At 51.5% G+C, this 144179-nt stretch overlaps 1 pseudogene; it reads left to right on the top strand.

Annotated features, from left to right (window-relative positions):
• The first annotated feature begins 37006 nt into the window (after positions 1-37006).
• On the top strand, positions 37007-121876 carry LOC103637398 (splicing factor U2af small subunit B-like; annotated as a pseudogene).
• The last annotated feature ends 22303 nt before the right edge of the window (positions 121877-144179 follow it).

The following is a 144179-nucleotide window of genomic DNA, read 5'->3' as shown; positions in this document are numbered from 1 at the left end:
CGTCAGGATAATGGTGTCAGGCCACCTTTGCATTAAATGCTCCTGCGATTTGGTCGGTTGGCGCGACGATTTGGTCAGGGTTGCTTCTTAGCGAAGACAGGGCCTCGGGCGAGCCGGAAGTATGTTCGCCGCTGGAGGGGGCCTCGGGCGAGACGGAGATCCTCCGGGGTCGGCTGCCCTTGCCCGAGGCTAGGCTCGGGCGAGGCGTGATCGAGTCCCTCGAATGGACCGATCCCTGACTTAATCGCACCCATCAGGCCTTTGCAGCTTTGTGCTGATGGGGGTTACCAGCTAAGAATTAGGAGCCTTGAGGGTACCCCTAATTATGGTCCCCGACAGTAGCCCCCGAGCCTCGAAGGGAGTGTTAACACTCGCTTGGAGGCTTTTGTCGCACTTTTTTGCAAGGGGACCAGCCTTTCTCGGTTGCGTTTTGTTCCGGTGGGTGCGAGCGAGCGCACCCGCCGGGTGTAGCCCCCGAGGCCTCGGAGGAGTGGTTTGACTCCTCCGAGGTCTTAATGCCTCGCGTAATGCTTCGGCTGGTCTGGTCGTTCCCTCATGCGAGCTGGCCGTAGCCCGGGTGCACGGTCGGGTTCCAAGTTCTCGGGCTGGTATGTTGACGATGTCAACGGATTGGCCAGAGCCGGGTTTGCGAGAGCAGCCCCCGAGCCTCTGCGCAGGGCGAGAGGACGATCAGGGACATACTCGACTTTTTTACATACGCCCCTGCGTCGCCTTTCCGCAAGGAGGAGGGGGGAAAGCGCCATGTTGCCCTCGGTGGGCGCCGAACATGGTGTCTCCGGTGAGCTGCTGGCGGGTAATCTGAGCGGACGTTCGTGCCCCATTTGCTAGGGGTCGGCTAGAGGCCCAGAGGCGTGCCCAAAAGTACCTGCGGGTGATCTGCCGGACCCGGTCCCCTGTCGACGGGGTCTGAGGGCTCGATGCCTCCCTCTGATGGGATTCCGTTACAAGATCGTTCCCGCTGGTCTCGGAAATGTCCTAGGGTACCTTAGGAGCGTAGCCCGAGCCTTGGTTATGTATCGAACGTACCCATGGTCATCCCTCGCTCTGTGTCTGAGGCGACTGTGAACCCTTCGAGGGCCAGCCTACGAACCCCTGATCAGTAGTGGGCGCGGAGCCCGAGTGGCCTGAGGCAGCCGTTGAACCCTTCCGAGGGGCCGGACTTCGAACCTCTGACCAGTAGTGGGTGTGGAGCCCACGTGCTCTGAGGCGGCTGTTGAACCCCTCCGAGGGGCCAGCCTTTGAACCTCTGATCAGTAGGGAGGCTCGGAGCCTGGTTCCTTCACGGAGAAGGGTCCTTTTCGGGGTATCCCCCTTTCCCGGTCCCTGTTGTAAGAGAGAGAAAGAGGAAAAGGATACGGAATTTGAACAACGTGGCGTACCTTTTTCGACGCGGTCATTATGGCGAAGGCGAAGCGTCGCTCGCTTCCCCTGCCAGAGGCGCCGCCTGTCCCGCCGCAGAGTTAATGCGACGGGGCGAGTGGTTCGCGGGGCGGCCGTTGCGCGTGCGCGGGCCGTTCGAGGAACGGAACACGGGCGCGTCGTCTTCACGCCGTGAGAGAGGATTCTCTCGCTGCCCCCGGATGGGACGTAAGCTGGGCTGACGACGTGACCACTGCTCCTGCCCGCTTGCCACCGCCATTACTGCCGGCCCATTTTTGGCCGCATTGACCGTCGCGCCAGGCTGGCGCTGCTGGGTCGTGCGCTGGGTCGCCTCGAGTCGCGGTATTGGTTCCGCAGTCGAGGAGGCGCGGTAGTGGCGCGGGCGGCGGTGCAGTCGCTCGCACGTAGCATCCGGCGCGCCGGTTGCATGATGCGTGGGCCTGGGCCTCCATGCTGGGCGTGTTGGAAGTCAGAGAAGTGCGCCCACTTGGCGCGGTTGCATGCCGCCTGCATGGCTACCCGCCCTTTCGCCCGCTGGTCTGGGCAAAAGTGGAGGGCCACTTGTAACCGCTGGGCGGTTGCATGCACCGCGCGCGGCGGTTTGGCTTCTTCTGCTCTGGGCCGGCTTGCATGACATGTGTGACCCAGCCCCCGCGCCGTAGGGGGAGGACCTTGGAGCGTGTTGGAGAAGACTCTGCCCGCGACGGCTGGGGACGCAAGTAGGGAGAGTCGCCTTTAAAAGGAGGGTGACCCCCTTGAAAGGCGACCATGTCTCCGCGCTCCCTTATGCATCATGTCTTTCCACCTTCCGAGCCCCCGGATGGAGGATGCCTGCAGTCCTTCCGCCTTGTCGTTGGGGGGAACGCAACTCCGTGGGAGTTGGTACCTTTCAGCCATCGTTCGGCTTCAAGGATTTTCATCACGCAGCCCGGCTGCACCCCTCCGCCGGCGGTCACCCAAGACGGTGACCTCTAGCCCCTGGATGGGGAGAGGCAAGCCGGGCTGTGATCTTGGTCCCGCCCTCAGCTTCAAAGATGTTCATCATCCTTGCTGGGGCGGAGAGCGAGGCGAGCCGGGACTCTACCTCCCGTGCGGGCCGGCTGGCCACCTCTTCTTCTAGCTTCTAGTGGTGGCAACCATCCTCCAGCTCTGCGGAGGAGGCGTCCTCCAGCCATGTCGGGGAAGGCGAACTGTTGCTGCCCAGCTAGGATGCAACATTCCGCCCTCTTCCTCGCTTTCGTAGCGAGGACGAGAACGAGGACCTGCCGGTGCGCTTCGGAGCGGCCCGCTCTTTGGCTTTGATGGCTGGTTCGCGTCCCTTGAGCGGGAACGCGAACGAGAGCCTTCCGGCGGCCGCGTCCGTCCTGGGACCATGGCTGCTGCTGCAGAGGTCGCTGGCGAGTCACCCGGAACTCGTCGCCCTGCAGGCTCCCCGGAGTGGAGGTCGTTCATACCCGCGAGGACGGAACCGGAGTTTCGTTTGTAATGGCACTGTGAATGCCAGTGTTTTTGTTCATTGTGGCTGTCGAGGCCTGAACATGTATGTAATTTTGGGCATGGAGCCGTGTTTTTCCTCATTTTCGAGCACTAAGACTCGCCTGTTGGTTGTCTGAACCGCTTCACCAAGCGTGAGTTGCCCCGTGTAAAGGTGACGAGTGAGGTATCCGTATCCCGGAGGCGTAGGAGTCCCTCGGCTCGGTCAGCCTTGGCTGCTTACGTGTACTCCGTCGTTTTCAGGATGCACTTTTGAAGTAGTCGAAAAGCGCGAAAGACATTCTGGCAGAAAGGATCTTTTTTCGAGGAAAAAATTCGACGCAGAGGGGGTTCCCCCCTTTTAGCCCCCGAGGGAGGGTCGGGCTTTGCCGAGGCAAGCCGACCCTTCCTTGATGACTAAACTTTGCGTGGGAGCGAGGTATATGAACAACTTGAAAACATCTTAAGGGTAGAAGCGACGTAGCTGTTGGATGTTCCAAGCGTTGCTGTAGACCTCGCCTTGACTGTTGGCCAGCTTGTACGTTCCGGGCTTCAGAACTTTGGCGATGACGAACGGCCCCTCCCAGGGGGGCGTGAGCTTGTGCCGCCCTTGGGCGTCTTGTCACAGCCGAAGCACCAGGTCGCCCACCTGGAGGTCTCGGGACCGGACCCCTCGGGCGTGGTAGCGTCGCAGGGACTGCTGGTACCGCGCCGAGTGTAGCAAGGCCTCATCCCGAGCCTCTTCCAGCTGGCCCAGCGAGTCTTCTCGTCTAGCTTGGTTGCTTTGGTCGGCGTAGGCCTTCATCCTCGGGGAACCGTATTCTAAGTCTGTGGGCAAGATGGCCTCGGCCCCATAGACTAGAAAGAACGGCGTGAAGCCCGTGGCTCGGCTCGGCGTCGTCCTCAGGCTCCAGACTACCGAGGGGAGTTCCTTCATCCATCGCTTGCCGAACTTGTTGAGGTCGTTGTAGATCCGAGGCTTGAGTCCTTGTAGAATCATGCCGTTGGCACACTCTACTTGCCCATTCGACATGGGGTGAGCCACGGAGGCCCAGTCCACCCGGATGTGGTGATCCTCGCAGAAGTCCAGGAACTTTCTTCCGGTGAACTGGGTGCCATTGTTGGTAATGATGGAGTTCGGGACCCCGAAATGATGGATGATGTTGGTGAAGAACGCCACCGCCTGCTCGGACCTGATGCTGTTTAGGGGTCAGACCTCGATCCACTTGGAGAATTTGTCAATGGCGACCAACAGGTGCGTGTAGCCCCCAGGTGCCTTCTGCAAGGGGCCGACGAGGTCCAGACCCCACACGGCAAAAGGCCAAGTGATGGGTATCGTCTATAGAGCCTGAGCAGGCAGGTGGATCTGCCTTGCGTAGAATTGACACCCTTCGCAGGTGCGGACAATTCTAGTGGCGTCGGCCACCGTCGTCGGCCAGTAGAATCCTTACCGGAAAGCGTTTCCGACAAGGGCTCGAGGCGCTGCGTGATGGCCGCAAGCCCCCCCGAGTGTATCTCTCGTAGGAGTTCCTGACCTTCGGCGATGGAGATGCATCGCTGGAGGATGCCTGAGGGGCTGCGGTGGTAGAGCTCCTTCCCATCTACCAGCAAGACGAACGACTTGGCGTGCCGCGCCAACCGCCGAGCTTCGGCTCGGTCGCGGGGTAGCTCTCCTTGGTGGAGATATTGCAGGTACGGGGTCTGCCAGTTTTGATCAGGCGTGACCTCGCTTCGCTCCCCCCCGACGTGCAGTGTCTCGCCCTCGGGGGCCAAGGGTACCTCGGGCTGAACCGAGGGTGCCTCGGGCCGAGTCGAGGGTGCCTCGGGCTCGGGCGTGTCGTCGATCTTGACGGAGGGTTGATGCAGATCTCGGGAGAAGACGTCCGGGGGAACCGTTGTTCGCCCTGAGGCTATTTTAGCTAGCTCATCCGCAGTCTCGTTGTAGCGCCGGGCGATGTGGTTGAGCTCGAGCCCGTAGAACTTGTCCTCCAGGCGCCGAACCTCATCGCAGTAGGCCTCCATCTTCGGGTCGCAGCAGTGGGAGTTCTTCATGACATGGTCAATGACGAGCTGCGAGTCACCGCGAGCGTCGAGGCGTCAGACCCCTAGCTCGATGGCAATCCGCAACCCGTTGACCAGAGCCTCGTACTCAGCCACATTGTTGGACGCCGAGAAATGGAGGCGTAGCACGTAGCGTAGGTGCTTCCCGAGGGGCGAGATGAAGAGTAGGCCTGCTCCGGCTCCTGTCTTCATCAGCGACCCGTCGAAGAACATGGTCCAGAGCTCCGGTTGGATCGGAGCTGTTGGGAGCTGGGTGTCGACCCATTCAGCCACGAAGTCTGCCAGGACCTGGGACTTGATGGCCTTCCGAGGGGCGAACGAGATTGCTTCGCCCATGATTTCCACCGCCCACTTTACGATTCTACCCGAGGCCTCTCGGCACTGGATGATCTCCCCTAGGGGGAAGGATGACACCACAGTTACCGGATGAGACTCGAAGTAGTGTCGCAGCTTCCGCCGCGTCAGGATCACCGCGTACAGCAGCTTCTGAACTTGTGGGTAGCGGATCTTGGTTTCGGACAGTACCTCGCTGACGAAGTAGACTGGCCTCTGAACGGGCAATGCATGCCCCTCTTCTTGCCTCTCGACCACAATCGCGGCGCTAACCACCTGAGTGGTTGCGGCGACGTAGATCAGGAGGGCTTATCCGGCGGCTGGGGGCACCAAGATAGGCGCATTCGTGAGGAGCGCCTTCAGGTTCCCGAGGGCTTCCTCGGCCTCAGGGGTCCAAGTGAAGCACTCGGCCTTCCTTAAGAGGCGGTACAGAGGCAGACCTGTTTCGCTGAGGCGTGAGATGAAGCGGCTTAGAGCCGCGAGACATCCCATGACCCTCTGTACGCCCTTCAAGTCCTTGATGGGCCCCATGCTGGTGATGGCTGCGATCTTCTCCGGGTTGGCTTCGATGCCCCGCTCGGAGACGATGAACCCCAAGAGCATGCCTTGGGGCACCCCGAAGACACACTTTTCGGGATTGAGCTTCACGCCTTTCACCTTGAGACATCGGAATGTCACTTCAAGGTCGGAAAGGAGGTCGGAGGCTTTCCTCATCTTGACTACGATGTCATCGACGTAGGCCTCGACCGTCCGGCCAATGTGTTCGCCGAACACATGGTTCATGCACCACTGGTACGTCGCGCCCGCATTCCTCAAGCCGAACGGCATGGTGACATAACAGTACATGCCGAAGGGTGTGATGAAAGAAGTCGCGAGCTGGTCGGACTCCTTCATCCTGATTTGGTGATACCCGGAGTAGGCATCGAGGAAAGACAGGGTTTCGCACCCAGCAGTGGAATCCACGATTTGATCGATGCGAGGCAGAGGGTAGGGAACCTTCGGACATGCTTTGTTTAGACCAGTGTAGTCTACACACATCCGCCATTTCCCTCCTTTCTTTCTCACAAGCACATGGTTGGCAAGCCATTCGGGATGGAATACCTCTTTGATGAACCCTGCCGCCATTAGCTTGTGGATCTCCTCGCCTATGGCTCTGCGCTTCTCTTCATCGAATCGGCGCAGAGGCTGCTTGATGGGTCGGGCTCCGGCTCGGATGTCCAGCGAGTGCTCGGCGACATCCCTCGGTATACCGGGCATGTCCGAGGGACTCCACGCGAAGACGTCGGCGTTCGCACGGAGAAAGTCGACGAGCACTGCTTCCTATTTGGGATCGAGCTCGGAGCCGATCCGGACTTGCTTGGAGGCGTCGCTGCTGGGGTTGAGGGGGACGGACTTAACCGTCTCCGCTGGCTCGAAGTTGCCGGCATGACGCTTCACGTCTGGCACCTCCTTAGAGAGGCTCTCCAGGTCGGCGATGAGGGCCTCGGATTCGACGAGGGCCTCGGCGTACTCCACGCACTCCACGTCGCATTCAAACGCGTGTTTGTACGTGGGGCCGACGGTGATGACCCCGTTGGGGCCCGACATCTTGAGCTTGAGGTAGGTGTAGTTGGGGACGGCCATGAACTTCGCGTAGCATGGCCTTCCCAGTACCGCGTGGTAGGTTCCTCGGAACCCGACCACCTCGAATGTCAGGGTCTCCCTTCGGAAGTTGGAGGGTGTTCCGAAGCAGATGGGAAGGTCGAGTTGTCCGAGGGGCTGGACACGCTTCCCGGGGATGATCCCATGGAAAGGCGCAGCGCCTGCCCGGACCGAGGACAGATCGACACGCAGGAGCCCGAGGGTCTCGGCGTAGATGATGTTGAGGTTGCTGCCTCCGTCCATGAGGACCTTGGTGAGCCTGACGTCGCTGATGACGGGGTCGACAACGAGCGGGTATTTTCCCGGGCTCGGCACGTGGTCGGGGTGGTCGGCTTGGTCGAAGGTGATGGGCTTGTCGGACCAGTCTAGGTAGACTGGCGCCGCCACCTTCACCGAACAGACCTCCCGACGCTCTTGCTTGCGGTGCCGAGCCGAGGCGTTCGCCGCTTGCCCACCGTAGATCATAAAGCAGTCGCAGACCTCGGGGAACTCTCCTGCCTGGTGATCTTCCTTCTTGTCGTCGTCGTGAGCCCTGCCACCCTCCGCGGGTGGCCCGGCCCTGTGGAAGTGACGCCGAAGCATGGCGCACTCCTCAAGGGTGTGCTTGACGGGCCCCTGGTGATAAAGGCACGACTCCTTAAGCATCTTGTCGAAGAGGTTGGCACCTCCGGGGGGTTTCCGAGGGTTCTTGTACTCGGCGGCGGTGACAAGGTCCGCGTCGGCGGCATCACGTTTTGCTTGCAACTTCTTCTTGCCCTTCTTCTTGGCGCCGCGCTGAGTTGACACCTCGGGGGCATCTTCCGGTGGGCGGCCCTGGGGCTGCTTGTCCTTCCGGAAGATAGCCTCGACCGCCTCCTGGCCAGAGGCGAACTTGGTGGCGATGTCCATCAGCTCGCTCGCCCTGGTGGGGGTCTTGCGACCCAGCTTGCTCACCAGGTCGCGGCAGGTGGTGCCGGCGAGGAACGCGCTGATGACATCCGAGTCGGTGATGTTGGACAGCTCAGTGCGCTGCTTCGAGAATCGCCGGATGTAGTCCTGGAGAGACTCTCGCGGCTGCTGTCGGTAGCTTCGGAGGTCCCAGGAATTCCCAGGGCGCACGTACGTGCCCTAGAAATTGCCGGCGAAGGCTTGGACCAGGTCGTCTCAGTTGGAGATCTGCCCCGGAGGCAGGTGCTCCAACCAGGCGTGAACGGTGTCGGAGAGGAACAGGGGGAGGTTGCGGATGATGAGGTTGTCATTGTCTGTTCCACCCAGTTGGCAGGCCAGCCGGTAGTCCGCGAGCCACAGCTCCGGTCTCGTCTCCCCCGAGTACTTTGTGATGGTAGTCGGGGTTCGGAACCGGGTCGGGAACGGCGCCCGTCATATGACCCGGCTGAAGGCTTGCAGACCGGGTGGTTCGGGCGAGGGACTCCGATCCTCCCCACTGTCGTAGCGTCCCCCACGCCTGGGGTGGTAGCCTCGGCGCACCCTCTCGTCGAGGTGGGCCCGACGGTCGCGGTGATGGTGCTCGTTGCCGAGGCGTCCCGGGGCCGCAGGCGCTGTGTTGCGCGTGCACCCGGTGTAGACCGAGGCTTCCCGCATGAATCGGGAAGTCACGGCACGATGTTCCGAGGGGTGCCCCTGCCTTCGGGAGGCGGAGCTCTCGGCCCGTCGGACCGCGGCGCCTTCCAGGAGATTCTTGAGCTCTCCCTGGATTCGCCGCCCCTCGGTGGTTGATGGCTCCGGCATCGCGCGGAGAAGCATTGCTGCTGCAGCCAGGTTCTGGCCGACCCCACTGGAAGTGGGTGGCGGCCTCATCCTGGCATCATCGGCGATGCGGTGCTGGAAGCCCTGGGGTAGATGACGCATTTCTCCGGCCGGAGGTTGGCCCGCCCATTCCTGCCCGACGTCCCAGCGGATCGGCTCAAGCGCTCCTGCTCCCTCGCCGAGCCTGGCCTGCACCCCGCGGATTTGCTCGAGCTGTGGGTCATGGCCCCCCGCCTGAATGGGGACCACAGCTAGCTCCCGTGGGATGTCAACGCGAGGCACCGACCTAGGGAGATCACCGTCCTCCGGCATGCCGAGATGGTTGCCTTCGGAGGGACCCCCTATATCGACGTGGAAACATTCGCGGCTTGGGCCGCAGTCCTCGTCGCCGAGGCTGCGGCTACCGTCGGAACAGTCGGAAAGGCAGTAGTCGCATGCGGTCATGAAGTCCCGCATGGCACTGGGGTTGCCAAGTCCAGAGAAATCCCAACAGAAGTAGGGCACGTCGTCTTCCTCGGACCCAGAGGGCCCGTAGGTCGAGACGTCCGTCAGCCGGTCCCAAGGTGACCGCATACGAAACCCCAGAGGGTTTGGACTCGCCTCTATGAGAGCACCCGCCAAAGCGAAGTCGCTTGGCGGATCGAGGCTGAATCCAGGGGGCGTGAGATGGGAATCGATCGGTACCTCTTGGTCGACGGGCGGCGATGAAGTCGCATCGGGGACTGACTGCTCCGTCGTCTCAGGTACGAGGGTGACATCCAGCAAGCCTTTCGCGAGCGTGCTGGCGTCGTCCGCTTACTCGGAATCGGCATGTTGCGGGGAGACGACGCTTGTCTTCGTCTCAAATGCGAGGTCGATGCCCGACGCGCCCCCCGTTGGGGCGCTGGCGCCGTCGACTCGCTCGACAGCCGACGAGGCGCTGCCTCCTGCTTGGCCTTGGTTGCCCCGCCTCCCCCTCCGTCGGCGGGGGAGAGGACGGGGTGAGCTCGAATGTTGTTCTTCCACCACGCGGGGAAGACATCGTCGATTCCGCCGCCGGCGGGCGGGCTGTCGGCCGCCATTGTCGCTGTCGCACGGCGGTGGAAGGAGTATCATGTCATAGCTGCCGTCGAGGGACATGAACTCAAGGCTCCCGAAACGGAGCACCGTCCCGGGCCGGAGAGGTTGCTGGAGACTGCCCATCTGGAGCTTGACGGGAAGCTGTTCGTCAACACGCAGCAGGCCCCTACCTGGCGCGCCAACTGTCAGCGTTTCGAGATCGGGGGGTCTGTCACACCCGGTTTTGGAAGGCAAACCGAATGCGAACTATGTACGTGCCAGGATCAGAACTCACGTACACAGCGATTACATAAATGAACATCATCACACAATGCTCGAATAATAACATAAAAGGGTACTTATTACATCATAGAGTCATAGACATCCACATAGTCATTGTCTTAACAAGTAAATCAAAGTGCTAGCGAAACGCAGTAAAGATAAGGCCTTCACAGGCAGCTGACTGGGGGTTGCCGCCAACCCACACCTAGAATTCTTCGTAGTCTTGGAACTCCTGGAAGTCTCCTTCCACGGCTTCGCCTTCTCCTGAGCAGTGGTTACAATGCGGACAACCTGGTGTTTGTGGTAAAGCAAGGATGAGTACACATCAACGTACTCAGCAAATGTCCCGTTTGGCTGAAGTGGACTAGCTTTATGTGGGGTTAGGCTCAAGCAGTTGCTTTTAGTTGGTCAAGTATTTATCATTAGTAGAAGCCAGATTTTAGCATTAACCAACCCGTGAACCATTTCCTCATTGAGGAACAACACCATCATAGTCGAACCAAAACCATAACATAATCCTTGTATCTCGAACCATCTGTATCTCTAATCAAAGAGGATCCCAAGGCTGCTCTTAACCGTGAGCACGACTGATATACCAGTTTCACTGCCCTCTGCAGAGGTCGCACACTTTACCCATGAGTCATGATTCCCTTTCTACCCGGGGAGAGCTAATCCCCATTGACCACTACCTAGGTGGTCCGGCAGGGCATCACTACGTAGCTTTTACAAAGATTCCCTAGAGATCATAGCTGCCCGTTAGGTTTCTCCAGTTTGATAAACACAGTACCCCTCCCCGCAGGAGAGTGACTAACAAAGAGCAAAACGAAAGAACCTCGGCACTCAGCCTCGGCAGAGCAAGCACTGTGCCTGGACCCCATTGACGGCACGACGGCTAAGCAACTACACCTCTAGTTCATCTAATTAATCAGCTAAGGGCATCCCATTTCACCCTCATGGTTGCACTGTTATCCCGGGTGGTCTCTCAACGAACCAGTCCTTACGGAGAGGTACTCAGGAAACAGCCTGAGCCCCCTAGAGTATCACAAGATCATCAACATCATCAGGATAACAGTATCATAAATAGTCACATCATGTTCATTGATTATGTTAAAGCAACAGCAAAGTGCTAACCATAATAGCCCATAAGGTCATCAAGGATAAAGTAAAATGTAAAGCTAGTCAATCCTTAGGTTTCAAGTAAGTAGTGCGGGGTAGTAAGTTATAAATGAATAGGACATAATGGGACAGAGGACACTTGCCTTCACCAAACTGCTGATCAGGGACTTCCTCTGCAACTTCCTCGGGAAACACAGACTGCTCGTTGTCTACGTAAAGTAATCATTCACACTATGCACTTGGGAGATAACAAACAAAAAGCAACATGCCAAACATATGCAGCAGAGAGATCACAAGTTCATAGTTTGAAAAGGGGTAGGCACTCTGGTGTTCCCTAGGTCTGGGGTAGAGGACTATACAAAGTGATTCACTATCCACTAATCAGGTTTAAGTCAATGGTGGGATTAAATTATTACATGGTTTTAGGTTACTAAACTTAAGTGTTTAAGTCCATAAACTTAAGTAATCCAACTTTTATTGAAGTCTACCAATTTCTAATTATCTCAAATAGGGTTCCAATAGCCTTAATCCTATCCTAGTGATTAACTATTAATTGGTACATGGAAACAGCAGAGAAACATTGTTTGAATAGATAGACAAAAACATCATGAGCATTTTGCAATTTGAAGCACCTCATTTGGAGTTCATATGACAAAGTTATGAATTTTACAAGTTTGGGGATTAAAATTATACCCTAAATACCTATTTTGAATTAAATAAAAGGTCCAGGGACTTATCTGCGAGAAACCAGGGACGGCGGGTTCAAATTCCAGAAAACCGGGGGTCTCTTTAAGAAAACGCGCGGGCGAAGGGGTATCGGGCTACTACGGCCGTCAGATCTAAAGCGAACGGCCAGGATTAGATCCTGCGGGCGGGCGCGCGAGCGCGCGGCGGCCTGGGCGACTGACAGGCGGGACCGGGCGGGCAGCGCGGGGCGCGGGCAGGCTGACAGGCGGGGCCGGCGGGCAGAGAGACGGGGTGCGGGGAAAGTGGGCCTGGGCCGCTGGATCTCCGGCGGACGGCCAGGATTGGGTTTGGCCTGATTAAAACGGGGCCGCCCGATCTGGGACGGACGGTGGGGATCGGGTGGCCGGCCTGGGCTTATCCTACGGCTAGCTGGGGCGGCGGCGCTCGTCCCCGCGGCGGAGAACTCGCCGGAGACGAGGGGCGCGGGCGTTTGGCGGGGCTCCTGTAACACCTGGTTTTAAAGGACAAAGCCGGGTGCATCTCATACATGCGCCAAGAAGACAACATATATAATAACAGAGTGTATAGAGATAAATGTCATAAATCATCAGAGTATTTATTACATAGCGGAAGACTTATTACAAAATAAGAGATAAATATAAAACGAACTAAGGATCGTCGGCGCCAATGTCGACCGAGACACGCCACCTAGATCAGATCGAACTCCTCAGTGTTAGGCGGCTCCTCCTGAACCACCTGATCATCTCCTGTGGGGGGGTGTGAGACAGCAAGAGTGAGCTCACATACGTTCATCGCTCAACAAGTTGTGGGGAATAATGTGACACGAACTCACCAAAGGTGGGAGCTCATGTGAAGTGTAAGGCTGATCAATGATAGGGGTTAAAGCTGAGCATTGCTTTTAAGTAGTTGGTCAAAATTTTATTAGCAGTTACTAAGTGTAAGTAAATACCAAACCATAAGTAAAGTAATAGAACAAAATTAATAACAAACCCATGCATATGCAAATGACAAAATTGAATTTAAGTTCCATAATTTAATCATCAGAGAGTCCTGAGCTGCTCATGACCGTGAGCTCGGCTAGTATACCAGTTTTACACTCTGCAGAGGTTGTACCCTTTACCCACAAGTCATGTTACCCATCTGCCAAGGGGTCGCGAATCCCATACACCTCTACCTAGGAAGCGCGGCAGGGCAACACTACGAGGCCTTTACAAAGTTCCACTAGCTTCCGAAAACCCGCTACAGTTTATGGGAAGATCCAGTACAGGGTTCCTGGCTGACCGCCATCGCAGCAAAATCAACCAGGGACCTCCCCGCACTGACCTCTCCCCTACTGCCCTTGCCCCTTTCGGGTAAGGTAGTCTTCCACTAGCTTTCCTAGTTAATCAGCCAAGGGCGTCCCATTAAACCCTTGTGGTGGCACGTGGTTCTCAAGTTAAGCTCTATGTTCCAATTAACATTAATGAACTTGACATGAACATAAACAGAATAACAAGAATAATTGGAACATAGATATAATAAATGATTATCCCAAAACCATGTAAAGCAATAGCAAACTACCCAGTGATTCAGGGGTAAACAAGGTAATGAGATAAACAATCTAGGGTGACCTATTGGGTCCCATCAAAATTAACCTATGCATGGATAAGTGATATTAAAGAACATTATTGGGTAAAAAGTGGTCAAGGGCACAACTTGCCTGGCACTTGAGATTCCAGGTACCAACTTGCTTTTCAGATGACACGTGTCCTCGCGCTAGTCGTAGCAATACAAACAAACATGGTATAGATAAAATTAACATCACACCAAACATAAAAACAAACTGAATAATAATAATCTACACGTTGCTACGAGACTAACGCAACTTGAACAGATCAAATCGGAGTTAAAACGAAGAAGATACGAATTTCCTAAGGTTTTATGTATTTGATACAAGATTAATTAAGAAATAAATTTTAATACCATTTTTATGTTAAAACAGAGACACTATGTAATAAACAACATTATTACAAAATTATAGAAACTGGAATGGACTAATTTGGACTCAATATGAATTTTATATGAATCAAGCAAACTCTAGTCATTATTTTTATATTAAAAATAGATTTCTATTTCTTTTTCCTGTATTTTCTATTTACTGGACTGCACCCCAAAATCTGAGAAGCGCAGGGGCTAACACGCAATTATTCCTAAGACACAATGCACAGAAGCGAGGGATGGCGGGTTGGTTTCTGTATTCTATAGGGGCTCATATGCAAAAAGGCCAGGCCGAAAGGGTATCGGCAATCCACAATCGTCCGATCTGGAATGGCCGGTTCGGATTAGAAGTGTACGCATCCCAAACCCCCCATTCACTCCGCTCGTCCGATCATAGGCTAACGTCAGGGATTTAATACATCAAATGGGGTATGCACTAACTAATCCTAGCCGTTGGACTTATGATCCACGGCTTCCACTACCTTTAATCTTGTGCGTCCACCGCGGATCCAATGACATGCGGCCGTTCACCACCCCACGACACCGAGGTATGGTGGCGCAGCCCGTCCCTTCGGCGGGGCCTCGCCGGCGAGTAGCGAGCCAGGCGCCAAAGAACCTTATCGCCTAATCCGACCAAGACTACGAATTGAGGAGATTCTGGCAAACTTATCCGAGAGCTACTCACCGATGGTGAAGACGTTGAATGTGTCTAGCCATGTTTGAAAGTGGACGGGGGCGGCGGACTTTGCCATGTCGAGCGATTCCGGATTCCCCCGATGACCCCAACGAAGATTTGGAGCCATCCTCCGGTCATATGCGCTCCAGAGCGGCCCTGGACTACGCACAGCGAATCCCGCGATGATGTGCACACGCGACACCCACGGCGGCAACCCCCAGCCATCAGCGTTCGTCGAGCACGGCTCCGCCCCGGCAAATTCATGGCCGTGCCCAGCGCGGCATGGCGATGAAGAGCTCGAGCTGGGGCTCCAGAGCTCGGCGGTGGCGGATGCCCCCACCTCAATCTGCGCGCGGGGAAGGTATACCACGCGGCGAGGACTAGAGACCCCGCGGTAGCGATGAATGGCGCGCGGCTAGGCATGGAAAGAGGGGAGGAGGAACAAGAGGATGGTCTGTTTATATCGGCACCTGGTACGCGATCCTGGCGCAGTGGAGAACGGGTCTGAGCTATGCGCGAGATACGGACGAGTTCGTTGCGGCCTCCTCCGAGAGCACAGGAAGGGGACGACCAAGTGCGTGGACTATGACCGACGAATGGGACCCACGCGCCATACACCAGAGAAACATAGGAGGACGCAGGAGTGATGGCCGCGGGTAAAAGTGGAATGGGCCAAGGGAGGCTGAAATTGGCCCAGCAGAGAAGTATTTTCCTTTTCTTTTGTTCATTTTTATTCCTTGTTTTCTCTATTTTCCATAGATTTGAGTTCAAATTTGCTTTGAAATTCAAACACCAGTTAATTGCAGCAAACAAAGGACCTTATCATGAATTTATGATATATTTTATTTACTTATTGGCTAATTATTCACCTAAATGAATGCTTCTATATGTATAATTCATAAGGGATTGATTCACACATTACTTATTTAGTTTAGGAGAAATTTAGTATAAAGTCTTCCTTATGATTCATCTTTATTTTGATCCAAATATTTATAAAAGTGTTCTAATTATAAAATTATAATAAATATATTGGAAGTGTTTCTTTTACTTATTGTTTCGTAGTTTTAAATTTGAACTTTAGCTTCAAGACTTGATTTTTTTTAAACTACCAAGCTCTTGATATTACTATTTATTTATTCGCCATTTGACTACTTCATTCCCTTTAGTTTATTATGCACAAAGCAAAGAAGATTAAGAAATCCTCAAAATTATAGCATAGCAGTATATTTATGTATTTATCCCATTATCTTTTCCTGTTACCATTTTTTTGGGCATTACAAATCCTACCCCCCTTAACAGAAATCTCGTCCTCGAGATTTATGAAGGACTAGGGAAGAGATGGGAAAAATATATGCGAAGCTCTTCTTCTCTCTCCCAAGTAGCTTCATCTTCACCGTGGTGACTCCATTGCACTTTGCACATCTTTATCACCTTATTTCTCGTAACTCGAGTCAAAGTATCCAAAATCTTGATCGGGTACTCCGTGTAAGTCAAATCACCTTGAACACTGAGCTCTTCCATGGGTAACTGTTCCTCAGGGACACGGAGACACTTCTTCAGTTGAGAAACGTGGAACACATTATGCACATCCGATAGACTATCCGGTAACTCAAGTTGGTATGCCATCTCCCCAACTCGCCTAAAGATCAAGAATGGTCCAATATAGCGTGGGGACAATTTGCCCTTAACTTTGAATCTCCTCATTCCACGAAGTGGTGACACCTTGAGGTACACATAATCTCCTTCTTCAAATTCCAGTGGCCTCCTTCTATTATCAGCATAACTCTTTTGCCTAGTTTGAGCCACCCTCAAATTCTCTCGAATTATACGAACTTGTTCTTCTGCTTCTTGAATCAATTCAGGCCCAAAGAATTTTCTTTCTCCAGTCTGATCCCAATACAAAGGAGTTCTGCACTTCCTCCCATATAAAGCTTCAAAAGGTGACCTCTTCAGACTGGCCTGATAACTATTATTATATGAGAACTCAGCATAAGGTAGACTCTTATCCCAACTTCCTCCATGCTGAAGGGCACAAGCTCTCAACATATCTTCCAGTACTTGGTTAGTCCTTTCCGTCTGTACGTTAGTCTGAGGATGGTAGGCCGAACTAAAATTCAACTTCGTATCTATATTCTCATGAAAACTTTTCCAAAATCTTGAGGTAAACTGCAAACCTCGATCAGACATGATCTTCTTTGGTACTCCATGTAAGCACACAATCCGAGCCATATATAACTCTGCTAGCTGAGAACCTTTATATGTAGTCTTCACAGGAATGAAGTGAGCCACTTTAGTCAATCTATCCACAATCACCCATATACCATCATATCCTTTCTGGGTGCGAGGCAATCTAGTAATAAAATCCATACCAGTCCCTTCCCACTACCACTTGGGTATCTTCAGTGGGTGCAGTAGTCCAGCTGACCTCTGGTGTTCAGCCTTAACTCTTTGACACACATCGCACATAGCCACATGTGCAGCCACATCTCTCTTTAATCCATACCACCAATATTTCTGCTTCAGATCCTGATACATCTTGGTACTACCAGGATGAATAGAATAATTCGAGTCATGGGCCTCCTTTAAAATAGTCTCACGAAGGCTTTCAATATCAGGAACACATATCTTGTCCTTGAACCATACGGTGCCTTGCTCAAATTCCGTGAATTCCGAAACTCGACCTTCCGTAATCAGATCCTTAATCTCTTTTATTTTAGCATCGTCAAGTTGACCTTTGCGGATTTTTTTTCCAAAGTAGGTTCCACATCAATAGTAACTCCTTCAGTATGAGCGACTATCCCCAGGTTAAGTCTCCTGAAATCCTCAACAATCTCATCGGGTAGTTGGGCAACAACAGCTGAATGAACATGCTCCTTTCGACTCAAGGCATCTGCAACCAAATTCGCCTTGCCCGGGTGATAGTGAATCTCCAAATCATAATCCTTAATAAGCTCCAACCAACGGCGTTGCCTAAGGTTGAGATCCTTCTAAGTGAATATATACTTCAAACTCTTATGATCCGTATATACTTAACACTAGGTCCCCATGATATAATGTCTCCAAATCTTAAGCGCATGCACAACAGCTGCCAATTCCAAGTCATGAGTGGGGTAGTTCAATTCATGTTTTCGTAACTGACGCGACGCATAGGCGATCACATGTCCTTCTTGCATGAGCACGCATCCTAAGCCTTGGCCACACGCATCACAATAGATATCAAATCCTTTCTGTAGGTCTGGCATAACCAATACTGGTGGCGACATCAATCTTTTCTTCAATTGATCAAAGCTGTCTTGACACTTCTCGTCCCACTTAAATTCTTTTCCTTTCTCCAAAAGTGAAGTCATAGGCTTAGCAATCTTAGAAAATCCTTCAATAAATCTCCGATAATATCCCGCTAATCCCAAGAAACTCCGAAGCTCAGTAACTGTAGTGGGTACTCTCCACTCCATTGTCTCCTTAACCTTAGCAGGATCCACTGAAATTCCTCCATTAGAAATAATATGACCAAGAAATGGCACCTCGCCTATCCAAAACTCGCACTTGCTAAACTTGGCATATAGCTGGTTATCTCGTAGCTTCTGTAGCACCAATCTCAGATGTTCCTCGTGATCACTATCACTCTGAGAATAAATAAGAATATCGTCGATGAATACCACGATGAATCTGTCCAAATATTCCATAAACACCTTATTCATCAAGTTCATAAAATAAGCTGGGGCATTGGTTAATCCAAACGACATAATAGTAAACTCATATAATCCATATCGAGTCGAGAAATCCGTCTTGGGAATATCTGATGGCCTAATCTTCATTTGATGGTAACCCGATCGGAGATCAATCTTCGAGAATACACTTGCACTTCTCATCCGATTAAATAAATCCTCAATGCGGGGTAGTGGACATTTGTTCTTTACAGTGACATCGTTAAGGGTCCTATAATCCACACACATCGCTTGCGATCCTTCTTTCTTCTGTACAAATGGAACCGGCGCTCCACAAGGTGAAGAATTCGAACGAATGTACCTAGCCTCTTGTAACTCTATTAACTGCTTCTTAAGTTCTTTTAGTTCTTCTACGGACATCTTGTATGGCTGTTTAGAAATGGGGGCAGTTCCAGGTAGAAGATCAACTACAAACTCAACTTCCCTATCAGGTGGCATCCCTGGTAACTCCTCTGGAAAGACATCCGGAAAATCCCTAACTGCACGGATGTTGCCACCCACAAACTTCTTATCTACTAAGAATGCCACTAGTCTGATGGTGGTAGTTACTGCAACTTCAACTTCAAATCTTTGTCCTTTGGAATTGGTGAGTTCTACGGTTCCCTTAGCGCAGTGTATAAAGTGCCTTTGCCTTTCTTAACCATGACATACCAAGGATCACATCTATAGTGCTCTCTTCTAACACTATAGGGGTAGCACATCTAGGTTAGAAACATAGGGTAAGAAAGGAAGAATTGTAGACAAGGTGAGTAATTAGGATAAATGTTACTGCGGGGGATTTATTAGCTAAGTAGATTAGTGTGTTATCCACTAAGGCTAATACATTACCTTATGGTGGTACATGCTAAGGTGCCCAACTATAATGTTTCAATCAATCAAAGAAGCAAATCAAGCATTTATCATCAGAACAATCAATCAACCAACATTTTTAAATAGAGAAATTAGTTTAAATTTTTGTCTTAGGTTCCCTATCTCTTAAAAAGATCATAGTGGTAGGATTTCAAGGTGTGAAATCCATCTTGTCTTTAGAGTAGAAAAGATAAGATTACTCAGAGTAGAGTAGCAGAAGGTGAGACAAGATCAAGATGAGATAAGTATAGAATGAGTCAGAGTAAGGTAAGTCGGAGAGGGTTTGTCCATTTCTATCTAGGTTTCGTCCTACAGTCAACATTTCCTCTGATACCACTTCTGTAACACCCGGTTTTAAAGGACAAAGCCGGGTGCATCTCATACATGCGCCAAGAAGACAACATATATAATAACAGAGTGTATAGAGATAAATGTCATAAATCATCAGAGTATTTATTACATAGCGGAAGACTTATTACAAAATAAGAGATAAATATAAAACGAACTAAGGATCGTCGGCGCCAATGTCGACCGAGACACGCCACCTAGATCAGATCGAACTCCTCAGTGTTAGGCGGCTCCTCCTGAACCACCTGATCATCTCCTGTGGGGGGGTGTGAGACAGCAAGAGTGAGCTCACATACGTTCATCGCTCAACAAGTTGTGGGGAATAATGTGACACGAACTCACCAAAGGTGGGAGCTCATGTGAAGTGTAAGGCTGATCAATGATAGGGGTTAAAGCTGAGCATTGCTTTTAAGTAGTTGGTCAAAATTTTATTAGCAGTTACTAAGTGTAAGTAAATACCAAACCATAAGTAAAGTAATAGAACAAAATTAATAACAAACCCATGCATATGCAAATGACAAAATTGAATTTAAGTTCCATAATTTAATCATCAGAGAGTCCTGAGCTGCTCATGACCGTGAGCTCGGCTAGTATACCAGTTTTACACTCTGCAGAGGTTGTACCCTTTACCCACAAGTCATGTTACCCATCTGCCAAGGGGTCGCGAATCCCATACACCTCTACCTAGGAAACGCGGCAGGGCAACACTACGAGGCCTTTACAAAGTTCCACTAGCTTCCGAAAACCCGCTACAGTTTATGGGAAGATCCAGTACAGGGTTCCTGGCTGACCGCCATCGCAGCAAAATCAACCAGGGACCTCCCCGCACTGACCTCTCCCCTACTGCCCTTGCCCCTTTCGGGTAAGGTAGTCTTCCACTAGCTTTCCTAGTTAATCAGCCAAGGGCGTCCCATTAAACCCTTGTGGTGGCACGTGGTTCTCAAGTTAAGCTCTATGTTCCAATTAACATTAATGAACTTGACATGAACATAAACAGAATAACAAGAATAATTGGAACATAGATATAATAAATGATTATCCCAAAACCATGTAAAGCAATAGCAAACTACCCAGTGATTCAGGGGTAAACAAGGTAATGAGATAAACAATCTAGGGTGACCTATTGGGTCCCATCAAAATTAACCTATGCATGGATAAGTGATATTAAAGAACATTATTGGGTAAAAAGTGGTCAAGGGCACAACTTGCCTGACACTTGAGATTCCAGGTACCAACTTGCTTTTCAGATGACACGTGTCCTCGCGCTAGTCGTAGCAATACAAACAAACATGGTATAGATAAAATTAACATCACACCAAACATAAAAACAAACTGAATAATAATAATCTACACGTTGCTACGAGACTAACGCAACTTGAACAGATCAAATCGGAGTTAAAACGAAGAAGATACGAATTTCCTAAGGTTTTATGTATTTGATACAAGATTAATTAAGAAATAAATTTTAATACCATTTTTATGTTAAAACAGAGACACTATGTAATAAACAACATTATTACAAAATTATAGAAACTGGAATGGACTAATTTGGACTCAATATGAATTTTATATGAATCAAGCAAACTCTAGTCATTATTTTTATATTAAAAATAGATTTCTATTTCTTTTTCCTGTATTTTCTATTTACTGGACTGCACCCCAAAATCTGAGAAGCGCAGGGGCTAACACGCAATTATTCCTAAGACACAATGCACAGAAGCGAGGGATGGCGGGTTGGTTTCTGTATTCTATAGGGGCTCATATGCAAAAAGGCCAGGCCGAAAGGGTATCGGCAATCCACAATCGTCCGATCTGGAATGGCCGGTTCGGATTAGAAGTGTACGCATCCCAAACCCCCCATTCACTCCGCTCGTCCGATCATAGGCTAACGTCAGGGATTTAATACATCAAATGGGGTATGCACTAACTAATCCTAGCCGTTGGACTTATGATCCACGGCTTCCACTACCTTTAATCTTGTGCGTCCACCGCGGATCCAATGACATGCGGCCGTTCACCACCCCACGACACCGAGGTATGGTGGCGCAGCCCGTCCCTTCGGCGGGGCCTCGCCGGCGAGTAGCGAGCCAGGCGCCAAAGAACCTTATCGCCTAATCCGACCAAGACTACGAATTGAGGAGATTCTGGCAAACTTATCCGAGAGCTACTCACCGATGGTGAAGACGTTGAATGTGTCTAGCCATGTTTGAAAGTGGACGGGGGCGGCGGACTTTGCCATGTCGAGCGATTCCGGATTCCCCCGATGACCCCAACGAAGATTTGGAGCCATCCTCCGGTCATATGCGCTCCAGAGCGGCCCTGGACTACGCACAGCGAATCCCGCGATGATGTGCACACGCGACACCCACGGCGGCAACCCCCAGCCATCAGCGTTCGTCGAGCACGGCTCCGCCCCGGCAAATTCATGGCCGTGCCCAGCGCGGCATGGCGATGAAGAGCTCGAGCTGGGGCTCCAGAGCTCGGCGGTGGCGGATGCCCCCACCTCAATCTGCGCGCGGGGAAGGTATACCACGCGGCGAGGACTAGAGACCCCGCGGTAGCGATGAATGGCGCGCGGCTAGGCATGGAAAGAGGGGAGGAGGAACAAGAGGATGGTCTGTTTATATCGGCACCTGGTACGCGATCCTGGCGCAGTGGAGAACGGGTCTGAGCTATGCGCGAGATACGGACGAGTTCGTTGCGGCCTCCTCCGAGAGCACAGGAAGGGGACGACCAAGTGCGTGGACTATGACCGACGAATGGGACCCACGCGCCATACACCAGAGAAACATAGGAGGACGCAGGAGTGATGGCCGCGGGTAAAAGTGGAATGGGCCAAGGGAGGCTGAAATTGGCCCAGCAGAGAAGTATTTTCCTTTTCTTTTGTTCATTTTTATTCCTTGTTTTCTCTATTTTCCATAGATTTGAGTTCAAATTTGCTTTGAAATTCAAACACCAGTTAATTGCAGCAAACAAAGGACCTTATCATGAATTTATGATATATTTTATTTACTTATTGGCTAATTATTCACCTAAATGAATGCTTCTATATGTATAATTCATAAGGGATTGATTCACACATTACTTATTTAGTTTAGGAGAAATTTAGTATAAAGTCTTCCTTATGATTCATCTTTATTTTGATCCAAATATTTATAAAAGTGTTCTAATTATAAAATTATAATAAATATATTGGAAGTGTTTCTTTTACTTATTGTTTCGTAGTTTTAAATTTGAACTTTAGCTTCAAGACTTGATTTTTTTTAAACTACCAAGCTCTTGATATTACTATTTATTTATTCGCCATTTGACTACTTCATTCCCTTTAGTTTATTATGCACAAAGCAAAGAAGATTAAGAAATCCTCAAAATTATAGCATAGCAGTATATTTATGTATTTATCCCATTATCTTTTCCTGTTACCATTTTTTTGGGCATTACAGCTCCGGGGCGACCTGAGCGGCCGGGAAGGTTGGGGAGGGCACGGGGAGTCCTCTGGTGGGGTCTGGGTCGGGGCAGGGGCACCGGAGGGGGGCGGTTCACGACGGAGCGGCTCGGCGGCGGGATTACTCTACTCCGGCGAGGAATTACACGCGGCAGAGAGCAAAACAAAGGTCGATAGGGGCGGGAGAGGTTCCTTACCTCAAGGCGGGCTCCGGGGACTCCTCGGCGGCGGGAATGGCGCGACGGTGGCCCGGGGCGGCGGCGGCGGACCTCCGCGGCTGCACGGGGAACGGCGGGTGAGCGCGGGCAGAGAGAAATAGGGAGGGGGAGGGGGAACTTGGGCGTGTCCCGAGTTGCGGACGCCGGGGCGAAGCTCACCGTGGCAACGGACACGGCGGAGCTCCAACGGCGGCCGAGAAACGAGCTCGAGATGGCGGGGATTCGTGGCGGCGGCGCTCTGGCGTGCGCGCAGCGAGGGAGAGGTGGAAGAGGGGTCCGCTAGAGCGCAAATGGGGGAGGGGGCGAGGGCGAGTGGGGCTCGGGGCTCAAGTGGCCAGGGGCGGGTCAGTTGCGAGCTCCACGCGCGACGTGGGCGCGGAGAAAGCGGGCGCGCGCAGCTCGGCGGCGGTTACGCGGGGACGACGGGGCTGACAGCCCGGGCCCGCGAGCAGAGAGAGAGGGGAGAGCGGAGGCGGGCGCGCGAGCGGCGGCTGCGCTGACGGGCGGGACCGACAAGGCAGAGAGAGAGCGGGGGGAGAGAGGCGCGCGCGCGGGATGGGCTTAGTGGGCCGAAAGGCCGAGGGGGCGGCGGGGTTGGGCTTCTTTCCTTTTCTTTTTATTCTGAAATTTGTTTTCTCTTTTCTTTTTTATTTTCTCTATTTGATTCAAATCCAAATGAGCCACAAATTCAAATTAAACTTTCCAAGAATTATGCACCAAACAAAAGTGAAATCTAGGGTTCAACATGATGCAACAACTCATACTCCCTTAGGGTTTAACCATATTAAACTATAATTACAAATAAAATAAGCACTTTTCTCCTATAGAAATGGAAAAGACAAGAATAAGGAAGGATGAGAAAAGGGAAGTAACACCTGAATTTGTGAATATGAGCAAAGAAATTTTATACCCCCAAATTCAGGGTGTTACAAACCTATCCCCCTTAAAAGAATCTCGCCCCGAGATTCAAGGTTGGTCAGCAAAGAGTTCAGGGTATTTGGCCTTCAGATCATCTTCTCGTTCCCAGGTTGCTTCTTCCTCAGAGTGGTGGCCCCATCTGACTTTGCACATCCTGATGGTGTTCCTCCGGGTGACTCTGTCTGCAAACTCCAGAATCTGCGTTGGCTTCTCTATGTAGGTCAGATCCTCCTGGACCTCCAAACCCTCCACTGGCAATTGTTCTTCTGGTACTCGCAGACACTTCTTCAATTGCGACACATGGAACACATTGTGCACTGCTGACAAGCTCTCTGGTAGGTCAAGCTGGTAGGCCACTTCTCCACGCTTTGCTTGAATCTGATATGGTCCGACGTACCGGGGTGCTAACTTGCCTTTAACTCCGAACCTTCTGACTCCCCTGATAGGTGACACCTTCAGATAGACGTAGTCTCCCACTTCAAAACTCAGTTCTCTTCTCCTTCTGTCCGCATAGCTTCGCTGTCTTGACTGGGCTGTCTTCAGGTTCTCCCGAACCATCTTGATATTTTCTTCGGCTTCAAGCAAAATGTCGGGGCCAAACACCTGTCTCTCTCCAGGCTGGTCCCAATGCAGCGGAGTCCTACAACTCCGTCCATAGAGCGCCTGAAACGGTGACATCTTCAAGCTGGCCTGGTAACTATTGTTGTAGGAGAATTCTGCATAAGGTAACCTTTTGTCCCATCCTGACTTGTCTTGCAACGCACAGGCTCTCAACATGTCTTCTAGGATCTGATTAGTTCTTTCAGTCTGACCGTCTGTCTGCGGGTGATAAGCTGAGCTGAAGTTCAAATGCGTACCCAAAGCTTCTTGTAGCTGCTGCCAAAAATGAGAGGTGAACTGCGTTCCTCGATCTGACACTATCTTCTTCGGCACACCATGAAGGCAGACTATCCGTGACATGTATAACTCAGCTAACGTTGCTCCGGTGTATGTCGTCTTCACAGGTATAAAATGGGCCACCTTTGTTAAGCGGTCCACAATCACCCAGATGGAATCATAACCGGCCCGGGTACGAGGTAGGCCAACTATAAAATCCATCCCGATCTCATCCCACTTCCACTGAGGAATCCGCAATGGCTGCAACAATCCGGCAGGCCTCTGATGCTCCGCTTTGGTTCTCTGACAGCTATCACAGATGGCGACATATTCCGCGATCTCTCTTTTCATGCCATACCACCAAAACCTCCTTTTTAAGTCCTGATACATCTTCTCACTTCCAGGGTGTATGGAGTAGGCTGTCTCATGAGCTTCCTTGAGGATCAGTTCCCGAATAGGTTTGAGGTCGGGGACACACAATCGGTCCTTGAACCATATTACTCCCTCTTCATCCTCTCGAAAGTCTTTGCCTCTTCCTTCTAAGATCAGCTGCCGGATCTTGTTGATGTTTTCATCATCCTTCTGCCCTTCTTTGATCTCCCGTTCTAGGGTGGGCTCTAATTCCACTGCTACTCCTTGTGTACTGTTCAGGAAACCGAGGCTCAGTCTGTCGAACTCTTTGGCTAACTCGTACGACATCGGGTACGAAGCCAACATATTAACTTGACTCTTCCTGCTCAGAGCATCTGCAACAACATTGGCTTTGCCTGGATGGTAATGTATCTCCAGCTCATAGTCTTTGATCAATTCCAACCATCTTCGCTGCCTCATGTTTATCTCTGACTGGGTGAATATGTACTTCAGACTTTTATGATCTGTGTAGATGTCGCACTTCTGCCCATACAGGTAATGTCTCCAGGTCTTTAAGGCATGAACCACTGCTGCCAACTCCAGGTCATGTGTGGGATAATTTTTCTCATGGATCTTCAGCTGTCGGGACGAGTACGCTACAACCCTTCCTTCTTGCATTAGCACACATCCCAATCCGGTGTACGAAGCGTCGCAATACACTGAGAATGACTTGTGAACGTCAGGCAGAACTAACACAGGAGCTGTAGTCAATCTATTCTTCAGTTCTTCAAATGCTTCCTGACACTTTTGAGTCCATTTAAACTCAACCTTCTTTGCTAGTAACGCTGTCATTGGCCTAGCAATCTTTGAGAAGCCTTTAATGAAACGCCTATAATATCCAGCCATTCCAATGAAGCTCTTGATCCCACGAACATCCTTCGGTGCTTTCCAGTTCAGGATATCTGCTACTTTCTTTGGATCCACTGCCAACCCATCTTGGTTTATGATGTGACCCAGAAATAAGACTTCATGAATCCAGAACTCGCATTTGCCCAGCTTGGCATACAACTGATGCTCTCGAAGTCTTTGCAATACCATCTTCAAATGCTCTACATGATCTTCCTCACTTTGAGAGTATATGAGAATGTCATCGATGAACACTACCACAAACTTGTCTATATAGTCCATGAACACGCTGTTCATCAGATACATAAAGAAGGCTGGCGCATTTGTCAATCCAAAGGACATAACTGTGAACTCATATAACCCATACTTGGTGATGAATGCTGTCTTCGGTATGTCCGAGGGTCGGATTCTGAGTTGATGGTAACCAGATCTCAGATCTATCTTCGAGAATACGCTGGCACCTCTGAGCTGGTCGAACAAATCTTCTATCCTTGGCAGGGGGTACTTGTTCTTGACAGTGACTTCATTCAAGGCTCTGTAGTCTATGCACATCCTTTTGGTACCATCTTTCTTCTCTACAAACAACACTGGAGTGGCCCAAGGCGAGGTGCTGGGCCTGATGTAACCCTTCTCTAACATCTCATCTATCTGCTTCTTGAGTTCCACCAATTCTGGTCCAGACACTCGATAGGCTCTTTTGGAAATGGGGGCGGTACCAGGGATAAGCTCTATGGCAAATTCGACTTTTCTCTCGGGTGGCATGCCCGTTAGCTCCTCGGGAAACACATCCGGAAAGTCTGACACAACCCTGATAGCCTCGAGCGGGTTGGGCTCTTTACTATCCACTGAAATCCGGTGACAGACTCCCTCTTCTGATTTAGGCATCCATAGCTTGGCCACTACCTCTTCTCCTGACGGGGACTTCAATGTTACGGTCCTCTTGTCACAACTAACATTTGCCTCATACTTCATTAACCAATTCATCCCTAGAATAACATCTATCCCAGGGGTGTCTATTACTATTAAGTCACTGGGGAATCCTATCCCCCTTATTTCCACCATTATATTTGAGCATATTTTATCTGTTTGCACTTTGCCACCAACCGAATTAATCCTCATGGGCGGCATCATTGCCTCTACTGAGATGTTATGCAATTCTACCCATGTTGCAGTGACAAATGAATGAGTTGCACCAGTATCAAATAGCACTTTTGCGGGATGAGATTCGACTGAGAACATACCTACTGCCACATCTGGTGCATCCTGGATTGCTTCGGCCTCCAAGTGGTTCACCTTTCCACGGTTGTACGCTTGGTTACGATTGCCTGCTGCCGGCTGTAGTACACCTTGCCTTGTTGGAGCATTGGGGTTGGTCTGCTGCTGCGCCATCTTCTTTGGGCACTGCATCGCCCAGTGGCCTTGATCTCCACAGTGGAAACATCCTCTGCCTCCTCCTTGTGCTGGGGTTGCTTGGTTGCTCTGATTTGCTGCTGGAGCAGGAAGGCGAGGTGCCTGGTTGTTCTGCTTCTGATACTGATTACCTCCCTGCTGGCTGTGCTGACGATACTGCTGCTGCTGCTGCGGGTACTGCCTCTGAAACTGCTGCTGATGCGGACGCTGATTCTGATTCTGATATCCCTGTGGGTGACCAGGCCTGCCTTGCTGAGACGAACTGCCTGAGAAACGTGGACGGCCGATGCCTCCGGTCTGGGGTCCACTCATCTTGCGCTTCCGATCTTCCATATCCTTACGCTTCTTCTCAGTCATAACTGCCCTATCGATCAGGTGCTGGAAGGTGGGGAAGGTGTGATTCATCAGCTGGTAATGCAGGGGATCCACCAAACCCCTCATGAACCTGTACTGCCTCTTGGCATCAGTGTTGACGTCCTCAGGTGCATAACGAGACAGCTGCAGAAACTTGTCTCTGTACTCACTAACAGACAGGGGTCCCTGCTTCAGAGCCAGAAACTCCTCCTTCTTCACGATCATCAGTCCCTCTGGCACATGGCACCGACGGAAACTCTCGCTGAATTCCTCCCAAGTGATGGCTTCAGGGTCAGCATGGGTGGCGAGGTAGGACTCCCACCAGGACTGGGCTGCTCCCCTTAGCTGGCGGGGACCATACAGAACCTTCTCCCTGTCGTCACATTGGGTGGTGCGCAGCTCCCTCTCCACTGCACGCAGCCAGTCTTCTGCATCCATGGGGTCAGCAGAATGGGCGAAGGTAGGAGGGTGCCCTCTCATGAACTCACCACGCTTATCTCGTGGCATCTGGGGCATCTGCACTTGCAATTGGGATTGGGGTTGCTGTTGAGCCTGCTGCATGGCTGCCAGAGTCTGCCCAATGGCCTGCACTGCTTGGGTCTGCATCAAGAACATCTGCTCCACTGACATCGGGGGTGGTGGGGGAGGCTGCCTCTGTTGTTCCTCCTGCTGGTCATGCTGCTCCTGCTGAGCACGCCTATTGCATCGGCGCCTGTTGTCAGACATCTGTGGAAGACATTCATACATCAGCATTGATCTTACAACCCTTCAGCATAAGAAAAGAGAATACAGAATTCTTCATGACACTGAGTGAACAAAGAGCTTCACTGATCCTCATTATGATTCAACACAGCCTCTCAGATAAGAAGGAAAGTAGAAGTAAATGGTTTCCCAACTAAACAACTGACTTCATTAACATTACTAGCTAAGCCAAACTGCAGGGGAAACCCACATGTTGGCTACAATCATTACAAAGATTCAAATCCAGCACAAGTTCATCATAACAAGCATGCAAGCAACTGATAAGCAAACTAAACTAAATGAAAGCAACTGATAAGCAAACTAAACCGACTACCTAAGACTGAGACATCTGACTTAAGAATTATTACAAACTCCGACGCTAACGATCTAAGGATCCAGATCTATCCTGGTCTTACAGACAGGGGAACCATAAGTGTGGTGACCACGTGGCGGGGAGCGGTAAGGGTGCTGAGTCCCAACAGGTGCGGGAGAACCACCCTCCTGGTGATGGCGCTCTGCCAACTCAGCACGCAACTCCGCAATCTCCGTTCGAGCCCTGCTTAGCTCGTCCAGAGAATGATCCAGCTCAGTGTTAAGCACTGCGACTAGGTTGACTGTGCTGCTCAACCTAGGGTTAGCCTCACCAACAGGTGAGACAACCACACTCTCCGTGCTGCCAGTAGGACGGCGGGGGTAGTACCGAAGGTTAAGACCGTCGGCCACGCCACCGAACAAAGAACAGTACTGGGAGAGTGCACGTCGTGCTGCATCCAGCATAGCCGCCTCTGCAGTGTCCCTCTCGGAGATAGAGTAGTGCTCCGAAACGGCCTCCGCACCCCGGAGGTCATCCTTCGGACGGCGAACTAGGCAGGTAGCCTCCCAGCGGTCCGGGTACCTCCCGCGACTGTGCTGGTAGACTACACAATGGTACTCGATCGACCAGGTGTGCCGGTCGAAAGCCTGGCGCAGCAAGGTGTCGAGTGCGTCGTGGAAGTGACAACCGCGAGCGGCGTCACGGGTGATGGGTCGGGCGACCCATCCTTCCGCCTCCTGCGGCTCAGAGGACTCCGTGCTGTGGTCTGAGTCGTCGTCGTCGGGGTCTCCTCCAGGATCTCCACCAGTAGCTCCTCCAACAGCCGGGACGTCCCGCGGTGGTGCAGGGGGCGCCTCCAGCTGGGCCACAGAGGAACGGGGCCTCACAGATTCCACCTCTTGCTAGGGTGGGGAGGAAGAGCCCTGCTGCTCTCTGTGCTGACGCTGGCGTTCCTGCTCCTCACGCAGGCGGTGGTGCAGCCTCTCCAGGTGACTCGACTGACCAGACACGGTGCGGTGCAGAGGACGCTCCGCAAGTCGAGACGGCAGGAAAGGAATCACCGACTTACGTGCAGTGTGTCTAAGACGAGCCATCTACAAAAGACACCGTAAGCACAAGAGTAAGAGCAGAACTAATATGACAAGTGAATAAACCAAAGATAGAATAAGATAAAAATTTTAACAAGGTATAGTATAGATAGATAGTAAAACATAGGGTTGGTCGAGGTGACCGACTTTTGAAGTAACAACAGAGGTCAAGGTGAGAGGGAAGGTCAATAGTCCTTAGTACGACCAGTGCTACTCTAGGTCAGCGGTCCTACAGTCAGCACGACTCTGATACCACTTATGTCACACCCGGTTTTGGAAGGCAAACCGAATGCGAACTATGTACGTGCCAGGATCAGAACTCACGTACACAGCGATTACATAAATGAACATCATCACACAATGCTCGAATAATAACATAAAAGGGTACTTATTACATCATAGAGTCATAGACATCCACATAGTCATTGTCTTAACAAGTAAATCAAAGTGCTAGCGAAACGCAGTAAAGATAAGGCCTTCACAGGCAGCTGACTGGGGGTTGCCGCCAACCCACACCTAGAATTCGTCGTAGTCTTGGAACTCCTGGAAGTCTCCTTCCACGGCTTCGCCTTCTCCTGAGCAGTGGTTACAATGCGGACAACCTGGTGTTTGTGGTAAAGCAAGGATGAGTACACATCAACGTACTCAGCAAATGTCCCGTTTGGCTGAAGTGGACTAGCTTTATGTGGGGTTAGGCTCAAGCAGTTGCTTTTAGTTGGTCAAGTATTTATCATTAGTAGAAGCCAGATTTTAGCATTAACCAACCCGTGAACCATTTCCTCATTGAGGAACAACACCATCATAGTCGAACCAAAACCATAACATAATCCTTGTATCTCGAACCATCTGTATCTCTAATCAAAGAGGATCCCAAGGCTGCTCTTAACCGTGAGCACGGCTGATATACCAGTTTCACTACCCTCTGCAGAGGTCGCACACTTTACCCATGAGTCATGATTCCCTTTCTACCCGGGGAGAGCTAATCCCCATTGACCACTACCTAGGTGGTCCGGCAGGGCATCACTACGTAGCTTTTACAAAGATTCCCTAGAGATCATAGCTGCCCGTTAGGTTTCTCCAGTTTGATAAACACAGTACCCCTCCCCGCAGGAGAGTGACTAACAAAGAGCAAAACGAAAGAACCTCGGCACTCAGCCTCGGCAGAGCAAGCACTGTGCCTGGACCCCATTGACGGCACGACGGCTAAGCAACTACACCTCTAGTTCATCTAATTAATCAGCTAAGGGCATCCCATTTCACTCTCATGGTTGCACTGTTATCCCGGGTGGTCTCTCAACGAACCAGTCCTTACGGAGAGGTACTCAGGAAACAGCCTGAGCCCCCTAGAGTATCACAAGATCATCAACATCATCAGGATAACAGTATCATAAATAGTCACATCATGTTCATTGATTATGTTAAAGCAACAGCAAAGTGCTAACGATAATAGCCCATAAGGTCATCAAGGATAAAGTAAAATGTAAAGCTAGTCAATCCTTAGGTTTCAAGTAAGTAGTGCGGGGTAGTAAGTTATAAATGAATAGGACATAATGGGACAGAGGACACTTGCCTTCACCAAACTGCTGATCAGGGACTTCCTCTGCAACTTCCTCGGGAAACACAGACTGCTCGTTGTCTACGTAAAGTAATCATTCACACTATGCACTTGGGAAGATAACAAACAAAAAGCAACATGCCAAACATATGCAGCAGAGAGATCACAAGTTCATAGTTTGAAAAGGGGTAGGCACTCTGGTGTTCCCTAGGTCTGGGGTAGAGGACTATACAAAGTGATTCACTATCCACTAATCAGGTTTAAGTCAATGGTGGGATTAAATTATTACATGGTTTTAGGTTACTAAACTTAAGTGTTTAAGTCCATAAACTTAAGTAATCCAACTTTTATTAAAGTCTACCAATTTCTAATTATCTCAAATAGGGTTCCAATAGCCTTAATCCTATCCTGGTGATTAACTATTAATTGGTACTTGGAAACAACAGAGAAACATTGTTTGAATAGATAGACAAAAACATCATGAGCATTTTGCAATTTGAAGCACCTCATTTGGAGTTCATATGACAAAGTTATGAATTTTACAAGTTTGGGGATTAAAATTATACCCTAAATACCTATTTTGAATTAAATAAAAGGTCCAGGGACTTATCTGCGAGAAACCAGGGACGGCGGGTTCAAATTCCAGAAAACTGGGGGTCTCTTTAAGAAAACGCGCGGGCGAAGGGGTATCGGGCTACTACGGCCGTCAGATCTAAAGCGAACGGCCAGGATTAGATCCTGCGGGCGGGCGCGCGAGCGCGCGGCGGCCTGGGCGACTGACAGGCGGGACCGGGCGGGCAGCGCGGGGCGCGGGCAGGCTGACAGGCGGGGCCGGCGGGCAGAGAGACGGGGTGCGGGGAAAGTGGGCCTGGGCCGCTGGATCTCCGGCGGACGGCCAGGATTGGGTTTGGCCTGATTAAAACGGGGCCGCCCGATCTGGGACGGACGGTGGGGATCGGGTGGCCGGCCTGGGCTTATCCTACGGCTAGCTGGGGCGGCGGCGCTCGTCCCCGCGGCGGAGAACTCGCCGGAGACGAGGGGCGCGGGCGTTTGGCGGGGCTCCGGGGCGACCTGAGCGGCCGGGAAGGTTGGGGAGGGCACAGGGAGTCCTCTGGTGGGGTCTAGGTCGGGGCAAGGGCACCGGAGGGGGGCGGTTCACGGCGGAGCGGCTCGGCGGCGGGATTACTCTACTCCGGCGAGGAATTACACGCGGCAGAGAGCAAAACAAAGGTCGATAGGGGCGGGAGAGGTTCCTTACCTCAAGGCGGGCTCCGGGGACTCCTCGGCGGCGGGAATGGCGCGACGGTGGCCCGGGGCGGCGGCGGCAGACCTCCGCGGCTGCACGGGGAACGACGGGTGAGCGCGGGCAGAGAGAAATAGGGAGGGGGAGGGGGAACTTGGGCGTGTCCCGGGTTGCGGACGCCGGGGCGAAGCTCACCGTGGCAACGGACACGGCGGAGCTCCAACGGCGGCCGAGAAACGAGCTCGGGACGGCGGGGATTCGTGGCGGCGGCGCTCTGGCGTGCGCGCAGCGAGGGAGAGGTGGAAGAGGGGTCCGCTAGAGCGCAAATGGGGGAGGGGGCGAGGGCGAGTGGGGCTCGGGGCTCAAGTGGCCAGGGGCGGGTCAGTTGCGAGCTCCACGCGCGACGTGGGCGCGGAGAAAGCGGGCGCGCGCAGCTCGGCGGCGGTTACGCGGGGACGACAGGGCTGACAGCCCGGGCCCGCGAGCAGAGAGAGAGGGGAGAGCGGAGGCGGGCGCGCGAGCGGCGGCTGCGCTGACGGGCGGGACCGACAAGGCAGAGAGAGAGCGGGGGGAGAGAGGCGCGCGCGCGGGATGGGCTTAGTGGGCCGAAAGGCCGAGGGGGCGGCGGGGTTGGGCTTCTTTCCTTTTCTTTTTATTCTGAAATTTGTTTTCTCTTTTCTTTTTTATTTTCTCTATTTGATTCAAATCCAAATGAGCCACAAATTCAAATTAAACTTTCCAAGAATTATGCACCAAACAAAAGTGAAATCTAGGGTTCAACATGATGCAACAACTCATACTCCCTTAGGGTTTAACCATATTAAACTATAATTACAAATAAAATAAGCACTTTTCTCCTATAGAAATGGAAAAGACAAGAATAAGGAAGGATGAGAAAAGGGAAGTAACACCTGAATTTGTGAATATGAGCAAAGAAATTTTATACCCCCAAATTCAGGGTGTTACAGGGTCCCTGGGCCGACGAGTGAATGTCGCCGCGTGCCCCAGCCCAGATGGGTCGACGTGAGGCCGAGCGCGAAGGGGGGAAGTGAGGAGGCCGGAGACCAGCGTGAGAGAGGTGGAAATCCCGTGGCCTTCGGTTCGTCCCGCGCCCAGGTCGGGTGCGCTTGCAGTAGGGGATTACAAGCGTCCACGCGGGAGAGGGAGCGAGCGGCTTCAAGCGAGCGCCTGTCTCGTCCTCGTCCCCGCGTGGCCAACCTTCTCTAAGAGGGCCCTGGTCCTTCCTTTTATAGGCGTAAGGAGAGGATCCAGGTGTACAATGGGAGGTGTAGCAGAGTGCTACGTGTCTAGCGGAGGAGAGCTAGCGCCCTGAGTACACGCCATCGTGGCGGCCGGAGAGGTTTTGGCGCCCGGTTCGTGTGATGTCGTGGCCGTCAGAGGAGCGCTGGAGCCTGGCGGAGGGACAGCTGTCGGGGCTGTCGAGTCCTTGCTGACGTCCTCTTGCTTCCGTAAGGGGGCGGAGAGCTGCCGTCGTCAGGGAGCGTGCGGGGCGCCATCATTGCCTATCTGGCGGAGCGAGCTAGATGGGACGCCGGTCTTGTTCCCCGTAGCCTGAGTCAGCTTGGGGCAGGGTAATGATGGCGCCTCTCGTTGACGTGGCCGGCCCGCGCCCTAGGTTGGGCGATGTGGAGGCTCCTCCGAGGTCGAGGTCGAGTCTGTCTTCCGTGGCCGTGGTCGAGTCCGAGCCCCTGGGTCGGGCGAGGCGGAGACCGTCGGCTGAGGCCAGGGCTGAGTCTGAGCCCTGGGGTCGGGCGAAGCGGAGTTCGTCGTCTTCTGGGGCTGAGCCTAAGTCCGAGCCCTCGGTCGGGCGGAGCGGAGTTCGTCGTCTTCCGGGGCTTAGCCCGAGTCCAAGCCCTGGGTCGGGCGGAGCGGAGTTTGTCGTCTTCCGGGGCTTAACCCGAGTCCGAGCCCTGGGTCGGGCAGAGCGGAGTTCGCCGTCTTCCGGGGCTTAGCCCGAGTCCGAGCCCTGGGTCGGACGGAGCGGAGTTCGCCGTCTTCCGGGGCTTAGCCCGAGTCCGAGCCCTGGGTCGGGCGGAGCGGAGTTCGCCGTCTTCCGGGGCTGAGCCCGAGTCCGAGCCCTGGGTCGGGCGGAGCGGAGCTTCCTATGGCGCCTGAGGTCAGGCCTGACTGCCTGTCAACCTCACTCTGTCAGGTGGCACTGCAGTCGGTGCGGCGCAGGCGGCGCTGTCCTTCTGTCAGATCGGTCAGTGGAGCGGCGAAGTGACTGCGGTCACTTCGGCTCTGTCGACTGAAGGGCGCGCGTCAGGATAATGGTGTCAGGCCACCTTTGCATTAAATGCTCCTACGATTTGGTCGGTTGGCACGGCGATTTGGTCAGGGTTGCTTCTTAGCGAAGACAGGGCCTCGGGCGAGCCGGAAGTATGTTTGCCGCTGAAGGGGGGCCTCGGGCGAGACGGAGATCCTCCGGGGTCGGCTGCCCTTGCCCGAGGCTAGGCTCGGGCGAGGCGTGATCGAGTCCCTCGAATGGACCGATCCCTGACTTAATCGCACCCATCAGGCCTTTGCAGCTTTGTGCTGATGGGGGTTACCAGCTGAGAATTAGGAGCCTTGAGGGTACCCCTAATTATGGTCCCCGACAATTCTCTGTAATATTTTTTCCATGGATCTAACTTGTGAGTCATTTTCATAAACCGACGCCAAAGATGAATACATGTTTCTTACTTGAAAACCCCGAACAAACGCCACTAGCAGGAGGCGCTCGCGTTGGCGTCACTCATCGACGACGAAAAGAAGCTTGACGACTCCCAATTTGATCTCTGGAAGCAGTCCTACGTGGCCGCATGCGCCGCTGTGTACGGTAAGCTCCAGCGCAACTGCCGCTTGGACGCGGTCCAGAGCGGCTGCACCGCGCTGTCCATCATCAAACAGGGGACCTCATGGTCATCGCTAATGCCGGCGACTCTCGGGTTGTTCTGGGCACTGCATCCAACGACGATGCCATCACGCCATCTAGCTCATCATCCACCTTAAGCCCAACCTACCACGTAAGTTGCTACTGACTGGCCATGAATTCTTGTGCGCTGGGACGACGGCCGTTGCTGACGTTGTGTGAGTGTCCTCGAACAAGATGTATGTAGAGGAGTAGCACATCCGTAGTGCAACGGGCAGGTGTATTACCTCGCTAATGAGCCTGGGGTGCACTTCGTTTGGTAGCCCAGCCAAGAGTCATCGGTACTCGCCATGTCGCGCACGTTCGATGACTACTATATCAATGACTGTGGCGTCATCTCGGCGCCGGAGGTGACGTAGAGGAGGACCGATAGCAATGACCACTCGCCATCGTCGGGGTAGCTTTTGTGCTGGCCTGTCTTTAATTCTCTTCGCAAACACACACTTGCCTTTTTTTGTTTAAGCAAACGTGTATAGTGGTGTGTGACTGATGACTGATGATGTACACGGGAACTTCTACCGGCAGGTGTGGCACGTGCTCTCCAATGATGAGACCATGTAAATCATGGCATATATCGAAGTGTGCATGATACTGATGGTTGCAATGTAATTGTGAAACAGTTAAATTAAAATAACAAAATTTATGTATGGCTAGGATCACAAATGGATTATGAAACGTTTTCTTATAACAATATAAGACATATTTTGTATATAAATTATCATGGTATTATATGTTCCCGTTGCAATGCACGGGCACTCATCTAGTAGGCTAATAAAATGCATATATTCGTTAATGCTTTGCTCTGGAGAAATATTATATTCTCATATGTCATTTATATATGTACTATTGTTATTTTGATATTAACAATTTGAGTTAGTTTGCAACTTAGGTTATAAGGAGAGGTTTGGCTAGCTAGTTTTGTGCAAGAACTTGGTCTGCTATGTCTTGAGACTGTAGTAGTAGCTGCCACCTTTTGAGCAGTTAACTTCAATGTTAAAATTGGTAAATATGATGTATACTAATGTGTTGGTAATATTGTTAAACAAATACAATGCAATCTACATAATTGCAAATGAATAGTGCATCAAATTTGGTAATAATATGGATGCCGATATCTTGTGTAATCGCATTGTCCATGAATACTTTTAAACTCTAAATTTCTTGTGGTTTACTAATTGAAGTATAGGGACTTTCATGCATCAGGAAACACTTCCAATTTAGAGGGGTATTAATGATCTCACCTTGTCTTTGCAGGCTTCTAGTCAGTTGTTGATTTCAAATCATGGCGGAATACTTGGCTTCAATATTTGGTACAGAGAAAGATAAGGTCAACTTCCCATTTTACTTCAAGATCGGAGCTTGTCGTCATGGAGATCATTGCTCACGTCTCCATAATAGGCCAACCAAGACCAACTCTTGTCCCTATTAACGTGTATCAGCATGCTGACGTGATCACCCTTAGGGTTGATGCTCAAGGATAGCCATCTAATCTTGCAAGATACAAGAGCATTTTGAAGATTTTACGAGGATATATATAGTTTGTATATTACGAGCCCTGCACTTCCAATAGTTAGGGAAAACTCTGGCCTAATGCTGCCATCCAGTTAAGCCGAACCAGGTCCCGTTGTCTATAAAAGAGCCCCAGACCATCAGGGTTCAGTTTTTGACACCCCACCACGATGCACGAGTGTCAGACGCCCACCTAGGCGTGTGGGGTGGCGGTGGTTCCACGAGAGCGCGAGGCGGCGGCGGCCTCAGGTCGCATGACCGATGGTCGATCCCAAATCCGAAGGTGCGGCGGTGACGACTTCCCGATCCGACGAAGGCATGACGGTGGCGGCTCTTCGATCCGTAGCCACGACGACACTGACTCCCTGATCCGATGGCACAGTGGCGGCAGCTCCTGTTGGGGACTTGTTCTCAAATGCTAAGAATTAAGAACAAGGCAACACAAAAAATGTTAAGTGTTAAGGTCCTTCGTCCTCCATAACGATATATCCCTTCGGGATATAAAGCATCTCGGACGAAGGTTACGAAAGACATACCTTCGTAAGCATAACAACGAAGAATGAAGCATTCACATAAATCATAGAATATGAAATAGACATTTAAATATTGTCATAGAATTAACTCTACTTGCACTAATGAATATAAATGACTTTGAATTACAAATGTACCTTCGGTCCTGCGGAAGGCAAAAGCACAAGCGTGATGCGAAAGCAAATGACAAGTTCACGTGAACAGTACAGAGGTACTGTTCATCTATTTATAGGCACAGGTCGCAGCCTGTGACAAATTACAATCATGCCCCTTGCGAAAGTTTACAGCATTGACTCAGACCTATATGTATAAAAAGGTCATTCTATCTCTATGTCGGTTTAAAACGCCGAAGCTCCATGAAAAGGGACCTTCGGCCATCTCTTGGAGACGACTTCAGCCGAAGCTGCTTCTTCGTGTGAGACCTTCGGCGCACCGAAGCACGACCCCAACAGTAGCCCCTTTCGCGGTGCTAGATCGTTCTTCGTAACGAGCTTGACCCGTGAAAAAAGCCTCTTCAGCTTCGGGAAGCCGAAGGTCCAAAAAACACCTTCCCTGAGCTCGTTGCGGAGAAACGATCCGACTTCCGAGCGCGTGTCGGTCCCACCTTGCAGAGTTACTGTTTGATCCTTGCGGTCCACTGCGCAGCGGGTATGAGCTACTGCGCGCCTGGTGTAACAGTTCCACCGCTTCGCCTTCCTACCTGCAGCACTATATAAACAAACAGGTGGGTGTGAAGTTACCACAGCATTCATTGCTATTTGCACTGTTTCGCTGCCAAAATTTTTCACCATAGCCGAAGCTTAAGTCTCAGAATCGAACGAAGGTGCTTCTCAACGTCCGCTTCGTCAGAAAGAAGAGCTTCGGAGAGAGAAAAAAAGGAAAAAGTTTTTGACTTCCCCAACTTAGAACCAAATGGCGAGAATACGATCTACTGCCAAAGTTGTACGTGAGGGAGACGAAGCCGAAGGTTCAGACACTGTGCCCATCTCCGAAGCAATGCAGCGTTCCGGTCTACTGACTACAGAAGAAATGCCTGCTGCTGAAGCAGGCCCAACAACTGCCGAAGGAAAAGAAAACATTGAAGGGACTGACTCCGAAGATGACTATCACCTTGCTACGCCCAGCAAGCCCAGTCACCTAGATTTTGGGAAATCAACTGTTTCAAAAGCTGACCTTTCGAAGATGGTGAAAGCAGGTTATTTCAAAGAGGACCAGAAGAAGCTACTCCGCTTCGGGGAAGAAGAAACCACCCCGAAGCCAAGGAAGGATGAGATTGTTATTTTCAAGAGTTTTTTAAAGGCTGGGCTTAGATTCCCTCTCCACGGTATTGTTGCGGAGATACTAAGGAGGTTTGGTATCTACTTTCATCAATTGACTCCTAACGCCATCGTTAGGCTCAATGTTTATATCTGGGCCCTCCGAAGCCAAGCTGTGGAACCATTTGCTGACAGCTTCTGCCGAGCTCACGAATTACATTACCAAACAAAAGCCAGAAAAGATGGGCTTCATGATAATTTCGGTTGCTATAATTTTGCCTACCGGAAGACAACAAAGTGTCCTGTCATCAGCTACCGAAGCAAATGGCCAGCAGGTTGGAAATCTGAGTGGTTTTATGTAAAAGTCGATGAAGACAAAGAAAAATTGGTACAAAGCCCTCTGGAGTTAATCTTCGGAGAGACAAGGCCGCAATGCCACATTGGCGACCTAAAAGGTCCCACCTGGGCTGCTCTGGGTGAATTTGAAATTATCTCAGAACATATTGGCACCAGGGATCTAGTTCAAGAGTTCTTGGCATTCAGAATTTTCCCTACTCTAAAAGAGTGGGAGATGCCGAAGCTGGAGGGAGAGAAGAAGAAGGGGGAGCTTGTCCGGCTTCCCTATTACTTCAAGTTCAAGAAGTTCTTCAAAAAACCCTGCAAAGAATGGTTAGACACTGTTGAGGTGATGTGCAACGAAATCCTGGGGAATTACTCCAAAAAGAGGATCAACTAATGACAGCAGCCTTCGGTGCCCGACCGAAACGAAGGTTGAACCGAGTGCTTGACGCCCTAGGCTTCGAATACCCAGACTATGAACAATTGAACAAGGGTGCCGAGGGCCTTAAAAGAAAAAGAATAGCCGAAACTCCGATCACGGATGAAGAAAGACCAGCAAAGGAGAAGAAAATTCTCAAAAAAGGAAAAATATCTGCTCCGAAGCGCAAATCACCCGAAGAAGAGGGGACCCCCACACCGCCTTCTACCAGCGACGTGGAGGAAATTTTAAAGGTAATGACTGAACCCATGCCTACGAAGCTAAGTCCATTAGGGCTCCAACTGACGAAGCTTTTTGCAAAGGTGGACGAGCCGGATCAATCGAAGATAAACAAACCCAAACGGCAAAGAATTATTGCGGTAACTGAGGTTATCGACAAGACGCCGCCAAGGGCATCAATCCAAAAAACGGCAGCTGCCGAAGGTACAGCAATCGTCGAAGGCGTAGCTTCGGAGGTCGCGGCTGCCGAAGCCGCTACAGCCGAAGATACAAACTTAGAAACCACGATTAAGAATATCAACAAGATTTTGGAAGACATGGCTGCGGAAGAAGCTGGTGCTACTACTGAAAAAACCATGGCCACAGTGCCTGAGAAAGGAAAAGAGATAGCCGAAGACCCTTCGGACGACGAAGCCTACTCTTTCCAGAACTTAGTTGGGCAAAAACTGACGAAGGACGAAATAGAAGAACTTAAAGACTACGCCAAGTCTTGCGGCTACAAGTCAGGTGCCCTCCTATTTGGGGGTGTAGATGATGAAAAACTAGGCTGTATTCGAGACCAGACTGGAGCTAAGGTAATCGGTACTCTATCGAAGAGTATCGGTTTTCCGAAGCTAGAGACAGACATCAGCCGCTACCGACGACAACATATCGTCGGCAGCTTGTTTTATTCCAACTTCAAGGTAAACAACCTTTTTCTCTGGTTTTTATTGCTGTTAACAATGAAAATATTACTTAACATAAGTTGTCTCTGTTCAGAGCATGCTACTGAGCAAAGCTCTGAAGATGCAACAAGACTTGGAGGACAAAAAGCACGAAGCTATAATTGAAAACTTGGAAAGCAAAATAAAAGAGCAATCTGCCATCATTGAAAAGAAAGACTTCGAGCTCCAATCGACCGAAGGCTTGCTGGCTGAAACTGAGGCTAAAATATTAGAGTTAAATTCGAAGCTTATCAATCAATCAAAACAATTTGATCAGGAGAAGCTAGAACTGAATTCGAAGCTTAAAGCCGAAGTCCAGACCAGCTCAGAATTGAAGAAAGCATTAACAAGCCTTCAAGACAAATGCTTGAACTTTGGCAATAATTGTATTGGACGATTAAAGAAGATATTTTACTCTGTTGGAGCCAGCAGTGGGAAATTTAACCCTTCGGCGGAAAATTTACCCCAGGCCTTCGATCATATTGAAGCTGAAATCGAAGAGCTTGACGAAGTTATAGCCGGGCACGGCGACTTCTGTGCCTGGGTAGCTTCTCAGGGTACCGCTGCTGCATTTCTGAAAGCCGGCTGCGAACATGGAAAGGTTGTCAACAGGCCCAATTTCACCTTATCTTCATCAATCCTGGATGATATGCCCGACCTCGCCCGAAGTATCTCCAATAGATTTATAAAAATGGTATGGACAAAGGGCGGTCGAGAGAAAGCTGGAGACGAAGCCCGAAGTCATCTTGAACCAGTAAGAAATAATACTTCGTACTTACCTTTTTCTTTGCACTTGATTTTTACTCACGATTCCTTGATTTATGTAGGATGACGAAGGTGAAAATGATGCCTAAGTTATGTCACCGAAACTGTCGCCGAAGCTGAAGCTTAATGAAGATCAGTAGAAATGTACTATAGGAAAAAACTCAGGATACTTTTGTAACAAGTTTTGTAAATACAATTGAACTGTTCTCAAGGAACTTTGTACATACCTTGTAATATATTCTTACCCTTCGATTGAGTCGCTTTGATGTGGACGAAATCAGTATTTTGAGCCGAAGGCGAAAAAACACCTTCCCTTCTTTTCGTACACAACGAAGCCTAAACGGCCGCTTCCTCTTTTTGCCAAAGCTTTTCTTCATATAGCAAAACTACTTCTTTTTTCTGCCGAAGCTTTTACATAGCAAAACATAAAAGACTACTTCTTCCTTCTGCCGAAGCTTTTACATAGCAAAACATAAAAGACTACTTCCTCTTTCTGCCGAAGCTTTTACTTTTACACAACGATTCATAAAAAACCAATTCTCTTTTTTGCCGAAGCAACCACTTTGGTACATAAATGCTATGAATGAATGCTTATGTATGCAAATGCCATGATGTAATGTAATGTGCAAATGAATGTCCGAAGCGTATATCCGAAGCCACACTCATCCATCATTTTCTTAGGAGCAAAACACACGTCAGCTCTGCATTCCCTTAGGAACGACTTTGGAGCATCTTTGCCTTTTACTTAGGCAGTATCAGCGTTGACTTTTCGCTGTAAGCTCTGCATCCCCCTAGGGACGTCTTTGGAGCTTCTTCGTCTTTTACTTAGACGGTATAAGCTCTGCATTCCCTTAGGAACGACTTTGGAGCTTCTTCGCCTTTTACTTTCGGCGGAATCAGCGTTGACTTTTCGCTGTGAGCTCTGCATCCCCTTAGGGACGTCTTTGGAGCTTCTTCTCTTTTTTAGTTTCGGCACTCGATGGTGCGCTCTCAGCTTTTACATTTACATTCTTTGGGGGATTTTGCTCTTATAAAACTAAAAAGGAAATTACATAAGATGGCCCCATTAAAAACCTTTCTCCCCCTTTAGAAAGGAAAAGGGTGCCATGAAAAAGAAAAGAAAAGTCAAAATTACATCGAGTTATACATAAAACCGCCGAAGCTCATCCGCATTCCAAGATCTTGGAATTTCATTGCCATCCATGTCCTTCAGTCTGTACGAACCAGGCCTTGACGAAGATGCTACTAAGAAAGGCCCTTCCCATTTCAGTTGCAATTTGCCCACTGTATCCGGATTGGCCACTCTCCGAAGCACCAAGTGTCCTGGCTCAATATTTTTTAGCCGGACCTTTCTATCTCGCCATTTAACTGTTTCAGCCTGGTACTTATTGATATTCTCCACGGCCTGAAGCCTGATCCCTTCTAAGGCATCTTTTTCCACGAGACAAGTATCTTTGGGACCTGATTCTGCCGAAGCTACCACTCTTATTGATCCAGCTTTGGCTTCTTCCGGGGTTATTGCTTCGTCACCAAATAACAACTTAAATGGGGTAAAGCCTGTAGATCTTGATGTTGTTGTGTTATGGCTCCATACCACTTTGGTAAGCTGATCTGGCCACTTTCCCCTTGGTTGATTAAAGATTAGCTTCATTATTCCTGTCATTATGATGCCGTTGGCCCTTTCAACAAGCCCATTCGACTCCGGGTGCCTGACTGACGCAAAGTGGATCTTCGTGCCAATTTGATCACAAAAATTTCTGAATTCTTCGGAGTCAAATTGTGTTCCATTATCTACGGTTATAGCCTTCGGCACTCCGAAGCGACAGACAATATTCTGCCAGAAAAATTTTTGGACAGTGGCCGAAGTTATTGTAGCTAATGGCTTCGCCTCAATCCACTTGGAAAAATATTCCACAGCAACTACAACATATTTCAGATTGCCTTGAGCCGGTGGTAATGGGCCCAGCAAATCGAAGCCCCACCTTTGCAATGGCCAGATGGGTTGTATTAGCTGTGTCAAAGACGAAGGTTGTTTTTGATCTCTTGCACATTTCTGACAACCTTCGCACTTTTTAACTAACTCAGCTGCATCCGAAGCTGCCTTCGGCCAATAAAATCCTTGACGGAACACTTTTCCAAGTAACGGCCTGGATCCGATGTGGGATCCACAAAGACCTGCATGTATCTCCTTCATCAACTCTATACCTTCGGCTCTAGACAAGCACTTGAGCAGCGGTGCACAAACTCCGTGCTTGTATAACTCCCCTTCTATAATGATATACGGACGAGCTCTTGCCTCTATTCTTTTATTATAAGCTTCGTCATCTGATAGGAAGTTGCCCTGAAGGTAAGAAATTATTTCAGTTCTCCAATCTTCACTGTACACAGGAGAAATAGTAAGAACTGCTCTTTCAAGTAACTCCACTGAAGGTGCCTTTATTGTTTCGAAGAATACATCCGAAGGTAGCGGCAGCCCCTGTGCTGCAGACCTGGCTAACAAATCAGCATGTTCATTTTGCCCTCGAGGGATATTCTTGACAGAAAATCCTTCGAAGGAAGCTTCGATCCTTCGGACTGTGTCTAGGTATTTTTCAAGCTTCGGGTCTTTAGCCTTGCAACTTTTGTCAATATGACCCGAAACAATCTGAGAATCAGTTTTAAGAATCGCCCTCCTGATCCCCATCGCCTTTAGTTTCCGAAGTCCCAGGAGCAGGGCTTCGTACTCAGCAATATTATTTGTGCAGCTGAAGTCCAGTCTTGCTGCATAGCAAGTTTTAACCTTGGACGGTGAAACCAAAACAGCAGCTGCTCCTGCTCCGAAGGTTCCCCAGGAGCCATCACAAAACACTGTCCATGCTTCGGCATCTTTATTCGCTTCTTCGCCCTGAGCCCCTGGCGTCCAGTCGGCAATAAAATCTGCCAATGCTTGAGACTGGATCGAGGATCTGTGCACATAATCAATGTAAAATTCATTAAGCTCCGCAGCCCATTTTCCAATTCGGCCAGTAGCTTCTTTATTTCTCATGATATCTTTCAACGGCTGCGAAGAAGGAACAATAATATTATATGCCTGAAAATAATGCCGAAGCTTCCTGGATGCCATTAGAACGGCATACAACACCTTCTCCAGTTCTGTATAATTTTTCTTTGAGACACTAAGGACCTCAGATACAAAATATACTGGGACCTGCTTCTTGATTTGTCCATCAAACTTCTCCTGCACAAGTGCCGCACTCACTGCTGAGTGCGAAGCTGCCACATACAACAACAGAGGAGCCCCTGGCATTGGTGGAGTTAATGTTGTTAGATCTATCAGGTATTGCTTGAGTTCTTCGAAAGCTTTTTGCTGAGCTGGGCCCCATTGAAAGACTTCAGCTGATTTTAGCACTTCGAAGAAGGGTAGATTTCTTTCCGCTGATCTGGATATAAATCTGTTAAGAGATGCCAGTCTTCCTGTCAATCTTTGGGCCCCCTTTCTTGTGGTTGGTGGCTCCATTCGAAGTATAGCTTCGATTTTATTTGGGTTAGCTTCAATTCCCTTTGTTGAAACCAAGCATCCAAGGAACTTACCCTTCTTTACTCCGAAGACACATTTTTCTGGATTCAGCTTCAGACCAGCTTGCCTGAAGCTGGCGAAGGTCTCCTGCAGATCAGCAATATGGTCTTCTTGCTTCGTGCTTTTTACAATAATGTCATCAACATAGGTCAACACATTTCTGCCTATCTGAGATTGGAGAACCTTCGCAGTCATCCTGCTAAAACTCCCTCCAGCATTCTTAAGCCCCTCAGGCATCCGAAGATAGCAATATGTACCACTTGGGGTTATGAAACTAGTCTTCGGCTCATCCTCCTTTTTCATCCAGATTTGATGATAGCCTGAGTAACAATCCAGGAGACTCATGAGTTCCGAAGAAGCTGCTGCATCAACTAAAGAGTCTATCCTTGGCAGCGGGAACTCATCCTTCGGACAAGCCTTGTTGAGATCTGTGAAATCAATACACATTCTCCACTTTCCATTGGCCTTCTTCACCATAACAGTGTTAGCTAGCCATTCTGGATACTTCACTTCTCTGATAACTCCTGCACTTAGGAGTCTTTTTACTTCGTTGCGAGCCCCTTCGGCCTTGTCATCAGACATTTTCCGAAGCCTCTGCTTGCGGGGTCTGAAGGATGGGTCAATATTGAGCGAATGTTCAATAACATCCCGATTCACTCCACATAGATCATTGGCTGACCATGCAAAAACATCTTTATTGTTGAATAAAAACCTTATCAAGGTTTTCTCTTGATCTTCAGATAATTGCGAGCCCAATAGCACCTTCTGCTCTGCTATATCCTCACACAGCAGCATGGGCTTCGGCTGATCAGCCGAAGCTGCTTTTTCCCTCCTGAACTTGTACTGTTCACAAGCTTCAACTCCATCTATATTATGGATTGCCTTGGAATCAGTCCAGCTTCCTTCGGCCCTTCTGGCAGCTTCCTGACTCCCATGAATAGCAATAGGCCCTTGGTCCGAAGGTATCTTCATGCAGAGATAAGCTGGGTGAAGAATTGCTTCAAAAGCATTTAGGGTACCACGACCAATGATGGCGTTGTAGGGGTATTCCATGTCAACAATATCAAACACAATTTGCTCAGTCCTTGTGTTATTAACAAATCCGAAGGTTACCGGCATGGTAATCTTCCCGAGTGCCACAATCTGCCGCCCTCCGAAGCCACAAAGAGGGTGCGTAGCATCATGAATCTTGTCTTCAGGCTCTTGCATCTGTCTGAAGGCTTTGGCAAATATAATGTCAGCTGCACTGCCTGTGTCAACTAGGACATTGTGAACCAGAAACCCTTTGATCACACAAGAAATGACCATAGCATCATTGTGGGGATAGTCCTTGAGCTGAAGATCTTCCTGAGAGAAGGTAATTGGAATGTGAGACCATTTTGACTTAATGAAGGGTCCCTGCACTCCAACATGCTGCACCCTTCTCTGAGCCTCCTTCTTCTGCTTTTTGTCAGCTGGCTCTGAGCAAGAACCGCCTGTTATCGGGAGCACCAGCTTCGAAGCCGAAGCAGCTCCAGCTTGAGTGTTGAACGAAGCCATCAGCTCAGAAAGGTGGAAGTGAGTTGACCGGAGGTGGGCGCCAATGTTGGGGACTTGTTCTCAAATGCTAAGAATTAAGAACAAGGCAACACAAAAAATGTTAAGTGTTAAGGTCCTTCGTCCTCCATAACGATATATCCCTTCGGGATATAAAGCATCTCGGACGAAGGTTACGAAAGACATACCTTCGTAAGCATAACAACGAAGAATGAAGCATTCACATAAATCATAGAATATGAAATAGACATTTAAATATTGTCATAGAATTAACTCTACTTGCACTAATGAATATAAATGACTTTGAATTACAAATGTACCTTCGGTCCTGCGGAAGGCAAAAGCACAAGCGTGATGCGAAAGCAAATGACAAGTTCACGTGAACAGTACAGAGGTACTGTTCATCTATTTATAGGCACAGGTCGCAGCCTGTGACAAATTACAATCATGCCCCTTGCGAAAGTTTACAGCATTGACTCAGACCTATATGTATAAAAAGGTCATTCTATCTCTATGTCGGTTTAAAACGCCGAAGCTCCATGAAAAGGGACCTTCGGCCATCTCTTGGAGACGACTTCAGCCGAAGCTGCTTCTTCGTGTGAGACCTTCGGCGCACCGAAGCACGACCCCAACAGCTCCCCAGCGGCGGAACGATGGCGGTTTCTCGATCCGAAGGCGCAACGACGATGGCTCCCTGATCCGGTGGCACGACAATGACAGTTCCTTGATTAGGAGGCGCAGCGACATAGACTCTCCGATCGGAAGGCGCGGCGTCGATGGCTTCTCGGAGGAGCGCACTCCGGAGTAGCACACATTGGCGTCCCACCTTCCACGACCACGCCGGCCTTCCCTAGGCGAGAGCTACTAAAAGTCGCCTAGAGGGGGGTGAATAGGCAAATCTGAAATTTATAAACTTTAAGCACAATCTACAAGCCGGGTTAGCGTTAGAATAAAGGCGAGTCCGAAAGAGAGGGAAAAACAAATCACAAGAAAATAAAGAGTGTGACACGGTGATTTGTTTTACCGAGGTTCGATTCTTGCAAACCTACTCCCTGTTGAGGTGGTCACAAAGACCGGGTCTCTTTCAACCCTTTCCCTCTCTCAAATGGTCACCTAGACCGAGTGAGCTTTTCTCCTTAATCAACGGGTCACTTAGACCCCTTACAAGGACCACCACAACTTGGTGTCTCGTGCTTGATTACAAGTTGCTTGAGAACAAGAATGGAGGAAGAAGAAAAGCGATCCAAGCGACAAGAACTCAAATGAACACAAATGTCTCTCTCTCACAAGCCACTAAGTCTTTGGAATGAGATTGGGACTTGGAGAGGATTTGATCTTTTGTTTTGTGTCTGGGAGTGAAGTCTAGAGCTCTTGTATTGAATGCAATGGTTGAAAACTTGGATGCCTTGAAGTGTGGTGGTGGGGAGTATTTATAGCCCCACCCACCAAAATGGCCATTGGGGAGGATGTCTGTCGATGGACGCACCGGACAGTCCGGTGCGCCACCGGACACTATCCGGTGCGCCAGCCACGTCACCCAACCGTTAGGGTTCGACCGTTGGAGCTCTGTCAGCCTAGGCCACCGGACAGTCTGGTGGTGCATCGGACAGTCACGGTTCACTGTCCGGTGCGCCTTCTGGCGCCTGCTCTGACTTTGTGCGCACTGTTCGCGCACTGTAGCGCTTTTCAGGTTTCCGTTGGAGTCGACAGTTGCGCTGTAGCCGTTGCTCCGCTAGCACACCGGACAGTCCGGTGCCGCACCGGACAGTCCGGTGAATTATAGCGGAGTGGCATTTCCAGAAACCCGAAGGTGGCGAGTTCGAGTTGATCCACCCTGGTGCACCGGACAGTCTGGTGCGCCAGATCAGGGCAGCCTTTGGTTTCTTTTGCTCCTTTCTTTTTGAACCCTATCTTGGACTTTTTATTGGTTTGTGTTGAACCTTTGGCACCTGTAGAACTTATAATCTAGAGCAAACTAGTTAGTCCAATTATTTGTGTTGGGCAATTCAACCACCAAAATCATTTAGGAAAAGGTTTGACCCTATTTCCCTTTCAATCTCCCCCTTTTTGGTGATTGATGCCAACACAAACCAAAGCAAATATAAAGTGCAGAATTGAACTAGTTTGCATAAGGTAAGTGCAAAGGTTGCTTGAAATTAAACCAATTTAAACTTCTATAAGATATGCATGGATTGTTTTCTTCTTATTTCACATTTTGGACCACGCTTGCACCACTAGTTTTGTTTTTGCAAATTCTTTGGAAAACTCTTTTCAAAATCTTTTTGCAAATAGTCAAAGGTATATGAATAAGAGTTTAAAGAAGCATTTTCAAGATTTGAAATTTTCTCCCCCTATTTCAAATGCTTTTCCTTTGACTAAACAAAACCCCCCCTTAATGAAATTCTCCTCTTAGTGTTCAAGAGGGTTTTACAAATTGAGATAGAATTTCTTAGAGGAACACTAATTTCAAAGATACAAATTGAAAAACATTTTAAAAAAACTTAAACTAGTTTCGAAGAATTTTGAAATTGGCATGGTGGTGCGGTCCTTTTGCTTTGGGCTAATACTCTCTCCCGAGAATCAAGAATTTTTAGCTTATTCCTAAGTTTGGTAAATGTTTTCTCATCTAATGGTTTGGCAAAGATATCGGCTAATTGTTCTTTGGTGCTAACATAAGCAATCTCGATATCCCCCCTTTGTTGGTGATCCCTCAAAAAGTGATACCGAATGGCTATGTGCTTAGTGCGGCTATGCTCAACGGGATTATCCGCCATGCGGATTGCACTCTCATTATCACATAGGAGAGGGACTTTGGTTAATTTGTAGCCATAGTCCCTAAGGGTTTGCTGTTAGAAATATGCCCTAGAGATAATCATAGAGATGAGCATATTTCTTTGTATCCATGATATATATATTGCTTAATTGAATATCCATGGAAGGCACCTTGTATTGATTAGCAATTATGTGAATTGTTTGTGAGATTCTTTACTTATATGGTTATTCTAAATGATGTCCCTAGTCAGAGTCGATGACTAGCACATGTATTAGTTGATGACTACATTTCACAAGTCATGAACATGGAGATGTTAAACTAATAATGTGGGCGCATGTATGACATGAGGCTGGACCGACCCAACGTGAGATATTGTAATATAGTTCTCTTCTTGCAACATGAATACTGTATCCTTAGACCTGAGATTGTCGCATGTTCTCAAGATGTGAATTGACTTACTTAGGGACTATCAAACGCTATCCCGTAACTGGGTAGTTATAAAGGTAGTTTTGGGTTTGTCAGGAAGCATGCTATGAGGCATGGTCAGTCAAGATGGAATTTGTCCCTCTCTTTGTGAGAGAGATATCTCTGGGCCCCTCGAGTGATTGGATCAAGAAATGCATGGCCGTGCTAGGGTTAAGAGTTAACCATTGAAAGGATTCCAATTCACAGTATCGAGAAAGAGAGGTCAGCTTAGAGCCAGACCAAATATCGTGAGACAAAGGGAACAACATGTACTTAATGTCGCAATGGTTCGTCTGATATGATCTTTACGTACACATAGGAGTTGACATGTCTTGCTAGAGGCCGCTGTCAATTATTGGGCCAAGTAAGAGTACTCGGGCTATGTCTATTTGTACGTGAACCTATAGGGTCACACACTTAAGGGGAAGGAAGCCTAATTCGGATTAGATCCGAAATTAGACTGGGCTTTAGGGTTAATGATGGGCCTCGGCGTCAGAAGCCCACCATAACGCCTATATAATGAGGGGCGGGGGCGCGGTTAAGGATAACCTAATTCGCCACCAGCGAACTAACAGCCGCCGCCCACCTCTCGCCCTCGCCAAGCCGCCGTCGCGAACCTAGCAGTTTGGTACGCGGCGCTTCCTCCCTGTACGTGTGGATACCTCGGAGGTGCTACATCTGGAGCACTTGGACGAACCGTGCGAGGACGTGAAGGACGCCGGCGACTGCACGACACTGCTCGACGCGTTCGTCTACATCGAGACGTCTTCCGCTGCTCTGCGCGTCTAGTGGTAATTCCATGACCTATAACCGCAGTAGTTCTTGGTATTATGGGGATGAAATTTTTTGTTTTGCGCTAGCGTAGCCTCCCCGTAATCCTACAGTGGTATCAGAGGCAGGTTCTGCGTAAGTTTTAGGTCTGGATCTAGGTTCATGTGATGGATCTACTTGATGCACGGTTTGATTAGATCAATTGGTAATAAAGGGTTGAAGTAGATTACATCGGATATGACTGGAGAGATCAGTTCGTCCTTCTCTGTTGTATGCGCGACTTGCCCCTACCGGCTGGAATCACCATCGGGGCTAACTGCGTACACAACCAGCAGATTGACGCAACAGATCGACGTCATGAGTGTAATCTTCTTCGGGTCGAAAGTCTCGGATTTGGGTTGATTTGATCAACCGCATGAGATTTCCAGTGGAATTTCCATACATACGATGCATGGAATCCTGTGAGGTATCTGCTGTGGCTATCTGCTGTAGTGGCGAACGTATAGAAACGTGTTTGTCTAACCTGTTTTTGCAGGACATGTGATCGGTATGGCTATTATGTGTATGTGATGCATGTTAACAAATTATTCATGACCTGCGTGTCGTGACCAGGGCAATACGGCTGGAGCCACATGTATTGTCCAAATTTAATGTAATGACCTGCGTGTCAACATGTGATGATCCAAAGCGTATATGTAATTTGTTTACCAGCATACGTTAGATAGGTCTTGAAGGACTCATCACCTGGAGGATGGCATACCTATATCATGGAGATGGAGATCATCGTGATGGACAGATTATTGGAGATGGAGATCACCATGTGAAAACAAGCCATACCGAATCACAATTGTTGTGTGAATGCCATTCTTATTGTTCTACTTGTTTATATTGCATATATGTCCTTGCGTGCGATGTTATAAGTAGGACGATCCCTCATAAATGTTTAAGCTTTAATGCCTCTCCAAACCTTGCACTATCATAAGTCTTGTACAATTGGTGGTGGGTCTATGAAATTAGGGTGCCACCAGTTTTCCTTGACTAGATAGGTTTGTATCGGATACGAACTGCAGAAAGGGTTGGTTAACTTAAACAAAGTCAGCTTAATGGTTAAGGACTTTGAGGCATAAGGTTGGGAGCCGAGACATAGAGATGTCACCCAACAACAGGAGTCATATATATGATATGATTAGCAAGGAGTTGCTTACCAATCTACCTTGTCTTCTACCGGTGATGCTAAAGCTCACTAGTAGACTTGTTAGTTGTGGATTCTGAATCACTAAGTATCAATAGAGGGATATTGATTTTAGTGGGAGTAGACTATTAAATGTTTAATATGATTTACTCTGTCATGGATATTTTTGTCTTAGTATTTTGCATTATTTTGTTGTAGATAAATGGCACCTAGCACACCAACATTTACTTTGCGATCGATTCTTGAAAAGGATAAGTTAAATGGAACAAACTATACGGATTGGATCCGTAACCTGAGAATTGTTCTCAGGGCTGAAAAAAAGGAAGACGTTCTAGACTCCCCACTGCCAGAGGATCCTGGTGAAAATGCAACTGCCGCAGCTAAAACCGCTTACAAGAAAGCAATGGATGCTAATCTTGAAGTAAGTTGCCTAATGCTTGCTTGCATGGAACCTGAGCTCCAGATGCAGTTTGAGACAAACCATGAGGTGTACGATATGATCGTGGCGCTCAAGGATATGTTCCAGACTCAGGCTAGGACTGAAAGGTTCAATGTGTCCAAAGCCTTTCTGGAATGCAAGCTAGCAGAAGGCGCAGCAGTTGGGCCACACGTAATCAAAATGGTTGGTTACAGTCAGAGGTTGGAGAAGCTAGGCTTCCCAATAAGCCAAGAGTTGGCCACTGACTTCATTTTGGCATCTCTTCCGCCCAGCTATGGAAACTTCATCACGAACTACCATATGCATGGGGCGGAGAGGGGCCTCAATGAACTATGTGGCATGCTGAAAACTGCAGAGGGGGACATAAAGAAAAGTGCTGGCAGCAGCGGCCATGTGATGGCGGTCCAAAACAAACCCAACTTTAAGAAGAAGGGTAAGTCTCAAAAGAAGAAGGGCAAGGGAAAGGATACAGTATCCAAGCCCAATCAAAAGCCCAAGGCTGGACCAGCTGCAGATGCAGAGTGCTTTTATTGCAAAGAACTTGGTCACTGGAAAAGGAATTGCAAGCAGTACTTGGCCTCTATTAAGGATCGCGGCGGTAAGGGTACAGCCGCAGCAGGTACACTTGCTATTCACATTACAGAATTTTTTCTTGCTGATTCTTATATTAATTCTTGGGTATTTGATACCGGATCGGTTGCCCATATTTGCAATTCGATGCAGGGAATGATAAGAAGTAGAAGCGTGAAAAGAGGAGAAGTTGATTTCCGGGTAGGCAATAATGCAAGAGTTGCTGCGTTGACCGTCGGGACGATGCAACTCCACCTCCCATCAGGATTTATTTTGGAGTTAAATAATTGTTATCTAGTTCCTAGTATGAGTCGAAACATTATGTCTCCTTCATGTTTGATGAAGGATGGTTATTCATTTGCGAGTGAAAACAATGGTTGTGTGATCTCTAAGAATGGCATGTTTGTGGCTTTTGCATCCATTATGAATGGGTTATTCATTTTAAATCTTGATGATGCACCTATCTGTAATATTAGTGCTAAAAGGCCTCGGCCTAATGATTTAAGTCCTACCTACATGTGGCACTGTCGTTTGGGTCATATAAGTGAGAATCGCATGAAGAAGCTTCATTCTGATGGGCTTTTAACTTCGTTTGATTTTGAATCATACGAGACATGTGAAGCTTGCTTACTTGGTAAGATGACCAAGGCGCCCTTCACGGGTTTACCGGAGGGGACGTTAGATTTATTGGAACTCATACATACTGATGTGTGCGGACCAATGAGTACGACAGCTAGGGGAGGATTCCAATACTTCATAACCTTCACTGATGATTTTAGTAGATATGGGTATGTCTACTTAATAAAACACAAGTCTGAATCCTTAGAAAAGTTCAAAGAGTTTCAGAATGAAGTAGAAAATCAGCGTGGCAAGAAAATTAAAGCACTGCGATCAGATCGTGGTGGTGAATATTTGAGTCATGAGTTTAGCAATCATCTAAAGAGTTGTGGAATTGTTCCACAGCTTACGCCGCCTGGAACGCCTCAGAGGAATGGCGTGTCTGAGCGACGTAATCGGACTTCATTGGATATGATTCGATCAATGATGAGCCAGTCGGACCTACCTTTGTCGTTTTGGGGATACGCTCTAGAAACAGCAGCTTTCACACTAAATAGGGTACCGTCTAAGTCCGTAGTTAAGACACCATATGAGATGTGGACTGGGAAGACTCCCAGCTTGTCTTTTCTGAAGATTTGGGGTTGTGAGGTTTACGTCAAGCGACTACAGTCGGATAAACTCACTCCAAAATCGGACAAGTGCATGTTCGTGGGATATCCAAAGGAAACTTTAGGATATTACTTTTACCACCGGTCAGAGGGCAAAGTGTTTGTCGCCCGGAACGGTGTGTTCTTAGAGAAAGAGTTTCTCAAAAGAGAGAAAAGTAAACAAAAGGTGTATCTTGAAGAAGTTCAGGATGAGCCAGTGGGACAAGATTCAACAAGTGATGCTAATGTAGCAGAACAAGTTGAGACGTCTATGGCAAGAGAATCACCACCACAACCACGAAGGTCAGCAAGGCTTCGCGAGGCACGAGGAGAAGTGCTATTGTTGGGCAATGGGGAAGTGTTGTTGTTAGACAACGACGAACCTGCAACATATTCAGAAGCGATGATGGACCCAGATTCCGAGAAATGGCATGTCGCCATGAGATCCGAGATAGATTCCATGGGAGAAAATCAAGTTTGGAACTTGGTTGACCCGCCTGATGGTGTTAGACCTATAGAATGCAAATGGATCTATAAGAAGAAGAAAGACATGGATGGAAATGTTCACATCTATAAGGCTCGACTTGTTGCAAAGGGTTTTCGACAAGTTCAAGGAGTTGACTATGACGAGACATTCTCGCCAGTAGCGATGCTTAAATCTATTCGGATCATTCTAGCTATTGCCGCATATTTTGATTATGAGATTTGGCAGATGGATGTCAAAACAGCTTTCCTTAATGGAAACCTAGATGAGGACGTGTATATGATACAGCCCGAGGGTTTTGTCGATCCGATCAATGCTGGAAAGATATGCAAACTTCAGAAATCCATTTATGGGTTGAAGCAAGCATCTCGGAGTTGGAACATTCGTTTTGATGAAGTGATCAAAGGGCTTGGTTTTCATCAGAATGAAGAAGAAGCTTGTGTTTACAAGAAGGAAAGTGGGAGCGCTGTTGTATTTCTGATCTTGTATGTGGATGACATATTATTGATTGGGAATGACATTCCTATGCTGGAGTCCGTCAAGGCTTCACTGAAAAAGAGTTTTTCTATGAAGGACTTAGGGGAAGCAGCATATATTTTGGGCATAAGGATCTATAGAGATAGGTCGAAGAGGCTTATAGGATTAAGTCAAGATACGTACATTGACAAGGTTTTGAAACGGTTCAACATGGAACAGTCCAAGAAAGGGTTCATACATATGTCACATGGTAAACACCTTAGCCAGATGCAATGTCCTGCAACGGCTAATGAGCGGGAGCGCATGAGTAAGGTACCATACGCCTCAGCAATTGGTTCAATCATGTATGCCATGATAAGTACACGCCCAGATGTTTCATACGCTATAAGTGCTACGAGTAGATACCAGGCTGATCCAGGTGAGGATCACTGGACAGCGGTAAAAGGCATTCTTAAGTACTTAAGAAGGACTAAAGATATGTTCCTGGTATATGGGGGTAAGGAGGAGCTCGTTGTAACTGGTTACACCGATGCTAGCTTCCAAACTGACCCAGACGAGTTAAAATCGCAATCAGGTTTTGTGTTCACAATAAATGGTGGTGCTGTTAGTTGGAAGAGTTCCAAACAGGAGACTGTGACTGATTCTACAACAGAAGCCGAGTACATTGCAGCTTCTGAATCTGTGAAGGAAGGTGTTTGGATAAGGAAGTTCCTCATCGAGCTTGGTGTGTTTCCTAATGCATCTAGCCCATTGAACCTCTACTGTGACAACAATGGGGCTATTGCGCAAGCTAAGGAGCCAAGGAACCACCAGAAAAACAAACACGTACTGCGGAAGTTTCACCTCATACGGGAATTCATTAGGCGGGGTGAGATAAAGATATGCAAAATACATACGGATTTGAATGTTGCTGATCCTTTGACAAAACCTCTTCCACAACCTAAGCATGAGGCACACGTGAGATCTATGGGTATTAGATATCTTCTAGATTAACTCTAGTGCAAGTGGGAGACTGTTAGAAATATGCCCTAGAGATAATCATAGAGATGAGCATATTTCTTTGTATCCATGATATATATATTGCTTAATTGAATATCCATGGAAGGCACCTTGTATTGATTAGCAATTATGTGAATTGTTTGTGAGATTCTTTACTTATATGGTTATTCTAAATGATGTCCCTAGTCAGAGTCGATGACTAGCACATGTATTAGTTGATGACTACATTTCACAAGTCATGAACATGGAGATGTTAAACTAATAATGTGGGCGCATGTATGACATGAGGCTGGACCGACCCAACGTGAGATATTGTAATATAGTTCTCTTCTTGCAACATGAATACTGTATCCTTAGACCTGAGATTGTCGCATGTTCTCAAGATGTGAATTGACTTACTTAGGGACTATCAAATGCTATCCCGTAACTGGGTAGTTATAAAGGTAGTTTTGGGTTTGTCAGGAAGCATGCTATGAGGCATGGTCAGTCAAGATGGAATTTGTCCCTCTCTTTGTGAGAGAGATATCTCTGGGCCCCTCGAGTGATTGGATCAAGAAATGCATGGCCGTGCTAGGGTTAAGAGTTAACCATTGAAAGGATTCCAATTCACAGTATCGAGAAAGAGAGGTCAGCTTAGAGCCAGACCAAATATCGTGAGACAAAGGGAACAACATGTACTTAATGTCGCAATGGTTCGTCTGATATGATCTTTACGTACACATAGGAGTTGACATGTCTTGCTAGAGGCCGCTGTCAATTATTGGGCCAAGTAAGAGTACTCGGGCTATGTCTATTTGTACGTGAACCTATAGGGTCACACACTTAAGGGGAAGGAAGCCTAATTCGGATTAGATCCGAAATTAGACTGGGCTTTAGGGTTAATGATGGGCCTCGGCGTCAGAAGCCCACCATAACGCCTATATAATGAGGGGCGGGGGCGCGGTTAAGGATAACCTAATTCGCCACCAGCGAACTAACAGCCACCGCCCACCTCTCGCCCTCGCCAAGCCGCCGTCGCGAACCTAGCAGTTCGGTACGCGGCGCTTCCTCCCTGTACGTGTGGATACCTCGGAGGTGCTACATCTGGAGCACTTGGACGAACCGTGCGAGGACGTGAAGGACGCCGACGACTGCACGGCACTGCTCGACGCGTTCGTCTACATCGAGACGTCTTCCGCTGCTCTGCGCGTCTAGTGGTAATTCCATGACCTATAACCGCAGTAGTTCTTGGTATTATGGGGATGAAAATTTTTGTTTTGCGCTAGCGTAGCCTCCCCGTAATCCTACATTTGCCTCATCCAAAGCAATTGCACGCAACAATGGCCTGCGGCAATATACTCGGCTTCGGCGATAGAAAGAGCTACTGAATTTTGTTTCTTTGAAGCCCAAGACACCAGGGATCTTCCCAAGAACTGACAAGTCCCTGATGTGCTCTTTCTATCAATTTTACACCCTGCCCAATCAGCATCTGAATAACCTATTAAATCAAAAGTGGATCCCTTGGGGTACCAAAGACCAAACTTAGGTGTATGAACTAAATATCTCAAGATTCTTTTCACGACCCTAAGGTGAACTTCCTTAGGATCGACTTGGAATCTTGCACACATGCATACTGAAAGCATAATATCTGGTCGAGATGCACATAAATAGAGTAAAGATCCTATCATCGATCGGTATACCTTTTGATCTACGGATTTACCTCCCATGTCGAGGTCGAGATGCCCATTGGTTCCCATGGGTGTCTTGATGGGCTTGGCATCCTTCATTCCAAACTTGGTGAGTATATCTTGAATGTACTTGGTTTGGCTAATGAAGGTGCCCTCTTGGAGTTGCTTGACTTGAAATTCTAGAAAATACTTCAACTCCCCCATCATAGACATCTCGAATTTTTGTACCATGATCCTACTAAACTCTTCACAAGTGGATTTGTTAGTAGACCCAAATATGATATCATCAAAATAAATTTGGCATACAAACAAATCATTTGCAATGGTATTAGTAAAGAGAGTAAGATCGGCTTTGCCGACTTTGAAGCCATTAGTGATAAGGAAATCTCTTAGGCATTTATACCATGCTCTTGGGGCTTGCTTGAGCCCATAAAGCGCCTTAGAGAGTTTATAGACATGATTAGGGTACTCACTATCTTCAAAGCCGGGAGGTTTCTCAACATAGACCTCCTCCTTGATTGGTCCATTGAGGAAGGCACTTTTCATGTCCATTTGATAGAGCTTAAAGCCATGGTAAGTAGCATAGGCAAGTAATATGCGAATTGACTCAAGCCTAGCTACGCGTGCATAGGTTTCACCGAAATCCAAACATTTGACTTGTGAATATCCCTTGGCCATAAGTCGGGCTTTGTTCCTTGTCACCACACCATGCTCATCTTGCTTGTTGCGGAAGACCCACTTGGTTCCTACAACATTTTGATTAAGACGTGGAACAAGATGCCATACCTCATTCCTCGTGAAGTTGTTGAGTTCCTCTTGCATTGCCAACACCCAATTCAAATCTCTTAATGCGTCTTCCACCCTGTATGGCTCAATAGAAGACACAAAAGAGTAATGTTCACAAAAATGAGCGACACGAGATCGAGTTGTTACCCCCTTATGAATATCGCCGAGGATGGAGTTCACGGGGTGATCTCGTTGTATCTCTTGGTGGACTCTTGGGTGTGGCGGTCTTGGACCCTGATCATCTTCCTTGTCTTTATCATTAGCATCTCCCCCTTGATCATTGTCCTCCTCTTGAGGTGGCTCCTCTTGATCTTCATTTTCATCATCTTGAGCTTGATGCTCATCTTGAGTTGGTGGAGATGCTTGATTTGAAGATGATGGTTGATCTTGTGCTTGTGTGGGCTCTTCGGATTCCTTAGGACACACATCCCCAATGGACATGTTCCTTAACGCGACGCATGGAGCCTCTTCATCATCTAGCTCATCAAGATCAACTTGCTCCACTTGGGAGCCATTAGTCTCATCAAACACAATGTCACAAGAAACTTCAACTAGTTCAGTGGACTTGTTAAAGACTCTATATGCCCTTGTGTTTGAGTCATAACTAAGTAAAAAGCCTTCTACAGCCTTAGGAGCAAATTTAGATTTTCTACCTCTTTTAACAAGAATAAAATATTTGCTACCAAAGACTCTAAAATATGAAACATTGGGCTTTTTACCGGTTAGGAGTTCATATGATGTTTTCTTGAGGATTAGGTGAAGGTAGAGTCGGTTGATGGCGTAGCAAGCGGTGTTGATTGCTTCCGCCCAAAACTGGTCTGAAGTCTTGTACTCATCAAGCATGGTCCTCGCCATGTCAAGTAGAGTTCTATTCTTCCTCTCCACTACACATTTTTGTTGTGGTGTGTAGGGAGAAGAAAACTCATGCTTGATGCCCTCGTCCTCAAGAAAGCCTTCAATTTGAGAGTTCTTGAACTTCGTCCCATTGTCGCTTCTAATCTTTTTGATCCTTAAGCCGAACTCATTTTGAGCCTGTCTCAAGAATCCCTTTAAGGTCTCTTGGGTTTGAGATTTATCCTGCAAAAAGAACACCCAAGTGAAGCGAGAATAATCATCCACAATTACAAGACAATACTTACTCCCGCCGATGCTTATGTAAGCGATCGGGCCAAATAGATCCATGTGGAGTAGCTTAAGAGGCCTATCGGTCGTCATGATGTTCTTGTGTGGATGGTGAACACCAACTTGCTTCCCTGCTTGACATGCGCTACACATCCTGTCTTTCTCAAAATGAACATTGGTTAGTCCCAAAATGTGTTCCCCCTTTAGAAGCTTATGAAGATTTGTCGGGGACCATAATTAGGGGTACCCCCAAGACTCCTAATCTCAGCTGGTAACCCCCATCAGCACAAAGCTACAAAGGCCTGATGGGCGCGATTCCGGTCAAGGCTCCGTCCACTCAAGGGACACGATCTCGCCTCGCCTGAGCCCAGCCTCGGGCAGGAACAGTAGACCAAGGTAGATTCACTCCTCGCCCGAGGGTCTCCTCAAGCAACGGGCGCACCTTCGACTCGCCCGAGGCCCAGCTCGGGCAGGCTTCGCGGAGAAGCAACCTTGACCAGATCGCCACGCCAACCGACCGTATCACAGGAGCATTCAATGCAAGGATCGCCTGACACCTTATCCTGACGCGCGCTCCTCAGTCGACAAGGCCGCAGTGACCGCAGTCACTTCGCCGCTCCACTGACTGACCTGACAGGAAAACAGCGCCACCTGCCCTGCTCCGACTGCTGTGCCACTCGCTAGAGTGAGGCCGACAGCAGCTAAGCCCAGCCTCGGGCGCCATAGGAAGCTCCGCCTTGCCCGACCCCAGGGCTCGGCCCCCGTCTCGGCCTCGGAAGACGGACTCCGCCTCGCCCGACCCAAGGCCTCGGACACAACCTCGACTCCGGAAGACGGTCTTTGCCTCGCCCGACCCCCGGGCTCGGACGCAACCTCGACCTCGGAAGATGGTCTCCGCCTCGCCCGACCCTAGGGCTCGGACTCAACCTCGACCTCGGAAGACGGTCTCCGCCTCGCCCGACCCCAGGGCTCGGACTCAACCTCGACCTCGGAAGATGGTCTCTGCCTCGCCCGACCCCAGGGCTCGGACTCAGCCTCGACTCCGGAAGACGGTCTCCGCCTCGCCTGACCCCAGGGGTCGGACTCAGCCTCGACCTCGGAGGAGTCACCGCCTCGCCCGACCTCGGGCTCGGACCAACCACGTCACAGGGGGGCCCATCATTACCCTACCCCTAGCTAGCTCAGGCTACGGGGAACAAGATCGGCGTCCCATCTGGCTCGCCCCGGAAAAACAGGTAATGATGGCACCCCGCGTGCTCCATGACGATGGCGGTTCTCAGCCCCTTACGGAAGCAAGGAGACGACAGCAAGGATCCGACAGCCCCGACAGCTGTACTTCCACAGGGCTCAAGCGCTCCTCCAACGGCCACGACATCACATGAACAGGGCAGCAACACCTCTCCGACAGCCACGACAACATGTACATAGGGCTCTGGCTCCCCTTTGCTAGACACGTTAGCACATTGCTATACCCCCCATTGTACACCTAGGCCCTCTCCTTACATCTATAAAAGGAAGGTCCAGGGCTCTCGTACGAGAAGGTGGCCGCGCGGGAGAACGGGCCGACGCACAAGGCTCGCGCGCTCTCTCTCTCTCTCCCTCGCGAACGCTTGTACCCCCTACTGCAAGCGCATCCGCCCTGGGCGCAGGACAACACGAGGTCGTGGTTTCCCCTTACTGTTTTCCCCCTTGTGTTCCGTCTCGTGCCGACCCATCTGGGCTGGGACACGCAGCGACAATTTACTCGTCGATCCAGGGACCCCCCGGGGTCGAAACGCCGACAGTTGGCGCGCCAGGTAGGGGCCTGCTATGTGTTGACGTACAGCTTCCCATCAAGCTCCAGATGGGTAGTCTCCAGCAACCTCTCCAACCCAGGACGGTGCTCCGTTTCGGGAGCCTTGAGTTCATGTCCCTCGACGGCAGCTACGACATGATACTCCTTCCTCCGCCGCGCGAAAACGACAATGGCGGCCGTCAGCCCGCCCGCCGGCGGCGGAATCTACGACGTCTTCCCCACGTGGCGGAAGAGCAACATCCGGGTCTGTCCCGTCACCTTCCCCACCGACGGAGGAGGAGGCGAGGCAGGCATGGCCAAGCAGGAGGCGGTACTTCGTCGGCTGTCGAGCGAGTCGACGGCGCCGGCGCCCCAACGGGGGACACGTCGGGCGTTGACCTCGCGTCTGAGACAAAGACGAGCGTCATTTCCCCGCAACACGCCAACCCCAAGCAGACGGACGACGCCAGCACGCTCACGAAGGACTTGCAGGGCGTTAGCCTCGTACCTAAGATGGCGGTGCAGTCCGTCCCCAACGCGACTTCGTCACCATCTGTCAATCAAGAGGTATCGTCCGTTTTCCATCCTATGCCTTTTAGATTCAGCTTTGACCCACCATCCGTCGCTTCGGTGGATGCTTTCATAAAGACATATCTGAACCTTCCAGGGGTATCGTATGCAGTCAACCTGGGATCGACTGATGGCTGTCTCGACCTACGGGCCCCCGGGTTCCGAGGAAGATGACGAGCCTGACTATGGTTGGGATTTCTCTGGGCTCGGTAACCCCAGTGCCATACGGGACTTCATGACCGCATGTGACTACTTCCTTTCCGATTGCTTCGATAGTAGCCACAGCCTCGGCGACGAGGACTGTGGCCCAAGTCGCGAATGTTTCCACATCGATCTAGGGGGTCTCGACGAAGGCAACCATCTTGGTATGCTGGAGGACGGCGATCCCCCTAGGCCTGCGCCTCGCGTTGACATCCTTCGGGAGCTAGCTGTGGTCCCAGTCCCTGCAGGGGGTCAGGACGCACAGCTCGAGCAAATCCACGAGATGCAGGCCAGGCTCGACGAGGAAGCAGGACAACTTGTGCAGCTCCGGCAGACTATCGGGCAGGAGGGGGCAGGCCGAGCACCAGCCGGAGAAGCACGTCATCTGGCCCAGGACGTCAAGCACCGCATCGCCAACGATGCTAGGGCAAGGCTGCCCTCGGCTTCCAGTGGGGTCGGCCAGAACCTGGCTGCAGCAGCAATACTACTCCGAGCGATGCCGGAACCATCCACCACCGAGGGGCGGCGTATCCAGGGAGAGCTCAAGAATCTCCTGGAGGATGGCGCGGTCCGACGGGCCGAAAGCTCTGCCTCCCGAAGGTAGGGGTACCCCCCAGAGCATCGCGCCGCGACTTCCTGATTCATGCGGGAAGCCTCGGTCCACACCGGGCGCACGTGGGACACAGCGCCTGCGGCCCCGGGACGCCTCGGCAACGAGCACCACCGCCGCGACTGTCGAGCCCACCTCGACGATAAGGTGCGCCGAGGCTACCACCCCAGGCGTGGGGGATGCTACGACAGCGGGGAGGATCGGAGCCCCTCGCCCGAACCACCCGGTCCGCAAGCTTTTAGCCGGGCCATATGACGAGCGCCGTTCCCGACCCGGTTCCGAACCCTGACTACCATCACCAAGTACTCGGGGGAGACAAGGCCGAAAATGTGGCTCGCGGACTACCGGCTGGCTTGCCAGCTGGGTGGAATGAACGATGGCAACCTCATCATCCGCAACCTTCTCCTGTTCCTCTCCGACGCCGCCCGAGCCTGGCTGGAGCATCTGCCCCCTGCGCAGATCTCCAACTGGGACGACCTGGTCAAAGCCTTCGCTGGCAACTTCCAGGGCACATACGTGCGCCCTGGGAACTCCTGGGATCTCCGAAGCTGCCGCCAGCAGCCGGGAGAATCCCTCCGGGACTACATCCAACGATTTTCGAAGCAGCGCACCGAGCTGCCCAACATCACCGACTCGGATGTCATCGGCGCGTTCCTCGCCGGCACCACTTGCCCCGACCTAGTGAGCAAGCTGGGTCGCAAGACACCCACCAGGGCGAGCGAGCTGATGGACATCGCCACCAAGTTCGCCTCTGGTCAGGAGGCGGTCAAGGCCGTCTTCCGGAAGGACAAGCAGCCTCAAGGGCGCCAGCCGGAAGACGTCCCCGAGGCATCCGCTCAGCGCGGCACCAAGAAGAAGAGCAAGAAGAAGTCGCAAGCGAAACGCGACGCCACCGACGCAGATCTTGTCACCGCCGCCGAGCACAGGAACCCTCGGAAGCCTCCCGGAGGCGCCAACCTGTTCGACAAGATGCTCAAGGAGTCGTGCCCCTATCATCAGGGTCCCGTCAAGCACACCCTTGAGGAGTGCGTTATGCTTCGGCGCTACTTCCACAAGGCCGGGCCACCGACGGAAGGTGGCAGAGCCCACGACGACGACAAGAAGGAGGATCACAAGGCAGAGGAGTTCCCCGAGGTCCACGACTGCTTCATGATCTACGGTGGGCAAGTGGCGAACGCCTCGGCTTGGCACCGCAAGCAAGAGCGCCGGGAGGTCTGCTCGGTGAAGGTGGCGGCGCCAGTCTACCTAGACTGGTCCGACAAGCCCATCACCTTCGACCAAGGCGACCACCCCGACCACGTGCCGAGCCCGGGGAAGTACCCGCTCGTTGTCGATCCCGTCATCGGCAACGTCAGGCTTACCAAGGTCCTCATGGACGGAGGCAGCAGCCTCAACATCATCTACGTCGAGATCCTCGAGCTCCTGCAGATCGATCTGTCCACGATCCGGGCCAGCGCGGCGCCCTTTCACGAGATCATCCCCGAGAAGCGCGTCCAGCCCCTTGGGCAACTCGATCTGCCCGTCTGCTTCGGGACTCCATCCAGCTTCCGAAAGGAAACCCTCACGTTCGAGGTGGTCGGGTTCCGAGGAACCTACCACGTAGTGTTGGGGAGACCATGCTACGCCAAGTTCATGGCCATCCCCAACTACACCTACCTCAAGCTCAAGATGACGGGCCCCAACGGGGTCATCACCGTCGGCTCCACGTACCGACACGCGTACGAACGCGACGTGGAATGCATGGAGTACGCTGAGGCCCTCGCCGAATCCGAGGCCCTCATCGCCGACCTGGAGAGCCTTTCCAAGGAGGCGGCAGATGCGAAGCGCCATGCCGGCAACTTTGAGCCAGCTGAGATGGTTAAGTCCATCCCTCTCGACCCCAGCAACGACGCCTCCAAGCAAGTCCGGATCGGCTCCGAGCTCGACCCCAAATAGGAAGCGGTACTCGTCGACTTTATCCGCGCGAATGCCGAGGTTTTTGCATGGAGTCCCCCAGACATGCCTGGCATACCGAGGGATGTCGCCGAGCACTCGCTGGATATCCGAGCTGGAGCCCGACCCATGAAGCAGCCTCTACGCCGATTCGACGAAGAAAAGCGCAGAGCCATAGGCGAGGTGATCCACAAGCTGATGGTTGCAGGGTTCATCAAAGAGGTATTCCATCCCGAATGGCTAGCCAACCATGTGCTTGTGAGAAAGAAAGGCGGGAAATGGCGGATGTGTGTAGACTATACTGGTCTAAACAAAGCATGTCCGAAGGTTCCCTACCCTCTGCCTCGCATCGATCAAATTGTGGATTCCACAGCTGGGTGCGAAACCCTGTCGTTCCTCGATGCCTATTCAGGGTATCACCAAATCAGGATGAAAGAGTCCGACCAGCTCGCGACTTCTTTCATCACACCTTTTGGCATGTACTGCTACGTTACTATGCCATTCGGTTTGAGGAATGCGGGTGTGACATACCAAAGGCGCATGAACCACGTGTTCGGGGAGCACATTGGTCGAACGGTCGAGGCTTACGTTGATGACATCGTAGTCAATACAAGGAAAGCCTCCGACCTCCTCTCCGACCTCGAAACGACATTCAAGTGTCTCAAGGTGAAAGGCGTAAAACTCAATCCCGAGAAGTGTGTCTTCGGAGTCCCCCGAGGCATGCTCCTGGGGTTCATCGTCTCCGAGCGGGGCATCGAGGCCAGCCCGGAGAAAATCGCGGCTATCACCAACATGGGGCCCATGAAGGACTTGAAAGGAGTACAGAGGGTCATGGGATGCCTTGCGGCTCTGAGCCGTTTCATCTCGCGCCTCGGCGAAAGAGGCCTACCTCTGTACCGCCTCTTAAGGAAGACCGAGCGCTTCACTTGGACCCCCGAGGCCGAGGAAGACCTCAGGAACCTAAAGGCACTCCTTACAAGCGCGCCCATGTTAGTGCCCCCCGCTGCCGGAGAAGCCCTCTTGATCTACGTCGCCGCTACCACTCAGGTGGTCAGCGCCGCGATCGTGGTCGAGAGACGATAAGAGGGGCACGCATTGCCCGTCCAGAGGCCGGTCTACTTCATCAGTGAAGTATTGTCCGAGACCAAAATCCGCTACCCACAAATCCAGAAGCTACTGTACGCGGTAATTCTGGCGCGGCGAAAGTTGCGACACTACTTCGAGTCTCATCCGGTGACTGTGGTGTCATCCTTCCCCCTGGGGGAGATCATCCAGTGCCGAGAGGCCTCGGGTAGGATTGCAAAGTGGGCGGTGGAGATCATGGGCGAGACAATCTCGTTCGCCCCTCGGAAAGTCATCAAGTCCCAAGCTTTGGCAGACTTTGTGGCTGAATGGGTCGACACCCAGCTTCCAGTAGCTCCGATCCAACCGGAACTCTGGACCATGTTTTTCGACGGGTCGTTGATGAAAACAAGAGCGGGTGCGGGCCTGCTCTTCATCTCACCCCTCGGGAAGCATCTCCGCTACGTGTTGCGCCTCCATTTCCCGGCGTCCAACAACGTGGCCGAGTACGAGGCTCTGGTTAACGGGTTGCGCATCGCCATCGAGCTAGGGGTCCGGCGCCTCGACGCTCGTGGCGACTCGCAGCTTGTCATCGACCAAGTCATGAAGAACTCCCACTGCCGCGACCCGAAGTTGGAAGCCTACTGCGATGAGGTTCGGCGCCTGGAGGACAACTTCTACGGGCTCGAGCTCAACCACATCGCCCGACGATACAACGAGACTGCGGACGAGCTAGCTAAGATAGCCTCGGGGCAGACAACGGTTCCTCCGGACGTCTTCTCCCGAGACCTACATCAACCCTCAGTCAAGACCAACGACATGCCCGAGGCGCCCTCGGCTCAGCTCGAGGCACCCTCGGCTCAGCCCGAGGCACCCTCGGCCCCTGAGGGTGAGGCACTGCGCGTTGAGGAAGAGCGGAATGGGGTCCCACCTAATCGAAACTGGCAGACACCGTACCTGCAATATCTCCACCAAGGAGAGCTACCCCTCGATAGAGCCGAAGCTCGGCGACTGGCGTGGCGCGCCAAGTCGTTCGTCTTGCTGGGTGACGGAAAGGAGCTCTACCACCGCAGCCCCTCAGGCATCCTCCAGCGATGCATATCCATCGCTGAAGGTCAGGAGTTATTACAAGAAATACACTCGAGGGCTTGCGGTCATCACGCAACGCCTCGAGCCCTTGTTGGAAACGCCTTCCGACAGGGTTTCTACTAGCCAACCGCGGTGGCCGACGCCACTAGGATTGTACGCACCTGCCAAGGGTGTCAATTCTACGCAAGGCAGACCCACCTGCCCGCTCAGGCTCTGCAAACAATACCCGTCACCTGGTCGTTTGCTGTGTGGGGTCTGGACCTCGTTGGTCCCTTGCAGAAGGCACCCGGGGGCTACACGCACCTGCTGGTCGCCATCAACAAATTCTCCAAGTGGATTGAGGTCCGACCCCTAAACAGCATCAGGTCCGAACAGGCGGTGGCATTCTTCACCAACATCATCCATCGCTTTGGGGTCCTGAACTCCATCATCACCGACAACGGCACCTAGTTCACTGGCAGAAAGTTCCTGGACTTCTGCGAGGACCACCACATCCGGGTGGACTGGGCCGCCGTAGCTCACCCCACAACGAATGGGCAGGTAGAGCGTGCCAACGGCATGATTCTACAAGGACTCAAGCCAAGGATCTACAACGACCTCAACAAATTCGGCAGGCGATGGATGAAGGAACTCCCCTCGGTGGTATGGAGTCTGAGGACGACGCCAAGCCGAGCCACGGGCTTCACACCGTTCTTTCTAGTCTATGGGGCCGAGGCTATCTTGCCCACAGACTTAGAATACGGATCCCCGAGGACGAGGGCGTACGGCGACCGAAGCAACCGGACCAACCGAGAAGACTCACTGGACCAGCTGGAAGAGGCTCGGGACATGGCCTTACTACACTCGGCAAGGTATCAGCAGTCCTTGCGACGCTACCACGCCCGAGGGGTTCGATCCCGAGACCTCCAGGTGGGCGACTTGGTGCTTCGGCTACGACAAGACACCCGAGGGCACCACAAGCTCACGCCTCCCTGGGAAGGGCCGTTCATCATCGCCAAGATTCTGAAGCCCGGAACATACAAGCTGGCCAACAGTCAAGGCGAGGTCTACAAGAACGCTTGGAATATCCGACAGCTACATCGCTTCTACCCTTAAGATGTTTTCAAGTCGTTCATATACCTCGTTTACATACACAAATAAAGTCTTACCGTCAAGGAAGGGTCAGCCTTGCCTCTGCAAAGCCCGACCCTCCCACGGGGGCTAGAAGGGAGGAACCCCCTCTGCGTCAAAATTTTCCTCGGAAAAAGTCTTTCTGCCAGAACATCTTTCGTGCTTTTCGACTACTTCGATAGTGGGATCCTGAAAACGACAGAGTACACATAAGCGGCAAGGCCGACCGAGCCGAGGGACTCCTACGCCTCCGGGATACAGATACCTCACTCATCACCTTCTGCGATAAGTAACTCATGCTCGGATAAGCGATTCCACTAGCCGAACAAGTCTTAACGCTCGAAAACGTTTCTGCCGAAATGATTTTTCGTGCCTTCTCGACTATATCGATAACAGAATCCTACGGACGAGTAAGAGTACACGTAAGCGGCAAGGCCGACCGAGCCGAGGAACTCCTACGCCTCTGGGATACGGATACCTCACTCATCACCTTCCATGAAAAGTAACTCTCGCTCGGATAAACAATTCTGTTACCGATAAATAAGTCCTGATACTCGAAAGAAAGGGAAAAGAAACGCAGCTTTACAACACGACGACGGTATGTTTGGTCCTCGGCGGCCGCAAAAAACATATGCACACTACAGATAAACTGTTCCTGCAGGTTCAGACATCAATAGGGGGAGCAGCAGCACCCTCGGCGTCAACTCCACCTTCGGCGGAATCCGACCCGGCCTCGGACAGCGACACGGTCGAAGGATTTCCACCTCAAAGAAAGATGTCAGCATCGCGCCTAAGCCATCGCCGCCAGGGTCTCCTCCAGGAACCCGGCCCAAGCAGACGGCTGGACCGGCCGTCCCGAAGCCTCAGCCAGCTATCCCCCGAGGACATCAGCCCGGCCCATGGCCTCGGTAGCCCGACTCCAGGAATGGTCCCACCAGTGGACGACCTGGCCAGGTTCCAGCCGCCGCTGCTACGCCTCCTCGGCCTGGGAAGTCACCTGCTCCTGGGCCAACGAAGTCTTCTTTTCGAGCCAACTCCGCCTTTGTCCGTGCTGACACCGCTGCCTCTGGCTCTGACTCATCGCAGAGCGGCCGAGGGTTTCTTTAACTGAGCAAGAGAAGCCTCGGGCGGCAAGGCCGACCGAGCCGAGGGACTCCTACGCCTCTGGGATACGGATACCTCACTCGTCACCTTCTGCACGAGGCAACTCACACTTGGTTAAGTGGTTCAGCTAGCCGACAGGCGAGTCCTAGTGCTCGAAATGAGGAAAAAAACATGGCTTTATGCCCAAATACATACATGTTCAGGCCCCGACAGCCACAATGAACAGACACCGGCACTCAAGGTGCCATTACAAACGGAAACTCTGGTTCCAACATGGCGCTCTCCCCCCTCCTCCTTGCGGAAAGGCGACGAAGGGGCGTATGATAAAAGCCGAGTTAGTCCTTGACCGTCCTCTCGCTCTGTGCGGAGGCTCAGGGGCTGCTCTCGCAAACCCGGCTCCGGCCAAACCGTTGACAGCGTCAACATACCAGCCCGAGAACTTGGAACCTGACTATGCACCCGGGCAACGACCAGTTCGCATGAGGGAACAACCAGACCGGCCGAGGCATCTCGAAATGCGCTAAGACCTCGGAGGAGTCAAACCACTCCTCCGAGGCCTCGGGGGCTACACCCGGCAGGTGCGCTCGCGCGCACCCACCGAAACGAAATGCAACCGAGAAAGGCCGGTCCCCTTGCAAAAAAGTGCAACAAAAGCCTCCAAGCGAGTACTAACACTCCCTTCGAGGCTCGGGGGCTACTGTCGGGGACCATAATTAGGGGTACCCCCAAGACTCCTAATCTCAGCTGGTAACCCCCATCAGCACAAAGCTGCAAAGGCCTGATGGGCGCGATTCCGGTCAAGGCTCCATCCACTCAAGGGACACGATCTTGCCTCACCCGAGCCCAGCCTCGGGCAGGAACAGTAGACCAAGGCAGATTCACGCCTCGCTCGAGGGTCTCCTCAAGCAACGGGCGCACCTTCGACTCGCCCGTGGCTCAGCTCGAGCAGGCTTCGCGGAGAAGCAACCTTGACCAGATCGCCATGCCAACCGCCCGTATCGCAGGAGCATTCAATGCAAGGATCGCCTGACACCTTATCCTGACGCGCGCTCCTCAGTCAACAAGGCCTCAGTGACCGCAGTCACTTCGTCGCTCCACTGACTGACCTGACAGGAAAACAGCGCCGCATGCCCTGCTCCGACTGTTGTGCCACTCGCCAGAGTGAGGCCGACAGCAGCTAAGCCCAGCCTCGGGCGCCATAGGAAGCTCTGCCTCGCCCGACCCCAGGGCTCGGCCCCCGTCTCGGCCTCGGAAGACGGACTCTGCCTCGCCCGACCCCAGGGCTCGGACACAACCTCGACTCCAGAAGACGGTCTCCGCCTCGACCGACCCCCGGGCTCGGACTCAACCTCGACCTCGGAAGACGGTCTCCGCCTCGCCCGACCCCAGGGCTCGGACTCAACCTCGACCTCGGAAGACGGTCTCCGCCTCGCCCGACCCCAGGGCTCGGACTCAACCTCGACCTCGGAAGACGGTCTCCGCCTCGCCCGACACCAGGGGTCGGACTCAGCCTCGACCTCGGAGGAGTCACCGCCTCGCCCGACCTCGGGCTCGGACCGACCACGTCACAGGGGGGCCCATCATTACCCTACCCCTAGCTAGCTCAGGCTACGGGGAATAAGACCGGCGTCCCATCTGGCTCGCCCTGGTAAAACAGGTAATGATGGCACCCCGCATGCTCCATGACGACGGCGGTTCTCAGCCCCTTACGAAAGCAAGGAGACGTCAGCAAGGATTCGACAGCCCCGACAGTTGTACTTCCACAGGGCTCAAGCGCTCCTCCGACGGCCACGACATCACATGAACAGGGCAGCAACACCTCTCGGACAGCCACGACGACATGTACATAGGGCTCTCGCTCCCCTTTGCTAGACACGTTAGCACATTGCTACACCCCCCATTGTACGCCTGGGCCCTCTCCTTACATCTATAAAAGGAAGGTCCAGGGCTCTCGTACGAGAAGGTGTCCGCGCGGGAGAACGGGCTGACGCACAAGGCTCGCGCTCTCTCTCTCTCCCTCACGAACGCTTGTAACCCCCTACTGCAAGCGAATCCGCCCTGGGCGCAGGACAACACGAGGCCGTGGTTTCCCCTTACTGTTTTCCCCCTTGTGTTCCGTCTCGCGCCGACCCATCTGGGCTGGGACACGCAGCGACAATTTACTCGTCGGTCCAGGGACCCCCCGGGGTCGAAACGCCGACAAGATTCTTCATCCCAACATGGGCTAGTCGGCGATGCCAGAGCCAACCCATATTAGTCTTAGCAATTAAGCAAGTATCGAGTTCAGCTCTATTAAAATCAACTAAGTAAAACTGACCCTCTAATACTCCCTTAAATGCTACTGAATCATCACTTCTTCTAAAGACAGTAACACCTATATCCGTAAAAAGAGAGTTGTAACCCATTTTGCATAATTGAGAAACTGGAAGCAAGTTATAATCTAAAGAATCTACAAGAAAAACATTGGAAATAGAATGGTCAGGTGATATAGCAATTTTACCAAGTCCTTTGACCAAACCTTGATTTCCATCCCCGAATGTGATAGCTCTTTGGGCATCATTGTTTTTCTCATAGGAGGAGGACATTCTTTTCTCCCCAGTCATGTGGTTTGTGCACCCGCTATCAATGATCCAACTTGAGCCCCCGGATGCATAAACCTACAAAACAAGTTTAGGCCTTATTCTTAGGTACCCAAACGTTCTTGGGTCCTTTGACATTAGAAACAAGCACCTTGGGTACCCAAACACAAGTCTTGGAGCCCTTGTGTTTGCCCCCAACATATTTGGCAACTACTTTGCCTGATTTGTTAGTTAAAACATATGAAGCATCAAAAGTCTTAAATGAAACAATAAGCTCATTTGATGCAGTAGGAGTTTTCTTTTTAGGCAATTTAACATGAGTGGATTGCCTAGAACTAGATGCCTCACTCTTATACATAAAAGCATGATGAGAGCCAGAGTGAGACTTCCTAGAATGAATTCTCCTAATCTTATGTTTGGGATAACCAGCAGGATATGAAATATAGCCCTCGTTATCCTGAACCATGGGAGCTTTGCCCTTAACAAAGTTAGACAATTTCTTAGGGGCATTAAGCATGACATTGTCTCCCTGTTGGAAGCCAATGTCATCCTTAATGCCAGGGCGTCTCCCACTATAGAACATACTTCTAGCAAATTTAAATTTTTCATTTTCTAAGTCATGCTCATTAATTTTAGCACTAAGTTGAGCTATGTGATCATTTTGTTGTTTATTTAAAGCTAAGTGATCATGAATAGCATCAACATTAATGTCTCCACATCTAGTACAAATAGTAACATGATCAACACTAGATGTAGAGGGTTTGCATGCATTTAATTCATCAATCTTAGCATATAAAATAGCATTCTCATTTCTAAGATTGGAAATAGAAACATTGCAAACATTTAAATCTTTAGCCTTAGAAATTAATTTATCATTCTCAATCTTAAGGCTAGAAAGTGATTCATTCAACTTGTCAATTTTAGAAATCAAACTAGCATTATCATTTTTGAGGTTGACAAGAGAATCATCACAAACATTTAACTTCTCAACCTTAGCAATTAATTTTGCATTCTCATTTCTAAGGTTGGAGATATTATCATGGGAAATGCTAAGCTCACTAGTCAATTTTTCACATTTTTCTATCTCCTGAGCATAAACATTTTTAACTTTAACATGCTTCTTGTTTTCCTTAATAAAGAAGTCCTCTTGGCTATCCAAGAGTTCATCCTTCTCATGAATAGCACTAATTAATTCATTCAATTTTTCCTTTTGTTGCATGTTTAGATTGGCAAAAAGGGTAAGCAAATCATCCTCATCATCACTAGAGCTAGCTTCATCACTAGATGTTGCATATTTAGTAGAAGCTCTAGATTTTACATTCTTCTTTTTGCCGTCCTTTGCCATGAGGCACTTGTGGCCGACGTTGGGGAAGAGAAGACCCTTGTTGACGGCGATGTTGGCGACATCCTCATCGGAGGAGGAGTCGGTGGAGCTCTCATCGGAGTCCCACTCCCAACAAACGTGGGCATCACCGCCCTTCTTCTTGTAGTACCTCTTCTTCTCCTTCTTCTTTCCCCTCTTATCGTCGCCCCTGTCACTATCACTTGAAATAGGACATTTTGCAATAAAATGATCGGGCTTACCACACTTGTAGCAAACTTTCTTGGAGCGGGGCTTGTAATCCTTCCCCCTCCTTTGCTTGAGGATTTGGTGAAAGCTTTTGATGATTAGTGTCATCTCCTCGTTGTCGAGCTTGGAGGCGTCGATGGGGAGCCTACTTGACGTAGACTCTTCTTTCTTCTCCTCTGTCGCTTTGAATGCGACGGGTTGCACCTCGGGTGTGGAGGTGGCACCTCGCTCGATGATTTGTTTGGAGCCTTTGATCATCAACTCAAAGCTCACAAACTTTCCTATAACCTCCTCGGGAGACATTAGCTTATATCTAGGATCACCACGAATTAATTGAACTTGTGTATGATTAAGAAAAACGAGTGATCTTAGAATAACCTTGACCATTTCATGGTCATCCCATTTTGTGCTCCTGAGGTTGCGCACTTGATTCACCAAGGTCTTGAGCCGGTTGTACATGGCTTGTGGCTCCTCCCCTTGGTTGAGCATGAATCGACCGAGCTCCCCCTCGATCGTTTCCCGCTTGGTGATCTTGGTCACCTCATCTCCTTCGTGCGCAGTCTTGAGCACGTCCCAAGTTTCTTTGGCACTCTTCAACCCTTGCACCTTATTATACTCCTCTCGACTTATAGAGGCGAGGAGTATAGTAGTGGCTTGGGAGTTGAAGTGTCGGATTTGGTCGACCTCCTCCGAATCATAGTCCTTGTCCCCTTCCTTTGGTACCTGCGCTCCATACTCAACAATATCCCATATGCTTTTGTGGAGTGGGGTTAGGTGATGCCTCATTTTATCACTCCACATAGAATAATCTTCACCGTCAAAAACCGGTGGTTTGCCTAATGGGACGGAAAGTAATGGAGTGTGTTTGGAAATGCAAGGATAGCGAAGGGGCATCTTACTATACTTCTTGCGCTCATGGCGCTTAGAAGTGGCAGATGTCGATTTGGAGCCGGAGGTGGAGGGTGACAAAGAGTCAGTCTCGTAATAGACCACTTTCTTCATCTTCTTCTTCTTGTTACCTCTCTGTTGTGTCTTGATGGAGGAAGAGGATTCCTCCTTGTGCTTGTGGCCGGACTCCCTTGAGTTTGCGGACTTGTCGCCGCCGGTCCCGATCTCCCTCTTGGCGGATGCTCCCGACATCACTTCGAGTGGTTAGACTCTAATGAAGTACCGAGCTCCGATACTAATTGAAAGTCACCTAGAGGGGGGGTGAATAGGCAAATCTGAAATTTATAAACTTTAAGAACAATCTATAAGCCGGGTTAGCATTAGAATAAAGGCGAGTCCGAAAGAGAGGGCGAAAACAAATCACAAGCAAATAAAGAGTGTGACACGGTGATTTGTTTTACCGAGGTTCGGTTCTTGCAAACTTACTCCCAGTTGAGGTGGTCACGAAGACCGGGTCTCTTTCAACCCTTTCCCTCTCTCAAACGGTCACCTAGACCGAGTGAGCTTTTCTCCTTAATCAACGGGTCACTTAGACCCCTTACAAGTACCACCACAACTTGGTGTCTCTTGCTTGATTACAAGGTTCTTGAGAACAAGAATGGAGGAAGAAGAAAAGCGATCCAAGCGACAAGAACTCAAATGAACACAAATGTCTCTCTCTCACAAGCCACTAAGTCTTTGGAATGAGATTGGTACTTGGAGAGGATTTGATCTTTTGTTTTGTATCTTGGAGTGAAGTCTAGAGCTCTTGTATTGAATGCAATGGCTGAAAACTTGGATGCCTTGAAGTGTGGTGGTTGGGGGGTATTTATAGCCCCACCCACCAAAATGGCCATTGGGGAGGTTGTCTGTCGATGGGCGCACCGGACAGTCTGGTGCGCCAGCCGCGTCACCCAACCGTTAGGGTTCGACCGTTGGAGCTCTGTCAGCCTGGGCCACCGGACAGTCCGGTGGTGCACAGGACAGTCACTGTTCACTGTCTGGTGTGCCTTCTGGCGCCTGCTCTGACCCTGCGCGCACTGTTCACGCACTGTAGCGCTTTTTAGGTTTCCGTCGTAGCCGTTCCGTTGGCACACCGGACAATCCGGTGCCGCACCGGACAGTCCGATGAATTATAGCGAAGTGGCATTTCCAGAAACCCGAAGGTGGCGAGTTGGAGTTGATCCACCCTGGCGCACCGGACAGTCCGGTGCGCCAGACCAGGGCAGCCTTCGGTTTCTTTTGCTCCTTTCTTTTTGAATCTTATCTTGGACTTTTTATTGGTTTGTGTTGAACCTTTGGTACCTGTAGAACTTATAATCTAGAGCAAACTAGTTAGTCCAATTATTTGAGTTGGGCAATTCAACCACCAAAATCATTTAGGAAAAGGTTTGACCCTATTTCCCTTTCAGCTACGACGACAGACTTCTCTAGGCGTGAGCGGTCCTGTTTTTATGCTATTTTGTATACATATTTATACCAACGTCAATAGGTTTTTATGATACGTTGTCAGTTCATAGCTCTACTTCCATCTTTTGTATGTTTATAATATTTCTATTCATATTTTATGTAAACGTTTGTTGATTTTTATGTAGTGTACCGCAATGCATAAATACCTTCGACGTGTAGCATAATTAATATCAGTATATATCATAAACTGGTTCTAACGGGCCTAGATATACGATTGTTGGAGAGATCCTACATTTATGGACGAAATAAATCATTGAAAATCAGTTTTTTGTTTTTATGCATGCCAATCAATTTTCTTTCAACTCACATTTTTGTCATCCTAAATTTGTGCGCATGCGGCAGAAAACAGATTTTTACACAGTCTACCACAGTGCATAAATACCTTCATCGTGTAGTATAATTAGTAAAGCCTAGATGCAAGGTTGTTGGAAAGATCCTATATTTATGGAAGAAATTAAACATTTAAATCAGTTTTTTTGTTTCAATGCATGCCAATTCATTTCGTTTTCAACGCATATTCTTACCATCCTAAATCTGTGTGCATGCAACATGAAACAAATTTTTACACGGTGTACTACATTGCATAAATATCTACATGGTTTAGTATAATTAGTATCAGTATATGTCATAAACTGGTTCCAACGACCATAGCTGTATTGCTGTTGTAGAGATCCTATTTTTATCGACGAAATAAAGCATTAAAATCAGTTTATTTTTGTTTCCATGCATATCAATCCATTCCTCTCAATGCACATTATTGACATCCTAAATTTGTGCACATGCAACAGTAAACTGAGTTTTTACGTAGCGTACTGTATTGCATAAATAGCTACACAGTGTAGTATAATTAGTAGCCATATATTTCATCAAATGTTTCTAAAGAACCTATCTGCATGGTTGTTATAGAGATTCTATATTTATGGATGGAACAAAGCATTTAAATAAGTTTTTTTGTTTCCATGCATGCATCAGTTAACGGATACGCTTCCTAATTTTTCACGCATGTAAATGGAAACAAACTGCGCGCATACAAGGAATGGGACACATACGAGAGGTGGACTAGCAGCCAGGCTGGCCCAGTGTTGTGGGGGTGTCTGGCTGGGGCTTCCTATATCCTATTGTAAGCCCAAGGCTCCCAATAGCCTCACCATATATATATATATATACACACTAGGTGCGTTGCAACGGAAACATATAATATCATGATAACTTATTATATATAAATTCGTGAGAAATGTTATGAGAAAAGGGTTTCGTAATCTATTTGTGATCTTAGTCATACATTTTTTTGTTATTTTAATCTAGTTCGGTGCACATACGTTAGGTGTGTAGCCATATGGAGCTCCTCTAAATTTTTCTGCATTTGGTTTAATTCTTCCATGCCTAATAAAGAACAGTTGTTCGGTTATTGTAATATTATTTTCTTATAAGCACTATATTTGCTTTGGTTCTCTCTCCTCAATTCTTAATAAACAATAATTCTTTCACGGTTCTCTCTCCAATTCCTAATAAACAATATACAAGCAAAATAGCAAAAGTACAATAACTAAAACTAAAACAGTCGGGGTGTAGAAGGGTAACTCATATAGTCCCTAAACTGCAAACATGTCAAAACTGGTACTTTAATGGTGACAACAGAGGCGTGCTCCAAGAAAGAGTGGCATTTCAGACACCATGCTGATTCAGATAGCAGGTTTGAAGAAGTACATGTACACCAGGCTGTACAGGCATACCACATTACCACCTAGCTCCTCTTCATTTGTCTGTCGAGTCTGAGGTTATGTGACTGCAAGCAGGTATGACCAGAAGAAAGGTAATGGAATCAGGCCAGACCAGCTATTTGTCTGTCGAGTCGGAGGTTGTGTTTTATCTCAAACTTTAGTTATTGATCATAAACTCTATTCAGTATTGCATTATTATCATACAGTGCATGAGCTGCAACCTGACATGATTCACATACATTATTCTCATCCAACAACTAATTTACTTAGAAGAAATATCATCCAACAAGTAATTTATTTAACAGAAATGTCATCTAACAAGTAAATTTGAAGTTCAAATTTTGATAAAAGAAGTGGTATATGATTCAAGCAATCTGATTCTACGACTACATAAGCAAATCATCACAATGAAAAGTTGATCCCACAACGACGGTTTATGTCACTTCGTAGGCTTCTGTAGTACTGCTGCTGATCTGCATCCATTCCGCTAATGCCCACTTTCATTACTCTTCCTCTAGGCTCTAGCATTCTCTTCATATGCATACATTTTTGTTCATTTGCAATCCTTGTGCGCTCTATCTCAGTCTCTCCTTCTCAATTTCTAGTGATTCGTTGAATCTTTCTTCTTCAGTTCTTTGTCTACATCAGCTTGTTTCTTTTTCTCCCACAAATTGTCCAATGCCTCAATGTAACCATCAGCACCACCTCGGCGTAATAGTTGCTTAGCCTTCTTCATGCCAATGGGTCTTGTAGGTGCATCACCCTTTGGAGTTGCATCACCATTTAAGTTACCAGTTGTCGGCGTTTCGAGACCGGGGGGTCCCTGAGCCGACGAATGAATGTCGCCGCGTGCCCCAGCCCAGATGGGTCGAGCGCGAGGCCGAGCGCGAAGGGGGGAAGCGAGGCGGCCGGAGACCGGCGTGAGAGAGGTGGGAATCCCGCGGCCTTCGTGTTCGTCCCGCGCCCAGGTCGGATGCGCTTGCAGTAGGGGGTTACAAGCGTCCACGCGGGAGAGGGAGCGAGCAGCTTCAAGCGAGTGCGTGTCTCGTCCCCGTCCCCGCGCGGCCAACCCTCTCTAAGAGGGCCCTGGTCCTTCCTTTTATAGGCGTAAGGAGAGGATCCAGGTGTACAATGGGGGGTGTAGTAGAGTGCTACGTGTCTAGCGGAGGAGAGCTAGCGCCCTAAGTACATGTCGTTGTGGCAGCCGGAGAGATTTTGGGCACCCAGCTGGTGTGATGTCGTGGCCGTCGGAGGAGCGATGGAGCCTGGCGGAGGGACAACTGTCGGAGCGGTTGAATCCTTGCTGACGTCCTCTTGCTTCCGTAAGGGGGCTGAGAGCCGCCGTCGTCACAGAGTATGCAGGGCGCCATCATTGCCTATCTGGCGAGCGAGCCAGATGGGACGCCGGTCTTGTTCCCTGCGGTCCGAGTCAGCTCGGGGTAGGGTGATGATGGCGCCTCCTGTTGACTTGGCTGGTCTGCGCCCTAGGTTGGGCGATGTGGAAACTCCTCCGAAGCCGAGGTCGAGTCTGTCTACCGTGGCCGAGGTCGAGTCCGAGCCCCTGGGTCGGGCGAGGCGGAGTTCATCGTCTTCTAGAGCTGAGCCCAAGTCCGAGCCCTGGGTCGGGCGGAGCGGAGTTCGTCGTCTTCCGGGGCTGAGCCCAAGTCCGAGCCCTGGGTCGGGCGGAGCGGAGTTCGTCATCTTCCGGGACTTAGCCCGAGTCTGAGCCCTGGGTCGGGCGAAGCGGAGTTCGTCGTCTTCTGGGGCTGAGCCCAAGTCCGAGCCCTGGGTCGGGCGGAGCGGAGTTCGTCGTCTTCTGGGACTTAGCTCGAGTCCGAGCCCTAGGTTGGGCGGAGCGGAGTACGCCGTCTTCCGGGACTTAGCCCGTGTCCGAGCCCTGGGTCGGGCGGAGCGGAGTTCGCCGTCTTCCAGGACTTAGCTCGAGTCCGAGCCCTGGGTCGGGCGGAGCGGAGTTCGCCGTCTTCCGGGACTTAGCCCGTGTCCGAGCCCTGGGTCGGGCGGAGCGGAGTTCGACGTCTTCCGGGACTTAGCCCGAGTCCGAGCCCTGGGTCGGGCGAAGCGGAGCTTCCTATGGTGCCTTCGGCAGGGCCTGACTGCCTGTCAGTCTCACTCTGTCAAGTGGCACCGCAGTCGGAGTGGCGCAGGCGGCGCTGTCCTTCTGTCAGGCCGGTCAGTGGAGCGGCGAAGTGACGGCGGTCACTTCGGCTCTGCCGGCTGGGGGGCACGCGTCAGGATAAAGGTGTCAGGCCACCTTTGCATTAAATGCTTCTGCGATTTGGTCGGTCGGTGCAGCGATTTGGTCAGGGTTGCTTCTTGGTGAAGGCAGGGCCTCGGGCGAGCTAGAGATATGTTCGCCGCTGGAGGGGGGCCTTGGGCGAGACGGAAATCCTCCAGGGTCGGCTGCCCTTGTCCGAGGCTAGGCTCGGGCGAGGCGTGATCGAGTCCCTCGAATGGACTGATCCCTGACTTAATCGCACCCATCAGGCCTTTGCAGCTTTATGCTGATGGGGGTTACCAGCTGAGAATTAGGAGCCTTGAGGGTACCCCTAATTATGGTCCCCGACAGTAGCCCCCGAGCCTCGAAGGGAGTGTTAGCACTCGCTTGGAGGCTTTCGTCGCACTTTTTTGCAAGGGGACCAGCCTTTCTCGGTTGCATTTTGTTCCGGTGGGTGCGCGCGAGCGCACCCACCGGGTGTAGCCCCCGAGGCCTCGGAGGAGTGGTTTCAATCCTTCGAGGTCTTATTGCCTCGCGTAATGCTTCGACTGGTCTGGTCGTTCCCTCATGCGAGCTGGCCGTAGCCCAGGTGTACGGTCGGGTCCCAAGTTCTCGGGCTGGTATGTTGACGCTGTCAACGGTTCGGCCGGAGCCGGGTTTGCGAGAGCAGCCCCCGAGCCTCTGCACAGGGCGAGAGGGCGATCAGGGACAGACTCAGCTTTTTTACATACGCCCCTGCGTCGCCTTTCCGCAAGGAGGAGGGGGGGAAAGCGCCATGTTGCCCTCGATGGGCGCCGAACATGGTGTCTCCGGTGAGCTGCAAGCGGGTAATCCGAGTGGACGTCCGTGCCCCGTTCGTTAGGGGTCGGCTAGGGGCCCAGAGGCACGCCCAAAAGTACCTGCGGGTGATCTGCCGGACCTGGTCCCCTGGCGACGGGGTCCGAGGGCTCGATGCCTCCCTCTGATGGGATTCCGTTACAAGATCGTTCCCGCTGGTCTCGGAAATGTCCTAGGGTACCTCGGGAGCGCAGCCCGAGCCTTGGTTGTGTATCGAACGTACCCATGGTCATCCCTCGCTCTGCGTCTGAGGCGGCTGTGAACCCTTCGGGGGCCAGCCTTCGAACCCCTGATCAGTAATGGGCGCGGAGCCCGAGTAGCCTGAGGCGGTCGTTGAACCCTTCCGGGGGCCGGCCTTCGAACCTCTGACCAGTAGTGGGTGTAGGGCCCACGCGATCTGAGGTGGCTGTCGAACCCTTCCGGGGGGCCAGCCTTCGAACCTCTGATCAGTAGGGAGGCTCGGAGCCTAGTTCCTTCACGGGGAAGGATCCTTTTCGGGGTGTCCCCCTTTCCCGGTCCCTGTTGCAAGAGAGAGAAAGAGGAAAAAGGGAAAGGATACGAAATCGAACGACGCGGCGTACCTTTTTTTAATGCGGTCATTATGGCGAAGGCGAAGCGTCGCCCGCTCCTCCTGCCAGAGGCGCCGCCTGTCCCGCCGCGGAGTTAATGTGACGGGGCGAGTGGTTGGCGGGGCGGCCGTTGCGCGTGCGCGAGCCGTTCGAGGAACGGAGCACGGGCGCGTTGTCTTCACGTCGTGAGAGAGGGTTCTCTTGCTGCCCCGGATGGAACGTGAGCTTGTGCCGCCCTCGGACGTCTTGTCGCAGCCGGAGCACCAGGTCGCCCACCTGGAGGTCTCGGGACCGGACCCCTCGGGCGTGGTAGCGTCGCAGGGACTGCTGGTACCGCGCCGAGTGTAGTAAGGCCTTGTCCCGAGCCTCCTCCAGCTGGTCCAGCGAGTCTTCTCGGCTAGCTTGGTTGCTTTGGTCGGTGTAGGCCCTCGTCCTCGGGGAGCCGTATTCCAGGTCTGTGGGCAAGACGGCCTCGGCCCCGTAGACTAGGAAGAACGGCGTGAAGCCCGTGGCTCGGCTCGGCGTTGTCCTCAGGCTCCAGACCACCGAGGGGAGTTCCTTCATCCATCGCTTGCCGAACTTGTTGAGGTCGTTGTAGATCCGAGGCTTGAGCCCTTGCAGAATCATGCCGTTGGCACGCTCTACTTGCCCATTTGACATGGGGTGAGCCACGGCGGCCCAGTCCACCCGGATGTGGTGATCCTTGCAGAAGTCTAGGAACTTTCTGCCGGTGAACTGGGTGCCGTTGTCGGTGATGATGGAGTTCGGGACCCCGAAACGATGGATGATGTTGGTGAAGAACGCCACCGCCTGCTCGGACCTGATGTTGTTTAGGGGTCGGACCTCGATCCACTTGGAGAATTTGTCGATGGCGACCAACAGGTGCGTGTAGCCCCCGGGTGCCTTCTGCAAGGGGCCGACGAGGTCCAGACCCCACACAGCAAAAGGCCAGGTGATGGGTATCGTCTGCAGAGCCTGAGCGGGCAGGTGGGTCTGCCTTGCGTAGAACTGTCACCCTTCGCAGGTGCGGAGAATTCTTGTGGCGTCGGCCACCGCCGTCGACCAATAGAAGCCTTGTCGGAAAGCATTCCCGACCAGGGCTCGAGGCGCCGTGTGATGGCCGCAAGCCCCCGAGTGTATTTCTTGCAGGAGTTCCTGACCTTCGGCGATGGAGATGCATCGCTGAAGGATGCCAGAGGGGCTGCAGTGGTAGAGCTCCTTCTCATCGCCCAGCAAGACGAACGACTTGGCGCGTCGCGCCAACCGCCGAGCCTCGGCTCGGTCGAGGGGTAGCTCTCCTCGATGGAGATATTGCAGGTACGGGGTCTGCCAGTTTTGATTAGGCGTGACCCCGCTTCGCTCCTCCTCGACGCGCAGTGCCTCACCCTCGGGTGCCGAGGGTGCCTCGGGCTGAACCGAGGGTGCCTCGGGCCGTGCCGAAGATATCTTGAACTGAGCCGAGGGTACCTCGGGCTGGGCCGAGGGTGCCTCGGGTTCGAGCGTGTCGTCGATCTCCATGGAGGGTTGATGTAGGCCTCGGGAGAAGACGTCCGGAGGAACCGTTGTTCGCCCCGAGGCTATTTTAGCCAGCTCGTCCGCAGTCTCATTGTAGCGCCGAGCGATGTGGTTGAGCTCGAGCCCGTAGAACTTGTCTTCTAGGCGCTGAACCTCATCGCAGTAGGCCTCCATCTTCGGGTCGCGGCAGTGGGAGTTCTTCATGACTCGAACGATGACGAGCTGCGAGTCGCCGCGAGCGTCGAGGCGTCGGACCCCTTGCTCGATGGCGATCCGCAACCCGTTGACCAGAGGCTCATACTCGGCCACATTGTTGGACGTCGGGAAATGGAGGCGCAGCACGTAGCGTAGGTGCTTCCCGAGGGGCGAGATGAAGAGTAGGCCTGCGCCGGCTCCTGTCTTCATCAGCGACCCATCGAAGAACATGGTCCAGAGCTCCGGCTGGATCGGAGCTGTTGGGAGCTGGGTGTCGACCCATTCGGCCACGAAGTCCGCCAAGACCTGGGACTTGATGGCCTTCCGAGGTGCGAACGAGATTGTCTCGCCCATGATTTCCACCGCCCACTTTGCAATCCTACCCGAGGCCTCTCGGCACTGGATGATCTCCCCCAGGGGGAAGGATGACACCACAGTTACCGGATGAGACTCGAAGTAGTGTCGCAACTTCCGCCGTGTCAGGATCACCGCATACAGCAGCTTCTGAACTTGTGGGTAGCGGATCTTGGTTTCGGACAGTACCTCGCTGACAAAGTAAACTAGCCTCTGAACGGGCAATGCATGCCCCTCTTCTTGCCTCTCGACCACAATCGCGGCGCTAACCACCTGAGTGGTCGCGGCGACGTAGACCAAGAGGGCTTCGCCAGCAGCTGGGGGCACCAAGATAGGCGCCTTTGTGAGGAGCGCCTTCAGGATCCCGAGGGCTTCCTCGGCCTCAGGGGTCCAAGTGAAGCACTCGGCCTTCCTCAAGAGGCGGTACAGAGGTAGACCTCTTTCGCCGAGGCGTGAGATGAAGCGGCTCAGAGCCGCGAGACATCCCATGACCCTCTGTACGCCTTTCAAGTCCTTGATGAGCCCCATGCTGGTGATGGCTGCGATCTTCTCCGGGTTGGCTTTGATGCCCCGCTCGGAGACGATGAACCCCAAGAGCATGCCTCGGGGCACCCTGAAGACACACTTCTCGGGATTGAGCTTGACGCCTTTCGCCTTGAGACATCGGAATGTCACTTCAAGGTCGGAAAGGAGGTCGGAAGCTTTCCTCGTCTTGACTATGATGTCATCGACGTAGGCCTCGACCGTGCGGCCAATGTGTTCGCCGAACACATGGTTCATGCACCGCTGGTACGTCGCGTCCGCATTCCTCAAGCCGAACGGCATGGTAACATAGCAGTACATGCCGAAGGGTGTGATGAAAGAAGTCGTGAGCTGGTCGGACTCTTTCATCCTGATTTGATGATACCCTGAGTAGGCATCGAGGAAAGACAGGGTTTCGCACCTAGCAGTGGAATCCATGATTTGATCGATGCGACACAGAGAGTAGGGAACCTTCGGACATGCTTTGTTGAGACCAGTGTAGTCTACACACATCCGCCATTTCCCCCCTTTCTTTCTCACAAGCACAGGGTTGGCAAGCCATTCGGGATGGAATACCTCTTTGATGAACCCTGCCGCCATTAGCTTGTGGATCTCCTCGCCTATGGCTCTGCGCTTCTCCTCGTCGAATCGACGCAGAGGCTGCTTGACGGGTCGGGCTCCGGCTCGGATGTCCAGCGAGTGCTCGGCGACATCCCTCGGTATGCCGGGCATGTCCGAGGGACTCCACGCGAAGACATCGGCGTTCGCGCGGAGAAAGTCGATGAGCACTGCTTCCTATTTGGGATCGAGCCCAGAGCCGATCCGGATCTGCTTGGAGGCATCACCGCTGGGGTCGAGGGGGACAGACTTAACCGTCTCCGCTGGCTCAAAGTTGCCGGCATGACGCTTCACGTCTGGCACCTCCTTCGAGAGGCTCTCCAGGTCGGCGATGAGGGCCTCGGACTCGGCGAGGGCCTCGGCGTATTCCACGCACTCCACGTCGCATTCGAACGCGTGTTTGTACGTGGGGCCGACGGTGATGACCCCGTTGGGGCCCGACATCTTGAGCTTCAGGTAGGTGTAGTTGGGGACGGCCATGAACTTTGCGTAGCATGGTCTTCCCAGTACCGCGTGGTAGGTTCCTCGGAACCCGACCACCTTGAACGTCAGGGTCTCCCTTCGGAAGTTGGAGGGTGTTCCGAAGCAGACGGGAAGGTCAAGTTGTCCGAGGGGCTGGACGTGCTTCCCGGGAATGATCCCATGGAAGGGCGCAGCGCCTGCTCGGACGGAGGACAGATCGACATGCAGGAGCCCGAGGGTCTCGGCGTAGATGATGTTGAGGCTGCTGCCTCCGTCCATGAGGACCTTGGTGAGCCTGACGTCGCCGATGACGGGGTCGACGACGAGCGGGTATTTCCCCGGGCTCGGCACATGGTCGGGGTGATCGGCTCGGTCGAAGGTGATGGGCTTGTCGGACCAGTCTAGATAGACTGGCGCCGCCACCCTCACCGAGCAGACCTCCCGGCGCTCTTGCTTGCGGTGCCGAGCCGAGGCATTCGCCGCTTGCCCACTGTAGGTCATGAAGCAGTCGCGGACCTCGGGGAACTCTCCTGCTTGGTGATCTTCCTTCTTATCGTCGTCGCGGGCCCTGCCACCCTCCGCGGGTGGCCCGACCCTGTGGAAGTGGTGCCAAAGCATGACGCACTCCTCAAGGGTGTGCTTGACGGGCCCCTGGTGATAGGGGCACGGCTCCTTGAGCATCTTGTCGAAGAGGTTGGCACCTCCTGGGGGTTTCCGAGGGTTCTTGTACTCGGCGGCGGCGACAAGGTCCGCGTCGTCGGCGTTGCATTTTGCTTGTGACTTCTTCTTGCCCTTCTTCTTGGCGCCGCACTGAGTTGACGCCTCGGGGGCATCCTCCGATGGGCGGCCCTGGGGCTGCTTGTCCTTTCGGAAGATAGCCTCGACCGCCTCCTGGCCGGAGGCGAACTTGGTGGCGATGTCCATCAGCTCGCTTGCCCTAGTGGGGGTCTTGCGCCCAGCTTGCTCACCAGGTCGTGGCAGGTGGTGCCGGCGAGGAACGCGCCGATGACATCCGAGTCGGTGATGTTGGGCAGCTCGGTGCGCTGCTTCGAGAATCGCCGGATGTAGTCCCGGAGAGACTCTCCCGGCTGCTGTCGGCAGCTTCGAAGGTCCCAGGAATTCCCAGGGCGCACGTATGTACCCTGGAAATTCCCGGCGAAAGCTTGGACCAGGTCGTCCCAGTTGGAGATCTGCCCCGGAGGCAGGTGCTCTAACCAGGCGCGAGCTGTGTCGGAGAGGAACAGGGGGAGGTTGCGGATGATGAGGTTGTCATCGTCCGTTCCACCCAGTTGACAGGCCAGACGGTAGTCCGCGAGCCACAGTTCCAGTCTCGTCTCCCCCGAGTACTTCGTGATAGTAGTCGGGGGTCGGAACCGGGTCGGGAACGGCGCCCGTCGTATGGCTCGGCTGAAGGCCTGCGGACCGGGTGGCTCGGGCGAGGGACTCCGATCCTCCCCGCTGTCGTAGCGTCCCCCACGCCTGGGGGGGTAGCCTCGGCGCACCCTCTCGTCGAGGTGGGCCCGACGGTCGCGGTGATGGTGCTCGTTGCCGAGGCGACCCAGGGCCGCAGGCGCTGTGTTGCGCGTGCGCCCGGGGTAGACTGAGGCTTCCCGCATGAATCGGGAAGTCGCGGCATGGGGCTCCGAGGGGTACCCCTGCCTTCGGGAGGCGGAGCTCTCGGCCCGTCGGACCGCGGCGCCTTCTAGGAGATTCTTGAGCTCTCCCTGGATTCGCCGCCCCTCGGTGGTTGATGGCTCCGGCATCGCGCGGAGAAGCATTGCCGCTGCCGCCAGGTTCTGGCCGACCCCACTAGATGCGGGTGGCGGCCTGACCCTGACGTCGTCGGCGATGCGGTGCTGGAAGCCCTGGGGCAGATGACGTATTTCTCCGGCCGGAGGTTGGCCCGCCCATGCCTGCTCGACGTCCCGGCGGATCGGCTCAAGCGCTCCTGCTCCCTCGTCGAGCCTGGCCTGTACCCCGCGGATTTGCTCGAGCTGTGGGTCATGGCCCCCCGCCTGAATGGGGACCACAGCTAGCTCCCGTGGGATGTCAACGCGGGGCACCGGCCTAGGGAGATCACCATCCTCCGGCATGCCAAGATGGTTGCCTTCGGAGGGACCCCCTAGATCGACGTGGAAGCATTCGCGACTTGGGCCGCAGTCCTCGTCGCCGAGGCTACGGCTACCGTCGGAACAGTCGGAAAGGCAGTAGTCGCATGCGGTCATGAAGTCCCGCATGGCACTGGGGTTGCCAAGTCCAGAGAAATCCCAACAGATGCTGGGCTCGTCGTCTTCCTTGGACCCAGAGGGCCCGTAGGTCGAGACGTCCGTCAGCCGGTCCCAAGGTGACCGCATACGAAACCCCAGAGGGTTTGGACTCGCCTCTACGAGAGCACCCACCAAAGCGAAGCCGCTAGGCGGGTCGAGGCTGAATCCGAAAGACGTGGGATGGGAATCGGTCGGTACCTTTTGGTCGACGTGCGGCGATGAGGTCACGTCGGGGACTGACTGCACCGTCGTCTCAGGTACAAGGGTGACGTCCAACAAGCCTTTCGCGAGCGCGCTGGCGTCGTCCGTTTGCCCGGAATCGGCACGTTGCGGGGGGACGGCGCTCGTCTTCGTCTCAAGCGCGGGGTCGATGCCCGGTGCGCCCCCCGTTGGGGTGCTGGTGCCGTCGACTCGCTCGACAGTCGACGAGGCGCTGCCTCCTGCTTGGCCTTGGTTGCCCCGCCTCCTCCTCCGTCGGCGGGGGAGAGGACGGGGTGAGCTCGAATGTTGTTCTTCCACCACGCGGGGAAGACGTCGTCGATTCCGCCGCCGGTGGGCGGGCTGTCGGCCGCCATTGTCGTTGTCGCACGGCGGCGGAAGGAGTATCATGTCATAGCTGCCGTCGAGGGACATGAACTCAAGACTCCCGAAACGGAGCACCGTCCCGGGTTGGAGAGGTTGCTGGAGACTGCCCATCTGGAGCTTGACGGGAAGCTGTTCGTCAACACGCAGCAGGCTCCTACCTGGCGCGCCAACTATCGGCGTTTCGAGACCGGGGGGTCCCTGAGCCGACGAGTGAATGTCGTCGCGTGCCCCAGCCCAGATGGGTCGAGCGCGAGGCCGAGCGCGAAGGGGGGAAGCGAGGCGGTCGGAGACCGGCGTGAGAGAGGTGGGAATCCCGCGGCCTTCGTGTTCGTCCCGCGCCCAGGTCGGGTGCGCTTGCAGTAGGGGGTTACAAGCGTCCACGCGGGAGAGGGAGCGAGCAGCTTCAAGCGAGCGCGTGTCTCGTCCCCGTCCCTGCGCGGCCAACCCTCTCTAAGAGGGCCCTGGTCCTTCCTTTTATAGGCGTAAGGAGAGGATCCAGGTGTATAATGGGGGGTGTAGCAGAGTGCTACGTGTCTAGCGGAGGAGAGCTATCGCCCTAAGTACATGCCGTTGTGGCAGCCGGAGAGATTTTGGGCACCCAGCTGGTGTGATGTCGTGGTCGTCGGAGAAGCGATGGAGCCTGGCGGAGGGACAACTGTCGGAGCGGTTGAATCCTTGCTGACGTCCTCTTGCTTCCGTAAGGCGGCTGAGAGCCGCCGTCGTCACAGAGTATGCAGGGCGCCATCATTGCCTATCTGGCGGAGCGAGCCAGATGGGACGCCGGTCTTGTTCCCTGCGGCCCGAGTCAGCTCGGGGTAGGGTGATGATGGCGCCTCCTGTTGACGTGGCTGGTCTGCGCCCTAGGTTGGGCGATGTGGAAACTCCTCCAAAGCCGAGGTCGAGTCTGTCTTCCGTGGCCGAGGTCGAGTCCGAGCCCCTGGGTCGGGCGAGGCGGAGTTCGTCGTCTTCTAGAGCTGAGCCCAAGTCCGAGCCCTGGGTCGGGCGGAGCGGAGTTCGTCGTCTTCCGGGGCTGAGCCCAAGTCCGAGCCCTGGGTCGGGCGGAGCGGAGTTCGCCGTCTTCCGGGACTTAGCCCGAGTCCGAGCCCTGGGTCGGGCGAAGCGGAGTTCGTCGTTTTCTGGGGCTGAGCCCAAGTCCGAACCCTAGGTCGGGCGAAGCGGAGTTCGTCGTCTTCTGGGACTTAGCCCGAGTCCGAGCCCTGGGTTGGGCGGAGCGGAGTTCGCCGTCTTCCGGGACTTAGCCCGTGTCCGAGCCCTGGGTCGGGCGGAGCGGAGTTCGCCGTCTTCCGGGACTTAGCCCGAGTCCGAGCCCTGGGTCGGGCGGAGCGGAGTTCGCCGTCTTCCGGGACTTAGCCCGTGTCCAAGCCCTGGGTCGGGCGGAGCGGAGTTCGACGTCTTCCGGGACTTAGCCCGAGTCCGAGCCCTGGGTCGGGCGAAGCGGAGCTTCCTATGGTGCCTTCGGCAGGGCCTGACTGCCTGTCAGTCTCACTCTGTCAAGTGGCACCGCAGTCGGAGTGGCGCAGGCGGCGCTGTCCTTCTATCAGGCCGGTCAGTGGAGCGGTGAAGTGACGACAGTCACTTCGGCTCTGCCGGCTGGGGGGCGCGCGTCAGGATAAAGGTGTCAGGCCACCTTTGCATTAAATGCTTCTGCGATTTGGTCGGTCGGTGCGGCGATTTGGTCAGGGTTGCTTCTTGGCGAAGGCAGGGCCTCGGGCGAGCCAGAGATATGTTCGCCGCTGGAGGGGGGGCTCGGGCGAGACGGAAATCCTCCGGGGTCGGCTGCCCTTGTCCGAGGCTAGGCACGGGCGAGGCGTGATCGAGTCCCTCGAATGAACTGATCCCTGACTTAATCGCACCCATCAGGCCTTTGTAGCTTTATGCTGATGGGGGTTACCAGCTGAGAATTAGGAGCCTTAAGGGTACCCCTAATTATGGTCCCCGACACCAGTCAAATCAATAACTGAAAATGTTGCCTTCTGTTTCTTGCAACCAGAACCAGATTTTGTTGAAGCTAATTGATTCATCTTTTCATTCCACTTTGGTTCAAGTCGTAAAACATTCCAGCAGTGTATGAACTGAAATGACTTGTTATCTTTATCCTCAGCTTTGTACAAATAGCATGCATTAGTGAGCTGCACAAGTCCAAATAGGAAAACATGAGTTTCCTGTGTGCATATTAAGTACAACTAAGACAGTAACTAAAATTAAGACATTAATTATTTTGTACCTTGTTTTCAAAAGTCTTTCCGCTTGCATTCCTACCCTCGATCCGGGACATACAGCCACAAAACTTATTCACACACTCTTGGATCGAGGCCCAGTGATGCATAATTGAATTTTGGTTGCGATCTAGAAGAAATCATAGACCTTGCCCAATAAGTAGAACGTTTTTTATTTTGTCCAATAAGAAATACTGCAAAGACTTGAAAAAGTTAAACATAATTTCCAATAAACTGGTCGTAGACGAAATAAGAGCTTGATATTGATATATATACTAAATAGAATTACTGATATCAACTTGGACATAGCTAAACAGAACATGCCAACCCAATAAACAAGGTCACATTGAAAAACACGTGGTGGCATGCCATCACACAACAAAATATCTAGAAATGAATGAAAGTCATTAAAAGACAATGATTGGGATATTAGCAAAGTAACCGCTATAATATTCTGATGATAATGATCATTTTTCCACTGTACTATAGAAATACAGATGAAGGCAAACAAAAAAGAAAAATACATCAAAAGTCCATATAAATCTCAGAATAGTCACTAATGTGTACCTTTATTTCCACACTTGCTAATGGTTTAAGATCAGTGGTTGCACTCGCCGCCAAGGTCCATGAGTTTAAGTTTCTTCTCGCCCCGGATCGAATAGATGCACGTAAACAGCTAGGAAGAAACGACAAGTAAAGAGAAAAAAATTAATTATCTAGGCACTACACTGAAAGCAAATATGGCGGGTTGGTCTTAATGTTCAATGATTTAACATGTCCCTAGCACCATAACATCAAGATAACACATGCTTAAACAAGTATCCAACAGTTTTGGACAATGAACAAGAAGAAATTGGAGAAAACGGAGCAGAAATCACAACAGTATTGCATACCTCATCTGTAACACCCTGAATTTGGGGGTATAAAATTTCTTTGCTCATATTCACAAATTCAGGTGTTACTTCCTTTTCTCATCCTTCCTAATTCTTTTCTCTCTCATTTCTATAGGAGCTAAGTGCTTATTTTACTTGTAATTATAGTCTATTATGTTAAACCCTAAGGGAGTATGAATTGTTGCATCATGTTGAACCCTAGATTTCACTTTTGTTTGGTGCATAATTCTCAAAAAGTCTAATTTGGATTTTGGGGCTCATTTGAATTTGAATCAAATAGAATAGGTAAAAAGAAAAGGGAAAAACAATTCAGAATAAAAGAAAAAGGCAAAGAGGCCCAACCCAGCCGCCCCCTCGGCCTTTCGGCCCAGCCGGCCCATTCCCGCGCGCGCGCCTCTCTCCCCTCCTCTCTCCGCGCAACGGGCCCGGCCTGTCGGCGCGGTCGCCTTCCGCGTACCTGCCTCCCTCTCTCACTGCTCGCCCGGCCCCACCTGTCGGCGCTGCCGCTTCCCCCCCCCCGCGCGCCCGCTCCCTCGCTCTCTCTCTGCCCGTGGGCCCAACCCGTCAGCCCCGCTTCTCTCGGGCCCGCACCCGCTTTCTTCTCTCTCTCTGCGTTGCGGGCCCGGCTTGTCAGCCCCGTCGTCCCCGCGTAACCGCCGCCGAGCTGCTCGCGCCCGCCTTCCCCGCGCCCACGTCGCGCGTGGGACTCGCCCCACCTCGCCCTCGGCCACTTGTGCCCCGAGCCCCACTCGCCCTCACCCTCTCCCCCCATTTGCGCCCAGTAGACCCTCTTTCCCCCTCGCTGCGCGCACGCAGAGCGCCGCCGCCATAACCCCGCCGTCCCGAGCTCGGTTTCTCGTCGCCGTTGGAGCTCCGCCGCGCCCTTAGCCCCGGTGAGCTCCGCCCCGACGTCCGCAACCCGGAACGCGCCCCAATTCCCTCTCCCCCTCCCTATTTCTCTCTGCCCGCGCTCACCCGTCGTCCGCCGTGCAGCCGCCACCGTCGACCCGGGTCCCCGTCGCGTCTCTGTCGCCGCCGAGGAGTCTCCGGAGCCCGCCTTGAGGTAAGGGACCTCTCCCGCCCCTATCGCCCCTTGTTTTGCTCTCTGTTGCGTTTGATTGCTCGCCGGAGTAGAATAGCCCCGCCGCCGAGCCGCCCCGCCGTGAACCGCCCCCCTCCGGTGCCTCTGCCCCGACCCAGACCCCACCAATGGAGTCCCCGTGCCCTCCCCGACCTCCCCGACCACTCGGATTGCCCCAGAGCCCCGCCAGTCGCCCGTGCCCCTCGTCTCCGGCGAGCCCTCCGTCGCGGGGACGAGCGCCGCCGCCCCAGCTAGCCGTAGGGAAGACCCAGGCCGCCCATCCGATCTCCGCCGTTCAACCCAGATCGGGCGGTCCTGATTCAACTCGCCCGGACCTAATCCTGGCCGTCCGCCAGCGATCCAGCGGCCCAGGCCCACTACCCCCTCACCCCGTCTCTCTGTCCGCCCGGCCCCGCCTGCCAGTCGCCCGCGCCCGCGCTGTCCGCTCGGCCCCGCCTGCCAGTCGCCCGAGCCCGCGCTGTCCGCCCGGCCCCGCCTGTCAGCCGCTCACACCGCCGCGCGCCCGCGCGCCCGCCGCAGGATCTAATCCTAGCCGTCGATCTGAGATCCAACGGCTGTAGGCGCCCGATACCCCTTCGCCCGCGCTTTTTCTTAAAGAGCCCCCCTGTTTTCTGGAAATTGCGCCCGCCGTCCCTGGTTTCTCGCAGTTAAGTCCCTGGCCCTTTTATCTAATTAAAAATAAGTCCTTAGGGTATAATTTTAACCCCTAAACTTGTAAAATTCATAACTTTGTCATATGAACTCCAAATTTGGTGCTTCAAATTGCAAAATGTTCATAATATTATTATCTATCTGTTTATGCAATGTTTCCCTGCTGTTTCCATGTATTAATTAATAGCTAATCACTAGGATAGGATTAAGACTATTGAAACCTTATTTAAGATAATTGGAAATGAGTAGACTTTAATAAAAGTTGGATTACTTAAGTTTATGGACTTAAACACTTAAGTTTAGGAACTTAAACCAGATAATTATTTAATCCCACCACTAACTTAGACCTGATTAGTGGATAGTGAATCACTTTGTGTAGTCCTCTACCCCCAGACCTAGGGAACTTTAGAGTGCCTATCCCTTTTCTGTTATGAACTTGTGACCCCTCTCTGCTGCATATGTTTGGTATATTGTTTTTGTTTGTTATTTTCCCAAGTGCATAGTGTGAATGATTGCTTTGCGTAGACAACGAGCAGTCTGTGTTTCCCGAGGCTGTTGCAGAGGAAGTCCCTGATCAGCAGTTTGGTGAAGGCAAGTGTCCTCTGTCCCATTATGTCCTATTCATTTATAACTTACTACCCCGCACTACTTACTTGAAACCTAAGGATTGACTAGCTTTACATTTTACTTTATCCTTGATGACCTTATGGGCTATTATGGTTAGCACTTTGCTATTGCTTTAACATAATCAATGAACATGATGTGACTATTTATGATACTGTTATCCTGATGATGTTGATGATCTTGTGATACTCTAGGGGGCTCAGGCTGTTTCCTGAGTACCTCTCCGTAAGGACTGGTTCGTTGAGAGACCACCCGGGATAACAGTGCAACCATGAGGGTGAAATGGGATGCCCTTAGCTGATTAATTAGATGAACTAGGGGTGTAGCTGCTTAGCCGTCGTGCCGTCAATGGGGTCCAGGCACAGTGCTTGCTCTGCCGAGGCTGAGTGCCGAGGTTCTTTCGTTTTGCTCTTTGTTAGTCACTCTCCTGCGGGGAGGGGTACTGTGTTTATCAAACTGGAGAAACCTAACGGGCAGCTACGATCTCTGGGGAATCTTTGTAAAAGCTACGTAGTGAGGCCCTGCCGGACCACCTAGGTAGTGGTCAATGGGGATTAGCTCTCCCCGGGTAGAAAGGGAATCATGACTCATGGGTAAAGTGTGCGACCTCTGCAGAGGGTAGTGAAACTGGTATATCAGCCGTGCTCACAGTTAAGAGCAGCCTTGGGATCCTCTTTGATTAGGGATACAGATGGTTCGAGATACAATGGTTATGATATGGTTGTGGTTCGACTATGATGATGATGTTCCTCGATGAGGAAATGGTTTACGGATTGGTTAATGCTAAAATCTGGCTTCTACTAATGATAAATACTTGACCAACTAAAAGCAACTGCTGGAGCCTAACCCCACATAAAGCTAGTCCACCTCAGCCAAACGGGACATTTGCTGAGTACGTTGATGTGTACTCATCCTTGCTTTACCACAAAACACCAGGTTGTCCGCATTGTAACCACTGCTCGGGAGAAGGCGAAGCCGTGGAAGGAGACTTCCAGGAGTTCCAAGACTACGATGAATTCTAGGAGTGGGTTGGCGGCAACCCCCAGTCAGCTGCCTGTGGAGGCTTTATCTTTACTGCGTTTCGTTTAGCACTTTGATTTGCCTGTTAAGACAATGACTATGTGGATGTCTATGACTCTATGATGTAATAAGTACTCTTTTATGTTATTATTCGAGCATTGTGTGATGATGTTCATTTATGTAATCGCTGTGTACGTGAGTTCTGATCCTGGCACGTACATAGTTCGCATTCGGTTTGCCTTCTAAAACCGGGTGTGACATAAGTGGTATCAAAGCCCATGCTGACTGTAGGACCGCTGACCTAGAGTAGCACTGGTCGTACTAAGGACTATTGACCCTTCCCCTCACCTTGACATCTGATGTTACTTCAAAAAGTCGGTCACCTCGACCAACCCTATATTTTACTATCTATCTATACAATACCTTGTTAAAATTTTTATCTTATTCTGTCTTTGGTTTATTCACTTGTCATATTAGTTCTGCTCTTACTCTTATGCTTACGGTGTCTTTTGTAGATGGCTCGTCTTAGACACACTGCACGTAAGTCGGTGATTCCTTTCCTGCCGTCTTGACTTGCGGAGCGTCCTCTGCACCGCACCGTGTCCGGACAGTCGAGTCACCTGGAGAGGCTGCACCACCGCCTGCGTGAGGAGCAGGAACGTCGGCGCCAGCACGGAGAGCAACAGGGCTCTTCCTCCTCACCCCAGCAGGAGGTGGAGACCGTGAGGCCCCGTTCCTCTGTTGCCCAGCTGGAGGCGCCCCTTGTTCCACCGTGGGACGTCCCGGCTGTTGGAGGAGTTGTTGGAGGAGCTGTTGGAGGAGACCCCGACGACGACGACTCAGACCACAGCACGGAGTCCTCTGAGCCGCAGGAGGCGGAAGGATGGGTCGCCCGACCCATCACCCGTGACGCCGCTCGCGGTTGTCACTTCCACGACGCACTCGACACCTTGCTGCGCCAGGCTTTCGACCGGCACACCTGGTCGATCGAGTATCGTTGTGTGGTCTACCAGCACAGTCGCGGGAGGTACCCGGACCGCTGGGAGGCTACCTGCCTAGTTCGCCGTCCGGAGGATGACCTCCGGGGTGCGGAGGCCATTTCGGAGCACTATTCCATCTCCGAGAGGGACACTGCAGAGACGGCTATGCAGGATGCAGCACGACGTGCACTCTCTCAGTACTGTTCTTTGTTCGGTGGCGTGGCCGACGGTCTTAACCTTCGGTACTACCCCCGCCGCCCTACTGGCAGCACCGAGAGTGTGGTTGTCTCACCTGTTGGTGAGGCTAACCCTAGGTTGAGCAGCACAGTCAACCTCGTCGCAGTGCTTAACACGGAGCTGGACCACTCTCTGGACGAGCTAAGCAGGGCTCGGACGGAGATTGCGGAGTTGCGTGCTGAGCTGGCAGAGCGCCATCACCAGGAGGGTGGTTCTCCCGCACCTGTTGGGACTCAGCACCCATACCGCTCACCGCCACGTGGTCACCACACTTATGGTTCCCCTGTCTGTAAGACCAGGATAGATCTGGATCCTTAGATCGTTAGCGTCGGAGTTTGTAATAATTCTTAAGTCAGATGTCTCAGTCTTAGGTAGTCAGTTTAGTTTGCTTATCAGTTGCTTCCATTTAGTTTAGTTTGCTTATCAGTCGCTTTCATGCTTGTTATGATGAACTTGTACTGGATTTGAATCTTTGTAATGACTGTAGCCAACATGTGGGTTTCCCCTGCAGTTTGGCTTAGTTAGTAATATTAATGAAGTCAGTTGTTTAGTTGGGAAGCCATTTACTCTTACTTTCCTTTCTTATCTGAGAAGCTGTGTTGAATCATGAATGAGGATCAGTGAAGCTCTTTGTTCACTCAGTGTCATGAAGAATTCTGTATTCTCTTTTCTTATGCTGAAGGGTTGTAAGATCGATGCTGATGTGTGAATGTCTTCCACAGATGTCTGACAACAGGCGCCGATGCAACAGGCGTGCTCAGCTAGAGCAGCCTGACCAGCAGGAGGAAAATCAGAGGCAGCCTCCCCCGCCACCCCCGATGTCAGTGGAGCAGATGTTCTTGATGCAGACCCAGGCAGTGCAGGCCATTGGGCAGACTCTGGCAGCCATGCAGCAGGCTCAACAGCAGCCCCAACCCCAGTTGCAAGTGCAAATGCCCCAGATGCCACGAGATAAGCGTGGTGAGTTCATGAGAGGGCACCCTCCTACCTTCGCCCATTCTGCTGACCCCATGGATGCAGAAGACTGGTTGCGTGCAGTGGAGAGGGAACTGCGCACCGCCCAATGCGACGACAGGGAGAAGGTTCTGTATGGTCCCCGCCAGCTGAGGGGAGCAGCCCAGTCCTGGTGGGAGTCCTACCTCGCCACCCATGCTGACCCCGAAGCCATCACCTGGGAGGAATTCAGCGAGAGTTTCCGTCGGTACCATGTGCCAGAGGGACTGATGATCGTGAAGAAGGAGGAGTTTCTGGCTCTGAAGCAGGGACCCCTGTCTGTTAGTGAGTACAGAGACAAGTTTCTGCAGCTGTCTCGTTATGCACCTGAAGACGTCAACACTGATGCCAAGAGGCAGTACAGGTTCATGAGAGGTTTGGTGGATCCCCTGCATTACCAACTGATGAATCATACCTTTCCCACCTTCCAGCACCTGATCGATAGGGCAGTCATGACTGAGAAGAAGCGTAAAGATATGGAAGATCGGAAGCGCAAGATGAGTGGACCCCAGTCCGGAGGCACCAGCCGTCCACGTTTCTCAGGCAGTTCATCTCAGCAAGGCAGACCTGGTCACCCACAGGGATATCAGAATCAGAATCAGCGTCCGCATCAGCAGCAGTTTCAGAGGCAGTACCCGCAGCAGCAGCAGCAGTATCGTCAGCACAGCCAGCAGGGAGGTAATCAGTATCAGAAGCAGAACAACCAGGCACCTCGCCTTCCTGCCCCAGCAGCGAATCAGAGCAACCAAGCAGCCCCAGCACAAGGAGGAGGTAGAGGATGTTTCCACTGTGGAGAACAAGGCCACTGGGCGATGCAGTGCCCGAAGAAATTGGCGCAGCAGCAGACCAACCCCAATGCTCCAGCAAGGCAAGGTGTACTGCAGCCGGCAGCAGGCAATCGTAACCAAGCGTACAACCGCGGAAAGGTGAACCACTTGGAGGCTGAAGCGATCCAGGATGCACCAGATGTGGCAGTAGGTATGTTCTCAGTCGAATCTCATCCCGCGAAAGTGCTATTTGATACTGGTGCAACTCATTCTTTTGTCACTACAACATGGGTAGAATTGCATAACATCTCAGTAGAGGCAATGATGCCACCCATGAGGATTAATTCGGTTGGTGGCAGGGTGCAAACAGATAAAATATGTTCAAACATAATGGTGGAAATAAGGGGGATAGGATTCCCCAGTGACTTAATAGTAATAGGCACCCCTGGGATAGATGTCATACTAGGGATGAACTGGTTGATGAAGTATGAAGCAAATGTTAGTTGTGACAAGAGGACCATAACATTGAAGTCCCCGTCAGGAGAAGAGGTAGTGGCCGAGCTAAGGATGCCTAAGTCAGAAGAGGGAGTCTGTCATCAGATTTCAGTTGATAGTAAGGAGCCCAACCCGCTCGAGGCTATCAAGGTTGTGTCGAACTTTCCGGATGTGTTTCCCGAGGAGCTAACGGGCATGCCACCCGAGAGAAAAGTCGAATTTGCCATAGAGCTTATCCCTGGTACCGCTCCCATTTCCAAAAGAGCCTATCGAGTGTCTGGACCAGAATTGGTGGAACTCAAGAAGCAGATTGACGAGCTGTTAGAAAAGGGTTACATCAGGCCAAGCACCTCGCCTTGGGCCGCTCCAGTGTTGTTTGTAGAGAAGAAAGATGGTACCAAAAGGATGTGCATAGACTACAGAGCCCTGAATGAAGTCACTGTCAAGAACAAGTACCCCCTGCCAAGGATAGAAGATTTGTTCGACCAGCTCAGAGGTGCCAGCGTATTCTCGAAGATAGATCTGAGATCAGGTTACCATCAACTCAGAATCCGACCCTCGGATATACCGAAGACAGCATTCATCACCAAGTACGGGTTATATGAGTTCACAGTTATGTCCTTTGGTTTGACAAATGCGCCAGCCTTCTTTATGTACCTGATGAACAGTGTGTTCATGGATTATCTGGACAAGTTTGTGGTAGTGTTCATCGATGACATTCTCATATACTCTCAAAGTGAGGAAGATCATGTAGAGCATTTAAAGATGGTATTGCAAAGACTTCGAGAGCATCAGTTGTATGCCAAGCTGGGCAAGTGCGAGTTCTGGATTCACGAAGTCTTGTTTCTGGGTCACATCATAAACCAAGATGGGTTGGCAGTGGATCCAAAGAAAGTAGCAGATATCCTGAACTAGAAAGCACCGAAGGACGTTCGTGGGATCAAGAGCTTTATTGGAATGGCCGGATATTATAGGCGTTTCATTGAAGGTTTCTCGAAGATTGCTAGACCAATGACAGCGTTGCTAGCGAAGAAAGTTGAGTTTAAGTGGACCCAAAAGTGTCAGGAAGCATTTGAAGAACTGAAGAATAGATTGACTACAGCTCCTGTGTTAGTCCTGCCTGATGTTCACAAGTCATTCTCAGTGTATTGCGACGCTTCGTACACCGGATTGGGATGTGTACTGATGCAAGAAGGGAGAGTTGTAGCATACTCATCTCGACAGCTGAAGATCCATGAGAAGAATTACCCCACACATGACCTGGAATTGGCAGCAGTGGTTCATGCTTTAAAGACCTGGAGACACTACCTGTATGGGCAGAAGTGCGACATCTACACAGATCATAAAAGTCTGAAGTACATATTCACCCAGTCAGAGTTAAACATGAGGCAGCGAAGATGGTTGGAATTGATCAAAGACTATGAGTTGGAGATACATTACCATCCGGGCAAAGCCAATGTTGTTGCAGATGCTCTGAGCAGGAAAAGTCAAGTCAATATGTTGGCCTCGCACCCAATGCCGTATGAGTTAGCCAAGGAGTTTGACAGACTGAGCCTCGGTTTCCTGAATAGTACGCAAGGAGTGACAGTGGAATTAGAGCCCACCCTAGAGCGGGAGATCAAAGAAGGGCAGAAGGATGATGAAAACATCAACAAGATCCGGCAGCTGATCCTAGAAGGAAGAGGCAAAGACTTTCGAGAGGATGAAGAAGGAGTAATCTGGTTCAAGGACCGATTGTGTGTTCCCGACCTCAAACCTATTCGGGAATTGATCCTCAAGGAAGCTCATGAGACAGCCTACTCCATACACCCAGGGAGTGAGAAGATGTACCAGGATTTAAAAAGGAGGTTTTGGTGGTATGGTATGAAAAGGGAGATCGCAGAATATGTCGCCATCTGTGATAGCTGTCAGAGAACCAAAGCAGAGCATCAGAGGCCTGCCGGATTGTTGCAGCCATTGCGGATTCCTCAGTGGAAGTGGGATGAAATCGGGATGGATTTTATAGTTGGCCTACCTCGTACCCGGGCCGGCTACGATTCCATCTGGGTGGTTGTGGACCGCTTAACAAAGGTGGCCCACTTCATACCTGTGAAGACGACATACACCGGAGCAACGTTAGCTGAGTTATACATGTCACGAATAGTCTGCCTTCATGGTGTGCCGAAGAAGATAGTGTCAGATCGAGGAACGCAGTTCACATCTCATTTTTGGCAGCAGTTACAAGAAGCTTTGGGCACACATTTGAACTTCAGCTCAGCTTATCACCCGCAGACAGACGGCCAGACTGAAAGAACTAACCAGATCTTAGAAGATATGTTGAGAGCCTGTGCGTTGCAAGACAAGTCAGGATGGGACAAAAGGTTACCTTATGCAGAATTCTCCTACAACAATAGTTACCATGCCAGCTTGAAGATGTCACCGTTTCAGGCACTCTACGGACGGAGTTGTAGGACTCCGCTGCACTGGGACCAGCCTGGAGAGAGACAGGTGTTTGGCCCCGACATCTTGCTTGAAGCCGAAGAGAATATCAAAATGGTTCGGGAGAACCTGAAGACAGCCCAGTCAAGGCAGCGAAGCTATGCGGACCGAAGGAGAAGAGAACTGAGTTTTGAAGTGGGAGACTACGTCTATCTGAAGGTGTCACCTATCAGGGGAGTCAGAAGGTTCGGAGTCAAAGGCAAGCTAGCACCCCGGTACGTCGGACCGTATCAGATTCAAGCCAAGCGTGGAGAAGTGGCCTACCAGCTCGACCTACCAGAGAGTTTGTCAGCAGTGCACAATGTGTTCCATGTATCGCAATTGAAGAAGTGTCTGCGAGTACCAGAAGAACAGTTGCCAGTGGAGGGTTTGGAAGTCCAGGAGGATCTGACATACATAGAGAGGCCAACGTAGATTCTGGAGTTTGCAGACAGAGTCACCCGGAGGAACACCATCAGAATGTGCAAAGTCAGATGGGGTCACCACTCCGAAGAAGAAGCAACCTGGGAACGAGAAGATGACCCGAAGGCCAAATACCCTGAACTCTTTGCTGACCAACCTTGAATCTCGGGGCGAGATTCTTTTAAGGGGGATAGGTTTGTAACACCCTGAATTTGGGGTTATAAAATTTCTTTGCTCATATTCACAAATTCAGGTGTTACTTCCTTTTCTCATCCTTCCTAATTCTTTTCTCTCTCATTTCTATAGGAGCTAAGTGCTTATTTTACTTGTAATTATAGTCTATTATGTTAAACCCTAAGGGAGTATGAATTGTTGCATCATGTTGAACCCTAGATTTCACTTTTGTTTGGTGCATAATTCTCAAAAAGTCTAATTTGGATTTTGGGGCTCATTTGAATTTGAATCAAATAGAATAGGTAAAAAGAAAAGGGAAAAACAATTCAGAATAAAAGAAAAAGGCAAAGAGGCCCAACCCAGCCGCCCCCTCGGCCTTTCGGCCTAGCCGGCCCATTCCCGCGCGCGCGCCTCTCTCCCCTCCTCTCTCTGCGCAGCGGGCCCGGCCTGTCGGCGCGGTCGCCTTCCGCGTACCCGCCTCCCTCTCTCACTGCTCGCCCGGCCCCACCTGTCGGCGCTGCCGCTTCCCCCCCCGCGTGCCCGCTCCCTCGCTCTCTCTCTGCCCGTGGGCCCAACCCGTCAGCCCCGCTTCTCTCGCGCCCGCACCCGCTTTCTTCTCTCTCTCTGCGTTGCGGGCCCGGCTTGTCAGCCCCGTCGTCCCCGCGTAACCGCCGCCGAGCTGCTCGCGCCCGCCTTCCCCGCGCCCACGTCGCGCGTGGGACTCGCCCCACCTCGCCCTCGGCCACTTGTGCCCCGAGCCCCACTCGCCCTCACCCTCTCCCCCCATTTGCGCCCAGTAGACCCTCTTTCCCCCTCGCTGCGCGCACGCAGAGCGCCGCCGCCATAACCCCGCCGTCCCGAGCTCGGTTTCTCGTCGCCGTTGGAGCTCCGCCGCGCCCTTAGCCCCGGTGAGCTCCGCCCCGACGTCCGCAACCCGGAACGCGCCCCAATTCCCTCTCCCCCTCCCTATTTCTCTCTGCCCGCGCTCACCCGTCGTCCGCCGTGCAGCCGCCACCGTCGACCCGGGTCCCCGTCGCGTCTCTGTCGCCGCCGAGGAGTCTCCGGAGCCCGCCTTGAGGTAAGGGACCTCTCCCGCCCCTATCGCCCCTTGTTTTGCTCTCTGTTGCGTTTGATTGCTCGCCGGAGTAGAATAGCCCCGCCGCCGAGCCGCCCCGCCGTGAACCGCCCCCCTCCGGTGCCTCTGCCCCGACCCAGACCCCACCAATGGAGTCCCCGTGCCCTCCCCGACCTCCCCGACCACTCGGATTGCCCCAGAGCCCCGCCAGTCGCCCGTGCCCCTCGTCTCCGGCGAGCCCTCCGCCGCGGGGACGAGCGCCGCCGCCCCAGCTAGCCGTAGGGAAGACCCAGGCCGCCCATCTGATCTCCGCCGTTCAACCCAGATCGGGCGGTCCTGATTCAACTCGCCCGGACCTAATCCTGGCCGTCCGCCAGCGATCCAGCGGCCCAGGCCCACTACCCCCTCACCCCGTCTCTCTGTCCGCCCGGCCCCGCCTGCCAGTCGCCCGCGCCCGCGCTGTCCGCCCGGCCCCGCCTGCCAGTCGCCCGCGCCCGCGCTGTCCGCCCGGCCCCGCCTGTCAGCCGCTCACGCCGCCGCGCGCCCGCGCGCCCGCCGCAGGATCTAATCCTAGCCGTCGATCTGAGATCCAACGGCTGTAGGCGCCCGATACCCCTTCGCCCGCGCTTTTTCTTAAAGAGCCCCCCTGTTTTCTGGAAATTGCGCCTGCCGTCCCTGGTTTCTCGCAGTTAAGTCCCTGGCCCTTTTATCTAATTAAAAATAAGTCCTTAGGGTATAATTTTAACCCCTAAACTTGTAAAATTCATAACTTTGTCATATGAACTCCAAATTTGGTGCTTCAAATTGCAAAATGTTCATAATATTATTATCTATCTGTTTATGCAATGTTTCCCTGCTGTTTCCATGTATTAATTAATAGCTAATCACTAGGATAGGATTAAGACTATTGAAACCTTATTTAAGATAATTGGAAATGAGTAGACTTTAATAAAAGTTGGATTACTTAAGTTTATGGACTTAAACACTTAAGTTTAGGAACTTAAACCAGATAATTATTTAATCCCACCACTAACTTAGACCTGATTAGTGGATAGTGAATCACTTTGTGTAGTCCTCTACCCCCAGACCTAGGGAACTTTAGAGTGCCTATCCCTTTTCTGTTATGAACTTGTGACCCCTCTCTGCTGCATATGTTTGGTATATTGTTTTTGTTTGTTATTTTCCCAAGTGCATAGTGTGAATGATTGCTTTGCGTAGACAACGAGCAGTCTGTGTTTCCCGAGGCAGTTGCAGAGGAAGTCCCTGATCAGCAGTTTGGTGAAGGCAAGTGTCCTCTGTCCCATTATGTCCTATTCATTTATAACTTACTACCCCGCACTACTTACTTGAAACCTAAGGATTGACTATCTTTACATTTTACTTTATCCTTGATGACCTTATGGGCTATTATGGTTAGCACTTTGCTATTGCTTTAACATAATCAATGAACATGATGTGACTATTTATGATACTGTTATCCTGATGATGTTGATGATCTTGTGATACTCTAGGGGGCTCAGGCTGTTTCCTGAGTACCTCTCCGTAAGGACTGGTTCGTTGAGAGACCACCCGGGATAACAGCGCAACCATGAGGGTGAAATGGGATGCCCTTAGCTGATTAATTAGATGAACTAGGGGTGTAGCTGCTTAGCCGTCGTGCCGTCAATGGGGTCCAGGCACAGTGCTTGCTCTGCCGAGGCTGAGTGCCGAGGTTCTTTCGTTTTGCTCTTTGTTAGTCACTCTCCTGCGGGGAGGGGTACTGTGTTTATCAAACTGGAGAAACCTAACGGGCAGCTACGATCTCTGGGGAATCTTTGTAAAAGCTACGTAGTGAGGCCCTGCCGGACCACCTAGGTAGTGGTCAATGGGGATTAGCTCTCCCCGGGTAGAAAGGGAATCATGACTCATGGGTAAAGTGTGCGACCTCTGCAGAGGGTAGTGAAACTGGTATATCAGCCGTGCTCATGGTTAAGAGCAGCCTTGGGATCCTCTTTGATTAGGGATACAGATGGTTCGAGATACAATGGTTATGATATGGTTGTGGTTCGACTATGATGATGATGTTCCTCGATGAGGAAATGGTTTACGGATTGGTTAATGCTAAAATCTGGCTTCTACTAATGATAAATACTTGACCAACTAAAAGCAACTGCTGGAGCCTAACCCCACATAAAGCTAGTCCACCTCAGCCAAACGGGACATTTGCTGAGTACGTTGATGTGTACTCATCCTTGCTTTACCACAAAACACCAGGTTGTCCGCATTGTAACCACTGCTCAGGAGAAGGCGAAGCCGTGGAAGGAGACTTCCAGGAGTTCCAAGACTACGATGAATTCTAGGAGTGGGTTGGCGGCAACCCCCAGTCAGCTGCCTGTGGAGGCTTTATCTTTACTGCGTTTCGTTTAGCACTTTGATTTGCCTGTTAAGACAATGACTATGTGGATGTCTATGACTCTATGATGTAATAAGTACTCTTTTATGTTATTATTCGAGCATTGTGTGATGATGTTCATTTATGTAATCGCTGTGTACGTGAGTTCTGATCCTGGCACGTACATAGTTCGCATTCGGTTTGCCTTCTAAAACCGGGTGTGACAAGTATCCAACAGTTTTGGACAATGAACAAGAAGAAATTGGAGAAAATGGAGCAGAAATCACAACAGTATTGCATACCTCATCATACTAATTTTCTTTTGATGCATCACATTACATTTCATACTCATGTTGCGAGTTGCGACGGCACATAATTGAGGTTGGTCAAGCCGATGAGAGCACGAACACCACAAGTGGCACCAGACCGGGGGCATCGCATCGCAGGGGCCCCTGCAACGGGCGGGCCGGCGACAAGGTGGGTGAAGTTACACTTCACAAAGAGTGACAACAAAGTCATTTAGTACTTTAATGTGACATGGATGACAACAAAGCCGGTAGTAGGATCACCATCCATATAGGTAAATTTGATTTAATGGCTACATTAATTCCTAGAGAAAAAAAATCAATCATGACATTTATATTTGTAGCAAACCTCAGGGAAATTGAGCACAAAAGAAACACCCCCACCCCAAACCCACACCACCATTTTAGCTCGGCCTTAGCGCCGACAGCGGCGACGCTCCCGTCACCGTGACCTTGTTCTCTTCCCTGTCCACCTCTATTGTCTCGACACCTAGACAGAGATGACGAAAGGTCGTTAAGAGCACGAGAAAACGCATATAAGTGAGCTGAAGTGTTTTCTTCTAGCTCATACACTTCACTTTCCTTTAACAAGCGTCAATGCATGAATTCTTTCATTTCTATTGTGATGCTATGTGCAAGAAAAAACATACCATGTGTGTGACTGGACATGACAGGATAGAAAATGAAGTTACACGGTACCTTCGTATAGCCATCATTTTCTTCATCCATGGTCCCTACTTATACTGAAACCTGATGGTAATAACAAGTGACGCAAGAGATGGCCTGAAATGCAACACCGGACATTCAGATTCAGACAGATAGACAATGATTGAAGACATTCAGACCGACAGAGGTCATAGAACACATCACATGTTCTTGATTAAGGTTTCAGAGCAGGAATTACGAGGAGCAGCCAGTAGTGTTGTTTCTGAACCAAGAAACAAAGGAATTGGTCCCCAAAGAAGGCTGCAGTAGATGCATATGGACTTGAGAGAGAGAGGCAGCAAGTTAAGGCCCTGCTTCATTCTAATCATGTGATTTGCAGCAAAAACAAATGGTAAAGTTGTTTGTAGTACTAATTTGTTGTAATTCTCAACTATTAAAATTAAATATAATATTTCTACTCCTATTAGCATTTCTAGAATATTCATGCAACACCCTTTAGCATCTTCTACTCATCTATCGTGCATGATCCTTACAGCGCTGTTATGATCTCTAATTCAAAATTTGCCCATATGGTCTACACTGTAGGCTGTAGCTGCTAAATTAGTTGAAATTGTTAGATAAATAGTGTTACAGGAAGCTCAGACATTTCCAGTGTGCTACAGTTCATCAGAGATAACATAGATTAATATGTGATGTAAATAGCCTTTTCCACAATGTGCTAGGCATTTTATACAGATCCAATTGATGAAATCACTCACACAATAGATGGAAAGGAAACATTTTAATTTACACTGTGGCCTCGAACAAGCTGCTGGCATGATTCCACCCCTCAATGTGTCCACACCATCCATAATTCTGTCGGTCCAAACTTTTGCTTGGTATACGCTCGGTGGGTGGTGCATGCATCTCCCACCAAGCCATTCCTTGTGCACCGTGGACAGCCACTTCGGTACTGAAATAAAAAACATGGACTATAGATACCGAGCTGAGGAAGTATGTGTGATCGATTGAGAAAAAAAGATCCAAACATCTGCCTATTGGTAGCTAGTTGTGGGGTTGGGATGACCACTACTAAAGGCTAAAGCTTTCTCCCACATTTAGAATCTGATCCCAGACCAACAACACTTGACTCACCCCCATTAATTCCACTGGTCATTATTCAGCAGAGCAACAACTAATGTAACTGTAACGCCCTGAATTTGGGGGTAGATTTTTTTCTTCTTTTCTCTCACCAAATTCGGGCGTTACTCTCTCTTTTCTCTTTCCCCGTTTGCTCCCTCTTCCCAATTTCAAACCAGTATAGTGACAAGTGTTCGTGTCATGTATAAACCAAAACCTAAGTGTCATGGGTGTTGCATCATGCCGAGCACATTTCTTTGTCTGATGTTGAGTGTTCGTCTCGTTCTGTTCCGGATTTCGGTTCGCGATTCAATTCCGTTTAGTGGTCGCGCACGTCGTGGGTTTTTGATCCGCGAAGTGGTTCGGCCCAGCCCAGCTTAGTCCAGCCCAGCTCAGCCGGCCTGGCCCGCCGCGGCCTGCGCGCCCCTGGCGCCCAACCCCCCCCCCCATGCGCCCCCACCTCTCCTCTCTCTCTCATTTGGATCTCCCGCGCAACAACTTCCCTCTCCCTCTCCCACCTCTCTCTCCCCGTGGTGCCCTAGGGTTTGGAGACGGCGATCACCGGATTTTGGACCCCGAGGTGAGCTCCCCTCCCCTTCTCCTCTCTCTCCCTCTCCCTCCCCCTTCTTCTCCCCACGCGCGCCCCCTTCTTCCCCTGCTCGCGCGCGCCCCATGCCCGCCCCTGCTCGCCGGCGGCGCGGCTCCCCCGCCACTGCCCGGCCGCGGCGGCCCTCCCCGCCCCTCCCCTCGCGCGCGCAGCGGTCTCGCCCGCCCCTTCCCCGACCCGCGGCCGGCCTCGCCCGCCCCTTCCCCGACCCCGGCGGCCTCGCTCGCCCCTCCCCGGCCCGCGGCGGCGCTCCCCCGCCCCTCCCCGGCCCGCGGCGGCGCTCGCCCGCCCCTTCCCCGGCCCGCGGCCGGCCTCGCCCGCCCCTTCCCCGACCCCGGCGGCCTCGCCCGCCCCTCCCCGGCCCGCGGCGGCGCTCCCCCGCCCCTCCCCGGCCCCCGGCGGCCTCCCCCTCCCCTCCCCCCGACCCCGGCGACCTCGCCCGCCCCCCGCCCGTCCCCCGGCCCCACGGCGGCGATCCCGCCCGCCCCTGCTCGCCGGTTCGTGTCCCCGGCGCGGCCCCCGGCCCCGGCGCGGCCTTCGGCCCCGGCGCGGCCCCCGGCGCGGCCCCGGCCGACTCGGCCGCTCCTGGCCGGCTCAACCGCCCCTGGGCCGGTTCAACCGCCCTTCCCCCCGTTCGGCCGCCCGTTCCCGTCCTGGCCTCGCCCGACCGTGTCCCCGTTCGCCCGCGCTCGCGGTGATTATTCGTTAGTTAACGTGCTGCGTCGCGCGCTTCGCTGCGCGACGGTTTGTCTAATTTCAGATTCTATCTGTGTGTTGCGTCGTGCGCTTCGTCGCGCGACGATCCATTTTTGTCTCAGGTTGTTTAAGGTGTAACGCCGCGTGTGCATTCACGCGTCGTTCCACTTTGGACTCAGTTTAGTCGACGTATGCCGTCGTGCGCTTCGTCGCGCGACGTTTAACGTCTCTTGACCTATCTATGTCCTATTCATTATTTAATTCACCTCCCGCTTTACACATTTATGCCTAAGGATTGACTAACTTTTGTTATCCCTATCCTTGCTTACCTATTTGGGTTGGATTATTATTGTTAGCTTTATGCTATTGCTTAACTCTAATCAATGAACATGATGAGATTATCTATGATACGCTGTTTTCCCTTCTCTTATTATGATGTTATACTTGTGGTCTTCAAGGGGGCTCGAGCGGTTTCTCGAGTGCCTCTCCGTAAGGACCTGTTCTATGGATGACCGCCCGGGAAAACAGTGCAACCATGAGGGTGGAATGGGGTGCCCTTAGCTGAATAATTAGAGGAACCGGGGTGTAGTTCGCTTAGCCGTCGTGCCGTCAATGGGGCTCGGTGTATGCGGCTCGCTCTGCCAAGTTTGGGTTCGCCCCTTGGGGAGGAGTGCGGTGCATTTAGGAAACCTAACGGGTGGCTACAGCTCCGGGGAATCTTTGTAAAGGCTACGTAGTGATGCCCTGCTGGGTCACCTTGGTAGTGATCAATGGAGAGTCATGATCTCCGGGCAGAATGGGAATCACGGCTTGTGGGTAAAGTGCACAACCTCTGCAGAGTGTTTGAAAACTGATATATCAGCCGTGCTCGCGGTTATGAGCGGCCAAGGGAGCTCCAGTGATTAGTGGTACTTGATCAGAGATACTTTGGTACAGGTGGCGATGAGATCGATGGTTTTGGTTATGGCTATGGTGCTGGTAAGTGGTACTCTTTCCGTTTGGAAAGGAGTACGTTTGGGTTAATAACTTGGGTTAATGCTAAAACTTGGCTTTCTACTAGTAAGTAATAATCTGACCAACTAAAAGCAACTGCTTGACTTATCCCCACATAAAGCTAGTCCACTACAGCCAAACAGGATACTTGCTGAGTATGTTGATGTGTACTCACCCTTGCTCTACACACCAAACCCCCCATCCCCAGGTTGTCAGCATTGCAACCACTGCTCAGGCGAAGATGAAGCTGTGGAAGGAGACTTCCAGGAGTTCCAAGACTACGACGAGTTCTAGGTGTGGGTTAGCGGCAACCCCCAGTCGGCTGCCTGTGAAGGCCGCGGTTATCTACGTTTCTTTTCCGCACTTTGATTTATTGTAAGGACTATATGGACGTCTCAGACGTATGATGTAATCGACTATTTCCCTTATTAATACTATTTTGAGCACTGTGTGATGATGTCCATGTTATGTAACTGCTGTGTACGTGAATAACTGATCCTGGCACGTACATGGTTCGCATTCGGTTTGCCTTCTAAAACCGGGTGTGACATAAGTGGTATCAAAGCCGTGCTGACTGTAGGACCGCTAACCTAGAGTAGAATGGTCGTTCTAAGGACTATAGACCTCTGTCTCTGCCTTGACTTTGATATCCCTTCAAAAGTTGGTCATACCGACCAAACCTATGTTCTACTATATATTATACCTTGCTGAAAATTATGTTTTATTCTAATCCTTCATTTACTTATGATTCATTATTCGCTGGTCATATTAATTCTGTTCTTACCCTTTTGCTTGCGATGTCTTTTGTAGATGGCTCGACTTAGACACACTGCACGAAAGTCAGTCATCCCCTTCTTACCCTCCCGCCTTGCTGAGCGTCCGCTTCGCCGTCCCGTGGCCGGACAGTCCAGCCACTTGGAGAGACTGCACCACCGCCTGCATGAGGAGCAGGAACGTCGACGACAGGAGCAGCAGGGCTCTTCCTGCTCGCTCCAACAGGAGATAGAGTCTGTGAGGAGCTGCTCCCCTGTGCTTCCTCTGGAGCCGCCCCCTGCACCACCACTGGGCGTCCCAGCTTCTGGAGTAGCTGCTGGAGGAGACCCAGACGACGGAGGTGGCGACGACAGCTCGAGCCACGACACCGACTTCTCTGCTAACCTTGAGCCGGAAGGATGGGTTGCTCGACCCATCACTCGCGACGCTGCTCGCGGGTGTCACTTCCACGATGCGCTCGACACCCTGCTACGTCGGGCATTTAACCGGCATACTTGGTCCGTCGAGTATCGCTGTGTGGTCTACCAGCATAGTCGCGGGGTTTACCCGGACCGCTGGGAGGCAACCTGCTTGGTGCGCTGCCCGGAGAACAGTCTCCAGGGTGCGGAGGCCTGCTCAGAGCACTATTCTATCTCTGAACGGGACTCAGCTGAGGCAGCCATGCAAGATGCTGCACGGCGTGCGCTTTCGCACTACTGCTCGGTTTTCGGTGGGGCAGCTGACGGTCTTGACCTGAAGTATTATCCCCGCCGTCCATCTGGCAGCACAGGAGGCGTGATTGTCTCACCTGTCGGTGAGGGCAATCCTAGGTTGAGCAGCACAGTCAACCTAGTCGTCGTGCTAAACACGGAGCTGGACCATGCATTAGACGAGCTGAGTAGGGCTCGTGCTGAGATCGCCCTGCTGCGGGCTGAGCGCGCGGAACGTCGTCACTTGGATGGTGGTTCCCCCGCTCCCGTCGGGACTCAGCACCCGTACCGCTCACCTCAGCGTGGACACCAGTCTTATGGCAATCCCGACTGCAAGACCAAGATAACTCTAGAACCATAGATTGTTAGAGTTGGATCTTGTAATTAATACGAAATATATACATAGAAGCTTCAGTCTTAGCGTTAGTCTCAGTCTTAGTTAGACAGGGTAGTTTGCTATATCCTGTGCATCTATGTTTGTCATGATGAACTATGTTTGGTTTGGATCTTTGTAATGACTGTCACCAGAGTGTGGGTATCCCCTGCATTTTGGTTTACCTATTATATTAATGGAGTTAGTTATATAGTTGGGAAACCTTTTAGTCCACTCTCCTCTTTATCTGAGAAGTTGTGTGGTCTGTGTTGGAGATCAGTGAAGATGCTCATCTGTTCAGTGCTGTTGAAGGATTCTATTCTCTTTTCTTATGCTGCAAGATTTGTCAGATCAGTTCTGATGTGTGGTCGCATTCTGCAGATGTCAGAGAACAGGCGCAGAGGAGGAAGGCGTGCTCAGCAGGAGCGAGCCGCTCAACAGGATGAGGTGCCCCAGCAGCAGCATCTGCCGCCCCCGCCCCCGATGTCCATCGAGCAGATGTTTCTGATGCAGACTCAGGCAGTTCAAGCCATCGGTCAGACTTTGGCCGCCATTCAGCAGCAGCAGCAGCAGGCCCCACCTCAGCCTCAGCCTCAGATGCCCAGAGACAAGCGTGCTGAATTCATGAGAGGTCATCCACCAACGTTCGCTCATTCTTCTGACCCCATGGATGCTGAAGACTGGCTGCGCACTGTGGAGCGGGAGTTGCATACCGCTCAGTGCGATGATAGGGAGAAAGTCCTGTATGGTCCCCGTCTGTTGAGAGGAGCAGCCCAGTCATGGTGGGAGTCTTACCTCGCCACCCATGCCCACCCTGACGCCATCACCTAGGAAGAGTTTAGAGGAAGCTTCCGTCAGTACCATGTTCCTGCAGGTCTGATGACAGTGAAGAAGGAGGAGTTCCTGGCTCTCAAGCAAGGGTCATCGTCTGTCAGTGAATACCGGGACAGGTTTCTGCAGTTGTCTTGCTATGCTCCTGAAGATGTCAACACCGACGCCAAGCGACAGTACCGTTTCCTGAGAGGCTTGGTTGACCCTCTGCAGTACCAACTGATGAATCACACCTTCCCGACATTCCAGCACCTGATTGACAGAGCAATCATGACAGAGAGAAAGCGTAAGGAGATGGAGGATCGTAAACGCAAGATCAGTGGACCCCAGCCTGGAAGCAGCAGTCGTCCTCGTTTCTCAGGCAATCAACCTCAGCAGTTCAGGCAGAATCAGCGTCCACCTCAGCAGCATCAGCAGTTTCAAAGGCAGTATCCTCAGCATCAGTACCAGAACCGTTAGAGCAATCAGTGAGGAGGTCAGTTTCAGAGGCAGAATCAGCAGACACCTCGCCTTCCTGCCCCAGCAAACCAGCAGAACAATCAGGCAGCACCAGCTCAGGTTGGAAACAGGGCATGTTTCCACTGTGGAGAGCAAGGCCACTGGGTGATGCAATGTCCGAAGAAGGCAGCCCAGCAGCAGTCAGGCCCCAATGCCCCAGCAAAGCAGAATGTGCCTCAGCCTGGAGCAGGCAATCGCTCTCAGCCGCGCTATAATCATGGAAGACTGAACCACTTCGAGGCTGAAGCAGTTCAGGAGACCACCGGCATGATAGTAGGTATGTTCCCAGTCGACTCCCATATTGCAGAAGTGTTATTTGATACTGGAGCAACACATTCTTTCATTACTGCATCATGGGTAGAAGCACATAATCTTCCAATTACTACCATGTCAACCCCCATTCAAATTGACTCAGCCGGTGGTAGAATTCGAGCCGATAGCATATGTTTGAATGTAAGTGTGGAAATAAGGGGGATAGCGTTTCCCGCCAACCTTATAGTAATGGGTACTCAGGGAATAGATGTCATCCTAGGGATGAATTAGCTAGATAAGTATCAGGCAGTTATCAGTTGTGATAAAAGGACCATCAAGTTGGTGTCCCCACTAGGAGAGGAAGTGGTGACTGAGTTAGTCCCGCCTGAGCCAAAGAAAGGAAGTTGTTATCAGATGGCCGTTGATAGCAGTGAAGCAGACCCAATTGAGAGTATCAAGGTTGTGTCCGAGTTCCCAGATGTGTTTCCAAAGGACTTACCGGGTATGCCACCAGAGCGGAAAGTTGAGTTTGCCATAGAGCTTCTTCCTGGAACCGCCCCTATCTCCAAGAGAGCTTACAGAATATCCGGACCAGAGTTGGTTGAACTTAAGAAGCAAATTGATGAGCTGTTAGAGAAAGGTTACATCCGGCCAAGCACCTCGCCTTGGGCCGCCCCTGTCTTATTTGTGGAGAAGAAAGATGGCACCAAGAGGATGTGTATCGATTACCGAGCTTTGAATGAAATCACGATCAAGAACAAGTATCCCTTGCCCAGAATAGAAGATCTATTCGACCAGTTGAGAGGAGCCAGTGTGTTCTCCAAGATTGATCTGAGGTCAGGTTATCATCAGCTCAGGATCCGACCTTCGGACATTCCGAAGACGGCATTCATTTCCAAGTATGGTTTGTATGAGTTCACAGTGATGTCTTTTGGTTTGACCAATGCGCCAGCGTTCTTCACGAACTTGATGAATAGTGTATTCATGGATTACCTTGATAAGTTTGTGGTGGTATTCATTGATGACATTCTGATTTATTCTCAAAGCGAAGAAGAGCATGCAGATCATTTGAGGATGGTATTGCAAAGATTGCGAGAGCACCAGTTGTATGCAAAGTGAGCAAGTGTGAATTATGGATCAATGAAGTCCTGTTCTTGGGTCACATAATCAACAAAGAAGGATTGGCTGTGGATCCGAAGAAAGTGGCAGACATTTTGAACTGGAAAGCGCCAACAGATGCTCGAGGAATCAAGAGTTTCATTGGAATGGCCGGATACTATCGGCGATTCATTGAAGGATTTTCGAAGATTGCGAAACCAATGACAGCGTTGCTAGGCAACAAAGTTGAGTTCAAGTGGACCCAGAAATGCCAAGAGGCCTTTGAAGCGCTGAAAGAGAAGTTGACTACAGCGCCTGTCCTAGTCTTGCCTGATGTGCACAAGCCCTTCTCGGTGTATTGCGATGCTTGTTACACAGGTTTGGGATGTGTGTTGATGCAAGAGGGAAGAGTTGTGGCTTACTCGTCCCGACAGTTGAAGGTTCATGAGAAGAACTACCCAATCCATGATATAGAGTTGGCAGCAGTGGTTCACGCACTGAAGTCATGGAGGCACTATTTGTATGGACAGAAATGCGATGTTTACACAGATCACAAGAGTCTGAAGTACATATTCACTCAGTCAGAGTTGAACATGAGGCAGCGAAGATGGTTAGAGTTGATCAAAGACTATGAGTTGGAGATTCATTACCATCCAGGCAAAGCAAACGTAGTGGCAGATGCTTTGAGCAGAAAGAGTCAAGTCAATCTGATGGTTGCTCGTCCGATGCCTTATGAGTTGGCCAAAGAGTTTGATAGGTTGAGTCTCGGATTTCTGAACAATTCGCGAGGAGTCACAGTTGAGTTAGAACCTACCTTGGAGCGCGAAATCAAAGAAGCGTAGAAGAATGATGAGAAAATCAGTGAGATCCGGCGACTGATTCTAGATGGCAGAGGCAAAGATTTTCGAGAAGATGCAGAAGGCGTGATATGGTTCAAAGACCGCTTGTGTGTTCCCAATGTCCAGTCCATTCGGGAGTTGATTCTCAAGGAAGCTCATGAGACAGCCTATTCGATTCACCCTGGCAGTGAGAAGATGTATCAGGATCTGAAGAAGAAATTCTGGTGGTATGGAATGAAGAGGGAAATCGCAGAGCATGTGGCTATGTGTGATAGTTGTCGAAGAATTAAGGCAGAGCACCAGAGACCTGCTGGATTGTTGCAACCGTTGCAGATCCCTCAGTGGAAATGGGATGAAATTGGTATGGATTTCATAGTCGGATTGCCTCGCACTCGAGCCGGCTACGATTCCATTTGGGTAGTAGTGGACCGCTTGACCAAGTTAGCCCACTTTATACCTGTCAAGACCAACTACAGCAGTGCAGTGTTGGCAGAACTGTATATGTCTCGGATCGTTTGTCTTCATGGTGTGCCGAAGAAGATAGTGTCAGACAGAGGAACACAGTTCACCTCTCATTTCTGGCAGCAGTTGCATGAAGCTTTGGGCACCCATCTGAATTTCAGTTCAGCTTATCATCCGCAGACAGATGGCCAGACCGAGAGGACCAACCAAATTCTTGAAGATATGTTGAGAGCCTGTGCGTTGCAAGATCAGTCCGGATGGGACAAGAGATTGCCTTATGCGGAGTTTTCCTATAACAACAGTTACCAGGCCAGTTTGAAGATGTCACCATTTCAGGCGCTCTATGGAAGGAGTTGTAGAACTCCGTTGCAATGGGATCAGCCTGGAGAGAAGCAAGTGTTTGGGCCAGACATTTTGCTTGAAGCCGAAGAGAACATCAAGATGGTCCGAGAGAATCTGAAGATAGCGCCATCGAGGCAGCGAAGCTATGCAGACACAAGAAGAAGAGAGCTGAGTTTCGAAGTCGGAGACTTTGTCTATCTGAAAGTGTCACCGATCAGAGGAATCAAGAGGTTCGGAGTCAAAGGCAAGCTAGCACCCCGCTACATTGGTCCGTATCAGATTCTTGCAAGACGTGGAGAAGTGGCCTATCAGCTCAGTTTGCCAGAGAATTTGTCCGCTGTGCATAATGTCTTTCATGTGTCTCAGTTGAAGAAGTGCTTGCGTGTGCCAGAAGAGCAGTTGCCAGTGGAAGGTCTTGAAGTCCAGGAGGACTTGACCTACGTTGAGAAACCAGTGCAAATCCTTGAGGTTGCAGACAGAGTCACCCGAAGGAGGACCATCAGAATGTGCAAAGTCAGATGGAATCATCACTCTGAGGAAGAAGCAACCTGGGAGCGTGAAGATGATCTGATGGCTAAATACCCTGAGCTCTTTGCTAGCCAACCCTGAATCTCGAGGGCGAGATTCTTTTAAGGGGGATAGGTTTGTAACGCCCTGAATTTGGGGGTAGATTTTTTTCTTCTTTTCTCTCACCAAATTCGGGCGTTACTCTCTCTTTTCTCTTTCCCCGTTTGCTCCCTCTTCCCAATTTCAAACCAGTATAGTGACAAGTGTTCGTGTCATGTATAAACCAAAACCTAAGTGTCATGGGTGTTGCATCATGCCGAGCACATTTCTTTGTCTGATGTTGAGTGTTCGTCTCGTTCCGTTCCGGATTTCGGTTCGCGATTCAATTCCGTTTAGTGGTTGCGCACGTCGTGGGTTTTTGATCCGCGAAGTGGTTCGGCCCAGCCCAGCTTAGTCCAGCCCAGCTCAGCCGGCCTGGCCCGCCCCGGCCTGCGCGCCCCTGGCGCCCAACCCCCCCATGCGCCCCCACCTCTCCTCTCTCTCTCATTTGGATCTCCCGCGCAACAACTTCCCTCTCCCTCTCCCACCTCTCTCTCCCCGTGGTGCCCTAGGGTTTGGAGACGGCGATCACCGGATTTTGGACCCCGAGGTGAGCTCCCCTCCCCTCCCCTTCTCCTCTCTATCCCTCTCCCTCCCCCTTCTTCTCCCCACGCGCGCCCCCTTCTTCCCCTGCTCGCGCGCGCCCCATGCCCGCCCCTGCTCGCCGGCGGCGCGGCGCCCCCGCCCCTGCCCGGCCGCAGCGGCCCTCCCCGCCCCTCCCCTCGCGCGCGCGGCGGCCTCGCCCGCCCCTCCCCGGCCCGCGGCCGGCCTCGCCCGCCCCTTCCCCGACCCCGGCGGCCTCGCCCGCCCCTCCCCGGCCCACGGCGGCGCTCGCCCGCCCCTTCCTCGGCCCGCGGCCGGCCTCGCCCGCCCCTTCCCCGACCCCGGCGGCCTCGCCCGCCCCTCCCCGGCCCCCGGCGGCCTCCCCCTCCCCTCCCCGGCCCCGGCGGCCTCTCCCTCCCCTCCCCCCGACCCCGGCGACCTCGCCCGCCCCCCGCCCGTCCCCCGGCCCCGCGGCGGCGATCCCGCCTGCCCCTGCTCGCCGGTTCGCGTCCCCGGCGCGGCCCCCGGCCCCGGCGCGGCCCCCGGCGCGGCCCCAGCCGACTCGGCCGCTCCTGGCCGGCTCAACCGCCCCTGGGCCGGTTCAACCGCCCCTGGGCCGGTTCAACCGCCCTTCCCCCCGTTCGGCCGCCCGTTCCCGTCCCGGCCTCGCCCGACCGTGTCCCCGTTCGCCCGCGCTCGCGGTGATTATTCGTTAGTTAACGTGTTGCGTCGCGCGCTTCGCCGCGCGACGGTTTGTCTAATTTCAGATTCTATCTGTGTGTTGCGTCGTGCGCTTCGTCGCGCGACGATCCATTTTTGTCTCAGGTTGTTTAAGGTGTAACGTCGCGTGTGCATTCACGCGACGTTCCACTTTGGACTCAGTTTAGTCGACGTATGCCGTCGTGCGCTTCGTCGCGCGACGTTTAACGTCTCCTCATAACTAAGGCGAAGTGCCTCATTGCGTGCTCGGTCGCGCGACGAGTCGCTAGCTTTTAATTTGTTTTAGAGTGCTTTGTCGCGCGTCTCGCCGCGCGACCATTCTTTTTATTTATCTCCACCTGCTTATAATAATTAGACATGAAACATGACTTTACTTTACGCTGAACATAGTGTCTACATTAAATTTCCTTCCATTAAGCGAGTGGTTAATTTATAATCATGTAACGTGATCGTTTCTCGACTGTCTTTTCCTCTTTCTCTCTTAACCGTACTCGCGAGCCCGCGTGGAACGTCTGTTTACTTATTGCATTCTATTGTATGGTGTACTGTTCTTTTGTATTAAATATGTGGATGTATGTATGTTTGCGCTCGCATAGAGAACGATCCGGTTGAAGAGCCCGAGGAACTCGCAGGAGAAGCCCCTGAGCAGCAGTCGGTTGGTGGAGGCAAGTGTCCCTTGACCTATCTATGTCCTATTCATTATTTAATTCACCTCCCGCTTTACACATTTATGCCTAAGGATTGACTAACTTTTGTTATCCCTATCCTTGCTTACCTATTTGGGTTGGATTATTATTGTTAGCTTTATGCTATTGCTTAACTCTAATCAATGAACATGATGAGATTATCTATGATACGCTGTTTTCCCTTCTCTTATTATGATGTTATACTTGTGGTCTTCAAGGGGGCTCGAGCGGTTTCTCGAGTGCCTCTCCGTAAGGACCTGTTCTATGGATGACCGCCCGGGAAAACAGTGCAACCATGAGGGTGGAATGGGGTGCCCTTAGCTGAATAATTAGAGGAACCGGGGTGTAGTTCGCTTAGCCGTCGTGCCGTCAATGGGGCTCGGTGTATGCGGCTCGCTCTGCCAAGTTTGGGTTCGCCCCTTGGGGAGGAGTGCGGTGCATTTAGGAAACCTAACGGGTGGCTACAGCTCCGGGGAATCTTTGTAAAGGCTACGTAGTGATGCCCTGCTGGGTCACCTTGGTAGTGATCAATGGAGAGTCATGATCTCCGGGCAGAATGGGAATCACGGCTTGTGGGTAAAGTGCACAACCTCTGCAGAGTGTTTGAAAACTGATATATCAGCCGTGCTCGCGGTTATGAGCGGCCAAGGGAGCTCCAGTGATTAGTGGTACTTGATCAGAGATACTTTGGTACAGGTGGCGATGAGATCGATGGTTTTGGTTATGGCTATGGTGCTGGTAAGTGGTACTCTTTCCGTTTGGAAAGGAGTACGTTTGGGTTAATAACTTGGGTTAATGCTAAAACTTGGCTTTCTACTAGTAAGTAATAATCTGACCAACTAAAAGCAACTGCTTGACTTATCCCCACATAAAGCTAGTCCACTACAGCCAAACAGGATACTTGCTGAGTATGTTGATGTGTACTCACCCTTGCTCTACACACCAAACCCCCCATCCCCAGGTTGTCAGCATTGCAACCACTGCTCAGGCGAAGATGAAGCTGTGGAAGGAGACTTCCAGGAGTTCCAAGACTACGACGAGTTCTAGGTGTGGGTTAGCGGCAACCCCCAGTCGGCTGCCTGTGAAGGTCGCGGTTATCTACGTTTCTTTTCCGCACTTTGATTTATTGTAAGGACTATATGGACGTCTCAGACGTATGATGTAATCGACTATTTCCCTTATTAATACTATTTTGAGCACTGTGTGATGATGTCCATGTTATGTAACTGCTGTGTACGTGAATAACTGATCCTGGCACGTACATGGTTCGCATTCGGTTTGCCTTCTAAAACCGGGTGTGACAGTAACCCACAAGCATCCAGAGAGGAGATCAGGATGGCATCAGTCTGCCAGCACTAAACCAATAAACCATGAAGTTTCTTTATTTCATAACTGCTGGGCGCATCAATCACAAAGCCTCGCCAGAAAAAGAAACAATAGCACAGGGTGCCTGCCATGGAATAGCCTGACAATTGGTAGAATCAACATATTGTAACCAAAATCTTGATTATTGGGTCGCTAGGTTCCATGGACAACCATGTGGTGATAAAGTTCACTTTTCAAGAATGACTGCTATGGTACAAGTTCTAGAAAAAAATAACATCGAAACAATTACATACCTGTTTCAATCTGATGGATATGGATCACATGCAATAACTCATTGGACAGCATTTCTCGTATCTGACCCCCTACTTCGAGTTCCCTGTGCCCAGCTGTTACTGGTGCAGCACGAAGAAGTTGGGCTAATCATCCCAGGTGCACAAGTCTTGGTCAACAAGAAGGACGCCGCCACGGCGCTGTACGCGCTCTGCAGCGGCGCACGCGAGAACCGGCAGCGCGCCGTGGAGACCGGCGACGTGCGGCCCCTGCTGGACCTCATGGCCGACCCGGAGTCCGGCATGGTGGACAAAGCCGCGTACGTCCTCCACTCCATGGTGACCTCCGGCAGAAACCGCGCCGCCGCCGTCGAGGAAGGCGGCATCCCCGTCCTGGTCGAGATGGTGGAGGTCGGCACCTCACGCCAGAAGGAGATCGCCACCCTCTCCCTCCTGTAGATCGGGATCGATCGCGATGGGGCAGATGACGGGGATCAAGGAGCAGAGGGGGAGGATGTCGGCGGGGTCAATGGAAGGTGGCGGACCTACCATGGACGGCGGACCTCCCAGTAATGGGGAGAGTAGATCTGCGCGGGCGCGGGCGCGGTACTGGGAGGAGTTGAAGTGGCGGATCCACGGCGCGTAGAGAGCGGCGAATGGTACATAGGACCTTCCATTGAGGTGGCTATAGCGGGTGCGGGGAGCATGTAGATAGCGGCGATGGCGGGGGCGAGGAGCGCGTTGATCGCGGCGGCGGTGGGGAGGAGGGTGGGCGCATCCGCGTGGGGTAGGAGCGCGTTGATTGCGGCGGCGGTGGGGAGGAGGGTGGGGGATCCGCATGGCGGAGGAGCGCGTTGATTGCGGCTGCGGGGAACCGAGGCAGAACCGCCTAGTGTGGACGCCTACATAAGGGACTTAAGGAGTAGTATATATATATATATTGTATATTGCAAGCACTGTGCTTCCAATAACTAGAGAAAGCCTTGGCCCAATGGTGCCATCCAGTTCAGTCGCACCAGGGTCGAACGGCCATAAAAACAACCTTAGACCGCCAGGTATTAGGTTTTAGCGGTAGCGACAGTTCCCTCGGGTGTGCAAGCGACGGTGATCCCAGGGGCCAGCGGCGGTGTCGCCCTGAGGCAGGCGACAGGTGGTGGCGCTCCACTAGGAATGAGCGACGACGACGCTCCCGAGACGGGTGAGCAAGAGACGACAGTGCTCCCGAAGCGGACGAGTGGCGGCGGCTCACCCCAGGCCCGCTGGCAACGGTGGTTGCGCGAGGCGCGGTAGGCTTCGGTAGCGGCGGTGGTGGCCACGGGAGACACGGGTTGCTCCGATGACCGCGCCAGGCGTAGTCGTCTCTCGTGATGACTCTGGAGTCCTTCGATGACCAACTCCTCCGATGTGGTGGCTTCGCGACGTCCTTTAATCTAGCGGCCTCGTGATCGTCCTCCGGCGACGAACTATCTGATCCATGTTTATGCCATCGATAATTATGTTTTATGCCTGCTACTTACGCTATTTATCCATTCCAGTGATGAATTTTACGACGATGAATACGATTTTACGTTTGCCATAAAATTGTCCCTAATTCCCGCGTGGGCTGTTAGTTGAACCGATATTAGGTTTTTTATCAATTATGTGTATGTATTTATGCGACTTTGTATAAGAATTTATACTCTGCGTAAACCATGCCATCCTATTTTTTGCATGCGTGCAGTGGAACAAAAATATCATCCAAAATTTGCACGCATGCAATGGAAACTCCCACGATCTGCCATAATTTTTGGATGTGCGTAAAAATAGAAATCGTATACATTCGACTCCCATAATTTTTGGATCTACCATAAAAATAGGATTTTGAATACAACGCACCAGAGATATCAACCTCTTACACATGGCTCGATATTTATGCACATAACCGAGGGGTTTTACGCTTAAAACTTAAGAATTTTATGCTCGAATCTGGAGATACGTCTACCAATGTACCACAAGGCATTTTTATGCAGCGTTCCGTATTACATAAATACCAAGACGGTGTAGCATAATTAGTATCAGTATATATCATAAACCGGTTGTAACGAGCCTAGCTGCATGATTGTTAGAGTGGTCCTATATTTATGGAGGAAATACAACATTTAAAATAGATTTTATTATTTCCATGTATGTCAATCAATTTTCATTCACCGCACATTTTTGTCATCCTAAATTTATGCGCATGTAGTAGGAAACACATTTTTAAACAGTATACCGAATTGCATAAACACCTACATCGTGTAGCATAATTAGTATCAGCAAATATCATAAACTGGTTCTAACGAGCCTAATTGTATGGTTGTTGGATCGATCCTATATTTATGGAGCCATCCAATTTTTGCGCGCATGCAATGAAAACGTAATGTCATACACAATTTGCATAGATGCAAGCCATAATTATCGAATCTATCAGAAAAATAGGATTTGCATGCATGCACCTGCGCATGTGCACGTGGTCCAGTGGCCCGGCGGAATTTTTATGCTATCTGTGTGAACTATTTACACTGTTTCTGTGGACTATTTACTCTATTTACGTAAAAAAAACAGAACCACAATTTATGGCTTGTGTTCCACGCGAGAGGTAGGTTATTGGACTAGGAGTTTGACTAACGCACGTGGGGGAGGTTGACATGGTGCATGGGCGGGGGACACACCTAACAGCCTGGCGTGGGGTGTAGGTGGGCGCGTTGGTACGGTCCAGCCAGGTCGGGGGTGGTCGGCTAGGGCTTCCTCTAACATTTGGAAGCTGGAAGCCCCGGGCTCTTAATATATCCTCCATATATATGTATATATATGAGGAATTACACAAGTTTAGTGAGATCAGGAATCTCAATGTTTGTGATAACCTTGTTGATCACATGATTGGTAATGTCTATGTTCAGTTCAAGGAGGAAGATGAGGCAACTGGTGCTCATATAGGGCAATTTTTACTTTGGCCGACCAATTGTTGTTGACTTCTTCCCCATGACTCATTTATAGGAAGCAACATGCCGACAATATGAGGAGAACAGCTGCAACTATGGTGGATATTGCAATTTCATGCATGGGAAACAGATTGGTAGGGATTTGAGTAAAAAATATTTGGGCATTACAAGAGGCCATATAGGGGAAGGAGCTGTAGTTAGTCCACATCACAGGAGAGCGACATGACCGAGATGATTATCATGGCATTGTTGGTGGCTGTGTCTAATATATTACCATGGTGTTATTGTTCGGCAGTGGTGGAGGCAGCAGGCATGAAAGGTATGATAATGGAGGGAGGCGTGGGCATGGAGGCAACCCCCTCCTAGGTGAGCGAGAGAAGTGAGAATTGCAGGGCTAAGTTTACGCAGTGGTGTCAGAGGGATTGTTGTCAAGGATTGATGATTGTATTATATGCATATGGGGTTTCATATATAGGGGGAGATGCCTTGGGAGGCAAGACATGGCTATCCCTAATACAAATGTACTTCTAACACCTCTCGTGTAGTCGAAACTATAGCCACGACAGATATTGAGACTGGACCAAAACTCTGGAAAGACCGATGACGTAAGCCCTTTGGTGAAGATGTCGACAAACTGCAATGATGTAGGAACATGAAGCACATGAATGTCATCGATGGCCACATTCTCATGAACAAAGTGTAGATTAATATCAATATGCTTGGTGTGTTGATGTTGGATAGGGTTGGTGGAGAGGTAGACGATATTGATGTTGTTGCAGTGGACAAGTGTACTTTGTCAGAGAGGAAGCGAACCTCCTATAGCACATGGTGCAACTAGCTAGCTTTCACGACGCCATTTGCAACATCTCGATATCCAGCCTCAACACTCGATTGTGAGACGACATTCTGACGCTTTGATGACCAGAAGATCAAGCTATCATCGAGAAATAGATCAGGGCCTAAGGTGGACTTGTGTGAATCCTAACAACTAGCCCAGTTGACATTCATGTAAATGATGAGCTCGGAGGTGGACGAGCAGTGAAGACGAAGAACCAAATTTGGAGTGCCCTGAAGGTAGTGCAAAATTAATACCACTTGAGCTTGCCATTATTCGAATAATGGGCTTGTTTGGGATGACTTTTCTGAAGAGCTTTTATGTGAATCTGGATTCCTCGATAATCTAGCTGTCCCGAGAATATGGATATTGTGGGGCTTGCATGCGAAGGAAGATGAAGGGGTATGCACTGTTTAGGGTTTAGGAAGCACCGAATTCCCCCCTTCGCAACGACTCGATGATTTGCATTCACATTGATTTGAGCGATTTTCACAGAAGTGATTCTCATAGAAAAAGTCTGAGAAGCGAAATGTTTAGCTACTAGAAGTCGATTCTGATGGCCAGAATCCGCCTAGAAGCCAAAACAAACATGGCCAATATCACTTCATCGATTTTGATCAATTGGGGACTTTCAATACCTTCAATGACTTGAGCTGAACTACCTTGAGCCATGACTTTGAGTTTATTAAACCATTCGATTAAGATTTTGCTTCTCGATAAAAGTTACATTTCCAATGATTTTATCCTCTACATCAACATGGCCCTCATAGCTTGATTAGTACCTCAACTATATGCAAGTATTCTATTTTTCGCCTTAGCTAGGTTCTTTAGCCACCAAGCCATATCTCTTGCCATTCACCCTTGTTTAGTACCCCTAATGCCCTTTCCTTGTGATCTTCACCTTATCAAGCCATCAAGTCACATTTTCTTTTGAATAAACTCTTAAGCACTTAATGAATAACATTTCCTTTGTACTATTTTCTTCATCTTTATGACAACCATTCTTCATTTTGATTATAACATACAAGCTTCAAGAGTAAGACCATTCCATATGTAGATTCTCATGTCTCATTTATGTTTGACGCACATACTTGCTAATTTATGTATTCAATCACTAATCTTGGACTCATTTCTTCATATACCATTTTTCTTAAACAATATTATCTTAATCACATAATAAAAAATATGGGACTAAATACCTACAGCTCTCATGAAATACATTTGTCCCTTAATTATATTATCATTTAACACCAAAACACACTTAGGTCCTAGATGCACTAAGACATGTACTTACCTTTTGAGCTCATTCATTGTGACATTTGAACATCATCTATGGAAAATTGTATTGTTTTCAAATCATTAGTGCTTCACTTATTTTTATTATACCTTTCCTCTTAGGTGAAAATTTGTAGTTCATCAATAATTCATTAACATATTGTTGATATTTGCCATTACATTTAGAGCTCTCTTAGCCTACCACTCAAATGTACTTGGTAGATAAGGGCACAAAATTTGTAAAACATGCCACAAAAGCTACTTATTAGGCCATGGCGCCCAGTTTTGTCTATCACTCCCATACATATCCTCTCAAAATGTCATGTGAACACATTATATGCACTCTTAACATATTAGAGACACTTCAATCATCCATGCCCACATTATAGCTACTTATTAGGCCAAGGGACAAGCAATAACCATATACATTCTTAGTCGGTCAACATCGTCTGTCCATAACATTGTCCCTAATGAGCATCTTTATTGCAAAGCCTCGAATTACGCTTACTTATGTGTGATTGATTGTCTTTGTTATGCAAACCTTGCTACCATGACCCCTCATTATTACCATGATCTACCACATGTTTGTTTCTTATTCAGTCAGCACTGCATAAAGGCTCTCGTTGCCTTAACATTGCTACTTGTTGTGCTAATATCTCATGCCATGTCATCTTTGATGATGTCATTTCATTTAGCAGCTTCATTGATCGAGTACTCTTCTAATGCTTCTAGTGGCTTGCTTATGATGATGGCATACTGATGGTCTAAACTATTGTCTGGCCCTAGTGGTAGCTACATCACACCATATGAAAGGACCTTGATGCCACCTACATGGGGGTGAATATGGTGAAACCTACAAGTTAAAACAACCTTGCATTCTTGTTAAAAAGGCAAGAGTGAGGTGAGGACCCCAAGTAGGTCATGGTAGATCTACAAATGAGTTTGTTAGCTTGTACCTAGCATTCAGGCACGTGTCAAGCTTCTACATCCTCACTACCATGCATATAGAGTCTAGAGCATGTTATCTGTAATAGGCACAAGTTGGCTGACTTGATGGGTGCATGGTGTTGGGAGGAGGTGCAGATAATGTCAATATCTAATGATTACCTCTAAATTTTCTTTTGGTTGTGGGTGCATTTGCACCCACTAGAATGCATATTTGGCTTTGAGTGTATGGCGTGCATGGCTATGCATCTTTTGCACTTGGGCCATCCAAAGAAATCTAGCTATAAATGTGAAAGTGTCATTTGGGTTTTTGTGGACTAATGATTTCATGTGAAATGAATGGTTAAGTATAGTCCACAAGTAAGACTCGGAGCTACATGTAGGTCATGGTAGTGATGGCATGATCATGTGATGCAAGATCTCAATAAGATGGAGATATGGAAGCAAGGATGAGAAGCAAAGGAGTAGAAGACAAAGTGAAGCCAAAGGTATATGCATAGGGCTTTGCCTTTCACTAGCCATGAGGTCAGTAGAGAAGTTAATATGGCTGGATTTATAGGGTAGATAATCACAATATAAATAGGGACAAATTAAATACGTAAATGCATTTATCTAGTGTCAATTAAGTGTTCTAACTTTGCATATTCATTAAGATTGAAAGGTGATGCATTATCAAGTAGAAAACTTAAGATGTTTGTGAAATCCTAATTCGATGCTAAAGGTAATGGTCATTCTATGGGAGACATGTTGGAGTTAGTAATTTGAAAATGTTTGAGAAAAGGAGCTCAGTGGATTATTTTTACTTCCATTAGAGCTTTTAGAAGTGACATAACCAATAGTAGAAACAACAAAAATGTCCTTACCTTCTAGTAGAACCAAACATGTTAGCATTGAAGTTTGGTCATAGTGAGTTTGGACACATGAGAGATTTCAAATAGGGGCATTGGAGTGTCTTTACAAAGAGGGTGTTTCTCATGCAAGTGAGTCATTACCACTCATTGAATTGTTTAGTTATTGTTGATGGTCACTAAATACCATTGTTGACCATCAACATTGCACCAAAGTTAGGGTGCAACCAACATCATAGTGATATTATGTTTTCAATTAATATGGTTACAAATGTATTCTTTTATTTAACCTAACCTGGCCCCACCTCACCCATGTCACTGATCCACTCCATTCAGAAGAACCACACTTTGGGACCAATGCAATCATTAGTGCAAGGTCGATTCATCCTATGGTTGAAACATATCAATAGAAGGATTAGAGGACCCACATGGAGCTTTGCACATGTGATCAGAAGCCAATTACCATTGGAATAATTATCAACCTCCATCAAGGAGTTATATGAGCAATTGGATTGAAGGATGGTGGATCTAAGTGGTCGATCAACCTCTCCATAGGTCAACTAACCCCACCATGTCTCCGCCACTTCTTCACTTACTCCTACAAGTACCCCTGCCCCTACACACAATAAATAAGCGTGTTTGTGCCATAGCTCAATCGTCTTCAAGTGAAAAGGAAGATCACCCAAGGAAACTAGTTTAGTTCACCTTTGTTGTAGTTAGGCTAGTAATGGGAGGTAGAGTTTAGTTAAGCTTTGCTCAAAGTTTAAAAGTAGTCTTCAGAAGGTAATATAGACCTTATACCTTTCCTATCTAGTAAGACTTCCCTTATTTGAATACAAACTTTCTTATTTACTCAAGTACTCCATTCAAGTGTTCCTACCTTTAGTAGTATACTTAGACCTTTGATATAAGCTTAATTTCTTAGTTAACTACCTTGTTTAGTTTGGTTATTTCTTGCATGGGTTTCACTCCTCTTATGAAGTGATCTATTCTCATTTCATCAAAGCTTGGACTATAGTAGTGGGCTTATAGATTAAGCATGGTTGAAAGGATCTAAATGGCTAGAGGGAGGTGGGTGAATATCCTATATAAAGTTTCCTGCAAAATTCACAACACTAGTGCAAGGGGGATTTGTAAAATAACAAATCCTAATAGCCTCTACTTTCACTAGCTCTAGTTTTAGCCAAGCAAACCTCCCAGGCAATTCTAGCAGCTTTGTTTTCTAGTTCTAATCACAAGCACCAAAGTATACTTTTAGTAAGAACAATTAGAGCTACAAAAACAAGTAACTAAATTAGTTACAACTACAAGCTCTAGCTAGTTACGACTACAAGCAACTACCACCGTAGCAAGATATGAATAAATTGTTGGGGAGAAGGTCCAACTAGATTTCGATCATGTTCTACTTGGTTATGACTAATCATATGCTAATCTTTGAATCATGTGGATGTAGGTTCCGAAGGCAGCAACGAATGCTCGAGGGGGACTTCATCTCGATCATGTCTGTCATTAAATGGAGGATATTGTCTCTATCGTCACCCTCCTTATCAAAGGCTAGACAACTTCGAAGAGGGATCCCACCAAGTTCGGCCAAAGAAACGATTCAAAACAACTGAGAATACACCAAGGTATCCGGTGGTGCACCAGATGTCACACTTTATATGACATGTAGAGAGAGTTGCAAACTTGACTTCAGGAGAATCTAGGCATCACACCCATCCGGTGGTGCATCGGACGCCCCACTAGGTATGACACTTATAGAAGGTGTTAACTGGAATAAGTCGAACAAAGGGCACAAGACATGTCTGGTGCAGCATCGACCAAATCACTGTATGCGACACTCAAAAGCACGTAAAAACACACAAGTCTAGTACAAGCACCAGACTTGTTTAATGCATCACTGGGTAACACATACGATACATAGTGCATCAATGGTTGGCAACGGGAACCTCCAATGGCTAGTTGACATGGTATGTTCGGTGCCTCACCGGACATGTTCGGTGAGTTGTGACATGTACGAAGGCTGTCGGGGACCATAATTAGGGGTACCCTCAAGACGCCTAATTCTCAGCTGGTAACCCCCATCAGCATAAAGCTGCAAAGGCCTGATGGGTCCGATTAAGTCAGGGATCAGTCCACACGAGTGACTCGATCACGCTTCGCCCGAGCCTAGCCTCGGCCAAAGGCAGCCGACCTCGAGAGACTTCCGTCTCGCCCGAGGCCCCCCTTTTTACGGCGGACACACCTCCGGCTCGCCCGAGACCTTGACTTCGCTTAGAAGCAACCCTGACTAAATCGCCGCGCCGACTGACCAGGTTGCAGGAGCATTTAACGCAAAGGTGGCCTGACACCTTTATCCTGACACGCGCCCCCCGGCAGAGCCGAAGTGACCGCCGTCACTCCGCCGCTCCACTGACCAGTCTGACAGAAGGACAGCGCCGCCTGCGCCACTCCGACTGCAGTGCCACTCGACAGAGTGAGTCTGACAGGCAGTCAGGCCTGGCCAAAGGCGCCATAGGAAACTCCGCTCCGCCCGACCCCAGGGCTCGGACTCGGGCTAAGACCCGGAAGACGGCGAACTCCGCTCCGGCCGACCCCAGGGCTCGGACTCGGGCTCGGCCCCAGAAGACGACGAAACTCCGCCTCGCTCGACCCCAGGGCTCGGACTCCGCCCTGGCCTCGGCCGAACGATCTCCGCCTCGCCCGACCCGGGGGCTCGGCCTCGGCCACGGAAGACAGACTCGACCCCGGCTTCGGAGGAGCCCCCACGTCGCCCGACCTAGGGCACAGGCCCGCCACATCAACAGGAAGCGCCATCATCATCCTACCCTGAGCCGACTCGGGTCACGGAGAACAAGACCGGCGTCCCATCTGGCTAGCTCCGCCAGATGGACAATGATGGCACTCCGCAAGCTCTGTGACGACGGCGGCTTTCAGCTCTCTTACGGAAGCAAGGCGACGTCAGCAAGGACTCGACCGCTCCTACAGCTGTCCCTCCGCCAGGCTCCGTTGCTCCTCCGACAGCCACGACATCACGCCAGCAAGGTGCCAAGACCTCTCCGGCTGCCACATTGGCATGTACCTAGGGCGCTAGCTCTCTCTCCGCTAGACACGTAGCACTCTGCTACACCCCCCGTTGTACACCTGGATCCTCTCCTTACGACTATAAAAGGAAGGACCAGGGCCTTCTTAGAGAGGGTTGGCCGCGCGGGGACGAGGACGAGACAGGCGCTCTCTTGGGGCCGCTCGCTTCCCTCACCCGCGTGGACGCTTGTAACCCCCCTACTGCAAGCGCACCCGACCTGGGCGCGGGACGAACACGAAGGCCGCGGGATCTCCACCTCTCTCACGCCCGTCTCCGGCCACCTCGCCTCTCCCCCCTTCGCGCTCGCCCACGCGCTCGACCCATCTGGGCTGGGGCACGCAGCACACTCACTCGTCAGCTTGGGGACCCCCCGGTCTCGAAACGCCGACAGTTGGCGCGCCAGGTAGGGGCACGCTGCGTGTTGACGAACAGCTTCCCGTCAAGCTCCAGATGGGCAGTCTCCAGCAACCTCTCCGGCCCGGGACGGTGCTCCGTTTCGGGAGTCTTGAGTTCATGTCCTTCGATGGCAGCTACGACATGATACTCCTTCCACCGCCGCGCGACAACGACAATGGCGGTCGACAACCCGCCCGCCGGCGGCGGAATTGGCGACATCTTCCCCGCGCGGTGGAAGAACAACATCCGAGCTCGCCCCGTCCTCTCCCCCGCCAACGGAGGAGGAGGTGGGGCAACCAAGGCCAAGCGGGAGGCCGCGCTTCGTCGGCTGTCGAGCGAATCGACGTCCCCAGCGCCCCGACGGAAGGCACGTCGGGCATCGACCTCGCGTTCGAGACGGAGGCAAGCGCTCTCCCCCCGCGACACGCCAACCCCGAGCAAGTTGACGACGCCGGCGCACTCACGAGGAGCTTGCAGGACGTCGCCCTTGTCCCTGAGATGACCGTGCAACCAGTCCCCGATGTAACTACGTCGCTCCTCGTCGACCGAAAGGTACCGACTAACTCCCATCTTACGTCATTTCAACTCGGCCTCAACCCGCCAAGCGACCTCGCTTTGGCGGGCGCTCTCATTGAGGCGAGTGCAACCCCACTGAGGTTTCGTATGCGGTCGCCCTGGGACCGGTTGACGGACGCCTCGACCTACGGGCCCTCCGGGTCCGAGGAAGATGACGATCCCAGCATCTGTTGGGATTTCTCTGGACTTGGCAACCCCAGTGCCATGCGGGACTTCATGACCGCATGTGACTACTGCCTCTCCGACTGTTCCGACGGAAGCCGCGGCCTCAACGACGAGGGCTGCGGCCCAAGCCGCGAATGTTTCCACGTTGAGCTGGGGGATCCCTCCGAAGGCAACCATCTTGGCATGCCGGAGGACGGTGATTTTCCTAGGCCCGTGCCTCGCGCCGACATCCCGCGGGAGATAGCTGTGGTCCCCGTTCCGGCGGGGGGTCACGACCCACAGCTCGAGCAAGTCCGCGGGGCACAGGCCAGGCTCGACGAGGGAACAGGAGCGCTTGAGACGATCCACCGGGACGTCGGGCAGGTATGGGCGGGCCAACCCCCGGCCGGAGAAATACGTCACCTGCCCCAGGGTCTCCAGCACCGCGACGCCAACGACGTCAGGGTCAGGCCGCCGCCCGCATCCAGCGGGGTTGGTCAGAACCTGGCAGCCGCAGCGATACTCCTCCGCGCGATGCCGGAGCCATCAACCACCGAGGGTCGGCGAATCCAGGGAGAGCTCAAGAATCTCCTGGAAGGCGCTGCGGCCCGACGGGCCGAGAGCACTGCCTCCCGAAGGCAGGGATATCCCTCGGAACCTCATGCCGCGACTTCCCGATTCATGCGGGAAGCCTCGGTCTACACCGGGCGCGCGCGCAACACCGCGCCTGCGGCCCCGGGCCACCTCGGCAACGAGCACCATCGACGCGACCGTCGGGCCCACCTCGACGAAAGGGTGCGCCGAGGTTACCACCCCAGGCGTGGGGGACGCTATGACAGCGGGGAGGATCGGAGTCCCTCGCCCGAACCACCCGGTCCGCAGGCCTTCAGTCGGGCCATCCGACGGGCGCCGTTCCCGACCCGGTTCCGACCCCCGACTACTATCACGAAGTACTCGGGGGAAACGAGGCCGGAACTGTGGCTCGCGGACTACCGCCTGGCCTGCCAACTGGGAGGAACGGACGACGACAACCTCATCATCCGTAACCTCCCCCTGTTCCTCTCCGACACTGCTCGCGCCTGGTTGGAACACCTGCCTCCGGGGCAGATCTCCAACTGGGACGATTTGGTCCAAGCCTTCGCCGGCAATTTCCAGGGCACGTACGTGCGCCCCGGGAATTCCTGGGACCTCCGGAGCTGCCGGCAACAGCCGGGAGAGCCTCTCCGGGACTACATCCGGCGATTCTCGAAGCAGCGCACCGAGCTGCCCAACATCACCGACTCGGATGTCATCGGCACGTTCCTCGCTGGCACCACCTGCCGCGACCTGGTGAGCAAGCTGGGTCGCAAGACCCCCACCAGGGCGAGCGAGCTGATGGACATCGCCACCAAGTTCGCCTCTGGCCAGGAGGCGGTTGAGGCTATCTTCCGAAAGGACAAGCAGCCCCAGGGCCGCCCATCGGAAGAGGCACCCGAGGCGTCTACTCCGCGCGGCGCCAAGAAGAAAGGCAAGAAGAAGTCGCAATCGAAACGCGACGCCGCTGACGCGGACCTTGTCGCCGCCGCCGAGTACAAGAACCCTCAGAAGCCCCCCGGAGGTGCAAACCTCTTCGACAAGATGCTCAAGGAGCCGTGCCCCTACCATCAGGGGCCCGTCAAGCACACCCTCGAGGAGTGCGTCATGCTTCGGCGTCACTTCCACAGGGCCGGGCCACCCGCCGAGGGTGGCAGGGCCCGCGACGACGACAAGAACGAAGATCACCAAGCAGGAGAGTTCCTCGAGGTCCGTGACTGCTTCATGATCTACGGAGGGCATGCGGCGAATGCCTCGGCTCGGCATCACAAGCAAGAGCGCCGGGAGGTCTGCTCGGTGAAGGTGGCGGCGCCAGTCTACCTAGACTGGTCCGACAAGCCCATCACCTTCGACCAGGCCGACCACCCCGACCGCGTGCCGAGCCCGGGGAAATACCCGCTCGTCGTCGACCCTGTCATCGGCAACGTCAGGCTCACCAAGGTCCTGATGGATGGGGGCAGCTGCCTCAACATCATCTACGCCGAGACCCTCAAGCTCCTGCGCGTCGATCTGTCCTCCGTCCGGGCGGGCGCTGTGCCCTTCCACGGGATCGTACCTGGGAAGCGCATCCAGCCCCTCGGACGACTCGACCTCCCCGTCTGCTTCGGAACGCCCTCCAACTTCCGAAGGGAGACCCTGACGTTCGAGGTGGTCGGGTTTCGAGGAACCTACCACGCTGTACTGGGGAGGCCATGCTACGCGAAGTTCATGGCCGTCCCCAACTACACCTACTTGAAGCTCAAGATGCCGGGCCCCAACGGGGTCATCACCGTCGGCCCCACGTACAAACACGCGTTCGAATGCGACGTGGAGTGCGTGGAGTACGCCGAGGCCCTCGCCGAGTCCGAGGCCCTCATCGCCGACCTGGAGAACCTCTCCAAGGAGGTGCCAGACGTGAAGCGTCACGCCGGCAACTTCGAGCCAGCGGAGATGGTTAAGGCCGTCCCTCTCGACCCCAGTGGTGACACCTCCAAGCAGATCCGGATTGGGTCCGGGCTCGACCCCAAATAGGAAGCAGTGCTCATCGACTTTCTCCGCGCAAACGCTGACGTCTTTGCGTGGAGTCCCTCGGACATGCCCGGCATACCGAGGGATGTCGCCGAGCACTCGCTGGATATTCGGGCCGGAGCCCGACCCGTCAGGCAGCCTCTGCGCCGATTCGACGAGGAGAAGCGCAGAGTGATAGGCGAGGAGATCCACAAGCTAATGGCAGCAGGGTTCATCAAAGAGGTATTCCATCCCGAATGGCTTGCCAACCCTGTGCTTGTGAGGAAGAAAGGGGGGAAATGGTGGATGTGTGTAGACTACACTGGTCTCAACAAAGCATGTCCGAAGGTTCCCTACCCTCTGCCTCGCATCGATCAAATCATGGATTCCACCGCTGGGTGCGAAACCCTGTCCTTCCTCGATGCCTACTCAGGGTATCACTAGATCCGGATGAAAGAGTCCGACCAGCTTGCGACTTCTTTCATCACACCGTTCGGCATGTACTGCTATGTCACCATGCCGTTCGGTTTGAGGAATGCGGGCGCAACGTACCAACGGTGCATGAACCATGTGTTCGGCGAACACATCGGTCGCACAGTCGAGGCCTACGTCGATGACATCGTAGTCAAGGCAAGGAAGGCTTCCGACCTCCTCTCCGATCTTGAAGTGACATTCCGATGTCTCAAGGCGAAAGGAGTCAAGCTCAATCCTGAGAAGTGTGTCTTCGGGGTGCCCCGGGGCATGCTCCTGGGGTTCATCGTCTCCGAGCGAGGCATCGAAGCCAACCCGGAGAAGATCGCAGCCATCACCAGCATGGGACCCATCAAGGACTTAAAAGGCGTACAGAGGGTCATGGGATGCCTCGCGGCCCTGAGCCGCTTCATCTCACGCCTCGGCGAAAGAGGTCTGCCTCTGTACCGCCTCTTAAGGAAGACCGAGTGTTTCGCTTGGACCCCTGAGGCCGAGGAAGCCCTCGAGAACCTGAAGGCGCTCCTTACAAAGGCGCCTGTCTTGGTGCCCCCAGCTGATGGAGAAGCCCTCTTGGTCTACGTCGCCGCCACCACTCAGGTGGTTAGCGCCGCGATTGTGGTCGAGAGGCAAGAGGAAGGGCATGCACTGCCCGTTCAGAGGCCAGTCTACTTCGTCAGCGAGGTACTGTCCGAGACCAAGATCCGCTACCCACAAGTTCAGAAGCTGCTGTATGCTGTGATCCTGACAAGGCGGAAGTTACGACACTACTTCAAGTCTCATCCGGTAACTGTGGTGTCATCCTTCCCCCTCGGGGAGATCATCCAGTGCCGAGAGGCCTCGGGCAGGATCACAAAGTGGGCGGTGGAAATCATGGACGAAACGAACTCGTTCGCCCCTCGGAAGGCCATCAAGTCCCAGGTGTTGGCGGACTTCGTGGCCGAATGGGTCGACACCCAGCTGCCGACAGCTCCGATCCAACCGGAGCTCTGGACCATGTTTTTCGACGGGTCGCTGATGAAGACAGGAGCCGGCACGGGCCTGCTCTTCATCTCGCCCCTCGGAAAGCATCTGCGCTACGTGCTGCGCCTCCATTTTCCGGCGTCCAACAATGTGGCCGAGTACGAAGCTCTGGTCAACGGGCTGCGAATCGCCATCGAGCTAGGGGTCAGACGCCTCGACGCCCGCGGTGATTCGCAGCTCGTCATCAACCAAGTCATGAAGAACTCCCACTGCCGCGACCCGAAGATGGAGGCCTACCGCGATGAGGTTCGGCGCCTGGAAGACAAGTTCTTCGGGCTCGAGCTCAACCACATCGCTCGGTGCTACAACGAGACCGCAGACGAGCTGGCTAAAATAGCCTCGGGGCGAACGACGGTCCCCCCGGACGTCTTCTCCCGAGATCTGCATCAACCCTCCGTCAAGATCGACGACGCGCCCGAGCCCGAGGCACCCTCGGCTCGGCCCGAGGCACCCTCGGCTCAGCCCGAGGTACCCTCGGCCCCCGAGGCCGAGGCACTGAACGTCGAGGAGGAGCAGAGCGGGGTCACGCCTGATCGAAATTGGCAGGCCCCGTACCAGCGATATCTCCGCCAGGGAGAGCTACCCCTCGACCGAGCCGATGCTCGACGGGTAGCGCGACGTGCCAAGTCGTTTTTTTTGCTGGGCGATGAGGAGGAGCTCTACCACCGGAGCCCCTCGGGCATCCTCCAGCGATGCATCTCCATCGCCGAAGGTCAGGAACTCCTGCAAGAAATACACTCGGGGGCTTGCGGCCATCACGCAGCGCCTCGAGCCCTTGACGGGAATGCCTTCCGGCAAGGTTTCTACTGGCCAACGGCGGTGGCAGACGCCACTAGAATTGTCCGCACCTGCGAAGGGTGCCAATTCTATGCGAAGCAGACCCACCTGCCCGCTCAGGCTCTGCAGACGATACCCATCACCTGGCCCTTCGCTGTATGGGGTCTAGACCTCGTCGGTCCCTTGCAGAAGGCGCCCGGGGGCTACACGCACCTGCGGGTCGCCATCGACAAATTCTCCAAGTGGATCGAGGTCCGACCCCTGAACAGCATTAGGTCTGAGCAGGCGGTGGCGTTCTTCACCAACATCATCCATCGCTTCGGGGTCCCAAACTCCATCATCACCGACAACGGTACCCAGTTCACCGGCAAAAAATTCTTGGATTTTTGCGAGGATCACCACATCCGGGTGGACTGGGCCGCCGTGGCTCATCCCATGTCGAATGGGCAAGTAGAGCGTGCCAACGGCATGATTCTACAAGGGCTCAAGCCTCGGATCTACAATGGCCTCAACAGGTTCGGCAAGCGATGGATGAAGGAACTCCCCTCGGTGGTCTGGAGCCTAAGGACGACGCCGAGTCGTGCCACGGGTTTCATGCCGTTCTTCCTGGTCTACGGGGCCGAGGCTATCTTGCCCACTGACCTGGAATACGGCTCCCCGAGGACGAGGGCCTACACCGATCAAAGCAACCAAGCTAGCCGAGAAGAATCGCTGGACCAGCTGGAGGAGGCTCGGGACAGGGCCTTATTACACTCGGCGCGGTACCAGCAGTCCCTGCGACGCTACCACGCCCGAGGGGTCCGGCCCCGAGACTTCCAGGTGGGAGACCTGGTGCTTCGACTGCGGCAAGACGCCCGGGGAAGGCACAAACTCACGCCCCCCTGGGAGGGGCCATTCGTCATCGCCAAAGTTCTGAAGCCCGGAACATACAAGCTGGCCAACAATCAAGGCGAGATCTACGGCAACACTTGGAACATCAAACAGCTACGTCGCTTCTACCTTAAGATGTTTTCAAGTTGTTCATATACCTCGCACCCACGCAAAGTTTAGTCATCAAGGAAGGGTCGGCCTCGCCTCGGCAAAGCCCGACCCTCCCTCGGGGGCTAAAAGGGGGGAGACCCCCTCTACGTCGAAATTTTCCTCGAAAAAGGATCTCTTTTTAGCAGAATTTCTTTCGTGCTTTTTGGCTACTTCGAAAAGCGGATCCTGGAAACGACGGAGTACACGTAAGCAGCCAAGGCTGACCGAGCCGAGGGACTCCTACGCCTCCGGGATACGGATACCTCACTCATCACCTTCTGCGATAAGTAACTCGCGTTCGGATAAAGTGATTCCGCGGACCGAATGTCTTCACGCTCGGAAGCTCTTCTGCCGAGACGGTCCTTCAAGCCTTCTCGACTGAATCGGTGACAGGGCCTCATGGACGGGCGAAAGTACGCGTAAGCGGCAAGGCCGACCGAGCCGAGGGACTCCCACGCCTCTGGGATACGGATACCTCACTCATCACCCTCCGTGAGAAGCAACTCTTGCCCACACAAACATCCCTGTTACCGACGGAAAGTCCAGATGCTCGACATGAGAGGAAAGGAGACGCGGCTTTGTAACGCAGCGAGGGTGTGTTTTCTGGCCTCGGCGGCCGCAAAAGGCACACGCTACAAGACGATCTGATCCTGCAGGCTCGGGTCTTCACGCTGAAGGGGGCTGTAGCACCCTCGGCATCGACGACGCCTTCAGCGAGGTCCGACCCAGCCTCGGACGGCGACGCGGTCCAGGGACTTCTCCGGGAATCCGGCCCGAGCAGGCGGCTCGGCCGGTTACCCCTGGGGCGTCGGCCAAGCCTCTTCCAAGGGCGCCAGCCCGACCCGAGGCCTCGGCTGATCGACTCTGACGTCGACCCCCGCCAACCACTCGCCCCGTCGCATTAACTCCGCGACGGGACAGGCGGCGCCTCTGGCAGGAGAAGCGAGCGACGCTTCGCCTTCGCCGTAATAACCGCGCCAAAAAAGGTACGCCACGTCGTTCGATTTCGTATCCTTTTCCTTTTTTCCTCTTTCTCTATCTCTTGCAACAGGGACCGGGAAAGGGGGATACCCCGAAAAGGATCCTTCTCTATGAAGGAACCGGGCTCCGAGCCCCCCCTACTGATCAGAGGTTCGAAGGCTGGCCCCCCGAGGGGTTCAACAGTCGCCTCAGATCGCGTGGGCCCGACACCCACTACTGGTCAGGGGTTCGAAGGCCAGCCCCCCGAAGGGCTCCATGGCCGCCTCAGGCTACTCGGGCTCCGCGCCCATTACTGATCAGGGGTTCAAAGGCTGGCCCCCGAAGGGTTCACAGTCGCCTCAGACGCCGAGCGAGGGATGACTAGGGGTACGTTCGATACATAACCAAGGCTCGGGCTGCGCTCCCGAGGTACCCTAGGACATTTCCGAGACCAGCGGGAACGATCTTGTAACGGAATCCCATCGGAGGGAGGCATCGAGCCCTCGGACCCCGTCGCCAGGGGACCGGGTCCGGCAAATCACCCGCAGGTACTTTTGGGCGTGCCTCTGGGCCCCTAGCCGACCCCCAACGAACGGGGCACGGACGTCCACTCGGATTACCCGCTTGCAGCTCACCGGAGACACCATGTTCGGTGCCCATCGAGGGTAACATGGCGCTCTCCCCCCCTCCTCCTTGTGGAAAGGCGACGTAGGGGCGTATGTAAAAAAAGCCGAGTCTGTCCCTGATCGTCCTCTCGCCCTGTGCGGAGGCTCGGGGGCTGCTCTCGCAAACCCGGCTCCGGCCAAACCGTTGACAGCGTCAACATACCAGCCCGAGAGCTTGGGCCCCGACCGTGCACCCGGGCTACGGCCAGTTTGTTAGAAATATGCCCTAGAGATAATCATAGAGATGAGCATATTTCTTTGTATCCATGATATATATATTGCTTAATTGAATATCCATGGAAGGCACCTTGTATTGATTAGCAATTATGTGAATTGTTTGTGAGATTCTTTACTTATATGGTTATTCTAAATGATGTCCCTAGTCAGAGTCGATGACTAGCACATGTATTAGTTGATGACTACATTTCACAAGTCATGAACATGGAGATGTTAAACTAATAATGTGGGCGCATGTATGACATGAGGCTGGACCGACCCAACGTGAGATATTGTAATATAGTTCTCTTCTTGCAACATGAATACTGTATCCTTAGACCTGAGATTGTCGCATGTTCTCAAGATGTGAATTGACTTACTTAGGGACTATCAAACGCTATCCCGTAACTAGGTAGTTATAAAGGTAGTTTTGGGTTTGTCAGGAAGCATGCTATGAGGCATGGTCAGTCAAGATGGAATTTGTCCCTCTCTTTGTGAGAGAGATATCTCTGGGCCCCTCGAGTGATTGGATCAAGAAATGCATGGCCGTGCTAGGGTTAAGAGTTAACCATTGAAAGGATTCCAATTCACAGTATCGAGAAAGAGAGGTCAGCTTAGAGCCAGACCAAATATCGTGAGACAAAGGGAACAGCATGTACGTAATGTCGCAATGGTTCGTCTGATATGATCTTTACGTACACATAGGAGTTGACATGTCTTGCTAGAGGCCGCTGTCAATTATTGGGCCAAGTAAGAGTACTCGGCCTATGTCTATTTGTACGTGAACCTATAGGGTCACACACTTAAGGGGAAGGAAGCCTAATTCGGATTAGATCCGAAATTAGACTGGGCTTTAGGGTTAATGATGGGCCTCGGCGTCAGAAGCCCACCATAACGCCTATATAATGAGGGGCGGGGGCGCGGTTAAGTAATAACCTAATTCGCTACCTGCAAACCAGCAGCCGCCGCTCACCTCTCGCCCTCGCCAAGCCGCCGTCGCGAACCTAGCAGTTCGGTACGCGGCGCTTCCTCCCTGTACGTGTGGATACCTCGGAGGTGCTGCATCTGGAGCACTTGGACGAACCGTGCGAGGACGTGAAGGACGCCGGCGACTGCACGGCACTGCTCGACGCGTTCGTCTACATCGAGACGTCTTCCGCTGCTCTGCGCGTCTAGTGGTAATTCCATGACCTATAACCGCAGTAGTTCTTGGTATTATGGGGTTGAAAATTTTGTTTTGCGCTAGTGTAGCCTCCCCGTAATCCTACACAGTTCGCATGAGGGAACAACCAGACCAGCCAAAGCATTACGCAAGGCATTAAGACCTCGAAGGAGTGTAACCACTCCTCCGAGGCCTCGGGGGCTACACCCGGCGGGTGCGCTCGCGCGCACCCACCGGAACAAAATGCAACCGAGAAAGGCTGGTCCCCTTGCAAAAAAGTGCGACGAAAGCCTCCAAGCGAGTGCTAACACTCCCTTCGAGGCTCGGGGGCTACTGTCGGGGACCATAATTAGGGGTACCCTCAAGACGCCTAATTCTCAGCTGGTAACCCCCATCAGCATAAAGCTGCAAAGGCCTGATGGGTCCGATTAAGTCAGGGATCAGTCCACACGAGTGACTCGATCACGCTTCGCCCGAGCCTAGCCTCGGCCAAAGGCAGCCGACCTCGAGAGACTTCCGTCTCGCCCGAGGCCCCCCTTTTTACGGCGGACACACCTCCGGCTCGCCCGAGGCCTTGGCTTCGCTTAGAAGCAACCCTGACTAAATCGCCGCGCCGACTGACCAGGTTGCAGGAGCATTTAACGCAAAGGTGGCCTGACACCTTTATCCTGACACGCGCCCCCCGGCAGAGCCGAAGTGACCGCCGTCACTCCGCCGCTCCACTGACCAGTCTGACAGAAGGACAGCGCCGCCTGCGCCACTCCGACTGCAGTGCCACTCGATAGAGTGAGTCTGACAGGCAGTCAGGCCTGGCCAAAGGCGCCATAGGAAACTCCGCTCCGCCTGACCCCAGGGCTCGGACTCGGGCTAAGACCCGGAAGACGGCGAACTCCGCTCCGCCCGACCCCAGGGCTCGGACTCGGGCTAAGACCCAAAAGACGGCGAACTCCGCTCCGCCCGACCCCAGGGCTCGGACTCGGGCTAAGACCCGGAAGACGGCGAACTCCGCTCCGCCCGACCCCAGGGCTCGGACTCGGGCTCGGCCCCAGAAGACGACGAAACTCCGCCTCGCCCGACCCCAGGGCTTGGACTCCGCCCTGGCCTCGGCCGAACGATCTCCGCCTCGCCCGACCCGGGGGCTCGGCCTCGGCCACGGAAGACAGACTCGACCCCGGCTTCGGAGGAGCCCCCACGTCGCCCGACCTAGGGCACAGGCCCGCCACGTCAACAGGAAGCACCATCATCATCCTACCCTGAGCCGACTCGGGTCACGGAGAACAAGACCGGCGTCCCATCTGGCTAGCTCCGCCAGACGGACAATGATGGCGCTCCGCAAGCTCTGTGACGACGGCGGCTTTCAGCTCTCTTACGGAAGCAAGGCGACGTCAGCAAGGACTCGACCGCTCCTACAGCTGTCCCTCCGCCAGGCTCCGTTGCTCCTCCGACAGCCACGACATCACGCCAGCAAGGTGCCAAGACCTCTCCGGCTGCCACATTGGCATGTACCTAGGGCGCTAGCTCTCTCTCCGCTAGACACGTAGCACTCTGCTACACCCCCCGTTGTACACCTGGATCCTCTCCTTACGACTATAAAAGGAAGGACCAGGGCCTTCTTAGAGAGGGTTGGCCGCGCGGGGACGAGGACGAGACAGGCGCTCTCTTGGGGCCGCTCGCTTCCCTCACCCGCGTGGATGCTTGTAACCCCCCTACTGCAAGCGCACCCGACCTGGGCGCGGGACGAACACGAAGGCCGCGGGATCTCCACCTCTCTCACGCCCGTCTCCGGCCACCTCGCCTCTCCCCCCTTCGCGCTCGCCCACGCGCTCGACCCATCTGGGCTGGGGCACGCAGCACACTCACTCGTCGGCTTGGGGACCCCCCGGTCTCGAAACGCCGACAAAGGCTGACAACTTTTTCAATGGTAACCTCTAAGACGACATTGGACATGTTCGGTGCACCACCGAACATGTCTGATGTGTATGCAAAATCTGAGTTGAGCCTCTAATGGCTATTTTGGAGTGGGGAGCCTATATATACCCCTCCAATCGGGCACAACTCTATCCATGAGCTAAGAAACATTGCATACATGTTAGAGGATCATCTCTTTAGCATCTAAGCCATCCAAGTGCTCTAAAATCATAGTGTGCTTAGCATAGACACCTTACAATAGATTGAGATTATGAAAGAGCTGTTAGAGCACTTGTGTTGAGTTGAGCTTAGTAAAAAGAAGAGACAAAAAGTGATTGAAAGGGAAATGTGCTAGATAGCATTTTCTACCTGTTTTGGTGATTAAGTATCCAACACACCACATTGGACTAACTATCTTAATGTGAGTGTGAGCATAGGTTCATAAAAGGCAATTTGAAGAGATCAAGTCCAAAAGAGCTCAAATAGGGGCCCAAATATGCAACTTGGAGAAATGGTATATTTATTAGGTTTGCACCCTTAGACATGTTGCATATGTCCATTTCAATGTTTCTAGCACTTCCTTTTGTCCTCTAATTCTTTGTGTAGCAAAAAGTGCATTTGGACTTGGTTTTGGCCATATTGCAAATCTTGGAGAAACTATGGCAAAGAGGTAAGTTTCCCACAATTAGTCAATTGGATTATGTGCTAATTATGTTTGTCTATGTTGTAGGGAAACCCCCAAAGATAGCCAAAAAGGATTGAAGGACTTAGGCTTAAAAGAGCCTAAGTTGTGTCGGTCTGGGTCTCACCGGACCGGTCCGGTGGTGCTTCAGACCAGGTCCGTTGAGGGCCTGGACTTAGGTGCTAGGTAGGCTTGCGCACCGGACCGGTCTGAGGTGCACCGGATCACCTCCATACGTGAATAGTGCGCTCTCGGGAATTTAATTATAAAATTCACCGGTCCAATATTGTTCACGGTCTGGTGTGCCGCCGGACTGTCTCCAATGGTCGGGCGCTGGCGGGCGACAACGCACCAACGGCTAGCTGACGTGGCCCTACGCAGCTAAGGAAACAGTTCAATCAAATCTTGTCCTAGGGGTACGTGGAGCCAGTCCAGTGGTGCACCCGCAGACAGCCCAAATCTGCATTTTTACAAGGCAGGAGGCAACGACTCCTAGGCCACTTGGGGATATAAAAGCTGGCACTAGGCACCTTCATTCAGTACACAAGCATCTCAAGGGACTCTCAACACTCCGACACTTTGCCACAACTCATTCGTGTGATTCTAGCAAGATTCGAGCACCGTCTTAGTGCTGTTCTTCACTTTGGTGTATTGTGCGCTTGTGTTTACCTCTTTTGTGTTGAGTTGCTGGTTTTGATCTCTTGTGCTTGTACTCTCTCCCTCCCTTACTCTGATTTGTGACTCTGATCTTGTGTAAGGCTGCAAGAGACTCCAACTTGTGGAGATTCCTTTTGAATGGGAACAATCTTGATATAAGGAAAAACTATGACACTCAAGTTTGATCTTTAGATCACTTGAGAGATTGAGTGCAACACTTGTCCCTTGGGACACCACAATGCGAAATAAGCAAGCATTTTAGGCTTGATCGAACCACGAGAAAAATCACCGTGTCTTGTGTGCTTATTTGCTTGTGATTTTCTCCCTCTTCCTAAGTCTCTCAAATTCACTTGTAATATTGCTCTTAATCTATTATTTATCTTGAAAGAGCAATCGATTGAAGAGGACTTTCTTTCTACTCAAACTTGATTTTGGCTTATACTAACTTCATTTTTAGACCAAGTTTGTGCTTTTAGAAGAACTGTACTACCGTTACAAGGATCAACCATTTGTAACACTACACCTATAGTATCTACTTCGTAGAGAGCTCCAAAAGGTTTAAAGAAATAAATCTTTTCTCATTCATTACATGAATATGGTTTGTTGTCTACAGTAATCATAAAGACTTTGTTGTCAATATAAAAAGGATAGCTTATTGTGAGCATGTAGTTTACTTTGTCATCTGTTATTTTACATGTTTCAATACATGTGTATCTTTGCCATCGTTTTGAATTGATTGTAGATATTCTTAACCACCCTTCTCCCCTTTGATACCTTTGGAAGGAAGAAGGGCGAAACTAAATAATCATGTTGTCCAGTTGTTTTTTCTTATGAGATAACTCTATAAATAGATGAATAGTGTTACCGTTACATGGATCAACCATTTGTAACACTATGCATGTAGTATCTACTTCCTAGAGAGCTCCTAAAGGTATAAATAAATGAATCTTTTCTCATTCGTTACATGAATATGGTTTGTTGTTTACAGTAATCATAAATACTTCATTGTCAATATAAATGGACAAAGCTTATTGTGAGCATGTAGTTTACTTCGTCATCTGTAATTTTACATGTTTCAATACATGAGTATCTTTGCCATCATTTTGAATTGATTGCAGATATTTTCTTAACCACCCTTCTCCCCTTTGATACTTTGGAAGGAATAAGGGTGAGCCTAAATAATCATGTTGTCCAGTTGTGTTTTCTCATGAGATATCGATAGGCCCACTACACAAATAATATAATGGAACCGATTATGAGAAAGAAAATCTCGAAGTTGAGAAGGCTTTTTTAATTTTAATTTTAATTAATTCTTAGTTATGGTTGATATTGCAATTAGTTTATTAAAAGTATATTTGAAGAACTCGAATAATTCAAAAGTATAGTTGGGTGTCTATGAGCTCCACAACCTTGAGGTCCTTGGATTCTATTGAACTAAAAGACCATTATAATAAATTGGCTAACAATTTCTCTTCTAATAGCTCATGTTATATTGATTGAAATAATCTAAGTAAAGAGCTTAGTATTGTGCAATTGCCTTTATCAGATGAAACAATATCCGCCATGGAGTTTTTTTAGTATGTTATTAGAGAAATGAATTGTTGTGTTAATATTTATATTTCTTATTAGATCTTATTTACTATGTCAGTGTGACATCAACTAAAACAAGTTTTTAAGTTGAAGTTGATGATTATTTAAAGTCAAAAATATTTCAAGAAAAGTTAAATACTTTCGCTACTTTATGCATCGAAAAGATATTATCTATTATTAGACAAGATTGATGTTGGCAATGTCATCAATGGCTTTGCATCTACACAAGTTAGAAGAAATTTATGAGGTAATACCATGATACATACTTATCACTTAATATAAATATTTTTGTGGATGCACCTTGATTGTTTATCGCCAACATATATTATATTATAATATTAACATTAATTAGAAGGATCATGTCCCTAAAAGCTTAAGATTATCGCTGGCCCCTGGTCAGGGACAGAACAATCATGTTGATTATGTTCTTCCTTCACACCGCATAAATAAATAGAGAACAAGACCGATATAGAGAGTTTTGATCTCTCTACTCGAAAGTGAAGAGAACACCATCACCTCTACTCCACTAGAGCCACCAGTGACCGTCGAAATCATTCTTTCTATGACCTTTTCTAATCCTAAAGATTTATTTTTAGTAGCTTGGATTACAAAATAAGGTCCTATAATGGAATAGAGTAGCTTCTAAAACAAGCACCCTAAATATGTTTATCAGATGACAATATAAGTGATAATAGACTCTAAATTTTACATTATAAAATTTAAGGATAGAATCGTATTAGAATCGAGTTTTATTTCTATTAAGTTTTGAACTATAATTAATTAAAAACTCAAATAAATTATGAAGAAACATTTAGATCATGATCTATT

Source organism: Zea mays, chromosome 8, assembly GCF_902167145.1.
Source record: "Zea mays cultivar B73 chromosome 8, Zm-B73-REFERENCE-NAM-5.0, whole genome shotgun sequence".
NCBI lineage: Eukaryota > Viridiplantae > Streptophyta > Magnoliopsida > Poales > Poaceae > Zea > Zea mays.
The sequence above is the reverse complement of the archived record's forward strand: the minus strand, read 5'-3'. Positions and strand labels throughout refer to the sequence as shown.